The 144,179-nt window shown below is 40.8% G+C and overlaps 2 protein-coding genes across 3 annotated transcripts; both read right to left on the bottom strand.

Moving 5' to 3' along the window:
• Positions 1–4,811: 4,811 nt before the first annotated feature.
• RNF4 (ring finger protein 4) lies at positions 4,812–22,458 on the bottom strand. Of its 2 annotated transcripts, XM_063457693.1 has the most exons (7): positions 22,279–22,458; positions 14,568–14,717; positions 11,145–11,265; positions 9,017–9,103; positions 8,454–8,568; positions 6,238–6,289; positions 4,812–5,462 (listed from the first exon to the last, which is right to left on the bottom strand). In XM_063457693.1, exons 2-7 carry the CDS (start codon positions 14,574–14,576, stop codon positions 5,313–5,315), a joined length of 534 nt encoding a protein of 177 aa, XP_063313763.1. In that variant the 5' UTR covers positions 14,577–14,717; positions 22,279–22,458; the 3' UTR covers positions 4,812–5,312. The 2 variants fall into 2 exon arrangements, with proteins under 2 accessions (XP_063313763.1, XP_063313764.1); XM_063457694.1 differs by lacking the exon at positions 14,568–14,717.
• Positions 22,459–59,943: 37,485 nt separating this feature from the next.
• CFAP99 (cilia and flagella associated protein 99) lies at positions 59,944–142,218 on the bottom strand. The gene is made up of 16 exons (XM_063457691.1): positions 142,136–142,218; positions 137,018–137,146; positions 122,699–122,843; positions 119,510–119,604; positions 104,323–104,435; positions 101,038–101,212; positions 100,823–100,903; positions 91,404–91,472; positions 89,563–89,646; positions 88,133–88,221; positions 83,483–83,687; positions 82,290–82,431; positions 77,062–77,213; positions 75,329–75,534; positions 62,480–62,645; positions 59,944–60,265 (listed from the first exon to the last, which is right to left on the bottom strand). The coding sequence occupies exons 2-16, from the start codon at positions 137,126–137,128 to the stop codon at positions 60,125–60,127; spliced, it is 1,974 nt and encodes a 657-aa protein (XP_063313761.1). The 5' UTR covers positions 137,129–137,146; positions 142,136–142,218; the 3' UTR covers positions 59,944–60,124.
• Between the last annotated feature and the right edge of the window lie 1,961 nt (positions 142,219–144,179).

Below are 144,179 nucleotides of genomic sequence, written 5' to 3'. Positions count from 1 at the left end.
CAAGGCACAAGCAAAATGGCTGTCAGCTTACCGAGTGTTCCCTCCGGAATGGTCGCAAGGGAGCACTGGTAAGCTGCAAGCCCCAGCCAGCAGCCAATCCGCGCACGCCGCCCGCCCCTCAGTGCACAGGGGGGCGCTGGGAAACGCGGGAAATTCCTGTCAGCCTCGTCAGTGATAATGGCTGCCGCGCTGTGCAGCCGCCATTGCGCATGCGCGAGCGTTTCTCAGCCGCGAAATGTCCGCGCCGGATAAACGGTCGCGGTGAGCGCTCAGGGGGAAGGATGGGGACGCGAACGGGTAATAGACTACCCGGGAAGGCGAGGGAGGGGGGGGGGGGGTTTACCGCCTGAGAACCCCAGAGCGTACCGACACGCTGAATTAAAGGAATATACCTAAGGGAAAGAATTTGTGAAAATATACAGAACAAGACATATAAAAATCAAACAATCTAAGCATAAACTCCTCTGACTAGAGAGAGATAAAATTAGGTGATACTTAGCTGAGGCAGCAGCAAAGAAAGAGAGAGAGGAAAGGTCACATGGGTGGTTATGGATAAGAGGACTGTTCCCATTGGTTAAGGGTATAATGTTGTGTTAACCCTTTGAGAACTTGTTCTGATTTGATTTTTTTCTATGAATGTCTTATACCTTCTCTTTGCTGCTGAGGTATAATAAAGAAAGAGATAAGCATAATATGAGCCTCCGTGTCCTTTAATAAAATTTGTATTATTTTTATGTACCACATAACCTTTGTTTTAATAAACTAAATGTGGATCTATATTTTACATAAGATATATATATATTACTGTATCAATATTATTAGCTTATTTTGTACTGTGTTTTATATTCTATGTGTCTCATGAAGATGACATCATTTTGGCGCCATAATTTGAATTGTTAATTGATGCCTATATATACTATTCTGTACCAGGTTATTGTTTTTATTGCCAGTTGATAAAGCCCTGTGTGGCGAAACAGATTTTGGCTATCTTAACTATTTTTATATTGGCCTCTTTAACCCTGCATGTACCATATACCTTTTTTTTTTATTATTTTACCTTTTATAGCTTTATCTTATTTTTATTTATTTTAACCTGGTCATCCACTACATTGGATTACTCACTCGCTCAAGAATCCCAGGTGGGGATTTGACCACCTACGCTATCATAGTGAGCAGTGTATCCTGCTCACTCAAATGTGAGTATTTTACGTTTCTATACCTACCTGCCTTATTATACAAACAGTGAGCACTATATCTGGTTCTATTTTTCTCTCCATACTGAGGACCTCCTCTGCTTACCAACACCTATATCCTACCAGTGGGGGATCGGCACCACTGAATGCCAGTCATACCTGAGCTAGTTCTAGCTCAACAATAGGTGAGTTTAAATACCATCCTGCTGTGAAGTTATTTTTCCTTTCCACTTAACTTTCAGCTACGGTCTACACTATTGGAATTTTCCTTTTATATTCACATATCTCTACCTGGATCAAGAGAACCCGACCACTTCCAGATCTACAATCTGTATAGACCTACATCATACTCAAGTTCCTGCAAGTCTACCTGGTTTTCTATCTGCCCATTTTTATCGGGACTATTACATATTTTACCTTATATTGACATATGTAAGTACATTACTGTATTTTAATTACCCTACAGTTTATTGTGGTATGATATATCCTCATCATTTTTATTATTTATTATTGGTTTTATCATACCTTTTTTATTGGCTTTTGTGGCGCGACCTATAACTTTTATTTTCTAGATTTATGCTTTTTGATGATTTGTGAGGGAACATCATATTTATCATATTTTTTAGGTTGCAGCTTCCTATTGGCCACCAAGCGCTGAACCCACTACCGTTTGCTCATGTAATCAGTGAATGGCTAGTACAAAGATTGACAAGTATGTACAAAAATATAGTCCTTCCGGATTGCTGGGTATCCTGGAGCTGATTCACAGGAGATGTGAAACAAATATCTACGGTAATTATATATTTATTTTTTAAAGATACTCAGCCAGCTAGAAAGATATTCAGGTAGTAGTAATACTAAACACCTGCTCCTGTCTGTCCCCTTCTCCAGTTTGCAACTCAGCTCACATTGCTGTCAGTGGCCAATTCAGGCACACATCATGGGAAAGAGAGGGTGGCTCATCCAGTAGGTAGCTGCAAAACGTTTTATTATGATAAACTAAAAATAGCACAATGACAAACACAGTAACTATGTGGCCAAAGCCGATCAAATGAGCATTATTGTGTTTGTGCACAGTGTTTCTTTAGAACCTATATCTCTTCAAGTTAATTTTGTATTTGGAATAAGCCTTACATTAATTACTTGGTATAAGAATTCACAAGTTTTATTTCTGATCCAAACAAGCCTGATCAGCTAGCATTACCCTTCTGGGCTCTGTGATAAAGTGCATTGATAGCCTCACCCTTCTGTCAGTCCCTACATTGGCTTCCTATAAAATATAGAGCTCAATTTAAAATTCTGGTTCTTGCTTTCAAATCTCTACATAATGCTGCTCCCACCTATCTATCCTCCCTTATACACAAGTATGTCCTGTCTAGGCCCTTACGATCTGCTGAAGACGTACGTCTATCTTCTGTCCGTACATCCACCTCTGATACTCGCCTTCAAGATTTCTCGAGGGCTGCACCATTCCTGTGGAACTCGCTTCCCTCCTCCGTTAGATGCTCACCCAGTCTCCACTCCTTCAGAAAATCATTGAAAACCCACTTCTTCATAAAAGCGTTTCAATTAAACTGTTAATAGCTCCAGACTGATTCCTCTTCTGCAACTGTCATTAGTCTAATACTATCCTTACCTTTTTGTGTCATTTTACCCCACTCCCTCTAGCATGTAAGCTCATTGAGCAGGGCCCTCAACCCCTCTGTTCCTGAGTGTCCAACTTGTCTGGTTACAACATGTCTGTTCGTCCACCCATTGTAAAGCGCTGCGGAATTTGACGGCGCCATATAAATATAATAATAATAATAGAAAAACTGGGCAGCTTAGCTCAAAGGCTTCATTTATTAGAGTCTCAACTATGCACAGCCAAGGGCAGCATAGAGAATATGGTGTTCACAAAAGCTTAACAGTACAGGCACTTCTTACTTACTGACCGGGTTCTGTTCCTACAACTCAGTCGTAAAACGATTTGGTCGGTAAGGGAGGTTGCGCACCAGTGCAGAGAATCTATGTTCAGGGAAAATTCCCCAAACATAGACCAGCTCTCTAATGTAGGGAATCCCCGTGCTAGAGTACTAGTCGTAAGTCCGAGCAGTCGTTAAACATGTAAGTCGTAAAATGAGGACACCTGACTTAACATTCAAAAACATTACCCTTTTAGTATCTCATTACACCTAGCTCTGCAATTAGTGGTATACTGCTTATTTCCCTGTATTTGACAAACATGCCCATAGGTGCTTGACCACCTAATGATTTACTATGGCATGTTATAATAGATTGTATCCTCCAATTAGGTTTTATTTGTAGAAGCTGAAAGATATTATAGCAGGAGACATCACTGTCATTTATACTACTGAGAGATTGTTCCATACTGTGTTAGTGCATATAATTGGCCTTTGATGATTTTTCGCATACTATATTGTCCGGGTTATAACAATGTGATGTATCCCAATAAAAATAAAACAATTTAAGAAAACAGACCCCCAACACAACACAGATATGAATTAATAGGTAAACAAACAAAAAAAACATATCGAATGGAAAAAAAATCTAAGCTACTTATTACATGGGTTAGAACTAGACAAAAATACCTATAGATGGGGCTGAATTTAGACTTTGTATGGATTAATCAAGCTACGCCCTTTGAGTGATGTCTGCAGGTCCCATAGAGACACGTTGCCATTTATTGAGGCAGCTTGTACTCACTCATAAAAGACTATGATCCACTGAGCTCCTCCCTCCCTGTCCAGTTGCCTTCCCCTTATTCCTCTTCACTGAGTCCAGAAGCTATGAGTGGGAATTCTTTGCAATCTATATTATCTATTTATATATAGATCGGGTGATACTGTTTATGAGTCAGCTTCTTCCTGCAAGTTGGACATGAGCTACAACCGGTCTGGAACTCTGGCCCAGCAACTTCGTGCAGGTTTTCCCGGTCACCTTGGACTTCCATTCTCCCCACTTTCCCCTCAACTCAAACAAGCGATTTTTTGGATGAAGCTTATGTTCGGAGAAGTGAACAATCGCTCCCTGAAACCATCACAGAGCTCCCATTTCCCACAAAGGTATGGCTCGGGGTCTGTGTATAAAATGTGTGTGCTTTTGGATGAATAAACCAGTTTTTGTACCCTTTATCAAGTCTTGACTGATGTTTGGGTATGCAGGAGTTTTAATCACTGCTCCACTCTGGGTACTGACGCTCTGCTACAACAGTCTAATGTTACTCACTATTAGTGAAACAGATATGTATTAAGTATCTAAAATGTAATCCAGATGGCAGATAGGTGTGAAACTTCCCATCCCCCCAAATTGACACCAATGTCCAAGACCAACATAACTGCCTATCTGTAGAATGTAAAATATATGTCCAGGGTTACTCTTTGAAGTGTAAATGCAAACTGAATTTTAATTTCAAGGCCTCAACAGCCAAACTGATACAATTGTCTACATCTTCATTTTGGCTAAATTATAATGAAATTACTTTGATTTGTGTAAGAAGAAAAAAAATCCTTAAAAATCCTTCTGAAAGTGTTCAAAACATGTATTACAGAACCAACAATCCTATTTCATGGTTTCCCATCCAATAAATACTATTAAGACAAGTATTGCAGAAACTCATTTACAAAAATTTAATAAAAATGGATTTAATTAACTCATCATAAAATGCATCTTTATTTGCTTGTTATTTCAGTAAATATTGGCATATTATCCTTAAACATATGGAAGGAAGAGTTCTAAACCCAGATTACAAAAAAAGTACGTCTGTACTCGTAATATGGCAATAATCGGGTCCCTCTTTTTCAGAACTCAAAGCAAAATAAAATAAACAAACAAACAAAAAAATATATATATGTTTTATGAAACATTAGAAAAGACGCACTACATAGGCTGTCGCCACACCTGATGTCTCAGCCTATAGCTGTAGAGCTTTTTCTCTTCAATGTGGATAGGTGCTGGCGAAGTCCTATCCAGTACCAAAACATTATTTACACGGTGTTCCATCCGTTTCTCCATTGAAATTAATGTAGTATAAATAAAGGCAGAAGCTTGGTGGAATCACGCAAGTCCAAAAGTAAACTTAGGTAGTCCTGGAAACATTGGGAATTCTTGGCAATCTATTTATATATAGATCGGGTGATACTGTTTATGAGTCAGCTTCTTCCTGCAAGTTGGACAAGAGTTGGCGGATTTAAGTGCGTCACGGATGCACTGGCTGCAGAAAATATGGCCGCATTTGGTTGCCACAATGAGCCGTTTGCTCTGTACAATCTGGAGGGAGAGAAACAAACATTCAAGAGCATGAGAAATTATTTGCAGACCAAAATCCTTGTATTTAAAAAAATATAAAAAGAGGGTAGGATTGTCTATATGCCACCTGAATGCTAAATCTTAAAAATAATGAAGTTTCTTTTATCAACTTGCCGATATTGAATTCAGTAATTACATAATCTTGTTCAATACAAACACAATCATAACCCTCATAAAACGTTTAAAAAATATAAACAAAGAAAGCCCTTGCAAAATGGAACACAAAAGAAAAAAAAGTCATTTATTTTCTTACCCATTTTTGAGATGTTAATACCACTAATTTTTGGGGCCTTTTTATTTTAATTTTTTTTAATTTGGGTATATTAAACATACACCCCCTTTCATTTATAATTCCCCCTCCCCCCTTTATTTATAATTGCTTTCCTCTCCACTTTCTTGTATGTGCATCCAGTTTCAAACGTTTGAGAGTTAGAATCATCCATTATCATACCCAAGATCACACATTAACCCGAGTGCTGCACATTCACAGAACGTCGACATTATCTGTTTCTACAATGATCAGAGCAAAGCTGCCCTCCAGTGCTCAGCTCAAAGGGTGAATAAAGAAACACCATCGTTTTGTGAGTTTGCAGCACTTCTGAAGATATTTTTCCATTAAATTAATTTCATCATTATGTAGAATACATAATTCCCACACCCACACATATGCAATCCCTTTAGAGCTCCACAAGACAATGACTGACGCTCACGTGGAGTGCAATTTGTCATTTCTTACCTCTGAGTATCCATCCAAACATATTGGACAACTGACTTTTCCTGAAGTGAACCTGGAACAAAAATAAAAAATTCTATCAAACAAAATGGCAGCTATGTGACATCCAAATATTTCACTCCAACCCCTGTAGCTAAGCAGTAACTTATTATGCTTTCCACCTTGAATGAGATTGGCAGGACGACCACCAGGGCATGCTAGCACCATAAACATTACAATGGCATCAAGTGCCCTAACAAGATCAATCAAATAGATCATCAGTTATGAAAATCATTGTCAGCGAACCTCATTAATCCATTAGTTGGTCTAATAATGTAGAACAGAATAATTTCATATTTATTTTCAGGCCGATTAATTATAAAATAGGTGGCAGACTTGTTTAACCAAAAATATTGGAGTGGAACTGAAACTGTAACCTAGATTAAATGAAAAGGAACTTTCACAGATATCCAAAAGCTGACCAAAGTACATTTAAGTGCGAGGGAGAGAGCTGTGTCCATTTTAAGGATCCTTCCCATCCCAGACTATGCTATCTGCTGCACCCTTTTTTACTAAATATTGCAATAACCAAGTGACCTGGGGACACTCAGATCACCAACCGGCTGTGCAATTGTGGAGAGAAGCAACACCTGGCAAACGTGTGACTTAGAAGGAAGAAATACATCAAATTTTGTGCAAGTAAGAAGGCAGAGCTCGGTTTGTGAATTTTATTTAAAATATATATATATATATATATATATAAAAAAAACTAATTTTAACTTACCGTAAATTTATTTTTCCTGAAGATTAGAGGCAGTGCTTTTACCAATGGGATTTCATCTAGAGGGATAAAACAGGCAGGCAATCTCCAAAACTTTTCAAGGACCTCCCCCAATTAACCTTTGGCCTTATAAATTACTTCCTATCCAAGACATCCCCAGTTCTTTGCCTGCCTCCGGCAGAGGAGGGTGTCAGGTCAGGTTTCTCCCTAGAAGTATGGTGAGAGGGCTGAGGCTCTGGAGGCTCTACTTCTTTTAAATACATTTTTCAGAGATCAGCCAGGGTTTACACTCCAGACCGCTGTAACTCCCCGGGTTGTATTAATTCCGTCTATTCCGGCTATATGATTGAAAACTTTAGTAATAATCCTTAAAGGACACCTGACATGTATGACATATCATGATTCCCCTATTATTCCAGAAGTTTGGACCTTAAGGGGTTAAAAGAAGAGAAGTTAAAAACTCTCCTACTTAGAAACATTATCTACCTTACAGCACTGATAATTAACTTATTCAGGCTAGAGTCATTTAAGATAAAGCAAAAAGTCTTACCTTAAATGTTCTCAGAGTGTGTAGGAGGTTTGGTGAGAACACACTTGCAACAGATTCTGAGTGCACCTGGCAAACAGTTAGTTGCTGCTGGGTAAACAGCCTCGCTAAGTCCTGGAAACCAATATCTTGACCCCGGAGAGAAAAAACAAAGATATTGGCGCCTGAATTTTAAAATCACATTACGCATGTCCTGCATTTCGCGATTCCACGGTGGAAATAAACATAACCTGTATGTGTGTTCCACCGTCAGGACTTCCCAGCTAGGGCCCAAAAGCGCACCATCGTCTGCCCGGCACCTGGCTCGGTATAGATGGAATTAATACAACCCGGGGAGTTACAGCGGTCTGGAGTGTAAACCCTGGCTGATCTCTGAAAAATTTATTTAAAAGAAGTAGAGCCTCCAGAGCCTCAGCCCTCTCACCATACTTCTAGGGAGAAACCTGACCTGACACCCTCCTCTGCCGGAGGCAGGCAAAGAACTGGGGATGTCTTGGATAGGAAGCAATTTATAAGGCCAAAGGTTAATTGGGGGAGGTCGTTGAAAAGTTTTGGAGATTGCCTGCCTGTTTTATCCCTCCAGATGAAATCCCATTGGTAAAAGCACTGCCTCTAATCTGAAGGGAAAATAATAATAATAATAATAATAATAATAATAATACTAATAATAATAATAATAATAGGTACTGAAATATTTATCGGATTTTTTTTAATAAAAAAAAAATGAAAATAAATCAGTCGATTAATACAATATGAAAATCGTTAGTTGCAGCCCTACTGCCAAGGCTCAGCAGGTATCCTGTACCGGACAGATACATTTTGCTAAAGGTGATGCAAATAGAATTCAACATGAAGTGTTATGTATTAACACTGAACCTGCAGAAAATGGAAGACCACATGTGAAATGCATACCTTGAACCTTCCTGTTCCACAGACGACGTATCTCGTGAATCCTCATCATCACTACTTAATATACAGCTGGCGGTCTGTTGGGAAACGCCTGGATTTCTTCTTTGACTTGAATTATCTAACAATAAACAAACAATTGCATGTAATATTTTCAAACTGCTAAAATTATTTGCTAAGACAGGGTTTTTTTTTTTTTGCAATAGATATGGCTAGAGAGAAGCCTGGAGAGAGGAATTCACCAAATATAGTTGAAAATGGCAATTACCCACTAATCAGAAAATTCAGTGATAAGCAAAAAGGTTTGCACAAAGCAATTACAAATAATAACAAATAAATAAATAAAGGTTATTTTCCTGAAAACTAGTGATGCTTACCTTCAACAATCTTTGCATGTATAAAAGAAATAAAAAGGAAACGATTTAGTTTGCAGATCATAAAATAAATAGCTAAACGCAAGATACACACACACACACACAACCCCCCCCCCCAAAAAAACATCTTTTCAATACTCCATTTTGGACAAGTCTTAAATTTAAAAGAATAAAAATGGACAAAAAATACAAGACTGTTACTTACAACTACAGAATCGTTGTGAGTTAAGTCTACTACCACAGGTTCAAAGGATTCACATGTGAGATCCACTACTTCTTCACCTGCAAAAAGATATCATAGCATCAATGTCCTGAATTGAGATTGTATTAAAAAAAAAAATAAAAAAAAATAAAGTTTATTTTTAGTACTGGATTGTAACAAACAGGTATGTTTTATTGTGTTTTACAGTCTTCCAACTGTGCAACATGTTCACTTATCACTACTCTGTCATATGGATTCTTAGTTAGGGCTACTCAACAAACAAATTCAGAGAATTGAAATCCTATACTTTTACAAAATAAGAAATGTTTACATTCTGCATCATTCAGGGTTTTGATGCATGAATTCAATTTCTGAAGGTCAAAGTATTAAAGGGGCAATTCAGGCTGGAGATAACCACTATTTTTATTGCACTGAAAATATGCAAAAATCATAAAAATCTTGAAAACAAAACAAACAAAAAAAAAAAAAACACGAAAATATAGCTCACAAAACTTGGAGCATCAACACAAAAATAAAAAAAAAAAAAAAACAGTAACTTCAAGTATGGCTGACTTAAAGATTTTTTTTTTCCCAGTCCAGCTGCTTTAAACTTGCATTTGAATTTTTTTCCATTCACGTTGAATTCTCACGTTAATGAATGACCCTGCTAGTGTTACAATCCGTTATAAAATGGTAATATATTTCTCCAATGTAATATCAGCTCTGCCTGCGCATATGGGATAGTCCCGTGTAGCACAATTGAACTTAAAATACTATAGGTCTTTAAAATCAGATCCCCCCACCCCCCTAGCATGTGGGTAATTTTTACTAGCATTGCACATCGCCCAAAAACAGCTACAGGTCTTCAGCAGGCTACAATACCAAGCTGCTGGTAAGCGGATTATCCAGCAGCCTACTAGTACCATGTGAGGACTGTTCTTGTGACTAATAGGTGCGAGACATCCAAGTGGAAGGTTTCAATAGGTGGGGTTGTTCACCAACACCTACATGAGGGACATGACTTCCCATCACATCCCTGAGTTATTGCCACCTTCCATTCAATGATTCCGGTCTGCCTATTCAAGGCATTTTTTCCTTCACTGGTTAGAAACCAAATAAGGGTATAAGAAACTACTTTAGTTCTTGAAGCAGCAAAATGTACGTCCAGCTTCGCTATTTTAACTTTTAATTGGTTATTCACAGAAACTGTGTCACACAGAAAGAAGGAAAAAATCTTACCATCTTGCTGCTTTTAAAGGGATTCTCCAGTGCCAGGAAAACATTAGTTTTCAAGGCACTGCAGGACCCTGGAGTGCCCCCCTCTCCTTCCCACCCCCCATTGCTAAAGGGGTTAAAACCCCTTTAGTGACTTACTGGAGTCCAGCGCCGATGTTCAATGCTTTCCTATGGGGATTTCAGCAACGGTGATTTCAGCAACGTCTTCATATAGCGTGAGGACGTCCATCGTCTTATAACACACTTTTTGTGTTCTAAGAACACGGAAGTCCCTCTAGTGGCTGTCTGATAGACAGCCACTAGAGGAGGACTAAACCCTGCAAGGTAATTATTGCAGTTTATGAAAACTGCAATAATTACACTTGCAGGGTTAAGGGTAATGGGAGTTGGCACCCAGACCACTCCAATGGGCAGAAGTGGTCTGGGTGCCTGGAGTGTCCCTTATGAGAACTAAACTCACAGGGGACTAGTAGACTGCTGGGCAATTGGATTACCACCATCTGAGGTAATGTAGCCAGTGGCAACCTGGACCAAGCACTCCAAATTAATTAAGGTCCCCATAGCAAGCTGAATAACATTTTAACTTGACTTTCTAAAATTCAAAGCACCTTTCAAACATCACCATTTGTACTTCTTGTGTGTAGTTTTCAGGTAGCATGTTTTAAAGTAGGGTTGGTCAAATCCAAGACTACATATTTTTCCTTGATATTTGTCATTGAAGACAACTGTTCACTGAAGCGGTTTATATGGCACAGCATATCCTTAGTACATATGGATAAAGTGACTCAGAGATCCTTATTCACAAGACAATTAGATAAAGTAGATGAAAGGAGACGTGTTTATTTAACTCACAAATTCACTTGGGATATGTGGATTTAAACCTACCACTTTCTTCCACTTCGATGGTTTCTGGGGCTGTTGCCATTGTTGTCGTGGAGCACTGTCCTGCTCTCCTTTTGCGTGTACGTCTTGAGTTACCAGAATCCGATTTCCGTTTCCTTTGAGCCTGAAACAAAAAAATATAGGGAGAAAATTGCAGGAATTACATTATTAGCTAGGAATCTGTTATGATTAAGAGTTCAACACAAACGTTTGTAACCAAAACCGTTAAAAAATTATTAGAAATGCGCTCTCACGTTTTAGTGCCCGTAAGAAGTCAAACTGTTTTAGAATGGTCTGCCTTCTCACCTGCTGGTCATTGTTCCTCACCTACACTATAACAGTGAGACAAAAGCTTTTGTTTAGGAGCTCCGTAAGCGCTTTTGCGCTAAGCTCTGTCCATTGGGGTCAGCTTAGATTCTCAACAAGTATTGGCATATTCTTACCCAATATCCCTGGCTAGTTTGGCCTTACTAATGAGAAACTTGATGGAAAAGTGTTTCCGTTTTTTAGATTTTACATTTTTCTGCATTATTTTACGCTGCTTTATAATTTTTTATGTAGATAATGAAATCTTTTTAAGTATGTTTATCACCATAAAAAAAAAAAAAAATTCCCCCCTATTCTTGTATGCTTAAAGAAGCACTATAGTGCCAGGAAAACAAACTCATTTTCCTGGCACTATAGGGTTATTAGGTCACCCCACTTATCACCGGTAGCTGGAGTTTTTTTTTAGATTATTACACTATTATTTTAGAAGCGATAGGTATGTCATTATACTCTGTGCTTGACATCTGTAAGACACATTCTTCAATCATAAAGCACTTTAGAAAACTGAAGAGATTTAGGAGTGTTCCTTTAAAAGGTAACATGAGAAAATACATCTTTTAAGAGAGTGACCTGGAACTCTTCTTCCTAAAATGGATCCGATATATCAATCTGTAAGATCTGAGGCCCTAATAGAGCCCCATAGTAATGGAGCAACTAGGAAGTCAGGCTGCCGATAGAAAACCAGGCCGCTAAAAAAAATAAAAAAATAAAATCCATAAAAATTCAGGGTACCATCAAAGTTTTGCTTAATGACATTACCATACGTGGCTAGGGAAATTAGCTGCACAAGATGAAACCATCCTAACCACACTACTGAGGAGGTGACTGGGTGATACTGAATTGCAGCCAAATGATTAATTGCCCTGACTGTATACAAACTAAAGGGGGAAGAGGGACACATTCCCACAAACACAATTTTTGTAAACTATGAAGCCACTGTTTCTAAATTAGATTTCGATTTAATGAGCAAGAGAATCATGGGCACAAATCAGTTATTTATAAATAATGCAACCATTATAAATCCATTTTGCCTTTGCTGTCCCTTGAGAAAGAAATTAAAGCATAAATTAGAAGTTTATCTGAAAATCTAGACATATTTGGCAATAAATATTGAGCCAAGTCTATTTGTAGTTATGCAAATACACATTATTATAGCAGACAGGTGGTAGATATTAGTTAATTCTTAAATGTGCATTCTATAGTCCTCGACCACAATTGACTTCCATCTATATTCTGATTGGTTAGAAACGTCAGCCATTGAAAATAAAGCTTCATTTTAATTTTTGCCTCAGCTTCAGTCGCTCCTTGCAACTCTCGTTATTTGCCAGTTACTCGCTCCCATGGCAAACTCAGTTGAATGAAGACCCCATACACCAATAAGGTGCTATGAAGGTTTGTTAAGGAGGCGTGCCTTAGTCTGGCACCCTATTTCAACCTAGAACAGCTGAGCTTTCATTGCCCGGTTGTTCTGTGCTACTTACCTTGTATTACCTGTGCCTCCTGTTCTCCTGAAAACCTGTTTTACCAGACCTTGGCCTGCCTCACCGATGCCAAACTTTTGCTGCCTGGATATTTGATCATTGGATTGCCTGACTTTGTTATTGCCTAGCAGCTATTGCATTAGTTTGCCTTGGACCTTTGTTTATTATTTTCTTTGTCAGTACAAGTACTGCCCTTTCGGGTTTTATACATCCAAACCTGACAGCCCTTTATATTGAAGTATTTCTGTCCCTTTAAAAGATCTCATAAGACTTTTAAAGGAGTTAAATATCAGCATTTACTTTTTTCAGGAAGCAAATTTGGGTTTTCTGCCAGGAAGAGGGCAGACACACCATCCCCACACAGGTTAATGCATAAAGCATGTTTAGCGAGTTTGTTTGATGGGAGGCAGATCCCTCCCTCTCCAATTATTTAATGTTCTGCTCTATTCTTATATAAAACGTTTTTGTCCAGCAGGGGTTTTTGGATAAGGAGTTCATCTCCAAGAGCAGTTCCACTCATCACACAAGTAGGACTGCTCTAAATAATGATGGCAGCCATTTACAGCTGGGTTCACGGTTTAGTGAATTAGGCTGTGTGAGGTAAATCATCATAGTCACATTCCATGGCACAGCTCTATGGGAGTGACTTAGTTTGCATTTTGTAACTCTGTTTCCAGCTCACTACAAGTTTATACAAATGCAACTTTACAGGTTCTGCCAAAACTGGAAACCAGTGACAAACACTTACACAGAAAAGACAAACCGATGTACTTAATAAATGTGAGTTTATAGGTTTATAAACTTAAGGTAATGAATCATTCCCTGGACTTTATGCCTCGGTTATAGGAAAGTCCGACAAATTGTAAATAATAAAGTGACTTAATTATGTAAAAATATTACACATACATATATATTATTTCATTCTAAGTGTATTTTGAGAAATATATATCAAAATACAGTTAGAACAAAATTACACATATTTTTAAAATTACTTACTTTATTTTTCATTTTTAACGTATTTATATAGTTATTTAATTAATATTCTACAAACACTGTTTTAACTTTTATAGGCAGCAGGGGGACTACCAGTCATTCCAGACACTCTCCCTGCTGGAACTGCAATGGACCTTGAGATCACATGGCCCAGGAACGGCTATATAAAAAGTTAGGAGCCAATTTTGTATTTTTGTTTTTTAAGCAAAGTTTGAAATTCAAAAAAATGTAAATTAACTAAAAGGTATACTATAGTCACCAGAACCACTACATCTTAATGGTATCCACCTGACAGCCACTAGAGGCGCTTCACCTTTGAAAACAGAGTCAGACTCCGTTTTCAGTCAAACGCTGCTCATAGAAGGCATTCGCCTGGTGCAGTGCAGCAATATTGCAGCGTATGTGCACTAGCCTCAAAAAGCTAAAAAACAAATAGTTAGTAGGGCACTACAGCGGAAACAGAAACATTTAAATACAACATAACTGACATGTTTGTTAGCACAGTGTGTACAGAATAACATTGTTAATTTTGCACTATGGTTGGTGCCAAGTATACCTGTTAGTAGGTTTACTCAGTTTTATACTATCCAACCCAATTGTGATTACAGAGAGTTCCTGTACTTACAGTGCTCATGACGGCCCAAATCGCAAACAACCACCAAGAAAGTGTGAAAGACACCAGGTGTGTAGACAGGTAGAGAAGAAGGAAGAATACAATTTTCAACTTCTTGTAAAGTTAAAATCCAAGTTTTTCAGGGTGTTGTGTCTTCTAAACCTAAAAGAAATAACCAGAGCGTGGATATTTGAACACACCAGGACCTACTCCACCACCAAATTGCACACATATATACCGATTCAGGCTCCTCACAAACAAAGGAGACAGATGGTGTTTTCACATGCTGAAATGCTTTAAAAACCGAAGCAATGACGGCATTCTTTCTATTTGTTCAGATGGAGCACACAGTCTAAACCAGGGCTGCCCTACTGCTTTGTTATTCTAAATGCATTCTAAGGACATGCAAAGCATCAAGGGAGTTGTAGTTCCACAACATCTGGGGATCTACATGTTGGGCAGCCCTGGTCTACAACATCAGCATATGCATATCACCACTAGCTTCCTCATGGGCTGGTGCTTTTCAACAAATCAGAGTACTGCCACTGGGTTAATATGGCAACACTGACTTGTACACATAGCCCCAGACCAGAGGCAGTACTTTTACAAACAGACTTTATAGTTGCAAAGAGCACATGGCTGCAATGAACTCTCTCCTGCTGATGATGGTCTGAGGCTTCAATGGGGGAACCTCAGACTAGGCACTGCTGATAGGATGAGATGTGCTCAAACTGTAATAAAACGGTAAAAGCTACTTATATCTGAGAAGAGGGGGGGAGGAAATGCTCCTGAAGTACATAGAAAATGCCATGGTTTGAAGCTACATCTGCCAATAAATAAGAAACCTTAGTTTTGCAATTTCAAACCAACATTTCAAACTGAATAACCACAACTCACTGTAGTTGTTATGGTGCCAGGAGTGCCCTGGCGCTGTCCAATGGGAAGATGTCAAACTGTATTAGTATGATTTAACAATCCTATCTTATAAAACCATATACAATGATTAGTATCTTTCTTTAAACCCTCTGTTATTCCCTCATGTCCTTTTAGTTTATTTTATTATAAATGTTTCATTTAACGCATTGGGAGAAGCAGACGTTTTGCAGAATCTTCTTTTTAAAGCTTTGCGGTGTTGTGGCGTGTTAAACCCCGAAGGATATTTGTACAATCTCTCTCTTTAAGCAGTTATTTGCTATAACCTTGAAAAATGTTACCTACCATAACATTTTTGAAAATAGTGGTTTATATCACACGCACACAGCTCTAAGAACCCCAAGTTGCCACTGTATTATACCTTGTGTTAAGATAAAATGCATGTTCGGCCTTGTTCTGAGATGTCTGCTCTATCATTGTTCTTGTTATTTCTGCCTATAAATTTAACAATGAGTAAACAAAAAAAAACAAAAACTACACCCTGTTTAGAAAACAGAAGATCAGAAACCACCATCCTACAGCAAGATTTCAGGTAAGTGGAACATTTTAATTGTTTAGAACTCACATGCTACCAGGTTATGACTTTTATCACAAATATTACGAATATTAGCAACTAATAACCTCTGATAGCAAGTACTACAATAGCCAAAGCCTCCCCCAATTAAAACTAGATCTGTCACTATAGTAATAACCCAGCCCCCCCCGTATAGACTGAATGTCACTATAGTAATAATCCAGCCCCCCCCAGTATAGACTGAATATGTCACTATAGTAATAACCCAGTATAGACTGAATGTCACTATAGTAATAACCCAGCCCCCCCCCCCCCCCCCGAGTATAGACTGAATATGTCACTATAGTAATAACCCAGCCCCCCCAGTATAGACTGAATATGTCACTATAGTAATAACCCAGCCCCCCTCCCCAGTATAGACTGAACATGTCACTATAGTAATAACCCAGCCCCCCCCCGTATAGACTGAATATGTCACTATCGTAATAACCCAGCCCCCCCCCCAGTATAGACTGAATGTCACTATAGTAATAACCCCCCCCCCAGTATAGACTGAATATGTCACTATAGTAATTACCCAGCCCCCCCAGTATAGACTGAATATGTCACTATAGTAATAACCCAGCCCCCCCCAGTATAGACTGAATATGTCACTATAGTAATAACCCAGCCCCCCTCCCCAGTATAGACTGAACATGTCACTATAGTAATAACCCAGCCCCCCCCCCCGTATAGACTGAATATGTCACTATCGTAATAACCCAGCCCCCCCCCCAGTATAGACTGAATGTCACTATAGTAATAACCCCCCCCCAGTATAGACTGAATATGTCACTATAGTAATTACCCAGCCCCCCCCAGTATAGACTGAATATGTCACTATAGTAATAACCCAGCCCCCCCAGTATAGACTGAATATGTCACTATAGTAATAACCCAGCCCCCCTCCCCAGTATAGACTGAACATGTCACTATAGTAATAACCCAGCCCCCCCCCGTATAGACTGAATATGTCACTATCGTAATAACCCAGCCCCCCCCCAGTATAGACTGAATGTCACTATATTAATAACCCCCCCCCAGTATAGACTGAATATGTCACTATAGTAATTACCCAGCCCCCCCCAGTATAGACTGAATATGTCACTATAGTAATAACCCAGCCCCCCCCCAGTATAGACTGAATATGTCACTATAGTAATAACCCCCCCCCAGTATAGACTGAATGTAACTATAGTAATAACCCAGCCCCCCCCCCCCAGTATAGACTGAATATGTCACTATAGTAATAACCCAGCCCCCCCTCCCCAGTATAGACTGAATATGTCACTATAGTAATAACCCAGCCCCCCCCCAGTATAGACTGAATATGTCACTATAGTAATAACCCCCCCAGTATAGACTGAATATGTCACTATAGTAATAACCCAGCCCCCCCCCAGTATAGACTGAATATGTCACTATAGTAATAACCCAGCCCCCCCCCAGTATAGACTGAATATGTCACTATAGTAATAACCCAGCCCCCCCAGTATAGACTGAATATGTCACTATAGTAATAACCCCCCCCAGTATAGACTGAATATGTCACTATAGTAATAACCCCCCCCCAGTATAGACTGAATATGTCACTATAGTAATAACCCAGCCCCCCCTCCCCAGTATAGACTGAATATGTCACTATAGTAATAACCCAGCCCCCCCTCCCCAGTATAGACTGAATATGTCACTATAGTAATAACCCAGCCCCCCCCAGTATAGACTGAATATGTCACTATAATAATAACCCAGCCCCCCCTCCCCAGTATAGACTGAATATGTCACTATAGTAATAACCCACCCACCCCAGTATAGACTGAATATGTCACTATAGTAATAACCCACCCCCCCAGTATAGACTGAATATGTCACTATAGTAATAACCCAGCCCCCCCAGTATAGACTGAATATGTCACTATAGTAATAACCCACCCCCCCCAGTATAGACTGAATATGTCACTATAGTTATAACCCTGCCCCCCCCCAGTATAGACTGAATATGTCACTATAGTAATAACCCAGCCCCCCCCCAGTATAGACTGAATATGTCACTATAGTAATAACCCAGCCCCCCCCCCCAGTATAGACTGAATATGTCACTATAGTAATAACCCAGCCCCCCCCCCCCCAGTATAGACTGAATATGTCACTATAGTAATAAACCAGCCCCCCCCCCCAGTATAGACTGAATATGTCACTATAGTAATAACCCACCCCCCAGTATAGACTGAATATGTCACTATAGTAATAACCCAGCCCCCCCCCCGTATAGACTGAATATGTCACTATAGTAATAACCCAGCCCCTCCCCCCCAGTATAGACTGAATGTCACTATAGTAATAACCCCCCCCAGTATAGACTGAACATGTCACTATAGTAATAACCAAGCCCCCCCAGTATAGACTGAATATGTCACTATAGTAATAACCCCCCCCAGTATAGACTGAACATGTCACTATAGTAATAACCCAGCCCCCCCCCGTATAGACTGAATGTCACTATAGTAATAACCCAGCCCCCCCCCAGTATAGACTGAATATGTCACTATACTAATAACCCAGCCCCCCCCCAGTATAGACTGAATATGTCACTATAGTAATAACCCAGCCCCCCTATAGACTGAATATGTCACTATAGTAATAACCCAGCCCCCCCCCCCCCGTATAGACTGAATATGTCACTATAGTAATAACCCAGCCCCCCCGTATAGACTGAATATGTCACTATAGTAATAACCCAGCCCCCCCCCCCGTATAGACTGAATATGTCACTATAGTAATAACCCAGCCCCCCCCCCGTATAGACTGAATATGTCACTATAGTAATAACCCAGCCCCCCCCATAGACTGAATATGTCACTATAGTAATAACCCAGCCCCCCCCGTATAGACTGAATATGTCACTATAGTAATAACCCAGCCCCCCCCCATATAGACTGAATATGTCACTATAGTAATAACCCAGCCCCCCCCCAGTATAGACTGAATATGTCACTATAGTAATAACCCAGCCCCCCTATAGACTGAATATGTCACTATAGTAATAACCCAGCCCCCCCCCGTATAGACTGAATATGTCACTATAGTAATAACCCAGCCCCCCCCCCCGTATAGACTAAATATGTCACTATAGTAATAACCCAGCCTCCCCCGTATAGACTGAATATGTCACTATAGTAATAACCCAGCCCCCCCCCCGTATAGACTGAATATGTCACTATAGTAATAACCCAGCCCCCCCATAGACTGAATATGTCACTATAGTAATAACCCAGCCCCCCCCCCCCGTATAGACTGAATATGTCACTATAGTAATAACCCAGCCCCCCCATAGACTGAATATGTCACTATAGTAATAACCCAGCCCCCCCCCCGTATAGACTGAATATGTCACTATAGTAATAACCCAGCCCCCCCCTATAGACTGAATATGTCACTATAGTAATAACCCAGCCCCCCTATAGACTGAATATGTCACTATAGTAATAACCCAGCCCCCCCCCCCGTATAGACTGAATATGTCACTATAGTAATAACCCAGCCCCCCCCCCGTATAGACTGAATATGTCACTATAGTAATAACCCAGCCCCCCCCCGTATAGACTGAATATGTCACTATAGTAATAACCCAGCCCCCCCCATATAGACTGAATATGTCACTATAGTAATAACCCAGCCCCCCCCCCCCGTATAGACTGAATATGTCACTATAGTAATAACCCAGCCCCCCCCATAGACTGAATATGTCACTATAGTAATAACCCACCCACCCCAGTATAGACTGAATATGTCACTATAGTAATAACCCACCCCCCCAGTATAGACTGAATATGTCACTATAGTAATAACCCAGCCCCCCCAGTATGGACTGAATGTCACTATAGTAATAACCCCCCCCCCCCCCAGTATAGACTGAATATGTCACTATAGTTATAACCCAGCCCCCCCCCAGTATAGACTGAATATGTCACTATCGTAATAACCCAGCCCCCCCCAGTATAGACTGAATATGTCACTATAGTAATAACCCAGCCCCCCCCAGTATAGACTGAATATGTCACTATAGTAATAACCCAGCCCCCCCTCCCCAGTATAGACTGAATATGTCACTATAGTAATAACCCACCCCCCCAGTATAGACTGAATATGTCACTATAGTAATAACCCAGCCCCTCCCCCCCAGTATAGACTGAATGTCACTATAGTAATAACCCCCCCCAGTATAGACTGAACATGTCACTATAGTAATAACCAAGCCCCCCCAGTATAGACTGAATATGTCACTATAGTAATAACCCAGCCTCCCCCCCCCCAGTATAGACTGAATATGTCACTATAGTAATAACCCCCCCCCCAGTATAGACTGAACATGTCACTATAGTAATAACCCAGCCCCCCCCGTATAGACTGAATGTCACTATAGTAATAACCCAGCCCCCCCCAGTATAGACTGAATATGTCACTATAGTAATAACCCAGCCCCCCCAGTATAGACTGAATATGTCACTATAGTAATAACCCAGCCCCCCTATAGACTGAATATGTCACTATAGTAATAACCCAGCCCCCCCCGTATAGACTGAATATGTCACTATAGTAATAACCCAGCCCCCCCCCCGTATAGACTGAATATGTCACTATAGTAATAACCCAGCCCCCCCGTATAGACTGAATATGTCACTATAGTAATAACCCAGCCCCCCCCCCGTATAGACTGAATATGTCACTATAGTAATAACCCAGCCCCCCCATAGACTGAATATGTCACTATAGTAATGACCCAGCCCCCCCCGTATAGACTGAATATGTCACTATAGTAATAACCCAGCCCCCCCCCATATAGACTGAATATGTCACTATAGTAATAACCCAGCCCCCCCCAGTATAGACTGAATATGTCACTATAGTAATAACCCAGCCCCCCTATAGACTGAATATGTCACTATAGTAATAACCCAGCCCCCCCCGTATAGACTGAATATGTCACTATAGTAATAACCCAGCCCCCCCCCGTATAGACTGAATATGTCACTATAGTAATAACCCAGCCCCCCCCGTATAGACTGAATATGTCACTATAGTAATAACCCAGCCCCCCCCCGTATAGACTGAATATGTCACTATAGTAATAACCCAGCCCCCCGTAGACTGAATATGTCACTATAGTAATAACCCAGCCCCCCCCCCCGTATAGACTGAATATGTCACTATAGTAATAACCCAGCCCCCCCCCCCGTATAGACTGAATATGTCACTATAGTAATAACCCAGCCCCCCCATAGACTGAATATGTCACTATAGTAATAACCCAGCCCCCCCCCGTATAGACTGAATATGTCACTATAGTAATAACCCAGCCCCCCCCATATAGACTGAATATGTCACTATAGTAATAACCCAGCCCCCCCAGTATAGACTGAATATGTCACTATAGTAATAACCCAGCCCCCCTATAGACTGAATATGTCACTATAGTAATAACCCAGCCCCCCCCGTATAGACTGAATATGTCACTATAGTAATAACCCAGCCCCCCCCCGTATAGACTGAATATGTCACTATAGTAATAACCCAGCCCCCCCCCCGTATAGACTGAATATGTCACTATAGTAATAACCCAACCCCCCCCCCGTATAGACTGAATATGTCACTATAGTAATAACCCAGCCCCCCCATAGACTGAATATGTCACTATAGTAATAACCCAGCCCCCCCCCCGTATAGACTGAATATGTCACTATAGTAATAACCCAGCCCCCCCCCCCCCGTATAGTCTGAATATGTCACTATAGTAATAACCCAGCCCCCCCCCAGTATAGACTGAATATGTCACTATAGTAATAACCCAGCACCCCCCCCTCCCCCCGTATAGACTGAATATGTCACTATAGTAATAACCCAGCCCCCCCCCAGTATAGACTGAATGTCACTATAGTAATAACCCAGCCCCCCCTCCCCCCCGTATAGACTGAATATGTCACTATAGTAATAACCCAGCCCCCCCCAGTATAGACTGAATATGTCACTATAGTAATAACCCAGCCCCCACCTCCCCAGTATAGACTGAACATGTCACTATAGTAATAACCCAGCCCCCCCCCCCGTATAGACTGAATATGTCACTATAGTAATAACCCCCCCCCCCCCGATCTATAGATTTGGATTCCCATGGTGCTGTGCGCGGGTGGCTGAGGATGATGGGTAGGCGGACAGTGTGGGTGATCCAGGCCCGGTTACCTGCTGCCAGCTCCCCGCTCGCCCTCACTCCGCTCCTAGAGCCCAGCTCGGCGTCAGGCGCGTCCGGTATCTGCACTTTTACTTTCAAACGTCAAACACTTCCGGTTAGGCGCAAACGTCGCAGGGAGTTTTAGTCCGACCGAACCCATTGCTCAGTCAGGATGAAACGCTTTGGGCGCATGCGCATGGCGAAGGCACGGAGCGCTCAGCGCGGTGCGGCTCATTGCGCATGCGCCCATGGAGTGGGGTTTAAGAGTTTTGCGCATGCGTGGACGAGTCACGTGAGCGGTGTGTTCGACGTCATCCACATAGGCTTGAAGAACACGTGCTCAAGAAGTTTAAAAGGAACAGCGAGCTCAGAATCACCTCGGAACCTACATGAAATTGTAGCAATTGTTACAATCCAGCTAAGCTTTGATTGAAAATTTTCTCTGCATTCCTGAAAAGTCACACTTTGCTAGATAAGACTGAAATTCACTTCTCATGGAGAAACTGCTTCCATTATGGGTATTTATGCTTTGTTTTTTTTCTCAATGTCTCTGGAGTCTGTGTTTCACCTATCCTTTATAATTCTTTAATTTAGTTTCTTTGTCCATGAACATTTATTACAGTGCATATGCCTTAACATTTCAAATGGGCACTGAGAGACACTTTAATTGTGAGTGGTGTGGCCAGGAGCGGGGCTGTTTTGATGAATTTTAGGTAACTTACTAATGACAATTTATTCAACTGAAATGTAATATAGAACAAGAACAATGTATCATATTTACACAGACTGATTTCTAAGCATATTTAATGTAGTTTAAAGACATATTACTGGGTGTATAATTGCCGTGGAGCTCTGTTATACACTCAGACACACCAACAATATGGAGCTCCTAGAAAAGAGAGACATTAGGATAGAAAAGCTTGCTATATATGTCTGGATTGTTGCATACATACAGTATCTCACAAAAGTGAGTACACCCCTCACATTTTTGTAAATATTTTATTATATCTTTTCATGTGACAACACTGAAGAAATGACACTGATATAATGTAAAGTAGTAAGTGTACAGCCTGTATAACAGTGTTCTGTCCCCTCAAAATAACTCACAGCTATTGTCTAAACCGTTAGCAACAAAAGTGAGTAGACCCCTAAGTTGAAATGTCCAAAGTGGACCCAACGTGTCAATATTTTTGTGTGGCCACCATTATTGGCATTCAAAGGTTGCCACTGGAGTCCTCTACCACTCCTCTATGACGACATCACGGAGCTGGTGGATGTTAGAGACCTTGCAATCCCCCACCTTTCATTTGAGGATGCCCCACAGATGCTTAATAGGGTTTAGGTCTGGAGACATGCTTGGTCCGTCCATTTCCTTCAGCTTCTTTAGCAAGGCATTGGTCGTCTTGGAGGTGTGTTTGGGGTCATTATCATGTTTGAATACTGCCCTGCGGCCCAGTCTCCGGAGGGAGGGGATCATGCTCTGCTTTAGTATGTTACAGTACATGTTGGCATTCATGCTTCCCTCAATGAACTGTAGCTACCCAGTGCCGGCAGCACTCATGCAGGCCCAGGCCATGAGACTCCCACCACCATGCTTGACTGTAGGCAAGACACATTTGACTTTGTACTCCTCACCTGTTGGCCGCCACACATGCTTGACACCATCTGAACCAAATAAGTTTAACTTGGTCTCATCGGACCACAGGTCATGGTTCCAGTAATCCATGTGCTTAGTCTGCTTGTCTTCAGCAAACTGTTTGCGGGCTTTCTTGTGCATCATCTTTAGAAGAGGCTTCCTTCTGGGACGACAGCCATGCAGACCAATTTGATGCAGTGTGCGACGTATGGTCTGCGCACTGACAGGCTGGCCCCTCTCCCTTCAACCTCTGCAGCAATGCTGGCAGCACTCATACGTCTATTTCCCAAAGACAACCTCTGGATATGTGTAGCGTTACTTACCTTATCCAGGGGCCGGCCGTGGTCCTCTCTTTGAGCCGCGCGCGGTCCTGCTGCTGCACGAGCCGCGCGCGGCTCATCCGACGGCTGCAACAAGAAGGCGGGCAGTGACCGTGAGAAGCGGTCACGTGTCCCGCCTGAATCTAAGAGCGCGCCGCGGGTCTCGGGCGCGCTCTTAAAGAAACAGTGGGAGCCTAAATTGGAAAAAGGCTCCAATTGGCCCCTGTCATGCCACACTCTCCATACACTTACCTTTTGGGGGTGTGGATATGACAGGAGCCAATCAAATTTATTTTTCCCTTAGCCCTTGCCCTATCGTGGTTTCTGTTGCCGTTCCCTTTAACGCTTGTTGTGTTCAGTTGTGTTCCTTCGTATTGACCTTGGCTTTGTTTCTGACTACGTTATCTCTTTATCCTTATCTGTTCTGTTTGCCGGCTTGCTGTTTACTGTGTACCAGACCCTGGCTAGTCCTAGTTTACGCTGTCTCTTTGTGCCCTTGACCTCGGATCGTTCCTGACTCTGTCTCCTTTAAGATACGTCGAGTCTGGCCATTCTAAGGTCCGGTAGACGTATCTCTCCACTCTGTTGTCTTTTGTCGAGTTGAATCCTGCGAGTTGGGGTATATTTTCGTTACATTACGATAGGGCCATGGACCCCGCAGATTTGGCTCAGCAAATGGCTTCTCATGAGGCAAGGTTTGTAGAGCAGGATCACCGTATGGATCAGATAGCTCAGGCTCTCCAGACGCTCTTGTCTAGAACTATTCCTGCAACCGCACCTAACCCTCCTACACCTCTTCTTCCCGAAGTATCCAATTTGTCTAATACTTCGCACCATTTAACACCCCCTCCCAGGTATGGAGGGGAAGCTAAGACATGCAGAGGTTTCATTAATCAAATAGAATTCCACTTTGAGATGTATCCACGTTCCTTTCCCACTGATAGGTCTAAAGTGGTGTTTTTGATGCATCAACTTACTGACAAAGCACTTGAGTGGGCAAATCCTATTTGGGAGGCCAATGGACCTATGGTGCATAATTTCAATAGTTTTCTTACGGCTTTTCGTAGAACTTTTGACAAAACGAAAAGGTCAAAGAATGCCGCAAGAGCATTAATAAGAATTAAACAGGGTTTTAGGTCTGTGGCTGACTATGCTATTCAGTTTCGTACCCTTGCTTCACAGGTAGATTGGACCAATAATGGGTTAACTACTGCGTTCATGGAAGGTTTATCTGACACTATATTGGATGAGGTAGCGGCAAGGGAGCTTCCTATTGCATTAGAGGACCTTATTGATTACCTCATTGATATAGATAATAGGATTCGTGACAGGCTCTATACTAAGAACAGGAATAGATGTTTTGTTACACCTATTTACCCCAGAAATGATAAACCTGAGAGTGTTAAAGTACCTGAGGAGGAACCCATGCAATAAGGGGTTGCCAAACTCTCTGATACTGAAAAATTGCATAGAAGAAGGGACGGACTCTGCCTATACTGTGGTAGGAGAGACCATACGATAAAGGAATGTCCTGTGCTTCCGGGAAACTCTCGCACCTATGACCTTATAGGGGACTGGCCTTGGGTGTGATATCTAAGTCTCCTAAATTGCCTCCTAACAGTTTGCTTCTCCCTGTTTCTCTTCATATGGGAGAGAGTTGTATAGCTGAAAGCATACTAGCCTTGGTTGATTCCGGGGCTGCTGAGAACTTCATAGACTCTGGTTTTGTTACGAAACACAACATTCCCATCATTGAGAGGGAGATACCCTTGGCCATTGAGGCCATAGATGGTAGACCTTTAAGTACGCCAGTCGTTACCCATGAAACTGTACCATTATTCATATACACAGGGGTTTTACACTTTGAGACTGTTCAGTTCCAGGTTATCACCTCTCCCTCTTCTCATATCGTGTTAGGGTACCCATGGTTATGTTCGCACAATCCCATTTTCGACTGGGAGTTGGGACAATTAAAATCATGGAGCAAAGCCTGCCACGAATCTTGTATGATTAAAGTCACCCTTTTAAATACTATTAATGTTCCTACTACTCCTCCTTTGTCTACTGTTATACCTCCTCAGTACTTGTTTCTCAAGACTGTATTCGATAAAAGGGAAGCTGATAAATTACCGCCTCACAGACCCTATGATTGTGCTATCGATTTATTGCCTGGCACTATACCTCCAAAGGGCAGGGTGTACCCTTTATCTATTCAAGAAAACCGTATCATGGAGGAGTATGTTAAGGAATCACTAGAAAAGGGGTTCATTAGGAGATCCTCTTCTCCGGCTGGAGCGGGGTTCTTCTTTGTATCAAAGAAAGAATGTGATTTAAGACCGTGTATCGATTATAGAGGTCTAAATAAAATCACTATCAAAAATGCATACCCTATACCTTTAATCACAGAATTGTTTGACAGGCTGAAACATGCTACTGTATTCACTAAATTGGACCTTAGAGGTGCATACAATTTAATACGTATTAAGAAAGGCCACGAATGGAAGACGGCATTCAATACTAGATCCGGTCATTACGAGTATACTGTTCTGCCATTTGGTCTTTGCAATGCCCCAGCAGTATTTCAAGAATTTATTAATGACGTCTTAAGAGACTTTATTCACACATTTGTAATCGCATACTTGGACGACATACTAATATATTCTACAGATTTACACACTCATCACAGACATGTTACAACAGTCCTGAAGACCCTTCTTGCTAATGGTCTTTATTGTAAACTAGAAAAAAATTTATTTGACCAATCCGAAGTCCAGTTTTTGGGGTATTTGATTTCCGCTAAAGGTTTTCGTATGGATCCCCAGAAGCTTTCTGCTGTCATAGAGTGTCCTCTACCACTAGGTTTGAAAGCCATTCAGCGTTTTCTTGGTTTCTCTAACTATTATAGACACTTTATTAAGGGTTTTTCTTCTATTTTAGCGCCTATCACCCGTATGCAGTGGTGTATCCTGGTTTTGTGCTGCCCTAGGCAGGACAAAACTCAGGCGCCCCCCCCTCCCCCCGCGCCACCCCCACCCAACCTTTCCCCCCGCCCCGCATTCTAAATACACACACACACACACTCGCTAACAGACACACACACTAACAGACACACACACTCACACTCACTAACAGACAAACACACTCACTAACAGACACACACTCACTCACTAGCAGACACAAACTAGCAGATACACACACTCACTGACATACACACACACTCACAGGCAAACACACACTAACAGACACACACACAGTCACACACTAACAGACACACACACACTAACAGACACACACACTAACAGACACACACACACACACACACACACTAACAGACACAGACACAAACACTAACAGACACACACACTGACACACACTAACAGACACACACACACTAACAGACACACACTAACAGACACACACACACACACTAACAGACACACACACACACTAACAGACACACACACACACACACACACACACACTAACAGACACAAACACTAACAGACACACACACACACACACTAACAGACACACACACACACTAACAGACACACACACACACACACTAACAGACACAAACACTGACACACACACACACACTAACAGACACACACTCACCCACCCACATTAACACATTTTTTTAAAATTTATTTGTAACACTTTTTTTTAAATTTATTTTTAACACATTTTTTTTTTTTAACACGTTTTTTTTACATTTATTTTTAACACATTTTTTTTTATTTAACACCCCCCCCCCCAGCCTCCTTACCTTTGGGAATGCTGGGGAGGGGGGTGTCTCTTCCTCCCTGGTGGTCCAGTGGCTGCTGGGCGATCGGGCGGCCGGCCGGCGAGGGAGCACTTCCCCTGAGCTGTCTGCTCAGCTCCCTCGCGCGCCTCAGAGTGAGGCTGGGAGCCGGAATATGACGTCATATTCCGGCTCCGCCTCCCAGCCTCACTCTGCGGCTGGCGAGGGAGCTGAGCAGACAGCTCAGGGGAAGTGCTCCCTCGCCGCCCGCCCGCCAGGCAGGCAGTGCCGCCCGATCGCCCAGCAGCCCGCCGGCATGTCTGTTAGCCGCAAGGCTAACAAGACATTTGCCTTGGGCATTTGGGGGCGGCTTTTTTTTGCCGCCCCCTGGAAAATGCCGCCCAAGGCAAATGCCTTGTTTGCCTCGCGGCTAATACGCCCCTGCCCGTATGACAAAAAAGGGTGGTAATACTCGTGTCTGGTCTCCTGAAGCACTTCAGGCTTTTGAATTTCTTAAAACTACATTCGCCTCTGCACCTATTTTACAGCATCCTATCCCCTCACTGCCTTATATTCTTGAAGTTGATGCTTCTGTTATCGGGGTAGGTGCTGTTTTGTCCCAAAGAGAGTCGCCTGAAAAGCCATTGCATCCTTGTGGCTTCTTTTCGAGACAAATTTCCAAAGCTGAAAAGAATTATGATGTGGGTAATCGCAAACTCCTTGCTATTATCTTAGCTCTTAAAGAATCGAGACACTTCTTAGAAGGAACTAAGGATCCTATCCTCATTTTTACGGATCACAAGAACCTATCCTACCTTGGTGAAGCTAAAAGATTATCTTCTAGGCAGGCTAGGTGGTCACTGTTTTTGTCCCGTTTCAATTATATTATCACCTATAGACCAGGTGATCGTAACATTAAAGCAGACGCTCTGTCCAGGCAGTTCGAAACTGCTGACAAACAGGACATTGATGTTACTCCTGTCATTCCCCCAGACAGGATAATAGCTACTACTATTTTGTCTATTTCTTCATCCCTCTTGCAGGCCATACAGGCGAAACAAAGCATGGCACCTAGCGAGAGGCCTATTGATAAATTGTTCGTTGATGTTCCCGAGAGACGGGATATTCTGTCATTATATCATGATACTAAGACTGCTGGACATCCTGGTATTTCCAAAACGATGTCAGCTGTTTCTCTGTATTTTTGGTGGGATTCCTTACGCAAGGATGTCACTGACTATATAGGTGCTTCTACTACTTGTGCATGTATGAAATCTTCTCGTAGAGTTCCTTGTGGGCTTCTGCATCAGTTACCCGTTCCCGAGAGACCTTGGTCTAACCTATCCATGGATTTTATTGTTGAATTACCCCCTTCGAATGGTTACACAGTTATCCTGATGATAGTAGATCGGTTTTCCAAAATGGCTCACTTTGTGCCTCTTCACAAGTTGCCCACATCCAGGGAACTAGCTCTTATCTTCGCTAGAGAGGTATTCCGGTTACATGGTATTCCCGTATCTATTGTGTCCGATAGGGGTAGCCAATTTATTTCCAGGTTCTGGAAAGCCTTTTGTTTAGAAATGGGTATTTCTCTGTCATTTTCTTCCGCTTACCATCCCCTGTCTAATGGAGCTGAAGAACGTGCCAACCAGTCTCTGTCTGCCAACCAGTCTTCGTTGTTTTGTGTCCCACCATCAGAACAATTGGTCTGACCTTCTTCCTTGGGCTGAGTTTGCTCGGAATAACGGCACTCATGATTCTTCCGGCAAAAGCCCTTTTTACGTTGTCTATGGCAGCATCCCGTTGTTCTTCCGGCATTCTCCTCACAGGGCATGCCAGTTCTGGATGAGCATTTGGCTGGTCTGCGTAATACTTGGGAGCACGTTCAGCGTTCTTTAGTGGATTCCACTGCTCGCCAGAAGGCTCAGGCTGACAAGCATCGCAGAGCGGCTCCTTCTTATGTTGTGGGGGACAGGGTTTTGCTTTCCACGCAGAATATTCGCCTTCGGGTGCCTTCTATGAAATTGGCTCCCCGCTTCATTGGTCCTTATCGTATTCTACATAAGGTTAATCCTGTTTCATATGCCTTGGGTCTTCCTAAGAATCTGCGTATTCCTAATGTCTTTCACACCTCATTGTTGAAGCCTTACGTACGCAACCGCTATACCCGGCATACTCCCCTCCCCCTCCTGTCTCTGTGGAGGGCCATGAGGAATTCGAAGTTTCTGCTGTTCTTGACTTTTGTTTCCTTAGGAGTCGACTTCAGTACTTGGTACATTGGAAGGGCTATGGGCCTGAGGAGCGCAGTTGGATTTTGTCAGGATCGGGACAGGGATCCAACACGCAGAGTACAAACAGTAGCCAGATACGTATACCGGACCTTAGAATGGCCGGACTAACGTAAGTAGTACAGTATAGAATGGTCAAAGACAAGCCGAGGTCGAGGGTAACAGAAGACAGGTAAGCGAGAGACAAGCCGAATCAAGATTAACAGAGATAAGCAGAGTAAGGTAAACAAGCCGGGTCAAAACCAAAAGGGATAATAGAATACACAAGCACTGAGTGACTAGAACAAGCTAGAACCACGACAGGGCAATGAGCTAATGAAAGAAGCTCTGTTAAATACCCTGTTCAGAGCAGTAACCACGCCTCCGAGGCGTCCTGATTGGTCCTGCAGCAATTGACTGACAGGTCGTTCCGGGGGAGTGTCCTGATGACTACTTCCTGCCTAGATGCTGTAAAAGGCAGTCACTCCCTCGCGGCCGGCCTAGCATGACCGGATAGACCGCGGGGAAGGGAGCCATCAGACCGTCTGGATGGAGGAACAGCTAAGTCTCTACCTCTTTCGGAGGTAGAGACCACAGGTACCCTGACAGTACCCCCCCTCTCAGATACGCCCACCGGGCGGAATGAACCAGGACGAGATGGGAAGCGAGAGTGATACGCCCTGCGGAGACGGGGAGCATGAACATCCTCCTGAGGTACCCAACTCCTCTCCTCAGGACCATATCCCTTCCAATCAACCAGATATTGTACTCTCCCCCGGGAGATTCGAGAATCAATAATAGAGTTAACCTCATACTCCTCCTGACCCTCCACCTGAACGGAGCGAGGAGGGGCTATTGTGGAGGAAAATCTGTTACATATGAGTGGTTTCAGCAATGAAACGTGAAACGAGTTCGGGATGCGTAAGGTATTAGGAAGAGCTAAACTATACGCAACTGGATTGATACGGGTCAGCACCCTGTAGGGTCCAATATAACGAGGAGCGAACTTCATGGAGGGCACTTTTAAACGGATGTTCCTCGTGCTCAGCCATACCCTATCACCTGGAACAAAGACCGGAGCCGCCCTTCTACGTTTATCAGCGTGTTTCTTGACCAACATAGAGTTGTGCACAAGGATTTGTCGAGTTTGATCCCACAACTTCCTCAAATTGGCAACATGAACATCAACCGACGGCACCCCCTGGGAAGGAGAATCCGAAGGAAGAATAGACGGATGAAAACCATAATTCATGAAGAAGGGGCTTGAATGAGTAGAATCGCAAACGAGATTGTTGTGTGCAAACTCCGCCCAAGGAATCAAACCGACCCAATCATCCTGGTGTTCAGAAACAAAGCATCGTAAATATTGTTCAATTTTCTGGTTGGTACGTTCAGCAGCTCCGTTAGACTGAGGATGATAGGCAGAAGAAAAGTTTAATTTAATACCAAGTTGAGAGCAGAAGGACCTCCAAAAGCGGGAAACAAATTGGGAGCCTCTGTCCGATACAATTTGAGAGGGTATCCCATGTAGGCGAAAAATCTCCTTAGCGAATATCTCTGCCAATTCGGGAGAAGACGGGAGTTTAGGCAGGGGAATGAAGTGTGCCATCTTAGTAAACCTGTCAACCACGGTGAGGATAACAGTCTGTCTTTTAGAGATAGGTAGATCGACAATAAAGTCCATGGCCAAACAGGACCATGGTTTTTCTGGAACCTCCAAGGGGTGCAGGAATCCACATGGAAGTGTATGGGGTTGTTTGGTTTTAGTACAAACTTCACATGCAGCGATGAACTCCTCAATATCCCTCCGTAAAGCAGGCCACCAGAAGTCCTTAGAGATCAACGCGTAAGTTTTGCGAATACCAGGATGTCCCGCCATCTTGCTATTATGTAAACACTGTAAAAGTTCCAGTTGAAGAGCAGGAGGAACGAAATGACGGCCCGCAGGAGTCTGTTTAGGTGCTAGATGTTGCAACTTAATGATCTCGGCCAGTAATGGAGAATGAATCCTGAGATTCGTATTAGCAATGATATTGCATTTCGGAACTATAGAAGAAAGAACTGGTTCATGTACAGTAGAAGGTTCATATTGGCGAGATAATGCATCGGCTTTAGAGTTTTTAGAACCAGGTCTGTAAGTCAGTACATAATTGAAGTGAGTCAGGAATAAGGACCAACGAGCTTGTCTAGAGGATAAGCGCTTAGCCTCCCCAATATAGGACAAGTTTTTGTGGTCCGTCAAAATCGTAATAGGGTGTAGGGTCCCCTCCAACAAATGTCTCCACTCCTTTAAGGCTTTAATGACTGCTAACAGTTCCCTTTCCCCGATGTCATATCTGCTCTCAGGCCCAGAAAATTTCTTAGAGAAGAAACCACAAGGGTGTAACGGTTTATCCACCCCTAACCTTTGAGACAGAACAGCCCCAACTGCTGTCTCAGAGGCATCGACCTCGAGCAAGAAAGGCAGAGTCGTATCAGGATGGACTAGAATGGGAGCCGAGGCAAAAAGTTCCTTGAGAGTCTTGAAAGCACCAAGAGCTTCCTTAGACCAGAACTTAGTATCAGCCCCTTGTTTGGTCATATTGGTAATAGGCGCAATGATAGAGGAGTATCCTTTAATGAAGCGCCTATAGTAGTTGGAAAAACCAATAAACCTTTGGATAGCCTTGAGTCCTTTGGGCAAGGGCCAGTCTAAAATAGATTGGAGTTTTACAGGATCCATTTTAAAACCTTCCCCAGAAATCACGTATCCAAGAAAGTCTACCTGAGACTGATCAAAACTGCACTTCTCCAATTTGCAATATAGACCATGTTGCAGCAGCTTGTGTAATACCTTTCTGACCTGTCTATGGTGAGTCTCAATCTCCTTAGAGTGTATTAGTATGTCGTCCAGGTAAACAATAACACAATCATGCTGAAACTCCCTAAGTACCTCATTAATCAAATCTTGAAATACTGCAGGAGCATTGCATAGTCCAAATGGCATAACAGTGTATTCGTAATGGCCATACCGGGTATTGAATGCCGTCATCCACTCGTGACCTTGCTGGATTCTCACCAAATTGTAAGCCCCTCTGAGATCTAACTTGGTGAAGATTTTGGAGCCCTTAAGACGATCAAATAACTCGGTAATCAGTGGGATAGGATAGGCATTTCTGACAGGTATTTTATTCAAGCCTCGGTAATCGATACAAGGTCTCAGCGTGCCATCCTTCTTCTTAATGAAAAAGAACCCAGCCCCGGCCGGAGAAGAAGACCTCCTGATGAATCCCTTTTCTAAATTCTCCCGAATATACTCCTCTAGAACCGAGTTTTCCTGAACAGACAAAGGATATACATGGCCCCTCGGAGGCATAGTGCCAGGTAGAAGCTTAATCTTACAGTCAAATGACCTGTGTGGAGGCAAAGAATCGGCATTCTTCTTGTCAAACACTGCCCTTAAGTCTAGGTAAAGGTCTGGTATTTGTCTTTCTGTGGACTGAGTAGGATTATCCGGTATGTTAATATTAGCTAATGGAGAAACCTTGCACAAACACCGATCCTGGCAGCCCTGGCCCCACGAGAGTATCTCTCCTAACTCCCAATCGATAATAGGGTTATGTTTTTTCAACCATGGGTACCCCAGAACTATGGGAACGGAAGGAGACGAAATGAGCATAAGAGATAAATTCTCCACGTGTAGGATACCAACATTTAAATCAATGGGTATGGTCTCACGAAAGATAACAGGGTCTAGTAGTGGTCTACCATCTATGGCCTCAACGGCCAAAGGTGTCTCCCTTAGCTGGGATGGGAAATTGTTCTTACTAGCAAAGGCTTGGTCGATAAAATTCTCAGCAGCACCGGAATCTATCAATGCCATAGCCCTTACTACTTCCTTCCCCCAAGTTAAGGAAACTGGTAGCAGAAGCCTGTGATCTTTATAATTAGGAGTAGAGGACAAAATAGAAACACCCAAGGCCTGTCCTCTAGAGAGACTTAGGTGCGAGCGTTTCCCGGGCGGTTAGAACAGTTCGAGAGTAAATGACCCTTGGCTCCACAATACATACACAAACCCTCTCTTCTCCTGTGCTGTCTTTCCTCCTCAGAGAGGCGGGTATACCCTATCTGCATAGGTTCAGTAAGCAAAGATATCGTGGAGTCAGGACTTGGAAAAGCGGGAGCTAACCTAAAAGAAGGTTCCTCTCTCGAGTGTTCTGTCTCTCTCTTAGACGTTCATCTATACGAGAGATGAACGAAATTAAATCCTCTAAATTCTCAGGGAGTTCTCTGGTAGCAACCTCATCAAGGATTACATCAGATAGGCCATTCAAAAATACATCCATATACGCCTGCTCATTCCACTTGATTTCTGCCGCCAGAGACCTGAACTCTAGTGCATAATCCACCAGTGTTCGGTTCTCCTGTCTCAGGCGCAACAGTAATCTGGCTGCATTAACCTTTCTACCTGGAGGGTCAAATGTTCTTCTAAAAGCAGCTACAAATGCGTTATAGTTATAAACTAATGGGTTATCGTTCTCCCATAGTGGGTTGGCCCATCTCAGAGCTTTCTCAATGAGTAGGGTGATAATAAATCCTACTTTTGCCCTATCTGTAGGATAAGAGCGAGGTTGCAATTCAAAGTGGATACTAATTTGGTTTAAAAAACCACGACACTTCTCAGGAGCCCCACCATAGCGTACTGGGGGGGTAATGCGAGAAGAAGCACCCACTGTGGCTACCTCTAGACTTGAACCGACAGGAGAAACAGGGGTATTACGTATCTCCTCTGGTGGGTTATTGGCACAAGCTAATAGAGCCTGTAGCGCAAGCGCCATCTGATCCATTCTGTGATCCATGGCTTCAAACCTAGGATCAGGAGCAGCCAGCTGACTGTTTGTACTTGCAGGATCCATTGGCCCTGTCGTAATGTCAGGATCGGGACAGGGATCCAACACGCAGAGTACAAACAGTAGCCAGATACGTATACCGGACCTTAGAATGGCCGCACTAACGTAAGTAGTACAGTATAGAATGGTCAAAGACAAGCCGAGGTCGAGGGTAACAGAAGACAGGTAAGCGAGAGACAAGCCGAATCAAGGGTAACAGAGATAAGCAGAGTAAGGTAAACAAGCCGGGTCAAAACCAAAAGGGATAATAGAATACACAAGCACTGAGTGACTAGAACAAGCTAGAACCACGACAGGGCAATGAGCTAATGAAAAAAGCTCTGTTAAATACCCTGTTCAGAGCAGTAACCACGCCTCCGAGGCATCCTGATTGGTCCTGCAGCAATTGACTGACAGGTCGTTCCGGGGGAGTGTCCTGATGACTACTTCCTGCCTAGATGCTGTAAAAGGCAGTCACTCCCTCGCGGCCGGCCTAGCATGACCGGATAGACCGCGGGGAAGGGAGCCATCAGACCGTCTGGATGGAGGAACAGCTAAGTCTCTACCTCTTTCGGAGGTAGAGACCACAGGTACCCTGACAGATTTTTGCTGAAGCTGTTCACGCTCCCCGCCTTGTGTGTTCTTTCCATTCTCGTTTTCCTGCCAGACCTGGTCCTACCCGCCCGGAGGGCGTGTCCTCAGGGGGGGTACTGTAGCGTTACTTACCTTATCCAGGGGCCGGCTGCGGTCCTCTCTTCAAGCCGCGCGCGGCCCTGCTGCTGCACGAGCCGCACGCGGCTCATCCGACGGCTGCAACAAGAAGGCGGGCAGTGACCGCGAGAAGCGGTCACGTGTCCCGCCTGAATCTAAGAGTGGGCCGTGGGTCTCGGGCGCGCTCTTAAAGAAACAGTGGGAGCCTAAATTGGAAAAAGGCTCCCATTGGCCCCTGTCATGCCACACTCCCCATACACTTACCTTTTGGGGGTGTGGATATGACAGGAGCCAATCAAATTAATTTAGAAGGTAATTATACTCTCCTTTTTCCCTTAGTCCTTGCCCTATCGTGGTTTCTGTTGCAGTTCCCTTTAGCGCTTGTTGTGTTCAGTTGTGTTCCTTCGTATTGACCTTGGCTTTGTTTCTGACTACGTTGTCTCTTTATCCTTATCTGTTCTGTTTGCCGGCTTGCTGTTTACTGTGTACCAGACCCTGGCTAGTCCTAGTTTACGCTGTCTCTTTGTGCCCTTGACCTCGGATCGTTCCTGACTCTGTCTCCTCTAAGATACGTCGAGTCCGGCCATTCTAAGGTCCGGTAGACGTATCTCTCCTCTCTGTTGTCTTTTGTCGAGTTGAATCCTGCGAGTTGGGGTATATTTTCGTTATAATATGACACTGAGCACATGCACTCAACTTCTTTGGTCGACCATGGCGAGGCCTGTTCTGAGTGGAACCTGTCCTGGGAAACTGCTGTATGGTCTTGCCCACCATGTTGCAGCTCAGTTTCATGGTCTTGGCAATCATCTTATAGCCTAGGCCATCTTTATGTAGAGCAACAATCCTTTTTTTCAGATCCTCAGAGAGTTCTTTGCCATGGCAACTTCCAGTGACCAGTATGAGAGCGTGTGAGAGCAATCACACTAAATTTAACACACCTGCTCCCCATTCACACCTGAGACCTTGTAACACTATCGAGTCAGATGACACCGGGGAGGGAAAATGGCTAATTGAGCCCAATTTGGACATTTCCACTTTGGGGTGTACTTACTTTTGTTGTTAACGGTTTAGACAATAGCTGTGTGTTGAGTTTTTTTGAGTGGACAGCAAATTTACACTGTTATACAGGCTGTACACTTGCTACTTTACATTATAGCAGAGTGTCATTTATTCAGTGTTGTCACATGAAAAGATATAATAAAATGTGAGGGGTGTACTCACTTTTGTGAGATACTGTACATAAATATTCTATCTTCATGAAAACATTGTAACAGGAACGCTACGATTACTACAGTCTACTATATTGGTTATGGTGCCAACAATGCCCTAACACTATCCCACTGTAAGTATTATAACCATTTTAGTATGGTTTGACAACTTACATGTATCCCCTGGAGGCCTGTGCCACATCCAGTCTTCTCCTGCAGAGAAGCCAGATATCTCCATGGAAGAAAGCATGTATGATGCAGGACCAACAGGATGTACTATGGGAAGAAGGCAGGCCAGTGCAGGCAGTGTTATGCTCTGGGCAATGTTTTGCTGGGAAACCTTGGGTCATGGCATTCATGTAGATGTTGCCTTGTCACATACCACCTACCTAGAGATTGTTGCAGCCCGCCTACACCCCTTCATTGCAATGGTGTTCCCTGATGGCAGTGGCCTCTTTCAGCAGGATAATGCACCCTGCCACACTGCAAAAATTGTCCAGGAATTGTTTGAGCAACATGACAAAGAGTTTAACCCCTTAACGCCGTTACGGCGTTCTATGCCGTCGCGGCTTTAAAGGGCTTTAAAGCCGTTGCGGCGGCATAGAACGCTGTAACGGCTTGCAGCCCCAGGAGCAGAGGTGTACTCACCTCCGCCGTGATCCTCTTCTGGGGGGCTGTCTGAGAGCCCAGGCAGCCCCCCTCCGGCAAATGAGGCCCCCGGGGACCATGTGATCGCTCTCAAAGAGCGATCACATGGCCCCCTATAGCTGGCTATGGATCTGCCAGCAGGGGGGTGTCTAAAATATTAGACAGTCCCCCTGCTGGTAGGTAGTGTAAAAAAAAAAATATTAAAATGTTATAAAATAAATTAAATGCCTTTTTATATATATATAATATGTATATATATTATATATATAATATATATACATATTATATATATGTAACGTCATACGTAATGTATTTTAATATTAATATTAGTATATATATTAATATTAAAATACACTTAGAATGACGTTACATATATATAATATGTATATATATTATATATATAATAGATCTACATATATATATTATATATATATATACGCATAATTACAATAATAAATAAATAAAATAATTAAATAAATAAATAAAATATTGAAACAAAATATAAAATAAATTATATATTCATATGTAATTTCATTCTAACTGTATTTTGTTATTAATATATATATATTGGAAACAGAATACACTTAGAATGACATTCTATATATATCTATCTATATATAAAATACAAATAACCGCAAATATATATATAGAGATAAATACATATAATTACATAAAAGATTACATTAGTATACACGTAGAATTTATATACCTATAAATGCATATATATTAAAATTCTACGTGTATATTTAAGTAATTTTTTAACATAATTATGTCATTTGATTCATTAAAATTTGATTGACATGCCTGACAACACAGGGAGAAAGTGCAGAGAATTTAATTCGCAAGCACTATATTAGACCCTGTAACTCTCCAAGACACCATAAAACCTGTACATAGGGGGTACTGTTTTACTCGGGAGACTTCGCTGAACTCAAATATTAGTGTTTAAAACTGGTAAATTGTATTACAACGATGATATTTTAAGTAAAAGTGACGTTTTTTGCATTTTTTACAAACAAACGGCACTTTTATGGACTATATTATTGTTGTAATATGTTTTACTGTTTTAAAACACTAATATTTGTGTTTAGTGAAATCTCCCGAGAATAACAGTACCCCACATGTACAGGTTTTATGGTGTTTTGGAAAGTTAGAGAGTCACATATAAGGCTTGCATTTCATTTTTTTGACATTGAAATTTGCCAGATTAGTTATGTTGCCTTTGAGACTGTATGGTAGCCCAGGAATAAGAATTACCCCCATGATGGCATACCATTTGCAAAAGTAGACAACCCAAGGTATTGCAAATGGGGTATGTCCAGTCATTTTTAGTAGCCACTTAGTCACAAACACTGGCCAAATATTAGTTTTTTGCTTTTTTCACACAAAAACAAATATGAACGCTAACTTTGGCCAGTGTTTGTGACTAAGTGGCTACTAAAAAAAACTAAACATACCCCACGTTCAATACCTTGGGTTGTCTACTTTTTCAAATGGTATGCCATTATGGGGGTAATTCTCATTCCTGGGCTACCACACCGTCTCAAAGGTAACATTACTAATCTGGCAAATTTCAATTTGAAAATGGAACGTTCTATATTTGACCCTGTAACTTTCCAAAACACCATAAAACCTGTTAATGGGGGGTACTGTTGTACTCGTGAGACATCGCTGATTACAAATATGTGCATTTTGTTGCCGTAAAACCTAACAGTATTATGACATTTACAGCTAAAATGTGAGGCGGAACTACAAATTTAAAAAAAAAATTAAAATTTCTCACAGTTTTTTTTAATTTTATTCATAATAAATTGTTTCAAATACAAATATTTTATATGAAATGAAAGCCCTGTTTCTCCTGAACAAAATGATATATAATAAGTGTGGGTGCATTTAATATGAAAGAGGGGAACTACGGGTGAACAGACATATAGCGCAAATTCCAGTTTTTGTTTACGTTTTGTTTTGATCAGAACGTGTACTATTGACTCCGTCCTGAAGGGGTTAAGATGTTGCCTTTGCCTCCAAAATCCCCAGCTCTCAATCTGATTGAGCATCTATGGGATGTGCTGGAACAACAAATGTGATTCATGGAGGTCCCGACTCGCAACTTGCAGGACTTAAAGGATCTGCTGCTAATGTCTTGGTCCCAGATACCACAGGACACAATCAGAGGTCTTGTGGAGTCCATGCCTTGACCCATCAAAGCTGTTTTGGCAGCACGAGTGGTACCTACACGATATTAAGCAGGTGGTTTTAATGTTCTGGCTGGTTAAGACTACTGACAGGTGAGGTAAATACAATTAATTATATTGTTACAATACTAGCCTTCGGACCACGGGCACCCAAGACTCCTGTCCACCGCCAAAAGTACCTTCAATGGGGATGCAAACATCATAACTGGACCATGGAGCAATCAAAGAAGGTTGCCTGGTCTGAAGTATCACATTTTCTTTTAGATCATGTGGATGACCGGCTGTGTGTGTATTTTTTACCTGGATGAACATGACATTCAAGGTGTTGCCTTAGCATCCAAATACCCCAGATCTCAATCAGATTGAGCATCTGTGGGATGTACTGGAACAACAAATGGGGGCCACACCTCGCAACTTGCAGGAGTTAAACTAGGAACTGCTGTTAATGTCTTGATGCCAGACACCACAGAACACGTTCTGAGGTCTTGTGGAGTCCATGCCTTGACCCATCAAAGCTGTTTTGGCAGCACGAGTGGTACCTACACGATATTAAGCAGGTGGTTTTAATGTTCTGGCTGGTTAAGACTACTGACAGGTGAGGTAAATACAATTAATTATATTGTTGCAATACTAGCCTTCGGACCACGGGCACCCAAGACTCGTTGATTCACTTTGAGAGCGAAGGCTAGCCTGTTAGGTCCGATTACACAGAAGAGCTACTGTAGACCAAATTGCTGAACAACTTAATGCAGATCATGTTAGAAAGGTGTCAGAACACACAGTGAATCCCAGTTTTTTGTATAGTTGCAGACTGATCAGAGTGCCCATGATGACCCCTGTCCACTGCCGAAAGTACCTTCAATGGGGATGCAAACATCATAACTGGACCATGGAGCAATCAAAGAAGGTTGCCTGGTCTGAAGTATCACATTTTCTTTTAGATCATGTGGATGACCGGCTGTGTGTGTATTTTTTACCTGGATGAACATGACATTCAAGGTGTTGCCTTAGCATCCAATTACCCCAGATCTCAATCCGATTGAGCATCTGTGGGATGTACTGGAACAACAAATGGGGGCCACACCTCGCAACTTGCAGGAGTTAAACTAGGAACTGCTGTTAATGTCTTGATGCCAGACACCACAGAACATGTTCTGAGGTCTTGCGGAGTCCATGTCTTAACGCATCAGAGCAGCTTTGGCGGCACGAGTGAGACCTACATGATATTAGGCTGGTAGTTGTAATTTTGTGGCTGATCAGTATACATACATCTTCAGTTACACACATGCACACACCAATCACACCTACTTTACTGCAGAATGCGTGTTAACATTGATCTCATGGGAAAATTGACTGATGCCAAATATCATGGATCGTCCAAAACCGCATGTTCAACATTTGTGTTCCTTTTGAACTTCATACTTTTTTCGACGGATTTTAAATCTGGCTGCATGTTGGATCAATATAGGCTTTACAGACTGATCAGTTATAATTGTTCTTGTTACCTTTAATTTTGCAAACTTGTGCAAGATTTTATTTTTTCTTATTAAAATGTGATTTCTAGGGGGCGGGGCCTGACCGCCGATCGGATCAGACGCATGTCGTCTGAGCTCCTGCACCAGAACATCGGTGCTAACGGCGATCCGATCACAGCTACAGCCCTGACTCTGGACCCACAGTACTCACTAGCTGACGCTGAACAGGGGGATACCCCTCAAGTTCCGATCGGGATTCAAAGTAACCTGATTGAGGTCTGCGGCCTAGGAAGGCTTGAGCTGGGGTGAGGCGGCCGCTCTCCCAGTTCTCCGGTCGGCGCTCCGCTGCCCCGTCCCCCCCCCTTGGACCGGTGGGGGTCATCCCGGTCCCCATGGCAAACCACCACTACATTTCACCACACTTACCCATCCTGCGGAGAATCGCGGCCTGGACACGGCGCCCTGAGATGGCGGCCGACTGACTGCCTCATGCACTAGGTGGTGAGGATCAGAGGCGACACAGCAGAGCAGGGGCAGATAACAGCCACTGGAACAGGCTCCTGATATCACCAGCACTACATATTCTATTCCAGTGATTGAACAGGGGGCAGAGAATAACCGGGACCCCCCCGGGCGCTCTTCTCACACCATCTCCTCATTCCTACTTACCAGGCCCTTCCGGGCTGAAGGCCACCGGGGACGCAATCCCGGAGCACCGGCCACTAACGTTGCAGACTCAACACCGCTGGCGGCGACAAAACGCAGGGACCGAGAAAGAAAACCGCGACCTCCTGCCCGAGGACCCAGATACAAAGCCAAGAGGTGCAGGCCTACCAAACAGCCCGGGCTCTGGGGGGGAAACTGCTTGGACGCTACCCCCAGCCCTCACATCACCCCCTGAGCTGGATACCGACACAGAGCATAAGAGGGACTGAGTCTTTGCTGCACACTGGCGCAGACAGCCACAGTAAATAGGACTAAATATCCACTAATGACAATCTTGCTTTTGCTCCAGCCATGCACAGGGCCACCCTCATATCGAACTGTGATACTTGTACCCTGAAACAGTAGAACTGCTCTAGACACACGTTAAAGCAATTGATTCAGTATGATGGATATACATGTGAATTAGCTGAGCGACTCACCAATAAACAACAGGTTTCTTACCAGTACACACATAGCTTGCAACTGATACACGCATACAAATGAAAGGAGCAAAGCCACCTACCTACCCAGCAGACCACAAACATCCGCACACACTTACCACACACACGGCAAGCCTATATGGGGGACGCCGGACCAGACCCACATCTCTCACTAGTGTAAACCGCAGGGTGGAGGCCATGGCTCCCTGAGCCTGCCGCTAAGCAATACGACCTGAGCACTTTTACCAAGCACCCAAATATGAGCATAACGTTTAAGCGCACTGTAATAGCTGGTATACCTAGCCTAACATACTCATATCTGCAGATAAACCACTGAGGCATCTTAGATTGTCGACTACGGGTAATGGCATACTTAATGTAATTTCTACTGCATGTCATGACCACTTAGACCAGCAGTTGCTGTGTATAAAATGTATGCCTCTCACTTAGCATGTCTCCCGCGTAGTTATGCATAATCAAGCAAAACCAGGTCCACGTCTAGACCTTAAAGCGAGGCCACTCTACGTAAATCTCAAGCTACTGTTATAAATCGAATGTTATCTTAAATGTAATATCAAAAAAAAAAAGTGCATTGTCTATTTACTACCCACTGTAACTAATGTCTAGTAATCAACGTATGGATTGCCGTTGGGGTACCATATGTAAGCCTGTAACCATTATAAGCACTGCAAAAATAAAGAATTAAAAAAAAAAAAAAATGTGATTTCTAACTTCTAAAAATCTCAAATATTCTTATATAATTTTACCAAGCTTAAATCAATTTTTTCACTTACCCATGAGATCAAATGATGGGACGGATGAAATAACCGCACTGACATTTTGATAAATCCCTGGCACTGTGTGAAATTACTTATTTGCGATACAAAAATGCACACGGAATGTAACCTCATGAAAATGAGAAAAGATGCTTAGTCAGCAGGATAGAAAATATAGAAGAAATGGAAGCAAATAGTAAATTACCTTCACTACAGTTCGCATCAGTCTGGTTTAAAAGATTTAAAGTAGGCACATTTTTAGATCAGTGTAATCCAACTGAGCGTTCAGTGATCAGGTACTGTAATGAATGTTAGGAAACAAAATTCAAGAGGCCACCAGAACATATTTTTCCACTTAAGTTAAAAAACACCATTATTCTTTTAACCCTTTGAGTTCCAGGGATGTGTTTAACACTTTTTCTTGCAATGTACTGAGCACACTGTTTGGCCCACAAAGGGTTAATAAGTGTCACGTTCGTGTAGCATCCTGCCCGCAAGCTGTGGACTAGTAATTTATTATCTAATTTCTATATATGTCATTTAAAGGAATAGAAGTCACTTCCAGCCTGGCCTGGCCTTTTAACATATTGTATGTTCAGTCGTGCAATCCAAACACTTTAAATAACTCTTGAGTTGTACTACGAGTAGGGAAAGTACTGTGTGAAATCTATTCCACGGTAATCGGGTTTAGATTAGTGTGACTGAACTCTGCCGTGTTACTTAACAGAAAACCTTGCCAAGCAATCATTAACACAGGAAGGTCAATGCACTTATTGATTAATACAAGATCTTTGTGTTAAAAGCATCTACTCCTTGGTAGAAGCAAACATTATCTTTGTAAGTCCCTAAAGCCTTAATGCCAGGAAGGAATTCCCTTCTTATTAGCCATTTAGCAGGACATCCCACTTTGGAGCCTGACCATTAAAGGGGAATGAAAAGCAGCATAACCACTAGGGCTTATTGTAGTAGAGAGGGTGCAGAGACGTAATGAGTGCTGCCCCTCTTTTAATTTGTTTGACAAATAACCGGGGTCTCGCGGCATCAAAATCCCACCACATAAAAAACAGTATGTCCAAAGGATTGCACTCACAGCCTCCTTACACCATAACCACTACAGTAGACTGCACCACGGTTATGACAGCATAGACCATTGTTGGTGAGACTTGCAGTTTTCCTGTTAGTGCTGCGCACAAGTAATCAGCTGGGTTATCAGTACGTGAGGTTTTCACACTGGTCCTGTTTGGTTTAATTCTGAATAGAACCTTGAGTTATTTTGTTGTTAATGCAGTTGTCATTTCACTTTAAACAGTTGCATTTAAATTGGTTTTGCAGACCATGAAGCAGGTGCAATAATCAGAATACTTCAGATTTGTGGGTCGTACACTTTGTCCATTTACCTTTCTATTTTCTGTCCTCCTTTGATAATTTAAAACTCTCAATAATAGGAAACAAAAAGGAGTGATCTCCAATACGTCAGTTGTGTCAATTAACAAAAAAAGTACTAAAAGAGTTTAATCGGGGGCGGTGCTTGTGCTTAATGGCGGCAGGATGCTTTTCTGGAGAGCTCCTCACAAAGATCCTGAAACCAACTAATAACCCAACTGTTATCAACTGTTATCAAGCTTGCCTACCACACATCTGAGACTTTCCTATATATGGAACCAGATGGGGTGTCTTGGACTGAAACTTGAAGCATCTGCTGTGCATACCCCAGGGTCTCGAGCGAGGCCTGGGGATGGACGGGAGAAGTGGCCGCTCTCCCAGACCAATGAGCAATGTCCTATGCTGGTTTTACTTTTATTGTATTACTTGTCTTCATCTCAATAAAACATTTGAGTGACAAAAAGAAAAGTTTAGTCATATACTGTAATTCTAAACACAAAATGCTTCCCTCTATAGCATTTCTAACTGTAGCGCAGATGATGGAGATTGTGTGCACATTCAGAAGGTCATTCAAGGCAACATTTATCGACAGGGATGAAATATATGACCATAGTCTACAGGCCCTGAGGTCAGGGCAGGCAGCAATGGTCTGTGGTCGAGTGGTATCTAAACATCAAGCAAGTAGCAAAAGTGTGTGGTTAAAAAAAATATAACCACAAGACCAAATAGGGTGATGCTAGAATACCCTTGATGGGATCACACAAGGTCAGATGAAGGCCACACCATCCCAACAAATGTCCTCACAGCTAGAGTAACGCAAAACATCTACGCACTGTTATTTGTCAGGGCTCAGCATTTCAAGTCCAATGCTACTAGCCAAGTCTAAACGTTACACACCTGTGCAAATATCCTCTTGTAATAAAATGCCAGCCAGAATTTCAACATAGCAATACAGGTTAGAAAGACAAAGGCCCATCACAGTGGTTCCCAAACCAGTCCTCAAGGCACCCCTGCCAGTTCTGGATTCAGGGATTACACAGTTGTGTCTAAAGTGTTTTTAGAAAAAGAAAACCAAACCACCTTAGCCACAACTGGGTAATCCCTAAATCCTGGACTGGTAGCGGTGCCTCGAGGACTGGTTTGGGAACCACTGGCCTATCAAGTTTAACCTTTCAGTGCCACACACACTCCATTGCTTAACAGTCACAGTGCCGGGAGTCAAGTAGGCCATATTGACTGCCTGGTTGGTTGGAGAATTGAAAACAAGTTGGGTGATGGCACTGATGGCATCAGTTAACAAAATACACTGAAATACCTCCAAAGTGTCCCTATTTAGGAGGGACAGTGCCTATTTTGGGCACTCTTTTCTATTATAATGCTCCATATTGTTGGCGTGTCTCGGTGAATAACAGAGCTCCACACCAATAATACTCTCAGTAATGTGTCTTTAAACTACAATAAATGTGTTAAGATATCAGTCTGTGTAAATATGATACATTGTTCTTGGTCTAAATTACATTTTGCCTTTGTTTTTGTTTTTCTTTCTCTGTCTGCAGACATTTCTGCTTATATTCTAAATTATCTTCTTTATTTTTACTCTCCCACTCCAACTCTTTCCTTTACACTTACATTCTATAAATCCCTTTCTTTTCTTTATCTCCCTCCCAAATCTCTTTCATTATACCCCCTTCTGTGTTATGTTCTCCTTTCATCATTAAAGCCTCTCTTTTTGCCATCAGCGTATCTTTTTTTTTTTTTTTTTTTTTTACATTCTTTATTTTATTGAGGCGTGTAATAGCAAGGGTACAGAATGAAGAGAGGGAGATGATATTAATACGTACAAGTAGGGATTAATACAGCTCAGTATGTATCACCTCAGATAGTCATCTGCCTCTTTTTATATTGAGTAAATGGTTCGATTGCATACGCATTACTGTTTAGCAATAACATGAAACAATACAATAAGTAAAACAATACAATAAAGCTGGTACTGCGCTTGTTAATAATATGTTTAGTGTGGCTGTGGTGTGCTAGTTGTTAAAACTTGTGAGAGCATTTAAACTGTTGTGTGCTTTAGCGATATCGAGACTATGGTCACAGCGCAGGTAGCGTCTAACGATTAAGCATTGTGTGGACATGTCGTGTGTCTATTATAATGAGTCGAAGTACATGTGTCGGTAAAAACAGTAGATTATGCATGAGGGAGAGGCTTACATGGAAAGTGAGTATATTTTAAATGACGAGAGATAAACTAGTCAGATGGGTGGCTGAAAACATGGTATACTTTGCTTATAAACTGACTATATATATGTTTAGATTCTAGCAGTAAAAGACAGGCTGGGTCACCAAAGCGGTATAAGCAAGAGTTGGGTAATAGTCCCAAGGAGGCTTCCATATGGTCATAAACTAAACTAGTTAAACTAGTTAGGGGCAAACGAAATAGCGCTGGATAAAATAAAAGACAAAAAGTTAACTTGCGTTGCTCTCCCTGTGATCGATGTGTACAGGAGAAGCTGGTGGGGGTTAAGTTCCCCCTTGCTCTGTCCGAGAGTTCTCTCAGCCGATGCCTGCCAGAGGAGCCCTGCATTCCTGCAGTTTGGAGATGTCGATGGGGGTTAGCTCCAGCCGCACAGCCTCTAGGTTTGCAGTCGGGTTTGCCTTAATATGGTAGGATGAGGGACGCCAGGCTTGCTGCTTTAGGTGGCTATCTCGGGAGTCTCTCATGACCCTGACCTTGATTCTTGTTTGGAGCTGCATCTTGGAGGCGTGTTTGCGCGTTGGCAGCATGCTCCTCCGTGTGAGGGCTGTTTGCCGCGGTCGTAGTCGCTCAGGCCCTCGCCCAACAGCTTTTTGTGTCCCTCTCCACTGATCCCATTCTGCAGTAGGGGCCCGTTTACAGTTCCCATTGCTTCCGCTCGTTGTGTCACCACACACCGCTGTATCCCGGTTGTCTGTATTCCCAGAGTGGCAGCGTCGATACATTCTCCGTGGATGTGGGAGTTGCTGTGTGGTTATACGTCTCGAGGCCCTCAGGTTAGGAGTACTGCAACGGGTTCGAGGCAGCTTAGGTCGCAGACATGCTATGGGTGTCCGGTCTTGTTTGTTCCAGCACTTTGGTGTGGGTTTGCTTTGATGCTTTGGAACTTTTGGGTCAGGCCTGAGGCCCTTAGCTGCGGGGGGTGAGTGGATGCGTCGGCTGCATTCCAGGGCACCCGCGGGTGTCTCCGCTGGCGCTGGTGGCTTGGGTAGATTGCATTCCCTGTCGCTCTAATGCTGGGTCAACCTTTTTTGGGAGCTGTATCTGCTTGGGTCTCCACCTGCCGTACTCCGTCCTTGCATTGTTTGGCGCTCTCCCCTCTGGTGGCGTATCGTTCCTCGTGTGGCCTGAGTTCAGCACCGACCTGTTTTAGTGGTAGGGTCTTTTGTTTCTGCTCCAAGCGTGTCCAGAACTGCCTGCAAATAGCCTCGAACCTGGCGCTGAAGTCTGCTGCCCAGTCACTTGGGTTTTGGCGGTCTGAGTAAATAACGCCACTGTCGGCCATTTTGATTATGCCTCGTGTTCCCCGCTTGCCTGCCGCTCTCCCAGGGGTGTGTTGTAGCTGGGTGGTATGGACCGGGATGACCCCCACCGGTCCTGGGGGGGGGGGGGGGGAAAGGTGCTTTGCTGGGGTCCCAGATGCTGTCGTGCTCGGGGAGCGGCCGTCTCTCCGTTGCACAGTGTCTGATAGGCCGCAAACCTTGGCGTGTCTGTTAGGCTGAGTTGAGGTTCGAGAGAGGTACCATTTAGTTCGGTAGCCTCTCCTGGTAACGATTGTAGCGGTTTGCAGCTTGTGGGACTCGATGGCTGGGCAGGGTGCCCCGGTTTTGTTCCCAGACTTGGGAGCTCTAACCCAGCACGTCTCGGTTGCTTGGCTCCGCCCCCCTTGTTTTAATTTTTTTTTTTTTTATATTCTTTATTTTTGCTGTGCATGTAGTAACAACAGGCTTGCAGAGCCACAACAGCAACTGCAGGCTTTTTCATAGCATTTTACAGTGTGGCAGATTAAACAGCACATTTTTTTTTTTTTAAAGAACAAGAAAGTATCTGACTTTTGAACATCTGTAGAATGTTTTAAACATGCTAAACTAGACAGGCTTATGGTTGATTTCGTTACGTTAAGATTATGTGGAATATATGGCATTACATTCCTGAGGAGTACAAACATTTTTACATATGCCAGGATTATAATTGTTTGAATTCTTGCTTTAGTGAAGGATCAAAATGAGCTTGACAGGTAGGAGAAGTCAGAGGAGAGACACAGTGGGAAAACATTGCATTTGCGGACATCATAGCATTGGTTATTAATGTTGTGTGTCATACACGGCAGCTAGCGAAACTATGCTGTAAGTTTACATGCGGTATACATAAATATTGCTAACTGGGATGGTCAGGTAGGTGAGTTGGTTCGTCTGCATCTGCCAGTGTCACTATTCCTAGGACATCATGCTAGGGTATATATTTTAAATCAGTGTTAGTTGGGTAGTGCTAGCTAGCTTCACAATACAGTTTAAGGAGACACATATAGGCAAGGATTAGTACATTACGATTATTAAGAATGCAGGGAGCAGTTCATGTGTAAAGAGGCCCCATTCCGCTGCCCGTGCCTATCCGATCCCCTCTGGGTGACAGGTGCATTCCTCGTGGGCTCTCTCGGGTATCATACTTTTCTGCGTGACAGCGGGGCAGTGTGAGCTTCTGTGCCCGAGCCTCAGCTGGGGTGACATGTTTGTTTGTCGGGCTCGTGTCCGCCTTGGGGCTGAGTTCCGTGGCACTCTGTACATCGTTGTCGGGCAGGGTAAAAGGGCTTGACGGATCTTGACTCTCTGTTGTACCCTGTATCTGCTTTTGTGTCTCGTAGGGTGGCTTGCTTCATGGCAGCACTGTAACAGCTAACTTTGAGGTTTCACACAGCACAGGCAGAAGCAGGCTCTTTAGGCTAGTTGAGTGGTGGCTTAGCTCACATTATGTCAATCTTTATGCTGGGACCCCAGTCTTCTTGCTGTAACCCCACACTGCCCGTCGCAAATCTCATCTAGATGAGCAGGTACTGCCTGGGAATTGAACTTCATGCAGTCGGCGCACGTGGCGCCTGCCATCTTGGAGGCATCGATCTTGCTCCCCTGCCTCAAATGCAGAATCCTGCCCATAGCCACCAGGTGAGGACCGGGATCACCCCCCCGGTCCATAGGGGGGGGAACGGAGCCGGGTCTGTGCCGACCAGTGCTTTTGGTCGGGCTCTGTGGTGCATGGTAGCGAGGCAGCGGCCGTCTGCCTCGCTCACCGCCGGAGAAGGCCCGGGTTAGGGCACCATGATCCTCTCCCCTGGGGGACTGTAGCTCAGCGAGCCAGCCTCTCCCCAGGTCCAGCTGTACCTTGGCACTGGGCGTCTGTGTTGTCGGTCTGCCCAAGTTAAAAAACACAAGTTTACAGCGTGTTGTTATGACATTTTACCTGAGCCGCTCTGACTTGCGGCCATCCGGCTCGGCGGCCCGGCCCCGCCCCCCCTTGTTTTAATTTTTTAATTAAAGAACAAACATGAATTCATTGTGTCCTTTCATCTTCCAGACAATGCTGTCTTCTTTATCTCGTAGTTGGCACTTGTGGTTGTAAGTTATTTCTAGATTTTAACACATTTGTTATCTTCTTTCTCTAATAAATACATGACATAGCAGGTGTGTATGCTTTGAATTCTAAATACAACCATAATCACCATGTTCCAGTGGCTTAGGATAAGTTGGGAATGCAATAATGTTTCTACACATAAAATCATATGGCCAGCAGGGGGCACTAGAGTCTAACAACAAAGTCAAAAGCAGGGATACATTGAAACACAGATTTACAAAAAATAGATTAAAAGAGCTGTGGGGAAAAAATCCAATCCACCTAATTATTAATTTTAGTTATTTTATCCTATAATACCAAATTCAATTCAGAAATACAAAGTAGGAACATTACTCACCAAGCAAGAAAGTGGATAAACACTATGGTACTACTCAGATAAGGGGAACTACAAACCCCTTAATGTATTCCAGAATACAAAATAAATATCCGGGCTCACATAGACTCTGACAATGATGCAAAATGTATTTAGAATGGAACAGGCAACGTTTCGGATCACAAGAAAGCTTGAGAAAGGCTCTTATTGCCACTCTAAATAAAGTCTGCATCTTCAGGGGAAATGTGTGCCAGAATTTGTATTTATTATTATTTAATTTAAAATATAAGCAGAAATAAATGTGCAAGTTTAGTATCTTAACTGCTATAGTTAAAGGAACACTAGCTTTAGGAATACATATCTATATTCCTAACACTACAGCCCTGATGCCCCTAATCAATTAGGTACCCCCAGTGTAAAAAAGAAATAAAATCAAAATTAATTACTACTCACCAAAATTGCATTATCCTGGAGAGCACTAGGAATCTGCTGGGGATCGCCTCGCAGCAATGCGCCTAAGATTCTGCCATAGGGGATCATTGAATACAATCATTCTCTATGGCTGACTATTAGGGCACTGTGCATGCACGCGTGAAATTAAGGTATGTTACGGTACGAGAGCCAGGAAGTAAGATCCAGCCTCTCATATGCACAGGACTTGGAGGTGTGGCTTGAAGCCATGCTTCAAAACCCTTTAATTAGTAAACTAAAGGGATTTAGGGGAAAGGAGGCGGGGGGGGGGGGAGGGGGCAGTTCCATTCTTCAGGTAAGATAAATCAAACTACCTCAACTCTTACAGACAGAAACACTAAAACTGTTATATCTCCTCCCAAGTGTCTTTTACCTGTTGGAAGTGGTACTAACTAGAGATAAAGTTGCAGGATGCAGTACATATACCCTCTCTCTGTGCCTACATATTTCTCCATTCCATCTATCAACACGGTCTATCAGTCTGCCTTACATGTCCCACAGCTCTGATCTCCCCTCTATTCTCAAAACTCTGAATCCCGTCTGTTCAAGACTCACTGGACCACTTCTCTCCTTCCCCTCTTACTAGCAGGCAGAAGCCACTGGTATGCATCTCGGGGTGGAGGAAGAGGTGGATATAGTGAGTATAGCAGAAATGGGACATGCCATACAGCCACATGATAACAGGAGGGTGGTGGGCTGAGAAGTAGAAGCAGAAAGAGAATTTTCACAGTGTGCAAAGTTAGCTTTACGATAACTACCAGTAAAGCCCACAGTTTAGCTCAGCTCCTGGGGGAAAGAAAGACTGTTTGGTAAACATTCCACAATTGCTCCTCACCCCTTCCTCCCCATCCCCCCCCCCCCCCCCCCCCCCCCCTGCCTGACTTAACCGAATGACATACTTAGCGACGCAGAGGCCAGGCGGTAAAAACTTACTCTCGAGGTACACTTCACACCAGTCAGCTTAGTTAGCCACTTAGTCAGGGACGACATCAGTGATGTACCAATTTTTGCTTAATAGTTACCCTGTGCGACTCACCTCTTATAACAAAATGTGCTAGGACCGTACATGCCAAACCACTGTTTCTCTAATGTTTAAGTAGCTGGCATCAGCTGTTGTGGCAGTGCCAGCCTGTTTGTAATAGCAATGCACAAATAAAATAAAGAATTTAAGAAAAAGAAATATACAAATGTATAGTGGAAGAACTGGAAGTAGGCTTGATCGCCGAAACATGTGAGTGATATTCCTACCCCACCCTTTAACCATTATATGTTTTTACAGTTCACACTATGTTTGTTGTGTTCTTTTTTTAGGCACCTTTTATTGATTTATGATATCTACCTTATCCAGTATACATTTGTTTATTTATTTATTTATCTATTTATTTACTCTGTCACAAGGTTTATTTCCTTACTGGTATATGTATATACTTTGGTTCATTTCTCAACACACAAACCTAGACTAAATATAGGCTTCCTATACTGTAAAGGAAAATATATTCCTAATCCTTAGAGTGGTCGGGAATAACGTATAATAATATAGAATACAGTCTTTATTGCAGAAAGAGATTAAGAGGGACAGGCCAAGTTTAAGGGAATAACGGGCAACTTAGCTATTACAATCAAAAATGCACTCTTGGGTAATAGAAACCACTACGGGGCAAAGAAGGAGAGTGGTGTGGTCTTAAATAGCTCCAGAACAGGTTTCATTGGAACGCTTAAATTCTGAAAGCAAAACATACATGACCGATATCTCTGGATAGATGTGGGCTGCCGTGGTATGAAAATATGATGGAAGCTTTCAGGAGTATATGAAGGAAGCAAGATGGAGTCCGCGTCTAAAAAGATGCCAGATTAATGCATGGCATCAATATATGTGGCCACATGCAGATACCACAGAGGCCGTGACAGAAGGTTAATTCAGGTTTATTACATTTCACGTATTCCATTTCTATAAATATATCTAAGAGGCACATACCATCTAATTGATTTGATTGGGTTTATAGCGTAATCCACGCACAATTCATAGAATGATATACTTTGTTTATAGTTAAGCAATAAAGCAGGATTGAGAATACACAGGGCACTCCATGTACTGCCAGGCCGGAATTAGTTTGTGATTTTTAGCTCGGTGAAGGTAAAATACAGCGTGGCTCTGGTGATTTGCATCCTTCATTTTGCTTCTCTTATTACCTGGGGATTTAAGCAATTCAGCCGTTACATGTTGTTTACAGATTAATGTGTCCACACTGGAGGAATAGGGCTAAAATCTGCTACTGTGCGCCTGTTTGAGACTGTGTCTCACGGAAATAATGAGAGATTATTCCTAGAAACACTTTATCTAGGATAGAAACAGTAAGCTGTCATTCAGAAAGGAGTAGGGGATGGTAAAATGCTTCCTCTATATTTGTTTTTCATTTTCAAGAAGACTAAGCCTGAACATTTTTTGAATATTTGTCTGCTAAAATTTGCATTGTGGTGGATATGTACATCTCCAAATCCCTGATGCAGGGGGACAGGGCAGTGCTGATTTTGGGCCCTGGTTTCCAGGACAGAAAAATATTAAACTAAATGCATTAAAGTGACACTATAGTCACCAAAACAACTTTAGCTTAATTAAACAGTTTTGGTATATAGATCATGCCTCTGAAGTTTCACTGCTCAATTCTCTGTAATTTAGAAGTTAAATCATTTTTGTTTCTTTTTATGCAGCACTAGCCACACCTCCGCTAGTTGTGACTCACACAGCCTGCATGGGAAAAAACATGTTTTTACTTTCAATCAGGTGTAACTTACTTTAAAAGTTTTTATCTCCTGCTCTGTAAATTTAACTTTAATTACATACAGGAGGCTCCTCTAGGGTCCAGCAAACTATTAACAGAACAGGAGATAAAAAATTCTAAATTACACAGAATTTGCAATAAATGAAGTTTAAAAATTAGATGACTTTTTACAGGAAGTGTTTAGGAAGGTTGTGTATGTCACATGCAGGGAGGGTTGACTAGGGCTGCAACTGAACAGGAACTTTGCTTAAGCTCCACCCATTGAAAAAAAAAATCGCCAGTGATCACGCACCCCTTAAAATTAAGCAGTCCCTTTTAATTTTTCTGAAAGTTAATGTCAGAAAAATTAAAACAAGAAGTAGAGACAAAAAAAGGATAAAAGTAAATTATGTTGTTATGCCAGTTGGAGCTCATTACCTCATTGGGTTAAACCGTTTGTTAACGGTTTAAAACCAAAGCATTGAATCCGCTCTATCCGTCTCCTTTTGCACCATATCCACTACAACACTATACCGTTGTTATGGTACTTAGACTGCCTCATTAATTGATGAAAAGCTAATTAGCCACCTGGAAAGGCCTACATGTGTTGCTAGATATGTTGAGCTATCATCATGACTCTCCCATAAGGGAAACAGATCTTGATTTTATCGATTACATGTAGTCTAATTGTTAAAGTAGGCAGAAAATGTTTGTAGTCTATAATAAATATATAAGGGGCCTCCTGCCCCATCTGGAACCTCTCGCTAGGCCTCAACACCAAAGAATCTGAAAGAAGAAATATGTTAAGTATGCTACATTTACACAGATTATGGTGCGGCTACAGGCAAATTATTGCCCAAGATGGAGGAGCTTCATAGTCACGTGTCACGCTCACATGGCAGTCAGGCCCCCCAAGGTAGATGTATTGATAGGAACAAGCTTTCATCACTTTACCATCCATTGCTATCTTTTTCCATTTGTAATATCCATCTTTAAAGCATTGTATTTATATATTAATTACAGTTTTCTAAGATGTGGATGTGCTTGTTGTATTTCTGCCTAGGGGGAACCTGGGACATCACTGATAACAAGTTTAGCCAAAACCTGGCCTACACAGACCACCCAAGTATAAAGAAATCTTATTTTTTTTTTATTTCCTTTTTCTAACATATGTAGGGTATCTTGTTTTATTATTGTTTGAAAATATAAAATCTCTCAAATCTCATATGTGCCATGTATATACCGTATATATAAATTTTGTCTTTATCTTGTCTCTATGTGCATGATCTAATTAACAATTATTATTCATGACTATTATTAAAGGAACACTCCAGAAACAATAACAACTTAATTGAGATGACATTGTCATGGTCCCTATAGTGTTCATTTAATTATTCTTCTTTAAATTGATCTATAGAAAGGTGACAGTACCACTTTAAATATTCATTTCTAATTTTATTTTATTTTTCCCATTGTGTATATGGACCTTTTACCACTGTGTGGCAGTATTACTAGTCTATACTTTTTATAATCAACTAAGTAAATATTTTGACTAATGTGTACTTTGCCCAGCAGTTACCCTGTGTGCTACAATGAATATTAAAACAGGGAGGGAGGAGAGGGCTGACAACTATTCATCACAAATCTGCTGAACTTCGCCACGGTACACCTGTTACCAGGACAGCCAAGTCCTTCTACCTAGCAATTCATAATAATAATAATAATAATACATTCACTGCAAACGCCTATGGTCATTCTCGCGACAACATTTTTGTATTCCAAATGGTTTGTTATTTAAAAAATAAAATAAACAATGTATTAATAAAGATAATGCTCCAGCATTGACGGTTGTCTATGTTGTAAATTAAATTCAGTTTCCTTAGACATATTGCATAACCCATACAGAGACAGTGATACTAGTTCATAAATGTTAACAGAGGTGATTGTGACAAGTATGTCAGTTCTGGAAGTGACAGTGTTGGGGGACTTTTTGCAGTTGTCAATCGTATTGGGATGCATTTTAGCTATTACCAACTCACATGTTCACTAAATGCAACTTAGTGGTAGCTGTTCCTCAAACCCCATCTGAATTCTTGGGGTCCCTTATAAAGCCCCCCCCCATTAACACATTCAGAGCATGGGGGTGCATAGCACATTTCCTTAGGGTGTTCACCTGGGCAATTCTTTCCCTTTGTCACTTGTAATTTTATATCAGGTGAATATTTATTAAAGAGACACTCCAAGCACCATAACCACTACAGCTCACCATAGTGCCAGGAGTGCCCTGACACTCCTTCTAGAGTAATTAGTCAAAGAGTTTAAGAACCATTTGACAACTTACTTTGGTCCCCAACCCCTCTCGTCATCTCCCTCCTTAGTCAGTCAGCTTTCCGCTTTCCTTTTTATCCTCCCTCCTTATGCGATGTTAGTTGCATCCATCCTCTCTATCCCCAAGCTATAAGACTCCACTCCTCACTCTCCCATTGAAGTCCTACCACAATTCCTATGCAGTATTTCAAAGAGACTTAGCTGTTCTTCTCACACTGGCCAGCCTCAACACCATGGTTCCAGGGCATAGCAGCACACCAGACGGGTGACAAAGAGGGATGATTTAATGTAACATCACTGTTAATTCTGTGTAGAGTAAGTAGCACAGCTAATTCACTGTGAAAGACCTGGCCGTGGTCCATGGTAAGGCCAGAGCACCCAGCGCTGCTGCTTACAAGGGAGTCATCCAGGCATCAGTCTGATAAGTGGCCTGCTCCAAAGCTGTCTGGCTAGGGGAGATATTAGGACCACCTGGCATTGCAGCACCACACGTGGGCCCTGGTGCTTGGTCTTGTCTGATACCATGGTAATGACTGTTCCTCCTGATGTTAGCCCTGCTGCCAAGCTCAATGTTACCTTTAAGGTGTTTAGAGAAGAAAGCTGAATTGCACAATTTAGACTAAAGTAACCCAGCTAGAAAACAATCAAAACTTTGCAGGAACATTTTAAAGGAAAAATATAGGGTCAGGAACAGAAACATGTATTCCTGACCCTATAGTGTTAAAACCACCATATAGCCCTCCCCCGATCCCCCCTTTGCCTCCCTCTGTCTAATTATAGTAAAATTTTACTTGTATTCAAGTCTGCAGCTGCTGCCTCTGAATGCCTGACATCATCAGAAGTGATTCTGTGAGCCAATCACAATGCTTTCCCATAGGATTGGCTGAGACAGTCAAGGAGGCCAATCAGGGGCAGAGCCAGCACAAGTTAAACACAGCCCTGGCCAATCAGCAGCTCCTCAAAGAGATGAATTGAATCAATGAATGAGGAAAGTTCAGTGTCTGCATGAAGAGGGTGGACACACTCAATGGCAGCCCCAGGAAGCTCCTCTAGTAGCCATCTAAGAAGTGGCCAGTGGGGGTATCCCTAGGCTGTAATGTAAATATTGCATTTTCTCAGAAAAGACCGTGTTTACAGCAAAAATCCTGAAGAGAATGATCCTACTTACCAGAACAAATATGCGGTAGTTGTTCTGGTGACTATAGTGTCCCTTTAATCTGAATTTGCATTCATTTGGTTCCAGTGTGTTGCATTTCCCTTCCATGAATTGTCAGGATTAAAATATAACAAAATAGCCACATGGTTCAACTTCACCAGCCCAGCTATTTATTATAGTTTGGGTATTTTGGCCCCAAATTTGCAGTTCTTATATTAGTTCCTAGCTTTTACGATAACCCTGTAAGTAGCTGATTATTTCAATCTCTCAAGTTTCCAGTGTTGAGGATTCAAGCACAATAGAGAGGCAAACTTTGTTATTCCTGTATTTAATTATATTCCAGTAAGGTGGGAAACACTAAGCGGAATGAGGTATCAGTTCCGTCTTTATTCATTGGTCTTTCAGATTTGATTAAACCAAACAGATGCTATTGAGCTTTCTTAGCTTTAAAGTCAATGTGCAAAATAGCAGAGCTGTTTGATTTCCTTTTAGCTCAGTTTTGGTTAACATCCATAAGAACCAAGGTCTTCCCGAAGTTTGAGATTTTCTGCTTCATTAACTGTGTTTGTTACAGGGAGATTTTCAATTAACTCGTGTCTCGTTGATTCTCTCAGTAACAGAACAAAACAACATGGATCCTGCCATGCATTACAAACCAATTTAATCCCTTTTCACAAAAATAGTATTAAATATTCATTTATGGGAGACATTTCTCCCCATTTCAAATAATGGGATATTTTTGCTTTGAGAAACAGTTCAATTTCCTGTCTGATCTAAAATCTTCCTGTGTAAGGATTGAATGTCTTTATTTTTCTTCTGTTAGTGCTACTTACCAAAGGGGTTTTAATGCATTTAATATTAAGAATATTAATAGAAAATAGCAGAAGTTTAAATAAATGGTCTATATTATTGAGCCTGGAATCTCTACAGTTCAGAGAGAGCTGTTTATGGAAATTACAGAGAGATAAATTAAAGGGACACTATAGTCACCAGAACAACTACAGATTAATGTAGTTGTTCTGGTGAGTGCTTTGCTTAATAAATTAGGATATTCTGGCATTTGGTTACATTTGGAAATTAGGCCTGAATTGCAATCTAGTGTCTGCTAAAAATATCCACGAGTTTGGAATTGAAATACAAGTAAATCAGGGGTTTCCTGGACACCAATTAGCCACTGGGGAAACACAGAACACACCCTATTTTTCTCCAACATGTATAACAGGATTGACCATAAGGTGACCTAAGGCAGCTGCCTATGGACCAGGGGTTGGACAGGGGTCGCAGAGCCACGAATATACTTGGGCAAGCTTGGCCCCATGCACTATCCCTAAATGAAGAGTTAAGGGGGCGCTCCCTACATTTAGTGCAAACCTTACAAAAGGAACTCAAGGAGCACTATAACTATGTATTAAGATCTCAATTCAATATTCCGTACAGGATTTAAAGTGTCTCTGTCACCCCAAACCTACCTTTCTCCTATTATTTCCTCTTCGCTTTCAGAATTGGTTCTTATTTTCTTCATTTATGATCTATTTCTCTTTAAAACATAGATAAAGTAGGGACTGCTTTGTCTTGTGTAGTTTTCCTACACTTGACAATCTTGATAAAGGCAAACTTCACCCTTTTGTTAGTGTGACAAAGGAAGTGCAGCTTGCCTTAAACTCCACCCTTTTGTCACAATTCTCAGGTGTAGGAAAAAAAAATATATATATATATAAATATATATATATAAAGTAGTCCCTACTTTGTCTTAGATATTTAAGAGAAATAGATCAGAAATTAAGAAAATAAGAACAGTTTATGAAAGAGAAAGAGAAGAGGAAACAATCGAAGAAAGGTAAGTGTGATGTGACAGAGACAATTGAAATATTGGGTACCAGAGTCTTTTGATTGCTAACCTTGACTGCCCTGAAGTTTGTAAACTACATTTCCCATAATGCTCTCCCAGCCCTTAGAACATGAACAGATGACCTTTCATGCTATGTTGGTATTGCATCACAAAGTTCAATGTTCCATTCATTGCAAGATGAAGCAAAAGGTTAATCTTCATAATGCATCAAATGAAAAATGTTTAAATATTAATGGTACCAGACTCTTTGTTTTGTCTGAACTCTAAATCTAGTTAATCTAGACTAATTAAAATCATTCAGGTGGAAAAAAATATCCAAAACATGCCAACAGTGCTAAAAAAAGAACTGTTATTCATTATGAGGAAGTTGATAACTAGGTTCCAATTGTAAAGCCAAAACAGTCTATTTAAAAAAAAAAAAAAAAACAACAGGTGCATGGGAGATGTGAACTGGTGTCACAGATCTTCCTCCAACTCTCCCTAACCAGTGTGTGCTCGTACAGGGTGTGACTGTCGTCCTCAGAACCCACTAAATTCGAGCTTCAAGATGGAGCAGGAGCAGGGAGATCTGTGCAGCCAAGGACTCAAATCTACAATTATCTGATGCTAGAAACTTCAGACCAAATTTTCATGTTTTCTAGAAAGGCTAGTGTATTGCGTCCTTCTTGTTCTGCTCCTACCCCATTCCTCTGTAATAAACAAAATACATAGATCTGGAGGAACCTGGAGTCCAGAGCAGCAGGTGTATCGAGGCTTATGATGCACAACAATAACACATTAAGCGCTAGTTTCACAAACATCAAAGTATATTTTGTTATTTGTAGATAGAGTGTCTGCTTTGAATTGGTTCGATCCATACTTGGTCTGATAGGTGACATTGTCTTCCCTACAAAATGACTGTAACAATATTTTGACCATGCTAATAAATAGTTGCCCATGATCTCAGCACGCTCCGGTTTTCGCTGCTTGATAGGCGGCTATCATATTCATTACTCCTTTTGACAGAACGCCATGTTGGAGAAGCTGAGCCTGGCGCTCGCGGCTTTCCTCAAGTTCTTTCCAATGGCTGTCTTCGAAATTGTTCTGTAAAACAAGGTAACATTAGATCCATGTTTCACTGACATACCATAACATGTTGGTGTCACGGAAATGGCGAAAACTTTAATCTACACTAAGAAAGACCTAGTTAGTACCAGATACTTTTTGCCTGCATTCTAAATCTATTTTTTTTTTTATTTTATTTTACTCCAAACTATTTAAAAATCACTCACATTGGAAAAAAATTAGACAAACACAAACAAACAAACAAACAAACATAAAAGCTATCTAAAGGAGATATTTATCCAAATGATCTTTTTCTCAGATACTATTTTCTTTTTGGCAATCTCTTTTTATTGAGGCAGTTAATAAATACAGTGAAAGTATATCAGATTTGTAAATAGGCCTGGATGCTTCTTTTTTGTGTGTGCAAAAACATAATAATTAAGGATATAATTAATGATAGAGTATGCATGACATACTTGAACTCTCAATATATTGTTCCTGTTAAAATATTGTACAAATAAATACATATTTGTGTTAAAAGGTTGTTGTTCCAAGTATAAATCTGGTTGACAATATGGAGTCAACTATTTTTCTCCTTTTATGGCAAACTAAAAATTGCTTCAGTTGGATGAACAGCATAAAGCAATAGGGTTTAAATGTTGAACATGATGGACTTGAGTCTTTTTTCAACTTAAATACTATGTAAATCTCTAAATAAACTTAAAAGACCACTATAGTGCCAGGAAAACAAACTCGTTTTCCTGGCACTATATAGTCCTTAGGACCCCCCACCCTCAGGGTCCCCCTCCCGTGGCGTTGAAGGGGTTAAAACCCCTTCAGCCACTTACCTTTATCCAGCGCCGGGCTCCCTCGGCGTTGGTGGCCTCTCCTCCCCCTCCGACGTTGGCTCCCGAGTGGAGCCGAATGCGCATTCAAACCGCCCATAGGAAAGCATTACTCAATGCTTTCCTATGGACGTTCTGTACGCTGGATGCGATTTTCAGGAGGACAGCCAGTAGAGGCTGGATTAACCTTGCAATGTAAACATAGCAGTTTCAGAGAAACTGCTATGTTTTCTCTGAAACTGCTATGTTTTCTCTGAAATTGCTATGTTTACAGCTGTAGGGTTAAAACCTGGGAGACCTGGCACCCAGACCACTTCATTTAGCTGAAGTGGTCTGGGTGACTATAGCGGTCCTTTAATATGAGTCACAAAACACAATTTTCTCTAGTGATTACAGCAGTTCCTAGAGGATGTAAAGAAATAAAAAGAGTAATAGTGTAGTATTTTTCAGGTATTTAGTTTATTGCCCCTCCCCCTTAGTTTACAGATAGCCCCCACATTCCACTCATTATTATTTAGGGCTCCTACCCACTGATTTAGTTTATAAACCCCACTTGCGGGGCCCTTTATTGGATTGAGGGGATTCTTTTTTTACAACAGTGAGCAACCACTAGCTGCTTACTGTTTAGTAGACATGCCCTTACTCGCGGCATAGTGAGTAGTGGCAGGAGGGAGATTTTAAACTCCCTTATTTACTAATACTAAGTATTTGTTAGTTAGTATTAGTAAAGTTGTCTGAAATACCAATTTCGATTGTTTAGCTTTATATTAGATAGCTCTCTAATTCTTGTAGGACTGCAATTATATTGCAATCCCACAGGGTACCGAATGATATTCCGAACTCAACATAATGACCGAATTTCGTCCAAAAACAAATGGACAAACTGTCGACATTCTGTTTGGACGAAATTCAGGGCATTTTGCCTGTGCCCTAGTCTGCATGACTGGACGCTCGGAAAGTTGAAAGGAGGCAACTCGAGAATACGGAGGAGGGGTGAGTATTATGGGAAAATTTTCTTTGACACAGGAGTTCATCTTACTTAAAGATTCTTAAGAAAGTCAAGTGTAGAAAAATACACAAGACAAAATTAGTCCCTACTTTGTCTTATGTTTTTCATTAGAAATAGCTGGAAAATGAAAAAAGACAGACAGAGTAGGAAATAGGAAGACAAGAGGAAGCGATTGAGAAGAGGTAAGTTTGGCGTGACATTGCGGCTTTAAGGGTAATGGCTGATTCATGGGATTGGGCAATGCTTCCCTTGGCCAGCAGGTGGCGTCCTGTTCTGTAGGCTCAGTAATAAATACTCAAATCTGGAGCATCTAGCTAGCTCAAAGCCAGCAAATTCAAAGAATAATAATCATTAATCTGTCCAACTGGTGACCACCTCTGCGCAGCTTTTTTTACTAACCTTGGAGGATCTGCTAATATTCCGAGAGGGCGTTAACTTTAATGACTCTGTTTGCTTTTTGCGTTCTGTCACTTTCTCTTCTAGTTTCCTCTGCAGTTCTAAGACACGATCATCGTTTGCAATGATAGCTTTACTGAGCTGAGATTTTGTTTTCTTTTCTTCATTTCTGTTGTAAAAAAAAAAAATTATGTAAATTGGTGTTCTATATAGCCATTAAGAAAAGTATATACTTCTCTGTTAATTAAAAAAGTAAGTGGCAGCATACAAATAGACTTTGTCATCAGCCATCGACTTGCGTGGTCTTCTCATGGTATTCTCATAGCTACTAAAACCAAATGTGGTCAGAATTTAGTGAGTCCGACTAATTCTGTAACATTGGTTCAGATGAGGAAATCGCTGTTTTTCTGAACTCATCCGAACCAATCTACAGCACCAGAATCGCAAATTATAATTCACTTGCTATTTGCAAGTACATGTTTATTTGAAGAGCTATTTGCCTGCTGACAGTGCTGAAAATACCTCGGCATCACGGGGGTTAATTATGTGGTGGATGAGTAGCGCTTGTTAGCCAGCCGCACCATGGAAAAAGTAGACAAAAACAAAAATAATAGTAAAGAAAAATCCTATCGAGAGTCAATAAAACCCCTTTATTGCTACAATGAAGGTATTCTGCCCCCATATGTTATCTGGCAGGTGGGGACATGTTTACTAAACATTAATACTAGCAACTGGGCAGCTGGGCAAACCTTAATAATATTGGTGTGGGGGGGGGCAATTATACTTACCATCAGAAGTCTACTTTCTTCTAATTCTTCTTCTCTTCTGCCCCCCAAAAAGGCCAAATAAAAATGCTAGTGACCAACCAATCACAGCGCTCGGACATGCCAAGTAACGAGAGAAGTGAGAGTAGCTGAATTGGATAATTTTCCCAATTTATCTGTTGGGATTGAAACCTCCAAAATATTACATTTTAGTGATTAACCCTTCTAGTCTTTTTAACCCCTTAAGGACACATGACATGTGTGACATGCCATGATTCCCTTTTATTCCAGAAGTTTGGTCCTTAAGGGGTTAAACAAAGGATATACTGGGTAGATATACATTTGATAAAGTAAGCTTTACTTTTACAAAAAGATGATTTATTATGGAAAAATGACATTTATCTCTAACCATAAGCAGTGTTCATTAAGTCCCCAGCATATCATTACTCTCTATATAACGTAGGTAATGGCAGTAATTTGGCAATGATAAGTGCTTTATAACTGATTATTTTTGCGTTGTCAAGATCGAAAAGACGATCTGTGTCAGATAGTGGCATCAAAACATTCCACATCTGACTCCAGACGTCAGTGTTCACCAAAGATGCCTAATGGAGCCAATTCCAGCCAGTTCTGCGTGGTCAGCTTGTCTCTCAAGGCACCAAGTTCATTTTCTGCATTGTCTTTAGGGTCCTGTATCCCATAATTAAATCCTTATCATTGGTTTCTCATGTTTGAACAAAAGTATTTTTGACCACTGACTGCCAGAACACATAGAGCAGAACATTTTCTTCATACAATTGAAAAATGTTTGCTGTCAAGATAATGGAAGGGAATGGATAGTACTTATTCCTGACACTGTCATAGTTACCTACTGCCCTCTTCACTCGATCTTGTTGCAAACGCCTTATGCCCTCCACCGATCCGGTCACATTAGCCTATGCCCTAAATTCATATCTAATCGCAGCTACCCACTGACTTTTCCCCATCCGTCCTATCAGAGTAACTCCCTTCTTCAACCTATTCTGTCCACCCTCCACCCTAACATAGCTACCACCTGATCTGCCATCTTATCCTGTCATGTTCCCCCTGCCATTTTCCCATCCTGTCACGTTACCCCCTGCCATCTTCCCATCCTGTTACAGTTACCCCCAGCCATCTTCCCATCCTGTCACGTTCCCCCAGCCATCTTATCACCCTGCCATCTTTCCATCCTGTTACAGTTACCCCGTGCCATCTACCCATGCTGTTACAATTACCCCCTGCCATCTTTGCATCCTGCTACAGTTACCCCCTGCCATCTACCCATGCTGTTACAGTTACCCTCTGCCATCTTTCCATCCTGTTACAGTTACCCCCTGCCATCTTCCCATTCTGTTAGTTACCCCCTGCCATCTACCCATTCTATTACAGTTACCCCCTGCCATCTTTGCATACTGTTACCCCCTACCTATTCTGTTTCAGTTATCCCCTGCCATCTTCCCATCCTGTTACAGTTACCCCCAGCCATCTTCCCATCCTGTCATGTTCCCCCAGCCATCTTATCACCCTGCCATCTTTCCATCCTGTTACAGTTACCCCGTGCCATCTTCCCATCATGTCATGTTACTCCCTGCCATCTTATCATCCTGTCACGTTACCCTCTGCCATCTCATCACCCTGTCACGTTATCCCCTGCCATTTGTTCATCCTATTACTGTTATCCCCTGCCATCTTCCCATCCTGTTACAATTACCCCCTGCCATCTCCGCATCCTGTGACAATTACCCCGTGCCATCTACCCATGCTGTTACAATTACCCCCTGCCATCTTTGCATCCTGCTACAGTTACCCCCTGCCATCTACCCATGCTGTTACAGTTACCCTCTGCCATCTTTCCATCCTGTTACAGTTACCCCCTGCCATCTTCCCATTCTGTTAGTTACCCCCTGCCATCTACCCATTCTATTACAGTTACCCCCTGCCATCTTTGCATACTGTTACCCCCTACCTATTCTGTTTCAGTTACCCCCTGCCATCTTCACATACTGTTAGTCACCCCCTGTCATCTACCCATTCTGTTACAGTTACCCCCTTCCATCTACCTATTCTGTTACAGTTACCCCCTTCCATCTACCCATGCTGTTACAGTTACCCTCTGCCATCTTTCCATCCTGTTACAGTTACCCCCTACCATCTTTGCATACTGTTACCCCCTACCTATTCTGTTACACTTACCCCCTGCCATCTTCACATACTGTTACAGTCACCCCCTGTCATCTACCCATTTTGTTACAATTACCCCCTGCCATCTACCCATTCTGTTAGTTACCCCCTGCCATCTACCCATTCTGTTACAGTTACCCCCTACCATCTTTGCATACTGTTACGCCCTACCTATTCTGTTACACTTACCCCCTGCCATCTTCACATACTGTTACAGTCACCCCCTGTCATCTACCCATTTTGTTACAATTACCCCCTGCCATCTACCCATTCTGTTACAGTTACCCCCTTCCATCTACCCATTCTGTTACAGTTACCCCCTGCCATCTACCCATTCTGTTACAATTACCCCCTGCCATCTACCCATTCTGTTACAGTTACACCCTGCCATCTACCCATTCTGTTACAATTACCCTCTGCCATCTACCCATTCTGTTACATTTACACCTTGCCATCTACCCATTCTGTTACAATTACACCCTGCCATTTTCACATCTTGTTACCCTTTTCCTCTTCTCATCCCGTCACAGCTAACCTCAGACTTTCCCCATCCATCCAAATTCCAGTTACAATCTTCCCTCATTTTGTCACAGTTTCAAGACGCCTAACCCTCATAGAGTACTTTCCAAGTCTACTCTTGCAACTTTGACACATAAGGAACAGGAAACTACAGCACCCACGTGCTGCAGAGTCCAGCTCACATAATGCTCAGCAAGCTTGAGCTGGACAAACATCGTTTTACATCAGCGTTTACAGCATCTTGAGCAGTTGCCCATACCTGGTACCGGCATAAATTATTTCTAACACTTTCCCTTTCTACTAAATGGAAGTGTTCACAGCTGTGCAATGCAAATAAGCCATCTCTGCTTCCTAACCTGTATGTATTAGTGCAGATGCACTGGGTCTGCATGTAAATTTGCTGTCTAGAAAATTAGCTAATTATGCTGCCATCGCTGGATAAATCAGATAATATGCTGGGTTATTTATTTATTTTACACATTTTATATGCAGACTGGATACCTGAACATGTACAGTACTGCCAAACAGGAGCATTGAACAATGACTTATTTTAACTCACAAATTCTATGAGGGAAAATGAATCTGAACCCCTGGGAGCAGGCAGTGTATCCAATATAGAAAGATGCAGGGGGCTTGTGAAAGGTTAAGGTAAACTGTAAAGCTTTTATTATATAGTTGTTTGTCCCATTTATTCTGCTCAATAGGCAGCAGCGATATTTTCTGGTTAGTGGCGTTTATTGAGATAGACCGGAAATGGCAAAGAATTGACCAGAGAATTGCAACTTTTAGGCAACAACCACATACGTGGGAAGTGGGACACTGGTGGGAGGAGTATAAATAGTGGGCCAGTGATGTCACTGGCAGCAACAAAAGGTGGTGGACCTGCCCAGAAAGGGGGATTATCCATCCAAAGTATTGGTAAGTCAGCCTTGCGTGTACTAGTCAAGCAGGCTGACCAACTAAGGGCAGACCATGCATGGTGCGCTCACTGTTTGAGCTCTTTCTGCATGGTTGCACTGCCCTGAGTGTAGTGGAGGCATGTCTAAAGATGTGCCCTTACTACCCTTTTTGGGGACAGTTCCCTGGTGTCCCCAAAAGTGGAATAGCAGGGAACAAAATTGAGAGGAAGGACAGAAGCCTGGAATTGGGCCTGTCCCACAAAAAGCAGGAAGGTTGGGAGTTCGGCAACAATCAAGCTACAAAATTGTTACGATTTTACAGCTATTTCCCCCTAAAATTTCTAATTCCATGGTACATTCACTACAATGCCTGTCTTGGTTTAGACAGCCCCAATATACATCCCTCCCAGTCATCTTACAATTTTTCAACACAAATGTTCACTATTTGGAGAGAATTCTATATGAACACACTTCTCTTTTTATGGATTATCACGTCTCCACATTTCTACATTAGCCTGACTAAGGTGGCGGGGTTTGAAACACTTTTTGGGGGGCAAAACTAAAAAGGCTTATACGTTGGGAAGAATACGGTATGAATATGCACTTAAATTGCATTGGAACCTTGAGTGTTTTTTTAAAAACTGTCTACTTTTATTCTTTCCTCCTCTATAGGCTAAACTAAGTTGACCTCCTTTGGAGCACTGTGATTGGCTGGAATCTCATTTAATATATTTAGAATGCTAAACCTTGCATACCTACCGGTAGTTATAATGTATCACCTCTCCATTATTTTAGTGCATCAAGCCTTATCCATTTCCTGATATTTTACAAGATCTATCCCAGTTTCCACAGTTTTTTTCCATTGCATGAAAGTAAGAGTTGAAGGTAGAACCTGTTTTACACATTACCCTTCAGGTCACGTAATGTGATTTAATGAGTTACGGTGGCAGGTTTGCCTTCTGAAACCTCTTATTTGGAATCATACAACATCATCAGGAAGATTAAACTGAACATAAAAGGGCCAGGATGATGTTTTGAAGCTTAGAAACCTTTTTCTTTGTGTAATACTCCTTCATGCCAATGAAGAGTTTAATTAGTTCCTAGCCATAACTTAGAAGATTATTAACATTAGTGTGATACCCTAGTGACTTCCTAGATTTGTTGAACAATGCGACTCATCATGATGAATCTCATGCTTCATTGATGTTGTAACAAATTGGTGGAATGTGTTATTTTAGAAAAGCCCTACAAGAGATCAGTAATTCAGTTCTCATAGGACAAAACACAGAGAAACATTTTTTCTGTGCTTTCTTGAATTTAGAATGTTATTGAAAGAATGATCGGTTTTGAAGGATATTTAGAGGACAAGAGTTCTGCACAAGAGTTCTGCTGTAGGAATATTTGGATGTAAATTCCTAAAATTAGTTTTTGTGTTTGTTTGTGTTTTTTTTTGGTCATTGTACAAACTGTAAATCCACTTGTACCACTAATTTCTGGAAAGCACATTTTATTTTTGGTAAATGGTAAATTTCTAACAAGTATGGCTCTCTCACAGTTCTTATAAGGCAGAGTAAAACAGTACGTGCATGAGAGCCCTGATCAGCTGGCTGCTTCTCATTCATTAAAAAAGGGAACGAGAAGCAAGTAAATGGTAATATGTCCTAAAATCGGTGACCATCGTAGTAGGGAGAGCTCAACCATTTCCTGCTTTCCTTAGCTATCACTATGGGTTTCCATTAAATTAGGGGCATTTAATGTTAAAATATCTTATCGTTGGGGTCGGGAGGAGTGTGTCCCTTTACTCTGACAAAATGTTGAAAAATAACCCAGATTGTTTGTTACAGGTGAGTGTCATGCCTTAACTATAATATCCCCTTACTTCCTGGTTCCACGGAGCTTAGCCACACCTCTTCATGACTCGGTCTCCCTATTTAATCTGACTGCACCAGCTGATCAGGGCTGGATTATTGAACTACGTTCCTTACTCACAACCCGGCTACAACTTCGTTGTGAAAGCCTCTGCTACCAGACCGGACTGAAAGACTCTGCAAAGTTCCCTTCACATTTCCTCATCCACGGCTAAAGCTGAACTCTATCCATGCAGGATAATCTGCCTCTGAGGAATCTCGGGAACCAGTGTTCTATAAGCCGGAAGCTAAGTAAAACTTCTCTGATAAACGTTGCATCTAAAGCTGTTATTTCCTGTCTCCAAAGTCCTTCGTTAAAGCCAACCGTTACAGCTAACTTCAACACATACTTGTCTCAGTTAGCTGCATCTATCTTTCTTCAGTTAAAGTCTATGGAACAGCTATTGTAACTTCTTATCATCTAATTAACTAATACTACTAAAGGACTCTTGCTGCTTCAGTTCCGTTTACTCCTTAAAGCTACAGTGCATGTAACTGTGGACTTCATTTATCGTTTATTACTTAATGCTACAGTACCTGTAAAGTGGAATTAAAGTCTTTACCTTTTACTTTCTTTAATAAATATTCAAACTATACGAAATCTGCAGTTGTGTTCCTTCATAACAAATGTTTAAACGTGACAGAATAATCCAGCCATTGTAATGGATCCAGCAGATTTCGATTCTACTATAACTACGTTGAATCAAAGAGTTAATGCACTAGCCCAAAGTGTGCAAGACCTGCAAGTTACTAACGAAAGACTTCTCACTTATATCAGAGATTTACAAACTCATACTCCTCATACTACTCTGCACTCGGCTAGTGATCCTGCTGTGTGTAACCCTGAAAAGTTCTATGGAGATCGTTCCAGATACAGGGAGTTCCTCAACTCTTGCAAATTGTTAATTGCTTTGAAACCTCGATCCTACCCTACAGAAAGAACTAAAGTTTGTTCGGTTATTTCCTTTCTAAGAGGTGAACCTATGTCATGGGCTCATTCCTTTCTGGAAAACGATGACCCCATCTTAGATTCACTGGATGAATTTTTTGAAGCCATGTCTCTTCTCTATGAAGATCCTAACAAACAAGCTACAGCTGATTTAACAATCAGAACACTACAGCAAAGAAATAGACCCGTTGAAGATTACATTGCTGAATTCAAAAGATGGGCTATAGAAACGCAATGGAATGACATCACATTGCGCAACCAGTTTCGAATTGGTTTATCGGAAGCTGTAAAAGATGAATTATCTAGAACAGAACTCCCTACTAATTTGAACGCTCTAATTCGCCTATCAATCAGCATTGACAGAAGATTAAGAGAAAGAAAGGCCGAAAAGTCTCTTTTTCTTTCAAAAGACCGCAAACCTTTCACTCCCTCAAAAGCTCCAGAAAAGACTTCCTTAACAAGTGAACCTATGGAACTAGGGGCTCCAAAGCCTCCTGACAACCCATCTGAACCAATCGAACCTATGGAAATAGGGATAATAAGAAGTCCCCTCACTCCTGAAGAGAAAAATCGAAGACGTATGTTAAACCTCTGCATGTATTGTGCCTCTCAAGTTCATTCAGTCTCTGATTGTCCTTCATTGAAACGGACAAAAGGCAGAAGGCCGTCTCATGCCTCTTCCATCCTAAGTGTACTTCCCTCTACAGCAAATACTCAAATGTCCCCTATCTTTCTTGTATTACAGTGGGACAATAAAAGAATCATAACCAAGGCTGTTATCGATTCCGGTGCAAATGGAGTATTCATCGACTCAGCCTTTGTAACAAAGAATAAAATTCCTTGTGTTCGTAAAAGAACTTCTGTACCTGTTAAAGTGATTGACGGGTCCCTCATCTCATCGGGACCAATACTTCATGAATCCATCCCTCTAAAAGTAACCATCAATCATACTCATACGGAAAGTCTTATATTTGATGTCATCTCATCACCATTTTTTCCTATTATATTGGGGATCAACTGGTTAAGGAACCACAACCCTCAAATCTCATGGTTTCCCTTCTCTCTTGCATTTGATTCTGATTATTGCAAGAAAACATGCTTGCAACGTATTCCAATTCTTCAGTCTACGAAAGAACTAGCTAAAACCTAATGTTGTTCTGACACCGAACTGGAGTCTCCTCCTCCTACAATCATTGGTGAATTAAAGAGAAAGTTTACAACAGCTCCTATCCTTCAACTTCCAAATCCTTCATATCCTTATGTCCTTGAAACGGATGCTTCGGAATTTGCAATTGGAGCTGTCCTTTCTCAACACAAAACTCCTCAAGTACCTCCTTCGCCTAAAGTCATTGGAATCTTATCTTCTCTTATTGACGACATTAAAGGTCTCAGTGAAGATGCTCTTGAACTTCCTAAATTAATGAAATTATCTAAGAAAAACGGTCTCTACTATTTCAAAGACCGGATTTACGTGCCTCCCTCCTTCAGGATTAAAATACTTGAATTAATTCATGATTCTCCTCTGGCAGGTCATCCAGATATGAAAAGGACCCTTGAATTGTCTAAAAGATACTGTTGGTGGCCTCGTCAAGACCAAACTATCGAATCTTATGTCAAATCTTGTTCTGTATGCCAAAGATCCAATCAATTGTCCTTGCTGAAGCCTCATCATCCTGACCCTTTCCAAAGAAATCTCACTACTTCTCCTGATCCCATATTGGTCCAGGGTGAAGAAGAATACGAGATTCAAAGTATACTGGATTCAAGGTTCCATCGTGGCTCCTTACAATATCTCATCAGATGGAAAGGATATGGAGTTGATGAAGATACATGGGAAAACTCCTCTGACGTTCATGCTGACAAATTAGTTTCCCAGTTTCACAAACGCTACCCTTCTAAACCAAGTCAATAGCACCCAGAGGTTGCTCATTAAGGAGGGGATACTGTCATGCCTTAACTATAATATCCCCTTACTTCCTGGTTCCACGGAGCTTAGCCACACCTCTTCATGACTCGGTCTCCCTATTTAATCTGACTGCACCAGCTGATCAGGGCTGGATTATTGAACTACGTTCCTTACTCACAACCCGGCTACAACTTCGTTGTGAAAGCCTCTGCTACCAGACCGGACTGAAAAACTCTGCAAAGTTCCCTTCACCTTTCCTCATCCACGGCTAAAGCTGAACTCTATCCATGCAGGATAATCTGCCTCTGAGGAATCTCGGGAACCAGTGTTCTATAAGCCGGAAGCTAAGTAAAACTTCTCTGATAAACGTTGCATCTAAAGCTGTTATTTCCTGTCTCCAAAGTCCTTCGTTAAAGCCAACCGTTACAGCTAACTTCAACACATACTTGTCTCAGTTAGCTGCATCTATCTTTCTTCAGTTAAAGTCTATGGAACAGCTATTGTAACTTCTTATCATCTAATTAACTAATACTACTAAAGGACTCTTGCTGCTTCAGTTCCGTTTACTCCTTAAAGCTACAGTGCATGTAACTGTGGACTTCATTTATCGTTTATTACTTAATGCTACAGTACCTGTAAAGTGGAATTAAAGTCTTTACCTTTTACTTTCTTTAATAAATATTCAAACTATACGAAATCTGCAGTTGTGTTCCTTCATAACAAATGTTTAAACGTGACAGTGAGATGGACAATTGATAACTTCTAGCTGCTTTTGGCTATTACTCTCTTTAACAATGCCTTACTGTTCAAGGTGTGTAGACCCACTGGCAGATTTAGGATAAGCATAATGAAACGCGTTGGCCCATATGTTTACATATACTTAATAGACAATATGAGTCACTAGTGAGGATCTGGGTGCAAAGCAGCCAAATTCAGGGTCACTAGCCATGGTAGGGCCAGACAGAACACATTCATAGGCAAACTCACTGGCTGGGCTCATACTCCAAAACTAATAACATGGAAAAGAATAAATGGCAAAATAATGGTGTGTGTGTGAAGTCAGACAGCAATAAAGTGCCATTTATAGGCAGGCGATACTAAAATTGATGTGTTGAATTATATAACAGTGTGTCAGTTACATAATAAAGTGTTATATGTGGAAAGATGTGATATCCCTGAAATAGCGTTAGAGAAATCCATACATTCCAGTTGGGTGTTGGGGTTTTCTAAGAGAACGGCATCCCATGTGTTGACTATGGCATTGTTAATAGAAATAAGCTACTGACCCGTTTAGGTTTTACAGAAATACTGAAAATCCATTACCAGCACATCAAGGAAAAATGGCATCATGTTACAGCCTCTGTGACCAACAAGGGATAAAGATCGTGCTTTGACGTTACAAGGGTAAGCAAGGAGATTCACTGAGAAGAGGTATTAACTTATATGTATTCATTACAAAATAATACACATTGATATTACATTAGATGTACTCTTTTAGTTTCAGTTTTGGTATTCCATGGATGCTCTTGGGTGACTGAAAAGTTGGCCGCACTGCTATTTTGAATCTGTGATTCAATAAAACCATTATGCTTTTGTACAGGGCACGGAAGAATAAATGCTAGTTATTCTGCGTTTTATGCTGTTAGATTTATGACGGGTCACTCATTTCAGGACTGTAGACAATTTAAGAATCAGCTTGAATTACTTTCCTGGGTGTACTGATCTAGAATCCCAGCATGCTTGCAGTAATTTGGTCTCCAGTAGAGCATGTTGTGGCTGTCTTTCATATAATCACTACATGCGGATGATGCCTGATCCTATCCCTAAGTATATTGGATCTGCAATACATTTTCATAGATTGCAACATAAAACAGAGAATATAAAAACTCAGAGAACAGACAAAAACTCAGAGAAACCTCAGTAGGTTGCCCTAGAGTTAGTCCACACTAAATGTTTTTGCTCACTTGAGCCATTACAAAGTAAATCTATACCATTTGCATATCAGACTCATCCAGCCCATGAGGACAATCCAGATCTGAAATGCTAACAAGTCTGGCCTTCATTGGGCCTCGTCAGGGAGGTGTAGCGGATACCTTTTAGGCACAGAGAACATGAGGTCCTCGTCCAGATTACCTTTTTAACTTAGGAAGAGCCTAAGTAAATGCAATGCATCAAAAACAGAGAACATGAGAACTCTGAGAATGGGCAAAAAAGCTTGCCCTTCTGTTAGTCCTTGCTTAGGTCTCAAAAAAGTGTTTTTTGATAACTTGTGCCATTATAGTGAGAACCGATAGCATTTTCATAAAAGACTGGTCCCGCCTATAAGGGCAGTCCAGATCTGAAATGCTGGTAAGTCCCTTCTGCACAAGAGATATAGCAGACCTGGACTATTATTTTGGCCCTCTTTGGGCCACGTTAGCGAGGTATAACTGATACCCCTCAAGACACAGTGAGCACGGGGGTTCACATCTGGATTACCATTTTAGCTTAGGGAGAGCCTAGATCAGGCATAGGCAACCTTCGGCACTGCAGATGTTTTGGACTACACCTCCCATGATGCTTTGCCAGCATTATTTTAACACAGTAAAGGAGTTTAAGCATGCGTGGGTTAGGCATAAGGCTATCCTAACTATAAGATAAGGCCAAGGACTAATGAAAGTATTTAGAAAATTGGGCAGACTAGATGGGCCGAATGGTTCTTATCTGCCGTCACATGCTATGTTTCTATTATGGGTGTAAGAGCATTATGGGAAATGTAGTCCACAACATCTGGAGTGCCGAAGGTTGCCTATCCCTGGCCTAGATAAATACATTGCAAAAAAAACTAAAAGGCACACTCCACTACCCAAATATATATTTTTAAAAAGACAACATCCCCTCCCAAACACCTTTTAGTAAATATGTCACCATAGAAAGCATACATGCATTTAATTATGCACTTTTTTCATTGGGGGGTATATCTACACACAGCTTGTAAAAGCTGCAGATTTGCTGTCTGCAGCCTTTTCAAGTCCTCACAGACTTTCTGTGGCTGTCCAATTACAGACTTCCCAATGCAGCTCAATGAGAATTATTTGGTGCTCTTGGCCATTGTCTGCATTTTGAGTTTATCTCCACTGAGCTAATCAAGTAATAGGACCTGTTGTCTGATTGACAACCAGGGAGGTGCAACAAGGTTAATTTATAACAGTGTCAATTTCTATTGAAATCTGCATTTTTTTGTAAAATGAAAAAAAAAAGAGGACACACTCTTTACAATTAGAGTATTTGTGCAAGATAAAGTGCTTTAGGTGTTTGGAGTGTTTATCTAAATTATAGTGATAAACACACTCCAAGGGTTAAGTAAACCCACCGTATGGAGAACATAATATACAATGTTCACAAGTGTTATTCCCAAAACTCCAAATTGTAGCTAAGTAAAATCTGAATGGTGAAACAGAGGAATAAAAAGCTGATCAAGAAAATGTCTCCAACTCATCGCTAGGCAAAACGTGGCTATTTTAGCCTCATCTTTGTCATTCGGATCTTAATTTCCTCCAATGCCGAGTTTAGGGAATAACCTTGAAAATGTTATACCAACAGAAGTCTATCTTCATTAGGTTTTACTGCCGCTGTCTCATGTTGTTTTAAACTCAGACAGATAATGCCCGTGTATAGATATCGCCACTGAAGCACAAATCATGCAGCGCATGGTGCTATTACTAACTTCAATATAGAAGCTTTTCCCATGGCGGCTCTGTGAAATGAGATCTGCTCCAGAGTGTCCAGGAGATGCTGTTGCTTTGCCTGCTTTTCATTGAGGATCTGGTCCCGTTTATCTTCCTCTGCCTTGCTCTGTGCATCCTTCGCTATTGCTAAGCGCTCGTACAGCTCCACCAGAGACATCTCACAGTTCAATCTATGTCCAGCAGTCTGTGCAAAACAAATCAAATCACAGAGACATGAGAAAAGACAGACTTAAAGCAGGTAGCAGACATTGCCAAGGATAGCTGGAGAGCAGGGATCGGAAACCATGCGAATCACTGCAGTTTGTGAATTAAGGCTAGCTTTAGGCTAGCTTTAGAGAAAGTTAGAAAGTTTTTTGCCAGGATCAATAGATTATCATGGCGGACAAGTAGATTGGGCTACTGCTTTAGTCTTGTGGTCAAGAAGATTTTTTTTTTAAAGTCACGCCTCTGTCCCTGTCTCTGGAAAAATTTTCAGTGTCTCAGATTTTAATTTGCTACAAGTGAGAGTTTAGTGATTAACCCTGTCAGTGATTAAAGAATGGGCGGTCAAATGTGGTGTGAGATTTCAAGCTATGTTAAAGGGACACTATAGTCACCTGAACAACTTTAGCTTAATGAAGCAGTTTTGGTGTATATAACATGCCCCTGCGGCCTCAATGCTCAATCCTCTGCCATTTAGGAGTTAAATCCCTTTGTTTATGAACCCTAGTCACACCTCCCTGCATGTGACTTGCACAGCCTTCCATAAACACTTCCTGTAAAGAGAGCCCTATTTAGGCTTTCTTTATTGCAAGTTCTGTTTAATTAAGATTTTCTAATCCCCTGCTATGTTAATAGCTTGCTAGACCCTGCAAGAGCCCCCTGTATGTGATTAAAGTTCAATTTAGAGATTGATATACAATTATTTAAGGTAAATTACATCTGTTTGAAAGTGAAACCAGTTTTTTTCATGCAGGCTGTGTCAATCATAGCCAGGGGAGGTGTGGCTAGGGCTGCATAAACAGAAACAAAGTGATTTAACTCCTAAATGGCAGTGAATTGAGCAGTGAAATTGCAGGGGAATGATCTATACACTAAAACTGCTTTATTTAGCTAAAGTAATGTAGGTGACTATAGTGTTCCTTTAAGCTTTTCAACAACAATATCGGATACTATGGATAACCTATGTGTGCCAGGATTGACGTTTTGGCCACCAGGAAAAACAGTCAATGGCTACTTCCAACTTAGTTATAAATAGAAAATGTTAGATTAGAAATGTACAGGGTCCTGATGGGTCAGAATGTATGATAGAGGTTGTAATGAATTATTACAGAGAAAGAGAGCAGTTATTTCTACTAGGCCAAGGCAACACAGAACAACAAAACTGGATAAAGGACAAATTAGATTGCACATGTGCAGATAGTGATTAAAAATTGGATCAAAAAGACAGAGCACAGACATGTTCAAATGTAGGTTCAAGACTGTTACAAAATGTATATTTAGTACAGTCATCCATATCGCACCAGCAGAGTAAGCCAGGAAAGGGACATTTTAATAATAATAAAAATTAGAACAATGGAAATTAAGGATAGCAGGATGAAGCACAGATTTTAGAAAAAGCAATGACAATCATACAACCCATTAAAGAGCACTATTCCAGGATGAGGCGGACATTCAAGCAGACAGACCGGCAGACAGACAGACAGATAAATAGACAGACAGACAGACTCACTTCTGTTAAGTCCACAAACTTATGAGTAATGATTGGTATAGATTCAATAGCTCGTATCTCACGAATCAACTCAAATTTCTTCTTTAGTTCCTCTTCTGCTTCCTCCAAAGCTTGACTTAGAAGCTCCCGGCTCTCCTCTATCACTTCTTGCACTGAAAAAGTGATCATTATATGTGTTTATTCATTTGTTTGCAAGGCATCATAAGACAGGCAGTCTGAAACAGCAGCTGTGTGCTGTGTGACTGAGCATAGTGGGCATGTTAGTCCATTATAGTGACCCTTTATTCACCAACATACAGGCAATGCAAGGCTTGACTCATTTTGATCAACACGTTTCTGTATTGTCCGCATGGTGGTGCACTAACTGAGGTAGGCATGGTGTATGAGCTGGCCCTAAACAAGCTCGTACATATAGGCGTGTGTACCCAAAACAAACTATCATCTATACTTTACCTAAAATATGCTCATTTAGAAAATATTTTTTTTTTTTTATTTAAACAGAAAAAGTAATATTTCTTTTCTTCAAACAAACAGCTAACCAACACTGACACCACTGTGCCCATAAAGACCTTATCAAGGACAGTGAGGATACATTATTACAGTCTACCTGGACACACGTAACACAACCCATACACATTGCATATGTCCACATGAAAATGCAGAAGTAGCAAAGAGGGAAAGGGGACTAAAAAGCCAATTTACTAAAGAGAGATCAGATGTCATCATTTTGTAAGACATACAGGGGATACTCAAAAAATTAGAATATCGTGCAAAAGTTCATTTATTTCAGTATTAATGTATGAGATAGACACATTATATCCAAAGCAAGATAGTTCAAGCCGTGATTTGTCATAAGTGCGATGATTATGGCTTACAGCTCATGAAAACCCCAAATCCACAATCTCAGTAAATTAGAATATTACATGCAATCAATAAAACAAGGAGTGTACATAGAACAATATCGGACCTCTGAAAAGTAGAAGCATGCATATGGACTCAGTACTTGGTTTGGGCCCCTTTTGCAGCAATTACTGCCTCAATGCGGCGTGGCATGGAAGCTATCAGCCTGTGGCACTGCTGAGGTGTTATGGAAGACCAGGATGCCTTAATAGCAGCCTTCAGCTCTTCTGCATGGTTCGGTCTCATGTCTCTCATCTATCTCTTGGCAATGCCCCATAGATTTTCTATGGGGTTCAGGTCAGGCGAGTTTGCTGGCCAATCAAGCACAGTAATCCCACGGTCATTGAACCAGGCTTTGGCGCTTTTGGCAGTGTGGGCAGGTGCCAAGTCCTGCTGGAAAATGAAGTCAGCATCCCCATAAAGCTCGTCTGGGGAAGGAAGCATGAAGTGCTCCAAAATCTCCTGGTAGACGGCTGCGTTGACCCTGGACTTAATGAAGCACAGTGGTCCAACACCAGCAGATAACATGGCTCCCCAAATCAAAAAACACAGGCTGTGGAATCTTCACACTGGACTTCAAGCATCTTGCAGGGTGTGCCTCTCCATTCTTCCTCCAGACTCTGGGCCCTTGGTTTCCAAATGAGATGCAAAAGTTGCTCTCATCAGAAAAGAGGACTTTGGACCACTGAGCAACAGACCAGGTCTGTTTTTCTTTAGCCCAGGTAAGACGCTTCTGACGTTTGTTGTTCAGGAGCGGCTTGAGAAGAGGAATACGACATCTGAAGCCCATGTCCAGGATCCGTCTGTGTGTGGTGGCTCTTGATGCACTGACTCCAGCCTCAGTCCACTCCTTGTGAAAGTCCCCAACACATTTGAAAAGCCTTTTCCTGACAATGCTCTCCAGGCTGCGGTCATCCCTGCTGCTTGTGCACTTTTTTCTTCCACACTTTTCCCTTCCACATAACTTTCTATTAATGTGCTTTGATACAGCACTTTGGCAACTTCCTTCGCAATTACCTTTTGAGGCTTTCCCTCCTTATGGAGGGTGTCAATGATGGTGTTCTGCACAACTGTCAGGACAGCAGTCTTCCCCATGATTGTGATTCCTACTGAACCAGACTGAGAGACCATTTAAAGCAGGGGTTCTCAACCTTGTCCTCAAGGACCCCCTACCAGTCCAGGGTTTAGGGATTACCTGGGTGTGTCTAAGGTGTTTAGAAAAAGAAAAAAAAACCTTAGAGTCTAAGGTGTTTTTTTCCCCCTTTTTCTAAACACCTTTTGAGGACTGGGTTGAGAACCCCTGATTTAAAGGCTCAGAAACCCTTTGCAGGTGTTATGGCTTACTTAGCTGATTAGAGTGGGACACTGTGAGCCTAGAATATTGCCCCTTTTCACAATATTCTAATTTACTGAGATTGTGGATTTGGGGTTTTCATGAGCTGTAAGCCATAATCATCGCATTTATGACAAATTACGGCTTGAACTATCTTGCTTTGCATGTAATGCGTCTATCTAATATATTAGTTTCCCCTTTTGTGTTGCATTACTGAAATAAATGAACTTTTGCACGATATTCTAATTTTTTGAGTATTACCTGTAACTACTCAACATTAATTACAGGATAAATTGAATAAACATACAAACACTCAAACAGAAAGTCATATAGTACAGAGAGTAGCATACATCCTCTGTCCAGTCTCCCCAACTGATAAAAGAGTCATAACTGTTCAGAAGTGCAATGAGTAAAGGATTTTTATTTTTTGTCCTGCCTGCAGAGGTAAAACAGGGTATATGCTTTGCTAGCTAGAGCTGATTCAATAATGTTACTTATGCAGGATTTAAAGGGACACTATAGTCACCAAAACAACTTTAGCTTAATGAAGCAGGTTTGGTGTATAGATAATGCCAATGCAGTCTCACTGCTCAATCCTCTGCCATTTAGGAGTTGCATTTGTTTATTCAGCCCTAGTCACTGCTCCCTGCATGTAATGTGCACAGCCTTCCTAACACTTCCGGAAATGTGAGCTCTAATGTTTACACTTCATTTATGGGCACGTTTTGTTCAATTTAGAATTTCTTATCCCTGCATGGTTAATAGCTTGCTAAACCCTGCAGGAGCCCCCCTCCCCCACCCATGTGAGTGATTCAAGTTCAATTTACAGAACAGCAGATACACATTTCTAAAGTAAGTTAACATCTGACTGAAAAATGAAACCATTTTATTTTCATGCATGCTGTGTGAGTCACAGCCAGGGTAGGTGTGGCTAGAGCAGCATGGACAGAAACTAAAGCGATTTACTCTTAAATGGCAATGAATTGAGCAATGAGACTTCAGAGGCAACTGCTTCATTAAGATACAGTTATTTTGCTGACTATAGTGTCCCTTTAATTCACTTTGAAAGGAGATTGCGATTGGTGCTCACTTTTTAGCATTGTGTCCTATGCAGTTACAAAGATCACATATCACATAAATTAGCTGGGAACCCAAATGTTAGAGTCACACACTTGTCCCGATACGCTGTGCAGACTCATAAGACACAGCAATTTACCGTATATACTCGAGTATAAGCCGAGTTTTTCAGCACATTTTTTGTGCTGAAAAACCCCAACTCGGCTTATACTCGAGTCAATAGTCTGTATTATTGCAATTTACATTGCCATAATACAGACTGGGGCTGCAGAGATGTTACTTACCTCTCCTGCAGCTCCTGTCAGCTCCCTCCTCCTCTGCGCCGTCCGTTCAGCACCTCGGTCAGCTCCCAGTGTAAATCTCGCAAGAGCCGCGGCTCTCGCGAAACTTACAGTGTGAGCTGACAGAAGAGCTGAACGGACGGCGCGGAGGAGGAGGGAGCTGACAGGAGCTGCAGGAGAGGTAAGTAACATCTCTGCCAGCCCCCCTTCTCCCCCCTGAACTGCCAATGCCACTAGACCACCAGGGAAGGGGAGCCCCCCTCCCTGCCATGTATCAAGCAGGGAGGGGGGACGAAAAACAAATATAATAATAATAAAAAAAATAATAATCATTAAATTTAATAATAAGAAATAATAATACAAAAAATATATTAAAATAATTAAAAATAAAAATAAAATTGCCCATCCCCCACCAAGGCTCTGCAACACACACACACACACACACACACACTGCACTCATAAACACACTGCACTCATACACACACACTGCATTCATATAGACACTGCACTCATACACACACACTGCACTCATATACACACACTGCACTCATATACACATACTGCACTCATACACACACTGCACTCATATACACACACACTGTATTCATACAGACACTGCACTCATACACACACACTGCACTCATATACACACACTGCACTCATACACACACACACTGCATTCATACAGACACTGCACTCATACAGACACTGCACTCATACACACACACTGCACTCATATACACACACGCTGTACTCATACACACACTGCATTCATACACACACACACTGCATTCATACGCACACTGCACTCATACACACACTGCACTCATATACACATACTGCACTCATATACACACACTGCACTCATATACACACACTGCATTCATACACACACTGCACTCATACACACACACACTGCATTCATACAGACACTGCACTTATACACACATGCTGCACTCATACACACACACTGCACTCATACACACACTGCACTCATACACACATGCTGCACTCATACACACACGCTGCACTCATACACACACGCTGCACTCATACACACACGCTGCACTCATACACACACTGCACTCATACACACGCTGCACTCATACACACGCTGCACTCAAACACACGCTGCACTCATACACACACGCTGCACTCATACACACACGCTGCACTCATACACACACGCTGCACTCATACACACACTGCACTCATACACACACTGCACTCATACACACACTGCACTCATACACACGCTGCACTCATACACACGCTGCACTCATACACACGCTGCACTCATACACACACGCTGCACTCATACACACACGCTGCACTCATACACACACGCTGCACTCATACACACACGCTGCATTCATACACACACACTGCATTCATACACACACACTGCATTCATACACACACTGTAAAATAAATATTCAATAAATATATCTTTTTTAGGATCTAATTTTATTTAGAAATTTACCAGTAGCTGCTGCATTTCCCACCCTAGTCTTATACTCGAGTCAATAAGTTTTCCCAGTTTTTTGGGGTAAAATTAGGGGCCTCGGCTTATATTCGGGTCGGCTTATACTCGAGTATATACGGTAATAAAGTTTCTCTTCACATAAATAACTTACCTATTTGTTGTTTGTATTTCTGAAGCTTGACTCGGGCCTGCTTGGTATTTTTGTGTCCTTCAGCCACCTGTTCCACGAGGTCTCTCATGCCCTTCTCTTCTTGGAGACGCTTCTCTGCGTACTGACGCATCAGTTGTGCAGTCTACACAGCCAAAAACACAAGCGGACGGCGGAGAGTCAATCTTCTGCTTAAACAAATCCAGTTCCTCTCTGACAGTTTAAATTCTAGCATATTCACTAAACAGTGAGATGGGGTATTGCTTATTTACTAAACAGTGAGCATACTGACAAACCAATATTTAAAGAGAGAGAGCTGTTGGGCGAATCATGTTTTGAGATGCAGCTGTCAACTCAATATCTTGAGCTAACAGTATGGTACATATATAGACGTCGAAATAATGAGATAAATGGCTATGAATCTTTTTGCTTCTACCCCCCTTTCACCCTGAAGCACCATATGTAAATAATCTAGAACAATGGAGGTTATGGCATATGGGACATTTAAAGATTACTAGAAGACACTGTAAATTAAACCCCGGCTGTGTGATGGTCAGCTCTGTGAAAAGAGAGTCTATTATTATATGGGATTGGGAACAAAGAGACTCAATTTCCATTGCTATTGTGGACCGTGGCAAAAACTTGTTTTTTTAAATTTCTCATTTAAAGTGGATTTCTTGCATTTATACAAGGATGTTATTCCAGATGTTTGTGGGTCTTGTTTCCAGGTGTTCTCAGTCAATGTAGCTTAGAGAAATCTGGGGTGCCACGTTTTAGCTGTCTTTGTTCTAGGAGATACATTTATGATGAGTGTTTCTTCCTCGGAAACCATTTGTAGGTTTGTATGTCTGGCTTTTTATTGATATGCTAAAACAATAATGAATTTTAAAATGCGAAACGTGCGCTCTCGTTAGAGTTTACAGCCATCTCATGACTACTCATATTTATTCATTTTTGTCACACTTGGAATTAGATTATTTGTCTTGGAAATTACAATCCTGCTTCCTGGCATTAATGCTACATGAGTACAAATGAGCAGAATACAGATAATTGAATTGCGGCTGCCTGATACCTATACATTACTCCTGATTAATTAGATGTCTTCATAAAACTGGCTTTGTGCTGTACGTCTTGTTTTAATACATGAGCGTTGGTACAGAAGCCTCACAAATCTGTTTAATTTCACAATATTTCACCTCTTCTTTTTTCATTAGAGCCTTCTTCTTGTTTTCCTGGATAAGATTCTGGCGAGCCAAGACGGCTTCCTCGCGGCTAAGTTTGCCCTCGAGACGCCTGCACTCTATCTCTGCCAGCTGTTGTTCGAGGTCTCTCTCCCGTTGTTGCCTCTGCCATTCTAAAAACTCACTCGGGTCTCGTGCTCCGTCCACTAGTTTTTCGACTCTAGAAAATAGATCACAGAGCAACGATCTGAAACTTAGACAGTCTATGGCTATCAAACTATTACTCTTATGCACAAAATTATTCATCAAATAATGATCAGGAATTCAAAGTGAATCACAAATATATAGTACATTAATAAAAACCACTTGATATAATACCTATGAACAAGAACAATATATGGTGTTTGCTTTCAGTTTAGAAATAAAAAGGAAATAGGGAGGCACACGCAGAACATGCAGTAAGATCAGAATGTTTTCAAAATACAGACTAAGGGAATAGAGGAAACCAAAAAAATACAGTTTAAAATTTTACAAGAATACTTAAAATCACCTCTCTTATAAAACAAATTCAGTTACAGCGAATTTTAACATGGGATATAAACATACTAACTGCAATAATTACTGCTTAAACTGCTTCCAGAGACTATTCTCAATTTATGTTCTCTTGTGGTCACCTCCAAAGGGGCAAGTGGACTACTAGAAATGCAACTTTGTGTGCCATCAATTCCCTTTGATTCTGTGTAAACTTGGAATTCAGACCAGATTCCTTTTGGTGTCAGCACCCCACCCCTCCAATCCTGGTGCACCCTTTGGAAGTTACCCCTTTGATATATAATACGGAAATGAATGTATCCGGTAGTTGGGGGGGCGGGGCCGGACCGCCGAGATGGCCGGTCGCAAGCAGAAGGAGCTCCTGCTGCTTCAAATCCAAATACGCCGGAAAAATCTAATTTTGCCCAAGGAACGACCGACCACTAGATTGCCCAAAGCTGAGGGCCTGCTGGAGCCAGGGAGAGGCTGGCTTGTTAAGCTACAGTCCCCTGGAGGAGAGGGCTGCGAGACCCCGGCCTTCTTCGGCGGTGAGTGGAGCGGGCGGCCGACGCTCCGCTATCCTGCCTCACAGCGCCCAGCCTGGGGCTCGAATTAGAGCGGATCCGGCCCTGGTCCCCCCCCTATGGACCGGGGGGGTGATCCCGGTCCCCACCCGGAGGCATGGCAGCCGGAACACACAGGCGCCATAGACACGCTTGAGGGCCCGACCGCACCGCACAAGATGGCGACTGCCACGTGCACCGAGGGCGACGAACAAGCACGGGCTCAGGAAGCCTGAACAGACGGCGGCTTCACCCTCCATCAGCTCGCCAAGCGACATCTCACCTGTCAGAGCCACAATCCATCGGTAGACAGGCAGCAGCAGAGGCTTACCGGTAACGGAGAGGCGGAGTCACCAACCTGCAGAGACTCAACTCCATACCCATGATTCTGCCGCCAACCGCTGGGAGCCACACGCCAGAAAAACAACCCCCAATGCCGATCTGGGAGACCGCTCCTCTCAACTCCTCACAGCAGCAAGCCCGGGCGACGCATCTGGAGAGGAACCTCAGCCTACAAGGAGACTAACACCGGGTCGCGCTGACGGGCCGAAACCAACACTGGCGGATTATATACACTGCCACCCATGAAGCATCGGACACGCCATGTCAGTGATTCCTGACGCGTGTGCCGTTACACGAACTCTAGAACGGACTGGGTGATATAATCCTATAATTAGTATGATAGCTGCCTGGCTTTAACACATGTAACATGTACATGCTGCACCTCTGACCACGGCATACTGCTTACACCTCACACACTGCAACACATACCATGCCAACACTCAAGGCACATTACCATTGCAGTAACCACTATTCAGTCTGCACTCTCACATCGCTTACAACAGCTATGTTTCAGGCCATTTTGTCTACCATGTGCCCCCACGCGCTGCCTGTAATTAAATCATGCACCCTGCCTCCCCGGGTGAGTAACCTAGGAGCAATCCTGGACAAACATCATTAGCACGCAAAACACAGGGCCTACGCATGTGTAACGCAACTACCTGTTTAAGTAACCGTATATGACTTGTATTGCATACCTGCATAACTTACACCTCTATGTAATTAATCGACTAAATAATGCTGTATATCCTTTTGTCAGAATGAGACCATCACAAAAAAAAAAAATGTGCACATACAAACGTATACCCCATTGTACCTATTGTCTGACCAACACGAGGATTGCCTTTGGGGTACCCCGTGTAAAGCTGTAACACCTTATGCACTGCAAAAATAAAAAATTAAAAAAAAAAAAAAAAAAATGTATCCGGTAGTTTTTGTCTTTCTTCTAAATAAAATCAGAATGTCTGGAAAGTATGTCTTCCTCCCTCCCAAACTTTACCCTGAAATACGTTATGCTTTTAATACAAACACAAAACATGCAGCTTTTCCATGAATACTTGTCCTTGCACACTATATTGCTGCAATAAATATTTATGTTAACGGCCCCCTTTAGAAAGGAGTTGAAAGGTATTTTACTTAACTTCTCTTCATCGCTGCGCCAGTCTCTCCACAACCGGGCCCGCCTCCTTGACTGAGGTCATCAATCTTGATCATCTCAGCCAATCTAATGCATTCCTTATCAGTTTGCAATGAATCAAAAGAACCACAAGCAGAAAGAAATCAACAGCAATATTGCAGATTGTAAAAAAATATTTATGTGTATTTTTTTACAATCTGCAATATTGCTGTTGATTTCTTTTATTGTGCGGTCCCTGATGAAGTTCCTGTGTTGAACGAAACGCGTTGGACCTACTGCTGCACTTTTATACTTTATCTGCTTGGTGTTGTATCACCTTTTAAAGAAAATAAAACTAAGAATATTTTTCTACTATTACTCACCTGGAGTCCTGTGTCCCATTTGGCTGCTCGACATTACCAAAGGATACCAGCATCCCCCCATATTTCCTGGGGAGGCACCTTGAATGCTCTTTTATCTCCACTATCTCGTGAGTGCATTCATTTAAGCGCACATTTTCACTGTATATACTGTATCACACTATTGTTTTTTTTCCTTGTATGTTCCCTCCATAGACTGTACAGCCGTATCCCACTTCTGCTTGTGGTTCTATACATATATATGATCGTTTTGGGTGGCTAACGATCTTGGGAGGCTACAGACTGATTGGAGTTAAGTAATTTGATATTTAACACTTAACAACGTAGTTGTTTTGTTTTGTTGCAATGAATCAATGCATCTCAATGCAGAGAGTTGAAATGCTGGACCAGGAATCACCTCTAGTTGCTGTCTGAGTTACTAGGCAATAATCTCTCTCTCTGAAAAGGCAGTGTTTACTTTAAAATGTCTGCATGATATAGAACCAGAACCAGGCTTTTGGAATGAAAATACCTGATTAAGCTGTAGTGGTTCTGGTGATTGTAGTGTCCTTTTAAACAAATCCATTTACAGACAAGAGGGCTTACTGTGCTTTAGACAAATGGTACTAATGGTAATTTATTAGGTATGAGGGGTATAAGCAGTAAATTGGGGTTAGGGTTACAGACATTTTCCACTAACTGACAGGTTAGAGACTTGTTAGAGATATCTATGATAACAAGTAACCTCTGATCAAGATGTGTTAAAAAATACATTTGAAGGGAAAAAAAACCTGAATACCCCAAGATATTCTGCAGAATTGCCTGACTGTGAATTCTACCTGGTTGTAGCTGTATGTTCCGGAGCTACCCTGAAGACTTACTGCCCTGGCACATCATAAGACGGACTATATGTCCTGCATGGGAGGAGCTGCATGCTCAGGAGCTACTCTGCTACCTTACTGCCCTGATACATCATCAGACAGACTGTACACTCTGCATGGTTGGAGCTGCATGCCACTCTGGTGCGTTACTGCCCTAATACATCATCAGACGAGCTATACGTCCTGCATGGGAGGGGCACACCTCCCAAGATTGCAAATGGAAAAAAGGACACTCTACTTTTAGGGGTGTAAGTAGGGGTGTTACTAGGGGCAGAGCTGTTCTGAGAAATTTTAGGTGACTTACTAATAACAATTTATACAACAAACATGCCACTTAGAGCAAGAACTATGTATCCTATTTACCCAAATGTATTTCTAAATTCATTTTGTAGTTTAAAAACACATTCCTGGGAGTATTATTGCTGTGGCATTCTATTACACACTCAGACACACCAACAATAAGGAGCTCCGAGAAAAGAGGGACATTAGGATAGAAAAGAGGGAGAGAGGTTTTGGGTCCAAAATATGGAATGTCTCTCCTAAATAGGGACACATAGGAGGTAAGTGGGAGGAACTGGATGCTCAGATGTTACCCTGCTGCCGTCTCTAAAACATAATCGGATTGTGAATTCTACCAGAGAGGAGATGAATGCTCACAGTTTAAGCTAGTGACTTAATGATGGCTTGTGTCATTGGCTGGCAACCATCAACTTACTATTGAGGAGCACTCAATACAAAAATAAAAATAAATACAGTACATGGTGAGGTGTGCCTGAGTGAAAGTAAAATGGAATAATAATAAACAGACATACATTAAGCAAACAGACACACATTAAGAACATTAACATAACTCAATATATTCTTAATTTACATACCTACGTAGCTCTTCTTCCACTTGGCGCTGGTAGAGGGCTCCTTCTCTTAAAATGGCTGTGGCATTTAATCTAACAGGCACATTATCACCCTATGGGACAATATCAAAACAAAATCATTTCTGGAGTCCTACTTCTATGTTCGTATTATATTTCATACCCCGTCTGAGGAATTAGGCTTCCATACAGTCTATAAAACATTTTACCTCCCTCTCACAATATTCATAAAGGTGAATGAATAATAAAAAAAATGTAAATAGTATACATTTACATAGCTTTATTTTAACATTGTTATATCCTTGAACCTTAACCTGCTGTTTTATCATACCTTTATGCCCTCAGTGTGCGTTTCCGTGTTTCAAACATGTTATGCTATTTTGTTCTTTAATGACATAAACTTGACACTGAACGGCCAATTAGAGATGTTGCGAACATAAAATTTTCCGTTCGCGAACGGCGAACGCGAATTTACGCAAATGTTCGCAAACGGGCGAACCGGGCGAACCGCCATAGACTTCAATAGGCAGGCGAATTTTAAAACCCACAGGGACTCTTTCTGGCCACAATAGTGATGGAAAAGTTGTTTCAAGGGGACTAACACCTGCACTGTGGCATGCCGGAGGGGGATCCATGGCAAAACTCCCATGGAAAATTACATCGTTGAAGCAGAGTCTGGTTTTAATCCATAAAGGGCATAAATCACCTAACATTCCTAAATTGTTTGCAATAACGTGCTTTAAAACATCAGGTATAATGTTGTATCGATCAGGTAGTGTAAGGGTTACGCCCGCTTCACAGTGACAGACCAAACTCCCCGTTTAACGCACCGCAAACAGTCCATTTGCACATCCGCAAACTCCCCATTTGCACAAAATTGGATACCAAGCTAGCCATGTCCCGTTCCTTGTCCTCACTGATGTCATTGAAGGTCTCTTCCTCCACCCAGCCACGTACAACACCAAGGGTCCCCGAAAGGTGACAACAAGCCCCCTGGGACGCCTGCTGTGTTTGGTCTTCCACCTCCTCAAAGCCACCTTCCTCGTCTGACTCATTGTGTGGTGATAATTATCTTAAAATTTTACCATCTCACTATCGCCTATTTACATTGTCAACTATAAATATAATTGTCTTTTCATGCAACTAGAGTATTTTTCATGCAACTAGAGATACTAAGTTCTGCACGTAAGATAATAGTCTCTAGGATGTTGCTGCTAATATTATAAAATTGTGCAGTGGTTTCTACATGTACTTTATTTTTCATGTTTTGGCTGATATGTCTTTACCAGTAATTGTTATTATCTACGCACTACAAAAAAATAAAGAATGTAAAAAAACAAACTATAAAAACAACAATAAGCACTCTACATACACACTAAAGAACTTTGGTGCATAATTCCTATACATTTACAGAAATTTTCAGATAAAATGCTCACCTTATACGCTGGAGCCTGGAGGGCCTTGGTCTTATTAAATGCCAGTTTATTTTCCTCTCCTTGCATTATTTCAGATAGAATACGCTGTAAACGACAGAAACAAAAGGGGGGTTTTGAAGATAGAACTACAACATTTACTGGACAGCATTTCTGAAATTAGTGAAAACTTTGATACTGAACTGGGACTCCATTGTACCTTTCTCAGTTATTGACTACTGTTCTTCTTCACGTAACTGGAGATGCATGATGGATGAAAGTGTCACTTAAAACTTACCTACCACGCATCCCCTTGCTGCACACAGGAATGGGGGGCCACTTCCACTTCATCATATAGTATGAAAGATCTCTATGTCCAGACAGTCAGATTCTCCTTCCAAGGTGATCATGGAAAGGTCCAAGAAGGAGTGGCCAGGTCACCGCAGTTGATTCTCCAGTTGTCCCCTCATCCTGATTGCAGTCCCCTATTCTGACTCCTTTATAGTTTTGACTTTTCTGGTTCTAACACCTCTTGCCTCCTGACTTGTAATAGCATTCTGGTATCACTGACCCAGATTTTGGCCTATGTACTGGTTGTTCTTGATATTCCTGACCTGGCCCTAATTTCAGGTAGTTTTGCTCTGGTTCTTGTTAGTTCTAGCTCCTTAACTTCCTATTTCTGTCTAAGCATTAAGTTTGGCCACTCTAAGGTCTATAAATATGCCTTACTATCACTGCCTTTTGTTAGGTAGTTCATCTATATCTTGCTAAGGATCCTTTCAGTCACTCTGTGCTACATGCTATTGTATTTTTTCCTGTGTATTGCCTCCTCTGACCTGACATGCTTGGCTTGTTTCTTGTCCCTGTTTTTGGACTTTCCCTGTATAGTGCATTTTTTTGATCTATTACAAACTGGACTTTGACTCTTTGCTTGCCCTCTTGCATCCGAACCCGTGCTAACCGGACTTAAACCTTCAACAGATTTCTGGACTACAGATTATACCCATATAAGTTGCCTCGACTGTCAGTCCTGTGTCCCAAAATCTAAGATCCATTCTCTAACCCTGCGACAGAAAGCAACAGAAAGTATGGACTTCACACCATGTATGTGTCATAACGCAGTGATGTCAGGGTATGTGGTCATATATTGTATTTGGGGTTTTCAATAACCATTTGAGATGCATTATGCATTAAACTACCTGAATATATGTGCTCATTTTGACACATACATGTGTTAAGTGCAAAATTCTCAGCAGTTTTACACATACATGCATTATTACTGCAGCATTATATAAGTACCTTGCTGAATTTATGGTATTTTTATCATGCATGTGTCATTGACTGAATTGAAATTCATATGGAGAAACCAAGCATTCATTTAGGGGCTAAAGGTGCTTCCAACACTATTTGGCACAAATTCTACCAAGACCTTCGCTTACACCTCTACCCAGTGTGCAAACTGCTCTCCGTGTATTTAATATTTCCTATCGGAAATTAGGGAGTTACCGATTGTAAGAATCGTTGCATTTGATGGTTACACTCAGACTAAGAAAGCTGTTAGTTGTTTTCTTGGTTAAAAATGAAATCAAGAGGTAAAATGAATTCCAGAAATTATTTATTTCAAGATTTCAAGGGATTTCACACTGCAGCCAAATGTCAGTAAATATATTCGATTGCTAAGGATAGACTAGTCCCATCTCATTAAAATCAGTATCAGTGATATCCAGTCAATGATATTGGGGAAATCTAAAACAAAATCATCCAATCAAAGGAAATAAGTAAGTCATGTATTTCCTGCCATAATTACGGACCTATTTCCTTTCTGTAGCTTTGTGTTAACACTGATGCCCCATAACTTAACTTACTTTTGTTTTCTGAGATTTCTCTGCTTTGGCACAGTTGAAGTGCGCCATATTTGCCTCCATCAAAATCTCCTAAAATCAGATTATAACATAGTTACACACACACACAGACCGGAGAAAATGAATTATTTATAAAAATGTGATTGACAACTGGATTGCAAAATTCAGACCAATATAGCAGAACTGGAACGAGTTTCCAACGAACAGATAATAACAAAGTTTACACCGTAATATAGCTTGAAATAATACTTAAGTCCATGAAATACAGCCTTTTACGCATTTCTTTTTCTGTTCTTGCTCAGCTTTGTCAATAACCCGACTATTGGCTAAAATGCTGTAAATCAGTTCTGCGTTCATTAAAATTCACTGTGTAATTTATAAACTCCTTGACCCCAATTAGACGTAGTTTGCATTCCTAACTAATACCAGCACAGTGAAATCACAATTTATGGGAACAGACTATGACATTCTATTTGAATGTTTCTATTCAATGCTTTTAGTCCCTGAAAATCTGTCTATCAAGGGGCAAGAAATAAGTTGAGTGTGGAGCAAAAGCCAATATCTACTTTTGGACATAATAGTTTTTTGTTTTTGTTTTCGTTGTATTTCTTTTGTTTTTGTTGTGCAGATTCATAAAAATAAATGAAAAAAAAACATGCATAGAATGCCCCAAATACATCTACATTCAGAAGGATCTGTTACAACAAAACATCAGGTATACTCATGATCACCCTCGCACAATAGTGATATAAATTATCTGTAGATATAGGGTCAAACAGTGTGCTTTACATTTGAACTAAAATACAATGAGCTGAGAACTACAGGTAATTAGAGCGTTTTCGACGCTTGTATGTCGAGTAGCAGGGAAAAATCTAATATAATAAACCTGCATATTATGAAGTAGATTAGAAAATAGAAAAAGGAAAAGCCATTGGAACATAATAGTTGTTTAATGCATCATGCAGTTTTCAAAGCACCTGATAAAGCTTGCCACAATTTTAATAAATGATTATATACAAAAAGTATGAAATATGTATGTTTTAAAATATGTGCTAAACCTGAAGCATTGGATACAATAAATCCATGACTTTAAAAGAATAGTAATCACGTGTGTTGTTTTTTGTTTTCTGTTCTTTAATTGACTAATACACGTAAAACCACCATAATGTGCAGGTCCCACTTGCCGCCAAAACAGCTCTGATGTGTCCTGCGGTATCTGGTACCAAGACATTAGCAGTAGATCCTTTAAGTCCTGCAAGTTGCGAGGTTGGGCCTCCATGGATTGGATTTGTTCTTCCATCACATCCCACAGATGCTCAATCTGATTGAGGTCTGGTGAACTTAGAGGCCAAGGCAACACCTTGAACTCTTATCATTTACCTCAAACTAATCCTGAACAATTTTTGCAGTGTTGCAGGGTGTAAAGTAAGCACACATACACCCGACTATCCATCTGATCAAAAAAAAGAAACATGAACCATTAGACCAGGCAACCTACTTCTATTGCTCCATGGTCTAGTTCTGACACTCACGTCTCCATTGAAGGCCCCTTTGGCAGTGGACAGGGGTCATCACTGGCACTCTGACTGGTCTTTGGCTACCCAGCACCATATGCAGCAAACTGTGAAGCACTGTGTGTTCTGACACCTTTCTACCATGGGCAGAATTTTTACAGCCAGCGTTACAGCAATTTGAGCTACAGTTACTCTTTTGTGTGATCACACGGACGGGTTAGCCTTCACTCTCCACGTGCATCCATGAGCCATTGGCACATTTGACCCTGATGCTGCATCACTGGTTGCAATTTCTTGCACCACATTTGGTAGGTACTAACCACTGCATTTACCACTATAGGTACTAACCACTGCATGCTCTGACCGAGTCGTCTAGCCATCACTATTTGGTCCTTGAATAAGCCATTCAGATTTTTTTCGCTTGCCCATTTTTTCTGCTTCCAACTCATGAAATTCAAGAACTGACTGCTTACTTGTTGCCTAATATATTCCACCCCTTGACAGGTGCCATTGTAACAATATAATCAATGTTATTTGCGTCACCTATATAGTGGTCAGTGGTTTTCATTTTGTGGCTAATCAGTGTATATTCAAAGCATACTTCCCCATGTTGGTTTTGCCTTAGAAATTTATGGGTTTCCCCCAGTGCCTCTAGGTTTAACAATGGAGCGGCAAGTGAATCACCACTGCTCCTGGTAGGAGTGTGGAGGTTAGATCATTGCACTCTCACTACAGAAATCTACCTCAAATTGAAAAATTATGTCTAAATTAGACATAATTTTGTGCACAGCTTTGCCCACTTCTCGTGTGGTCTTCACCAGTGTAACCCAGAGGCTCCAGGTTGAACAGTTTGGCTTCAGGAAAGATAATTACTCTCAAATTTTCATGCACTATGTTTCAAAAATGCTCTTTCATAGAAAATCTCTATGTCTGAGGTGTGTTGTTCTCTAATTCCCATAATTTTCAGAGAGCTTAATGGCACGGAATTATGGCACTTGTTCTACAACAACAATTGAGTGTCTACAATCTCACATCCAGATTCTATATAATTCACTCTTTGATTGGTTACTGGTGCTCTGCAGAAGTCTGGCCACTTGGGCTGAAAATCATTCCTTATCACTGCTGTATACTGTAATGATCTAATAAGACTATCTTCCAGAGGGAGCTATATTCATGATTCAAGGTGTTCAGTTAATTAACAAGATGCATGCAAATCAGACATCTTTACATAGCTATGATGACAAGATGAATATATCAGTAATGCCACAGGAGCAAGTTTAAGACTCAAATAGGATTGAGAAAGAGAATGAAAAAACATAGTTGTTTAGAGCTCTGAGCGGGCCCCAACAAAAGAGACACAAAATATACAGAAACCTGCTCCCAAAACCCAACACTTGCTTGTACCCCAACAGACGACAATAAATCACCGACAGTTTTATATGGAGTGGCCAGCCGCATCCGACATCAGGCTCGCATTTGAAAGCCCGGCACCCGCCAAGATGGTGCCCGACCTCAGAAATAAACTGGAGACTTCAGACTACTTACAAGACGAGAGGGGATCCCCTTTCTCAGCACAATTGGGTGCAGTACATCCCAAATCAGACTCTGATGATGACTCATCCCCATCCACAAAGGGGGATATCAAGAGGCTGTTGGTGGAAATAAGGCAGGTCTAGAAGGTCGACCTACAAGAGGCCCAGGCAGAAATAGGGGCCATACAGCAGAAAGTAAAGACTGTTACAGACAGAGAGAAGTCCAGAGACAGTCAGCTCCAGGACGCTAAAACCCAGGTGGAGATCCTCACAAAACAGGTACGACAGTTGCATAAAATGGTGGCATCAATGGAATCCGACACAGATGCCGCAACGTATGCCTGAGGGGCATACCTGAAAAGGTGGGTGGTGAGGAGCTTCTACCATATGTCCAAAGGCTTACTGCCTTCATGGGTCTCAAAGGCACTGCAGACTCCCCGCTAATAACATCAATCTTTCACACGCAACCTTTTGCGGCAGCAGCATGTGCAGGACCCCCCCCCAGAGACACCATGGTCACCACCAGAGACATAGCAGCCAGAGCAGCCATGCTGAACCGATCCAGATCAATTGGAGAAGTGAACTTTGAGGGAAACACTTTGGCCATATACAGTGACTTACCTTTCTCAGTTCTTACGGAGAAAAGGCAACTGGCTCATGTAGCCAAAGCTCTCAATTTATAATGATGTGTATGTCACCTTGCTCTTCTTCCGTTGTTACATTATTATTGTCAGTATAATATGTCACCTTGTACCCATAACAGAGATATTTGTTACTTTGCATACCAAATTACAATGGCTCAGCTGTATACAGTGTGTACAAACTTTAATAAACACAAATTAAAAAAAAAGAAGTAGCGGTTTTATTAAAGAGACTGTATAGTCTAGAAGTTCCCAAACCATTCTTCATGGAAAACCAACAGTCCAGGATTTATGTATTTCTATTTTTTATTCTAATGGAGATACTGACAAAACCTGGACTGTTGGTGGGTCTTGAGGACTGGTTTGGGAAACACTGGTATAGGCAGTCAGACCACGTCATCTCAATGAAGTGATCTGGGTGCCGTGCCAGTGTCTACTTAATCCTGCAACTAAAAACATTGTTGCTTTGCAGGAACGGCAATGTTTACATTGCAGGATTTAAATTCCTCTAATGACTGTCAGGAAAACAGCCACTAGAGGCATTTCCACAGTTCTAACCAAGTTCAATTCAGTTATAGCTCAAATGACTCTCCTAGAGATCCATTGACTGGCGCAATTGTTTTGCCGTGCAGGCTCACTAGTCTCCAAGCATTGGATTGGCTGAGATCATCAATCTCGATTATCTTAGTAAGGGAGGCAGGGCGTCAGGATGGAGTCCAGCACGCTGTGGGGTGTAAGGTAAATGAAGCCCACTTTTTAACACCTAGACATGTAGGGGAACACTATAGCATTCGAAATACATGTTTGTATTCCTGAAGCTATAGTGTTCCTTCAATTTAGCAATGTGACTGGATTACATAGACTATTTTACATGTATGCGATGTTAGGATAAAATTCCATTCTTTTCCATAGTGATATCACAATGTATTGGTATAATATCAACATTTCAAATGGGCACTGAGGGACCGGTGTTTTCATTTTAGGGATGTGGTTACGTTATGGCCCAGAGGCAAACGATTAATTTTATAGGAAAGGGAATGATTATTCATTTTATAGTAAACCTGGCACCTTTTTAAGATCTAAAGTAAAAGATAGCGTAAAGATTGCCACCCTCGTGGGGCAAGGATAAGACAGGAGATGTGCTGAAAAGAGATATTAACTTGAATGTATGCATTAGAACATAATAGAAAAATGCGATACAATCTAATATTTACATACCTATCACCTACTGGTAACAATTTGCAGTTTAATTTAGAACCAGAGGCTGAAGTCTCTTATTTAAACAAACACATTTCGACATAACTTATTATATTACATACCTGGAGTAGGGAAAACGCAAGTGAAGTGTGACAGCTAGTAAATCATGATACCAAATAAAAACGTCAGGATTCGTAAGATTTAAATCATGATTCTTAAAATTAAAAACGCCATTACAAAATATGCCAATTGTGCTGTAAATATTGCTTTATTTATTGTGATTATTAATACAATTGGATGCACTTTATTTATTACATGAACTTTAAGAACATGTATTTATTCCATGTATTTGTTTTCGTAACAGCAGATGTTTTATCAGTCACTGTATTGCCACGGATCAAGGGGCGAGGAGCCTCTGTTGTGCTGACTTGTGAAATATTTGAAATGCTTATCTGCCATGTGACAGTGGACAAATCATGCTGCATAGACACTTTCAACGCTGTGGGACCCGTCTCTGTTTTATTGTCTATCCCGTTAGTGAACACACTTTTATTGACAAACTGTTCTAGTGATTTAAAACCTTTTATATTAAACCAATTGTTCTCCCAATTTTCCATTGGCATTTGTGATTGTTTATTTTTATTACACTTGCTGACTTCTTAAAAAGGTGGAGAACGAGACAGTGTCAGAACAATTCATACTTCGCATAGTAAGTGGAAGGTGGGATGGGGCCTGCTGCAGACTATTTAGCAAGTTGCTGCTTGACTGCTTTTTAATGTTTTGAGAGGGACCTGGTCCCTTAAATAATGCTTACCAAGGGAGTGTGGGGCATAAAAATGATGTATTATGTATCTATGTATCTCTCTCTCTCTCTCTCTATCTGTCTATCTTCAAGGCTTAACATTTAGAGTTGCTTGCTACTAGCCAGGCCTTATAAGTTACTTGCCTGGAGAGACCATGACTTATAGCAAATGGCTAGTGCACAGTGTAAATTTTGAGCCCTGTATTTATAATAAATAAACCTTTTTAGTCACTCTTATAATACACAATACTGGATAATACTTTCTCCTTGACCTTCCTTTAACATCTATTAACTTTTTTTTTTTTTTATTCTTTATTTTTGTGTGCATTAAGAATACAAACATGCTGGTAATGGCACAATAGCAGATACCGGCAACTCATGGTTAACAGACATATGTCATAAATTAAGACTGCACAATTTTTATAATAATTAGGCTTGACTTTGGGTAAAACATTACCGAAGAGAGAATACAAACAAGTTTGGAGTGCCCCACCAGCCATCCTCAAGCCTTTCAGCACGCATAACCTTTTGGATATCTGAGAATACATGCGCCATTTTATGATGTAAGCATGCGCAGGTAGATAAGATTAGCTAGAATTACATGCCTGAATATCTAAAGCAAGTACCGTATATTCGCCCTGGAGCTTGCTAGTATACTAGATGATAAACTACGCAATGTATGAAGTGTATGTCGAGCAATAATAAAATGATTAAAAATAGTGCTAGACAGCATGCCTGGCTAAACAGATGGTAGAAGTCAGGTTGGCTATCTCAGAGCGCATTTTAGAAGTGAGCTTGAGTAGAGGCATGTATGGGACAGAAAAGAAAAACATAATGGCTTAAATAGCACTGAGATTTAGTGCATGGCTTGTAAGAGACCACTGTAGCAAGGTAGAACTTTGTTCCCCAGCAGTTAACAAACACATTACTATCTTATTAATGGATGAGGCCACATACACCAGTTTTAGCCAAGAGGGCTCAAGGTCCAGTGAGATTTCTGTGTGGATCCAGCAAAGTAGAAGCAAGTGGTGGTCGGTAGCTGGCCCATTAGGAAGGTGGACAGTACATTCCAGCGTTTACCGATGCCCCGGCTTGGGAAGCACTCTGTAGTAGAGAGGGGGAGGTTATGGGGGGTAGCAGCATTTCGGGGGTGAGAAGGCCAGCATCCTTGGTCCACGGACCTGGTGACTAAGAAAGTCCAAGTCCCTCCCACGGTGATCAGTCGCCGCCTGCCGCGGGTGACCAACCGTCGATGTGGGTGATGACTTGGGGTCAAGCCCCTCATAACCCTCGGCCCAGGTGAGCCATCTTTGAATGGGGTCGGGTGGAAGCTAAGTTCGCAGGGGGTCTGCTTGTTTCCCGGCCCCTCCGAACTCCCTCCTGAGGTAACTGTGGTATAGTTGCAGTCCTGCTTTCCATTGCTGCCCAGAACCGGTCGAACAGCTTATCGAGCCGCCGGAGAGACTGTTCTACCAGGCTGCCCATAGCCGTCTATGTGTCCCTAGTGTCTTAGTGTCCCCAAATGTTTCAATGTCCCCATGTCTACCAGTGTCTTTGTCCCTAGTGTCTGTGTCCCCATTTCTCCCAGTTTCCCTAAATGTCTCAGTGTCCCCATGTGTCCCGGGGTCTCTCTGTGTCCCCGGGTCTCAGTGTCCCCATGTCTCAGTGTCCCCATGTCTCTCAGTGTCCCCAGTATCCTAGTGACATGGGGACACACTGAGACAATGGGAGAAATGGGGACACTGAGACACTGGGAGACTAGGGGACTGGGCGACATGGGGACACTGACACTGTGATACATAGGGACACTGAGACACTGGGTGACTTGTGAGACTGAGACACTGGGAGCAATCCATCTATACAGCAGAATCAAACTGTGAGTAGTTTGTTGGTGATTTTACAGAATTTTGATGTCACTACTTGTGATTATACAAATTATTAAGGCTGGTATTTTTTTCCAAGCAAGGTGGCAACCCTAACTACTCTTCACATACTCTTGCTTAAAGTAGCATTATAGGGTGAGGAACACAATCATGTATTTCTGACCCTATTATGTTAAAACCACCACCCTGGCCCCTTCTTGCCTCCCTAAGTATAGTAAAATGTAACTTGTATTCAAGTCTGCAGCTGCTGGCTCTGCCTCTGAACTGACTGTTTGCTGACATCATCAGAAGTGGTGGTCTGAGCAAATTACAATACTTCCCCATAGGATTGGCTGAGACTGTCAACTAGGCAGATCAGGGACAGAGCCAGCACAAGTCATAGCCCTGGCCAATCAGCATCTCCTCATAAAGATAAATTGAATCAATGCATCGCTATGAGGAAAGTTCAGTGTCTGCATGCCGAGGGTGGAGACACTAAATGGCAGTGCTGCACACTAGGCAGTACTGCCCCAGGAAGCACCTCTAGCAGCCATCTAAGGAGTGGCCAGTGGAGTTATTTTCTCTGAAAAGACAGTGTTTACTGCAAAAGGCCTGAATGGAATGATTCTACTTACCAGAACAAATACAATAAGCTGTAGTTGTTATGGTGACTATAGTGTCCCTTTAAGTTTGGAAGCTTAAGAGGGATGTATGGGAACAAAACTTGTGTGGACTGGCTGACAATAAAATTAGACGTTGGTCTCTCTAACTCTGTGGCATGTCCCCATTCTTTTACACTCACTATATGCACCTTTTATCTGTCTCAGACTATATACCAGGAACTTCTGCTTGCTAGTAAGAAGGTAAGGAGACAAGTGGACCAGCGAGTGCTAGGGGACAGTCCTTAGAAAGCATGGAGTGAGCGCATCATTAGACGCATTTATGTCAAGCTCAGGGTGCTGCCTGCATAGTATGCCCTTAGATGGACAGCCTGCATGATTGGCGGGCAGCCTGACAAATTCAAATTCTTTGGACAGACATGCCCCCTTTTTGGGAATGTTCTCCCCCTTTGGCAGGTCTGGTCACGTGATTTGCACCAGTGGCCCACCCCTTTACCCCGCCCATTGACTTCCTGCATCACTGGACACTGCTGTTAAGGGTTATGGATTTACTTGAAAGATGAAAGCATAAATTAGAGAGAGATTAGCATAGAGTATGTGTTTTCTTATAGCTGCATCCTATAAGTTTCCCTCCAGCACCATCTCCATCAGATACATGACGCTTGAGAGGTATGACTGTTTTATTGTTTTTGGTCGATAAGATTCCGTAATTAGGCCCATCATAATTGTCAGCACCAGGCCCAGTGTGCTCTTAATCCGGCCCTGGGAGAGGACACTATTCACCCATATATCCCAGAGTGGGGATTGTACCAGTCTATGCCAATTATGAGGAGCCATTCTGAGGCTCTATAATATGTGAGTGCACACCTACTTGTTTACTTATTCAGTAACCATCCTTTCAATATACGTGCCTATATTGGACTTATTTTTCTGTGTTCTATTACATATCATATGGAGTAGAAAGTATGGACCAAGAGGATGTTTAAGGCACAACTTCCATCTCCTCATCAAAAACATTTGTAACCTAATAGGGAAGAGAGACCCTGGATTGGGTTATCTGTGCTATATTGTTTGTTCTATTGCTAGAATGATGATTTTTCTGCCTATTCCAATCTATGAATATCATACCAGACCATGACAGAGTGCTATAAAGGTGAGGTGAGATTATTGACAATATTCTATACTATGATTTCATACTGCTTTACTGAAGGGGTTATAGAAAGAATAGGAGACCTCAGTAAATAAGCAACATACCTCTGCTTTCTGACGGTTCTTGTTCTTCTTTGTTTGTAGAATTTCATGTTCCTTTGGAGGTTTGTAGGTACTGTCGGGCACCTGGTGATAAAGTAACTCACCCATTAGGTCCATAGTTAAGAATTTGTATTTGAAACATTCTTATTTCAAAAAAAGAATTTGCAGTGAAGAATGCAACACATTTATTTAGACTGACATAGCTGAGATCAACTTACTGGATGATGTGGCTGTTGGGTCGGTATCCGTTGTGGTGCGAGTACAGGCCTTGGCTTAGGTTTTGTTAAGTTAAACGGCTTTGTCTCTGTTATTTTTGAAGTTTTTACTGGACTGGGTTCATTCCTGGTTTTATCTTCCAAGCTACTTATTAAACTCTGGATGTCTGGTTGCCGCCTGATGTAAGAAGAAAACATTTTAATCTTAGTATGAATGACTCTTGAACCGACAGTCTGAGCACAGAGGAAGTGTCAAAGATAAAATATGTAGGAATTTAAACACTATACAGAATGACGATGATATATAAAATGTAGGCCAAGACAGGTGGTATTAAAATGGGGTTATTGAGTATTGGGTATTTGGGTATTGAGTCATTACAATTCATTGTTTAGTGAATAGATTCCTAATTGAGTCCAGGGTAACATTCTTCATCTAAATGAATCAATGTATAACTATATAGACAGCAGTACAATTCAGACAGTGACTTACAGAAAAAAAGTAGATATGATTTGTAAAATAAGCTAAATGGTTGGAATGTTAATCAGCATACACACATCAACATTGCACCAATTCAGTCTGAAATTAATGGATCCCAAGCTTATCACCCTTACTTAACCCTCCTTTCACTCCTTACTCCCCTGCTAGTACTTACATTGGTATCCCTTCAATATCTAATTCAAACTACTGACATGCAAAGTTTGACGATCTCAATCCTAATTTAATTTCCTACTTAACGAATTATTCATTTTTGATCACTTTACTCTACTAGTGACCTTCTATTGTCTTCTACTCGTTCTCACATTGTTAACTCTCACCTAGATGATCTCTGAAGAGCCACACCATTTCTACAGTCAGCCACACCATTTCTACAGTCAGCCCCACCGCATCCTATTAGTCTCTCCACTAGCCTGGGATCCTTGAAAATGAACCTTAAAACTCATATCTCATATGAAAGCTTATCATCTTCCTGGGATAGCTCCTCGGATTATAACACTCCTCTAGTCCCTCTATACATGACCTGTGTATTCACAGTCCATATCACACTCTCACCTTTCGCACTTTGGTTCCTCCAAACACTACTTTTATAGGTTTCACTAGATGTAGGATAAAATCTATATCCTCTCTTCCCCTCGGACATGTTCTTCCTCTTTCGTTCCTTTACCCCTTCCTCCTAGATTGTAAGCTTATTTGAGCAGAGACATCTTTACTTCTTGTGTCTGTATCTACAATTTATTTCTGTCAATTACGTGCTGTGACATATCCCAATTACTAAATGTAATGCGTTTACTGTGTTAGCGCTAATGAAATCGTAATAATTAATTATTTATGTTGCATGTCCTTTTGCACAAAGATGTGTACGCTGGTGAATCTGTATATATTTTTATAGTAATATTGTTATTAATTAAGAAATATACAGAGTCAGTAGAGGAGGGAGATACTCCTCACCGGAGTTGTAGTGGGTTGTAGTGTACTGTGGGCATAACCCAATGTAAGGATGATGAGAAGGGCTGAAAGGGACTTACACAGAAGAGGCAAGCCTGATTACCCTGATAGAGACTTAAGTGTAAGGCAAAAACCTGTCTAATTTTATAAAAACCTAAAGAAAAAAATAGCTTTATTAATCCTAGTTGGGTATACATATAAAGAACAAAAAGAAGGAGGTGTGTGATTTACAAAGTGCGAAAAATAATACTTATGTGTAAGTCCCTTTCAGTGCTTCTCATCATTGTTATTAAATAAATATGTAGATGTGAGTGTATAGATGCTGGGAAGGTTCCATAGATGCATGGTGCTTGGTACATAGACCAGTTATATTGTGATATCTCATTTGCTCTGTAGGATGGTGAAGGACATTGAACATTTCTTGGTGTCGGCCTCATTTGTCAGGAGAATAGAAGAAAACAATGACTCAACAGTCCAAGCAAAGGTTAATCAACATAGGTGCCATTAGTCCAAATTTGCCAGGACAGTCCTGCATTTTGGGGTACTGTAACATCATTTTGAAATCTGCCATCAGATTTCAAGGTGCAGGAGGGGCAGGACACTAGATTCATGTACAGAGCGCTTTGGCTGTGCTCCATGTATTGTCTGCCTTGAAAGGCAGCATCCCCTTCAGTAAAAGTTATGCCTCCATCCATCCTCTCCCATCCCTACCCAGCTCAGAGCGTGCTCAGTAAACCGGTTCAATCAAATTCTTCTCTATGAGAAGCATTTGATTAAACCACAGAGACAGAGGCTGTGACATCAGAAGTGGCATTGAACCCAGGGAGGAAAGTTTTGCCTGGTACTGGATTCCAAGTATGTTTACAGTTAAGTTTGCAGGATTATAGAGAGGGGACCTAGTGTGTATTGCCCAGTATGGAATTTTAAACTAGAAAATGTTTTATAAGAGTTAGTATAATCCATTAAACCCCAGATGACAACAGGTACTGGAGAACAAATGTCATTGTAGTACTGCGACCAGGATTCTCCTCTTGATGTTATTGTGAAATCTACCAGCAAGTATCTTTCCCTTTATCTTTACAAAATTCATTCACACGATCTCAGTTTAACCCCTTAAGGACCAAACTTCTGGAATAAAAGGGAATCATGACGTGTCACACACGTCATGTGTCCTTAAGGGGTTAAGCCTAGCACGTCACAGCAATTTGTTTTTCAGTCTGCATGCATTTAATTGTCTCACTGTGCAATAAAAGTTTCTCTAATAATATCTATGAAAATAGCAGCAATATTGGAGGCTGGCATTTCACTCTGCTGCCTGTAATTATTTCTCGGTTTGCAAAAATATATATTTATTTGTTAAAATACTCTGAATTGAAGTTCCTGGATTTGCTGCAAATTCCCAGGCTGCCCAGCTTCTGCGGCGATCTCTCACTAAACCAGTAAGTGACTCAGCCAATAAATGACGCTCACTTAAGTTCTAATAGCGATTTGATTTATCTCAGCATATTTATGGACACAGCAAGGGTTGTACTGTACAGTAACCATCCATGATATTAGACTGAACCTTCATTTCTGGGTATTTGTTCCTTCTCTTACCCTTATGTGATACAGTCCCTTGTGCCGGACCAGACATTAACTTTTCATGACTTTATTTCCTTTGTTGGGATTTGAAATCACTTTGTTTCAATATCTACAATTGTTCCCATACTGTTTGTCTCAGTTACACAGAAACACAACTTCTAGCATACAAACACAACCTTTACAGTACAGCAACAGCGTGAGAGCCACAACCTGCAGTAATTGTGGAAGAAAAAAACCCACCATTATCACCTAAAAATACTCACTTTAACAATGGGTTTATCCAGTTTTCCTTGACATAGTTTAAATCATATATCTGACTCCATTCATCTTTTATCCAAGTGTTCAGATTAAGCTCATTAAAGAAAAACCTAAGAAACTGAAGAGAAAAAAGGTAAGAAAAACACAATTTATAGATGTATACATGCAGCCGTCGTTTCAATAAATACCTGTTTACTTATTTAAAACACGCTGAAGCATTTCAAGGTGATGCATGCTGTTTAACCTCCCTGAGGGTAATCCCGAGCATGGCTCGGGGTTAATTTTTAGTACCAAAAGCGGTAACCCCGAGCCACTGTAGTATCACTTACCTTGTCCCTACAAGCCCCTGGTGTGAAAAATTACACACAATACATTGTTTGAACAATGTACCGCTATAACGTTAAAAAAATACTGACATAATCAGAGCACCAGGGAGATTAATGCTTAATGTGTCAACTTCATTAGAGCCTTGTGGTGCTCCATGATGTCATGAACGTGTGGAACAGAAGATGAGTATACAAAGTATATTGACTGAATGCAGCATTGGTTTACAGAAATGGTCATAAACTGAAGTGTGGATTCTATTAAATGTTATAAGTGAAGGCAGAGAAGTTATATCTGTATATATATGAAAAACCCATGTCCGGCGCCTATTGAATTCGTTTTTATTTTTACCCTTCCAAGGATTGCATTTATTCATCATGATTGTTAGGTAGATGAATATTTTGTTTTTATAAACAGCAGGTGATAGTCAGCTTACAGTATAACACTATCCTATCATTGTGTAATAAACCTCAGCCAAATTATTATGACAAGACTAGGCAATTTATAGCTATGGAAGCATAGTCGGACTACCCCAAAAATGGCATTTTAGGGGGTGGTTTAAAAGGAATATCTGTGTCCAAATTATGTCTGCTTCTGCCCTGTAATGTATGTGCTCCACTCCCATGGTCGTTAATGTGAGATATTTTTTAAGGTAGTGGTTTGGTACCTGCACAGATGGGCTTTGGATAAGAACTTGGCTATAAGTATTAGAATGGAATGTGTTCTTCATCTAAGTCCTGATTTGCAAAGATATTAATGAAACAATATTTCAAACCACTTGTATTGTGAGAATTTCCTCATTGAACTAAAAACACTGGTTTGATTGGATTAAAACCTTGCTGGCATGGTCCCCCCATAAAAAAAAAAAAAAAAAAAGAATAATGAAGGGAAGACTTTGGCAGCAGGTGTGTGGGAGAGGCCGTGACCCGTTGGTCCTCTGTCCCTATGCGTGCTGACAACAAATGCTGAGTATGCACAAAATTAACATTAGCCAACTTGGAAATTTTATTCTGGCTGCCGGAGGTGCAGCACGCTGCACAAACAGGCTCCAAACACCATGACCACTTTAAATCACTGAAGTGGTCATGGTACTTGGGGTAAATTTACAAATGTTTACCTCACTGTAATTTTTTTTTTTAATTATTTTATTGCCCCACAAATGTCCCGAATCTGGGAGAATGGTCCTGATGTAAGTACCTGTCCCACCATGTCAGTTTCTATTTCTGGAGTCCACATAAGAGAGTGCCCAAAAAAAAGAGCAAAGTGAATAATATTGTTTTTGGCTGCTCTCTTCTTCTTACAATTGTTTGGCAATACCAAGAGGTTTTCTGTATAAATAAGAAAACTGGGGGCACACCAAAACCTCATAAACGTGAAATAAACCTAGCTGAAAAGCAATATCTTAACATATAATACAATATATTATTATTTATTAAGCAGCAAATTCTTTCGACATCACATATCTGGAAAGTTGTTGGGTTTGTGCCAAAGGCTACGGTGTGGCAGCTCATTATTGGATCTCCTGATCAGCTCATTGCTTTTTTAAGAAGGCGAGTGCAATTTATCACTGTCCGTTCTATCCATGTGTACAAACAGCAAGTCTCCTTTCACCTTGAGATCTACAAGAACATCATCAAGATTCGCCTGGTGTTGTAATTTGCATACATTTTAATGTACTAAAGTGTATACACACTACAAGTAGCGGCCCTGTACCTATTTTAAGTGGAATTCTGGGAACCATTGCCAGTGTTGAGCTCATATTATAATCGCGCTGACTGTATCTCACTGTACGTGACATACTGAGAAAGGAACAGATGGAGTCAGTGATTCCAACTAATAAGAAAAAAAATTCTATGGCACACCAAACTGTGCCATCATGCTCGCAGCTGTCATTTCAAAATCTATATTATCTAGAACAGGTTTCCATTCTACTTAACACTTTATATTTGGAATGAGAGGCTTGCAAATTACAGCCAGTAGGAGGAAACGCAGATCTTTGATGTTCACGTGAATGACATTTAGTTTATTAAATCAATACTGGATTACAAATTAAAAGTAAGGTATTATTTAATGAATTCATTCATTTATAAAGTAATGGAAATGTAAGGTATTATTTTATGAATTATTTAATTTATAAAGCATTTAAAAGGAAGGATTATTTGAAATTGTGTTTTTTTTAGATTGCATTGTATAGGGAGCTAGCAAGTGCTAGGTAAAAGGATAATCCAAAAACACTGCTGGCAGCAAGGGAGATGGGTTTTAGTTTAGGTATAGCAGTGGGTATCAGTGCACAGAGTGTCTGCAAGTTGTATGTGTGTGGCAGCTGTCTGTCAGTACTGGAATACAGGATTGGGAGAGGTGAAGAATGTGGTAGTTTAGAAGGAAGACTTTGAGAGTGATGGGTTTATGGTAAAGAATTTATCAGTACTAAGGTAAGTGCTGTTAGCGGAGACGATGGCTATTCTAGTAACTGGGATGAGGATAGATTGAAGAAACTAGGCACTGTATCAGTCAAAGCAAAGAGCGCAACGTTGGCTGAAGCAGGAAAGGGTTATTGCGTTCAGCAGTTTTAGAGGAATGTGTGGATTTTTGCAGTATTACAAAGAAGTGACAGGTCTTCATCCATTCATTAAAATGGTTATAGAAGCATAGAGCTAGATGGTGGACAGAGAGAGGGTATGAGTTATTAGTCCTTGACTATTTTTCTACCTGCCAGGAGCATGCTTGTCCACGCTTTGCTTTCATGTGTCTTTTGATTTAATCACTGTTTTGTAGAGCAGAGTTGTCTGCTGTGTGTGTTCAAGGTGCTATGGACCACTGCCATGTAGAGCTGGGTGTATCAGTTTAGTGGATTGTTCTGTTTCTCCAGCATGCCATCACATCTCCTTGTTAAGTGTACGGACCTAGTGTCCTATGTGGCCTGTAGTGAGGAGAACGGGCAGTCCAGCATTCCATACTCAGAGTGTGTTATTGTTTGTCTGTATAAAAAGCCCTAATTATCTGTATAGTATGTACTGTGCCTGTGCAGTCATTTTAATAACACGTTTACAGCTACTCAAGTGGTGACAACGGTTATACATCCATATACAGGAGAAAAAAAGGGAAAGTCCTGGGACTCAACCAGATAAAAACCAAAAACGTCAACAGCCCCATCTTACCACAATGCAGGAGCTTCATACCACTAACTCCTAAACCTGCAGGTTGTTTGAGCATTTATTTGAATCATTCTCCATATTACTGTGACTATATGGGCAGATGCCACTTGCTATTTTTGCCCATTCCTAGTGACACATGACAAAATTTTAATCTATTGAAATAAATAATTTCAATGTTATTGTAAATTTGACAGATGGACTCTCTTTCTTTTTTAACTCTGATACTACTGGTCTGTTAAAAAAACCTCCTGTCACTCAGTGTCACTGGTTGTTCTTAGAATCTGTCAATGGCTACACTATTGCTTTATGTGATGCAGGAGGACTTACTAAGGTCCTATGTAGAGAGTCTGGTGGGCAGAAGCTCAAGAATTGCTGTGTGTAATGCAGGCGGGCTTACCAATGTTCTCTGTGAGGAATCCAGTGACCCGGGACTAGATTGCTTTATGTGATACAAGAAGACTTACCAAGGTCCACCATGCACTGTCTAGTGACCTTCATCTTTAGGATTATTTTGTGGAAAAAGAAAAGCCTACCAAGGACCTTTTAGAGGTCCTCCTTAAATATGCTTTTATATTATAAATATGTGTTATTATATTAAAGAATTAACTATGCTGCACCATTTCTTCATTCATGATTTAACAGAATGAATGTGCATGAAATTAAAAAGATCTTCTAATCAGTATTCTGTTGTCCCCAGGCTATGGACCTGCCTGTCCCTCCTTCTGCTTTATTACTGCACACATGCCAGGGATGTAAGCATCTTCTCTGTTTATTGGTGTGTGACGTAGTAAGGCATGTGTTGCTGGCTCGTTTGCTCCTGAAAAACACTGCCTATTTTAGCATCAGACGAGAATCACTGAATAGCAGTTATCTAATTATAGGCACTAATTTGGGATCTGCATATGTTCGTTGATGTGGTGTTTATCCACTCTTAATAAACACTTGTTTCTTTTCCATTGCCTAGAGCGTAGCATCAGGAGTTTACCACAGTGATGGCAATACCCGAGACAGAGCGCGGATCAGTATCCAACCTCCCAAGAGAACAGCGAATTTGTTCTGTTTGCACATCACAGCACGCAGACTAAGAACAAGTCAACACTAAACACACAACCAGGAGCATTAAGATCGCTGTGTGAACTCGTATTTATAAAGAACAGCTGGATCATTTCATTATCAGATCTTGAGTTGGAAATAAAAAAGGTGTTTGGTTTGGTTTTTTTTTTTAGCGTTTTTTAAAAAAAAAATTAAGTGTGAGGTTGTCAGATGGTAAGGTGAGAAAAAAAAGGTATTAGAATAATTGTAGTCGCTGGCGCGCATTAAGATGCACAATGTTTATTAAAAAGAAACACTCCTAACAACATAATCATTACAGACCACTATAGTTATGGTGTCATGAGTGCCCTGGTTTTAAACAGTTTTATTTCTTCCCTGGGATCTGCTGTGCAATCGTACGTTCCTTAGCAGGAACGTCCTTTATCTCTCCTGTGTTAGGACTACAATTTAGGGCTAAACTCAGGAGCAATCAGCTGACAGCGATCAGCCAATCAGCTAAGCCCCACATGGCAGGGTTTTGCTCAGGAGAGCTAATGAACTAATAGCAATCAGCTGACAGCGATCAGCCAATCAGCTAAGCCCCACATAGCAGGGTTTAGCTTAGGAGAGCTAAAATAAGTTTCTACTAAGGAACATTTGGCTTTTGAGAGATTGAAATGGAGGCTGCAAGTGGCACAGTTGTTTTTTGCTGTTGTTTTTTTTTTATTTAAAGTATAAAAAACACTTTACTTGCTGTTGTCAATTGCATATTACCAGACTTTTGATAATTTGTATGACTTTTTGCTGTCATTTATGTTTATTAATTAAAAAGAAACAGAATGTGAAGCTTTAATGCACCATCTTCCTGCGAAATTTCATTATGCTATTTAATTTTCAATTTAGCACTTCATCTATCAAAACCCTAGCTATACATCTTAAACTGAACATGTCCAGAATGTATACATGTGACAATACTCTGTTTAAATGTGTCAACAATGCTAGATCAAATGTAAGGTTACCTGGATTGCTAAGTAGCAGCCATTAAAATAAATGCTGTTTTTTAAATGCCCTATAATTTTGGACAAAGTAATTGTTTCAGCAGATTGCATCAAACTTCAAAGTGCCTAATTGCTCTTTATTATGGGTTCATAATCCACCTTTTTGCAAATGTACGAAACAATTAAACTGAAATGACATACCAGAAACTCAAATCGCTGTTTATGTACGTTTCGATTCATTTGACACAGTGTTCAAGCTGGTATCTAGCTCACATCTTGGAACAAGACATTTTTCTAGATTTTTTGATCTCTATCTTGTTTTGGCCGTCTGCATATTCTAGTTAGGTCTATAACTCTTTGCTTCACTCAACGTTATGAACTTGTTGGATTTTTGAAATATAGCCAGATCCTCGTAACTTCCAATTCTCACATGACTTTTGCAATCTAAATGATCTCATTAGCCTATCAGACTCAAGATTACTGTATTTAAAGCAGATCTGTCACCAAAAACAAGCTTCATCTAATCTGTTTCTATATAGCTCCCAACGTCTGAATTTCACTTTCTTTTTCCTATGCATTCCAGTTTTCTTTAAATACATAACGAAAAGTAGGGTCTAATTTACCTTATGTGTAGCAGTCAAGTTGACAAAACTTGACAATGGGTGGAGGCCGTGGAGCTTAAAGCAAGATTCTACTTCAGTAGCCAATCAAATTTAACCACAAGATCAAACAGCGGACAGCATGGATAGAGGGGAACAAACTGGTTGTGCCCAGGTATTGAGATCCGGCACAAGAAAACAAATATATAATAAATATTTAAAAAAGGCCAGTGGCAAGGGATGGAGTATAGTTATTAAAGGAACACACTGGCATTAGACATACAAACGTGTTTTCACAATGCTAAAGTGTAATATTAGCTGGCTATTTCAGAAAAGGCAGTGTATACTGTTTTAGTTGTTGTGTGGGCCATTGGTGGGTGTGATATATATGTTTAGTAAGTAGACAGCGGAAATGCAAATTCATCTCATTAGGCCCATTAAAGCTTTCAGCTTTCATACTACAACTTTAGAAGAATTGAAGATCCTTCTGTACTTGTTTTTACGTTTTTCCTGCTTTGTTTGTTTTTGGTTTTTTTCTAGCCTTTAATATTCTCCTGTTACTGATAATGTTATTTACCATTGCTTAGTTTGGATTTTATTGTTCTTTTAATAATGAAAATTGTAATAAATCATATTATTTGTAAAACCACCAGACTGGTTAATTGATTTCTATGGGGCTTTTATTTACTGGTTAGTGTGTTCATTTAGAGTTTGCGAAAGTGTGATGATTGATTATATTACAAAATTAATGTTCAAACCACAGTCAGCAGGCTTTTCTTTGTTTTTGTGTATTTATAACAGAAATGTAGAATTGAATAGCCGGAGCGTGCTTGCTGTATTGAGCAGGTATTTAACCCCCAGAGCTAACTGGATTGAAACAAGATCATTAAGGCAATGAACTTGGTCTATCCACCCTGCCATACTCGTTTTAACTCAGTTTTCTAGTTAATAATACATTCTTTTTATTTCTGTAATCATAGGCATGACAGATTTCATTCCCTTGACTCTAACACTTGCCATGACCAGTGGTTATTGCTGGCTTATCACTGACTCTACTTGTTGAACATTCCATTTTTGACAATGCAGATGCCTTCACAATGCTTCACGAAGATACATTATGCAAGCCACTGCTATGTTACACACCAGAAAGGGTCTGATTGTGTTGTGAAACATGAAATTGAGATAGGTATATCCAGCTGGCAAGGCCAGGTATATCCATCTGGCCAGTGAGTGCCTGGACCTGTCACTTGGCAAGTCCCAGACTTTAGTTTACACGATACCTGCACTCCCTGGCTCTTGCTATCTACCATGACCTATGGACTATTTCTTAATTTAATTTTGATCATAAGCCTGGTAACTAGCATGCGCGACGGAAGTCAGCTGATGGTATGTCATCAAGCTGGCGCCCGGTCGCGCATGCGCAACTGCACAATGAAGACGCCGGCCGGCATATTTAAACACCGAACCAGGAAGAAGATGGATACGCTCTTGAGAAAGTCTGAACGAGAAGAGACGAAACGCGTCGAGCAGCTACCAACCCGGATATCTGAAGCAGCAGATGGTGAATCAACTAAGCCATTATTGGCTGTAGAATTTCGAACGGACCTCCACAGACTGCCAGACCGGAGATTCTTAGCCTATTTAAGGCAACAGCATCTTTGCACATATTGATTGTCTCAATTGTGCCACACCGTTTGTGAGTGTTTTGATTTATGTGTTTTTAAATACTTATATATTAAATAGTTTTGCACTATGATGTTCTCCTTTGTATTTTCCATATGAGCATTCTCCACATGAATTTCCCTACCCATTCGCTGGAGGGTAACTATATCCAGTTTTTTCATACATGGTGATAAGTGGCGCCCTATTTTCTGTATTGTATACAGCTTTTTGTTGCACTTTTGGTTAAGGGACACAGGGAGTGCTTCCCTATATATAGTGGCTGGCCTGCACTAAATTGATAACCAGTTTGTCTCACTATCTACTTTTTGGTTTATATATTATTTATACTATTTATAGTATAATATTTTGCACTCCTAAGATATTGAGAGACTGATTTGTATGATTTTTAAAAATAATTTACTGTTGATCTCCACACTTAAAACTATTATAAAATATGGCCTATTGTAGACTAATGAATACTACTATTCGAGAAGCCAGGAATAAAAAGTTTGAAAATCTTTTCTCTAGGAAAGAAACAAATCAAGTCCCTAATAGGACTTTTTTGTTCCAGAGATTAGAGAGACTTGCTGAAAAGGAAGTCAAAAAATGGTGGGAGATCAAATATTTACAGCAGTATATCCAACTTGAAATTATACCCAGAGGATTAAGGTTAGACAAACAACCAGCTTTTGGCAAAGAAGATGAACAATTTATGCTTAAATGGAATAAAACTCTCGATAAGTGCTCTTTACAATTAATGGGAATCTTAGTTGAGTATCAACAAGAGGGAATGAGCCAGGTTGAAAATAAGTTAAAACAGGTGGAGACTGAAATTAATGTGGAATATAATGAGGAACAAATTAAAGAGAACACCATACAACTTAATGAAAAAATTGAAAAATTAGAAGAGAAAATTGTGACAACAAAAGAAAGCAAACTAAATAGAGATAAAGATGATTATAAGAATGGTAAAGAGAGAAACTGGAAAAACCAGACCCATAATTTTAATAGATTCCATCAGGGAAAGAAAACGTTTTTTAATAGAAGAGGAGAGAAATATGAGACAAAAAAATATGACAACATAGGGACTACTTCAAAAGAACAGAAAAAAGAAGAAACCAGTGTGAGACGAAAGGAATTTCCACCACACCCTGAAAAATTTAATCCAAAAAGATATCTGGGAAAAAGTCCAGTCCAAAGGAAAGATTTTTTAGGGAAAGGCACACAAGACAAAAGCCAGATAATGTGGAAAGGAAAGGAGAGTACATGGTTGCACAAAAATCGTTTTGCTCCTCTACAGAATACTCATACTCCCCCCAAAAAAAGGAAACTTTTGGGAGCAACAGGAGGAATAGAGGAACTAGAGGAGGACGAAATATCAGACTAAGTGAGGATATAGGTAATGAAGGCATTTTTAATCTTTCAAATCAAATTCTGAGTAGAGAACAGAAAGAATTGTTGAGTAAAGGTTTAAAATTTGCCCCACAAAGAGGTCCTAATTCGTTTGAATTGTTCGTAGACTCCCAAAAGTTTTTAAGAAAATTAACTCTGAAACGCTTCTTCGAAAAAAAGAAACATAATGATATGGAGGATAGAAGAATAATAAATATAGGAAATGATGTAGAATCCAATCAAGATGGATCCAAATTTTTTCCAACATGGGAAAAGGGAGATTTTATACCAGTTTTTAGCAGTATGATTTTATCAGAATTTGAAAAATTAACGGAAAATAATGGAAAAGAAAACCTCTCAAAAAAAGAAAAAACGGCATTAAAACAATTGAAAGAGGACCCGAATTTGGTCATTAAACAGGCTGATAAAGGGGGTGGCATAGTTATTTTAAACCGAGAGGATTACATGCAGGAATCCATGCGGATCCTGGGGGATAGTCTTACCTATAAAATCTTAAAAGGAAATCCTATAGAGAATTTCAAGAAACAATTCTTGGAATTACTAAACAAAGGTTTTGGAGATAAAGTAATAAACAAAGATGAGTTCGACTACCTCTTCATTAAATCCCCTAAAATGGCAGTTTTTTATTATTTGCCAAAAATTCATAAGAGATTAGAAAACCCCCCGGGAAGACCGATAATTAGCGGGATTGGATCCTTAACAAGTAACATTTCTCAATATGTCGACTTCTTTTTACAGCAGTATGTTATTAAAGCCCCGTCCTTTGTTAAGGATTCTGCCCAAATTATTTTAGAACTAGAGAATTTTAAGTGGCATGATGACTTTTTATGGGCCACAGTAGATGTGGCCTCTCTATACACGGTGATTGACCATTCAAAAGGCATACAAGCAGTAAAGGAAGTTTTACATGGCAATCAGACGATGAATAAATTACAAGCCGATTTTATATTAAACGCCATCGAGTTTATTCTTTACCACAATTTTTTTTGGTTCGATGGGAAGTACTACCTTCAAACCTGTGGTACAGCCATGGGCACCAGGTTTGCGCCGAGCTATGCAAACATTTTTGTTGCAGATTGGGAAATGAAGAATATATGGAATAACAACCCTTTCGGCGCAAACCTGGTGCTATGGAGACGCTACATCGATGACGTCCTTATTGTATGGAGAGGCACAAGAACCCTTTTAGAAGATTTTTTATCATATATTAACTCCAATTCTTATAATCTAGTTTTTACGGCAGATATCCATCCTTTTAATATCAATTTTTTAGATTTGACTTTTTTTATTAAAGACGGACAAGTACAAAGTAAAGCCTTTTTTAAACCTACTGATGGCAACAGTTTTATTGAATTTTCAAGTTGCCATCATCCTAATTGGCTAAGAAATATACCCAAGGGACAACAAATGAGAATATACAGAAACTGCACAGGAAGAGATGATTTTGAAAACCAGGTTGAGATTTTAAATAAAAAATTTAAGAATAGGAATTATCCAACCAACCTTATTTATGAGTCTCAAGAAAAAGTAGAAAGATACAATAGAAAGGACCTCTTAAAAAGAAAAAAGAAAAAGGAAGGTAACAAGGATTTTAATACAGCCTTTATAACTAAGTATAATAATAAAGCACACCTAATCGAAAAGACTATTAGAAAATACTGGCCTATTTTAAATCAAGATGAATTTTTAAAAAAAGTTTTACCTAAAAGGCCTCGAATAATATATAGAAAACCAGATAATTTGAAATCAATTTTAGCTCCTAGTGTCTTACCGGAAATTAAGAAAGATAAAGAGCAGGATAGCTCGAATAATTTTATGAACGAAAAACCAAAAGGATTTTACAAGTGTGGCAGGTGCAGCACTTGTAAATCCCAACCATATAAGACACTAGATTTTAAAAGTAACACTACAGGAGAGTCTTTTCATATCAAACATTTTATAAATTGTCAAAGCAAATGTGTAATTTACTTGTTACAGTGCAAATGTGGGATACAATATATAGGCCGCACAATAAGGACACTGCACATTAAGCTGTTGGAACACTTTGGTGGAATTAGAAGGAAAAGTATAAAACACAGTGTACCAAGACACTGCAACAATTGTAAAGATTTTAAAATGGAAAATTTTAGTTGTATTGGTATTGATCGGGTCAGCCCCCATTGGAGGGGGGGAGACATAGAAAAACGTCTAGCAATGAAAGAAACAGAATGGATTTATAAATTAAAAACTTCTGTTCCAGACGGTCTTAATACTGACTTAGACATTTTAGTTTTTATGGACTAATTCCACCGAGATGTTCTTTCTATTGCACAAATGCGAATGTATTTTAATGCTTTTATGACTGTATTCTTTAATACTAATACTAATCTTTTGTTTTTTCCTTCCTTCCTGCAATTTAAATTTTAAATCTTAAATTTTAAATAAATTTTCTTTTGTGTCCCATATTGAGCTAAACTACATGGTTTTTAAAGAATTATGGATTTTTAATATTGTCTAGTCCAAGTTCCAACATTGTCTAGTCTAAGTTACTTTTTGTATAAATTGATATAATGATTGCATTTTTATTTAAAATACGTTATTTGAAAATGTATTATGTAAAATGTAGTTTATTATTTTTTAACTATGTTTTTTATAAAATTATGCCTTTTTAAATTTATGATTTTTAAAATTATGCCGTTTAAAATTATGCCATTATAAATTGTGCTCCTTAGATACTGTCACTTTAAAGTCTTATAAGCTAAAATACCATATCCTCTAAATTAATGTTCTCACAATTGATGATATACATCTTTTACTATTTTCTACTATTATTTTTTATTTATTTTTTCTTATATGGTCTATTTGGGGTAATATGTTGGTTGTGCATATGATATTTACATGCACACAAACCTTTTTCCCTCTCCTCCACCCTTTTTTCCATGTTTTGATCTATATATGCACAGCCGATATATTGTAGCACCGGGACACACTCCATCCTAATTTATTGGGTTCGAGTGTTGCCCCTGATGCTTAGAATAAGAAAGCTTCAGTTGTATGCGTTCCAAGGTGGAACGCACATGCGCGACGGAAGTCAGCTGATGGTATGTCATCAAGCTGGCGCCCGGTCGCGCATGCGCAACTGCACAATGAAGACGCCGGCCGGCATATTTAAACACCGAACCAGGAAGAAGATGGATACGCTCTTGAGAAAGTCTGAACGAGAAGAGACGAAACGCGTCGAGCAGCTACCAACCCGGATATCTGAAGCAGCAGATGGTGAATCAACTAAGCCATTATTGGCTGTAGAATTTCGAACGGACCTCCACAGACTGCCAGACCGGAGATTCTTAGCCTATTTAAGGCAACAGCATCTTTGCACATATTGATTGTCTCAATTGTGCCACACCGTTTGTGAGTGTTTTGATTTATGTGTTTTTAAATACTTATATATTAAATAGTTTTGCACTATGATGTTCTCCTTTGTATTTTCCATATGAGCATTCTCCACATGAATTTCCCTACCCATTCGCTGGAGGGTAACTATATCCAGTTTTTTCATACATGGTGATAAGTGGCGCCCTATTTTCTGTATTGTATACAGCTTTTTGTTGCAACTAGCATGATAAGCCTGGTAATTAGCATGATAAGCCTCTGTGTTGTCATTTATTATGTCATGGTTTGATTTAACCATTGGTGTCTGTCCAAAGATAATCTCAAGCTAAACATTTCGGATCAAGTGAAAGATTATGTCCCCAGGTTATGTCCCCCTTGGACATAAACTTCACTTGACACAAATTAAGTATATATCCCCATACCTAGGTGAAATAAATTAAAATGTATATTTAAAAAGTAAAGATTTTTTGGATGAAACAATTAAGAAAAGGAAAGTTAGATTTACTAAACAGGAAACTGCTCTGCAATATGCAGAAGTAGAGTGTAAAATGCGTCTTTGCTGAACTGATCTCTCCACATGAATTCTGCAAGATATGTTGGAAGCAAATCATGAGGAACACCTCGTTTTGTCTTTATACAAACCTTACATTTATTCCAATAAGATTCTATATGTTGCATGTGGGCACCAGTTGCATAAACAAATCGAAGGTTTGGATTACTATGATTAACACATTTATGACTCAAATTCAGTGCCGGTTGAATATTGTTGTAGGCAGCCTAGGAATCACTGTGCACCATCAAACATAGGCGTACTACACATTGAATAATAGGAAGGAGAGTTCAAGAACTTCTGTTAGGAACAACTTCCATATACCAAACAGCTGGCGTTGTTGCATGTCCACAATCCAAAAGACCCATATTTTGTGATCCGGGGCATGACCTTCGATGGTACTCTATTTTATGACTAAAACAAGACTCATCAACTTAAACATAATGATCGATTCCATTGAGCAAAACTGGGCTAGTACGAAAATAGACACAAAATACTTCACGATAAAAGTTATAAACATCAGCTACAGTGATTTTCGGAGGTTTCCAAACACCAGAGGCAAGTAATGTGTAGCCACTTTTCTCTGTGAGATGTGTGATTTTTCAAAGAAAGAGCCCTTTCTGATGGCTAACCACTATAACGCACAATTCTTGTTAATACATTTCCAGGAACATTGGTGACAAGCTATCCAACATTGAGGTTGATGGCAGTTTTTGCAATCCAGATTGTTTGCAAGTAAATAGCGTTGTTTCATGAACTCGATGACATTGGTGTTATTCGTACCAGCTACAATAGGCTGGAGTGTGTTCTCAAAGAAGTGTTGATTCGTTTTAATTTTAGAGCAACACACAAAAAAAATTGGCAATATATACACCCTAAGAATATATACCCTAAGAGGGACAGTAGTGTATATACTCTAATACTGACAACGACGGTTATGTTCAAAGAGTGACAGTTGATGGTTTAGGTCAGGTGGACATAATCTTCACTTGATCCAACATTTCTTCGCCCCAACTAAGTGCAGAATATGTAAGTAATATGCTTAGTTGCTACTTTTCAAATTATTATGTTTTAGTTGTGCACTAGTGAGAGTTGATGTTACTGGTGGTGACATAAAGTTTGTGCAAATTCCAAAACACATTAAATGTTTGACATCAGTTAACTTCTACAGTAGTGGTCCCAAACCCACTGTTTAAGGAACACCAACAATTTAGGTTTTCTCAGTATTCTAATAGGAACAGAATTAGGGCATGTTTAAATTCCGAACTGTTGGAAACTACTGGATTACTGTATTATAAACAGGTTTGGGCTGACTTGGCTTGGCTTGGCTTATTCCTTTATGTTTAGTGGCTTCTTCCTTATCATGTACAAAATATACTTAAAGCTAATTTTGCAGTAACCATAAAATAACCCTGCCATGTCTCTTATGATTATGTTTTCTCTAAATATCTTAACTGAAGCTATTTAAATAGGAATGGGTGGAATAAGAAATGTTTTACCATATCTGTGCTATAATCAGTGTTAAATTGGTCTTCAAGAACTGCGTGTTTAGACATCACAAAGAATGGTGGACTACGGTACTTCCCTTTATTAATGTCCACTTTATTCTCCAACTAATCCCATTATGCCAATAGGTTTTATAATCATAATTTTGTGTCCGCATGGCTCCACGAGTTGGCTTGTCCACCAGCACAGTTTGAGGGAGAGGGGTTTCACTTTTGGGAGGTGCACTATCCTGCCAGACACAGACCCTCTGAGAGTTTTCCATTAACCAGGAAGGCATGAGACTCTCTGCTCACAACTAAATAAAGTACCGGTACTAATTTCTACTCAATGAAAGAGCACGAGATCTCAAAATGATATATTACATTGCCAAATTTCAAAGAGATCTGTGCAGCCATTTTGCTCACAGATCTGCCTAAACCTCCAATGCTACATTTTCAATGTTTCAATTTTATTCACATAATTCATAAATTACTTAATAAAAATCACTTCAAATGTTCCAATTCGGTCATTCTATGCCAAAATTGACCATCTGAGAAATTGATGTAGTAATAGAAAGCCCAGCTGCCCCACTTTCTCCTTACCTTGCACATTTTGTGGATATCTTGAGACTTGAGAATTTTAGCAAATCTTTCAATACCGTATTCATCCATCTTGAATGTAGCTATATAACCTATGACTGTAATACACAAAGAAATGCAGAGCATTATTGTATACACTCAATAAATATAGCTTGACCTAGAATGGTATGGTATTCGAAAGTGCAGTATAACCCACGGGGTGATACATTGTAACCATTGGTAACCTTGTTTTACAATAAGATTAGAATAGATTTTTAGAATTTTTTTAGGTATTTTTTTTTAGGTATTTCTCTCACATTATTAGGTAAAAAAAAAAAAACACAGACAGGATTATTAATTAAAGTGAGAATTCAAAGTGAATTTCAAATTTAAGGCTAAATTAGCCAAACTGTAAAATTTTCCAAGTCATCAATGGTTTCAGTGCAGCTACTTTGGGCTTAAGTTTTCCTTCCCTGTTTAGTAAATAACCCTGCGAGTGTGTCGTTCAGGCATTGTTATGGAGGCTAAATTCAGAGACACATGGAGTGAATGGAATTATTCGAACAGTATTTATATTATATGACGTATGAGTTATAGGATACACAGTCATTTCTATCTGCATTAGAGTAATGTGACTAATAAATAGAAATTAGTTTTTTTTTTAAATCCCAACTAAATAAATATAAGAGAAATCTTATATATTCTGATAGTTATCTCCCAATGTAATCATGGTGTAGTATGTAAATGTATATACTGTATAGTACATCTATATATATATATATATATATATATATATATATATATATATATATATATATCTAAAAACCAAAGATAAGAAAATGTTACTTGCGCTTTCTCCTTAATCCCTATGTATATTTAGACAAATGGAGGGCATTTAGTTGCTCCAATGGCCATTGGAGGGAATGCCCGCCTGCCAACGTCAAGGCAGACCCCCCTAAGCGGGTCCTAACACTGACCCTTCAGCCTGCTTCCTTGAGCTTCTGGCAAAGATATCTCTAATGAGACAGAAAGGGGTATTTTTTTATATACACCCCTATACTTATTAACCCTTAATAGGGAACACATGGGATGGGCAGCAGCATTGTAACCAGGCTGTGTGATGCAAAGTAAATACAAATACAAAAAGAGAAGTCCTGCGCTTAGTCCCATTACTACTGGGCCAGCAGCAACGACTACAATACACATCAGCCCCAATATATAGTAAAAACCAAAGATAAGAAAATGTTACTTGCGCTTTCTCCTTAATCCCTATGTATATTTAGACAAATGGAGGTCATTTAGTTGCTCCAATGGCCATTGGAGGGAATGCCCGCCTGCCAACGTCAAGGCAGACCCCCCCTAAGCGGGTCCTAACACTGACCCTTCAGCCTGCTTCCTTGAGCTTCTGGCAAAGATATCTCTAATGAGACAGAAAGGGGTATTTTTTTATATACACCCCTATACTTATTAACCCTTAATAGGGAACACATGGGATGGGCAGCAGCATTGTAACCAGGCTGTGTGATGCAAAGTAAATACAAATACAAAAAGAGAAGTCCTGCGCTTAGTCCCATTACTACTGGGCCAGCAGCAACGACTACAATACACATCAGCCCCAATATATAGTAAAAACCAAAGATAAGAAAATGTTACTTGTGCTTTCTCCTTAATCCCTATGTATATTTAGACAAATGGAGGTCATTTAGTTGCTCCAATGTATATACATACTACAAATGTATATACAGAGTAAGATCTTTGGAGGTATAAACGTATATAATGTAACAGTAGAAAAGCAAAAAGTAAAGTACAGCTATCAGATCAAGTTTATGAAGAGCTGTCTGGCTCCTCTCTGTAAAAGCATTGGGAGCTACAGATGCCCATTTGGGAGTGACAGTTATCTGAAGCAGAGGAGATGTTAATACATTGATAACACCTTCATGCTGAGAGCTGACTGTGAGGCTCTTTTCAACTTATATTTATATTAAAGGAATCTATATATTACAAGCATAACACTTACATATATGCTGTAACATGTTTTGTTTGTTAACTTTTTATAATTTGGTTTAAAGACTACCATCAAGGTTTTGACATTTATCTTATGTATTCATTTACATGCTATGCGTACAGTGGTTCTCTCTTACAAAACTCAAAAGATCTACACATTAGGTCACATTACGGTACTCAAACACATTTAAATCAAACAGTAAGTAGCAGAGACAACGGTTACTATGTATGTTTGCTTGTTCATTGAGACCAATCTGTTGCATCATGTAACAAACAAGCATGATACAAAGTTAGCGCTAGCCAAACCTCCCCTGGCTGTGATTTACACAGCCTTAATGAAAAAATGGGTTCATTTTCAATCAGATGTTCACTTACTGTAGAAGTTTCTACCTCATGCTCTTTAAATGGAACTTTAACCACACACAGGAGTGTCCTGCAGCGTCTAGCAGGCTAACAACAGAGCAGGAGATAAGAAATTCTAAATTAAACAGACCATACAATAAAGTTTAAACATTAGATGACTCTTTACAGGAAGTGTGCAGGCTCTGTGGGTCATATGCAGTGAGGTTTGAATAGGGCTGCATAAACAAAGTGATTTAACTCCTAAATGGCAGAGAATTGAGCAGTGGGACGGCAGTTTCATGATCTATACACCAAAACTGCTTCATTAAACTAAAGTTATTTTGGTGACTATAGTGTCCCTTTACTGAAGGACAATAATTATATTTAAACAATTTTTTTAAAGGTCATGGCGACCTGGATACTTTAGTAACATGCTCATTTTTTCATTATTTATGAATCAATCCATGGAACGAAGATTGGGTCCATTATGATCCCTAAACTTCATTAAACGGGACATAACTACTCATCCTTTATGAGCCTGGGAACGATTGGAAGAAAGTCATTACGTACGACCAATAAATGCATTTCCAGATGTACCAAGCTTTAGTTATGTTTTACGCAGTCTGCCGGGGCAAGATGGAGGTAATTTGTCCCAGTATCTGAATGCCTAGATGTGTGGTGATAAAATACGTTATCCATCACCAAAGCTCTATGTGACAATCAAAATGCCAATCAGAACTGTATAACCAGTCCTGCCAGAGCAAATGGATCTATGGAATGGTACTCGCAGTACTTTGATAACAAGCACACTCATTGTTTTCACGCTGAAGGATGGTACTATTAATGATACATTTTTATCTTACTTACCCGTATACAAACAGCGCTCCGACAGAGGTAAATGCAGCCCATCTCTCGCATAGAATCCTCCAGCAACTATGTCCAGAATTTTGTTATATTGTATATTTCCTGATAGAGTCTCCACAACAAATCTTTCTTCAGCATCATTCAAATTCTAAAAAGAGGCAAAACAAAGCAAAATTATAGCAAAAAAATTATTCATCTACCAGCCACAACACCATCAAAGTAAGCAATGCAGGAAGAATAGTGTGCAATATTTCCCCTAGATTTGCAATGAAGGAAATAAGCCCCAATGGGCTTAGTTCAACAGAAGAAAAGGAACCGCACTTCACTTCCACTTAAAACCAGGTGCTTGGCCGAAGTAGGACCAGCAAATCCAGATCATATATGATAAAACAAAACAGTCTTCAGGCACTCACAGAATTAAAGCCATAGGCAGATTTATAGGATCAGAAAAACACAGCAACGTTTCGACCTATGAACTGGTCTTTATCAATGGGTTTAGTTCAGACTGAGAGCTTCCGGCTCTCCATAGAAAGTAGTGGATGTAAGGAGCGGTGCCCAGGGGACCCCAGGTAAAAAAAAACAGTTTGCCTCCTTAGAATGGGAGGATCGGGAGGAGGGGGGCGCCAGGGAACTCTTGGTACCATAACAACTACAGTTTATATTTTGTAACTAAAGTTTACTTGAATATTAAAAAAAAGCAAAAAAAATGTGACTATCATAATAGTGATTTTTAAACAAAACACGAAACACGAAAACCTGTAGTGCACACCCTTATGAAATGGCTTAGCCCTGTGCACAGCTATGCCAAAATTTTTGTTTTGACATTCAAACATATATTTACCTTATCTAAATGCTATACATTGCACCCTCAGCATTTGATCCTCCCTTGGCTGTGTATATGGCTATATAGCATTTATGACTACTGGGGAAATAAAACAACAAAACCAACAAACATGGATATTGAGCAGATATACCGTGCTTTATAGAAATATCCTGATTTAGCACGCTGTCAGAGGTATATCTCTGGTCTTCTATTGTAAGTTATTACAAGGCACAGAGAGCCGAAGGTCCAGGATCTAGTCCTGGAACTGGCTCCACTGAAGTGTAACACTGAACTAGCCTTTCTGTTCATTGTTAATTATTGCCTGTCCGAGAACTTCGGCCACATTCTTTTAATTTGCTATTATTTTTATATAACTGGCATTTACACAGGTTTTATATTGAAAGGCGCACTAAGCCCCTTTTCTTAATCACGGATCAGTGAAGCAATGCGGTGCGCCAGGTATGTTTTCATATATCAAAGATTTACGTAACACATTATTTAAGGCAGATTTATTTCTATACAATGCTAGAACATAGTCGGCAATCAAGCACGAAAAAGTTATACCTTACGACTTTTAACCTACAATTCAGCAAAGTATGACATTCCCGAACATCACATGATGCAGGGTGAGCGATCTCTGGGATTGGGGTCAATGTTAGTTCAATATTACATTAAGGTGTATGGGATTGCAAGTCCTTACAAGCAACCTTAAGTCATTGATGTATCAAGGCAGATGGAGCAATGACATACAAAAATATATACATAATATATTACATAAATTCAAATACAAGAAAAAACTATTCACACAATATAATATATAATATAAATGTAGAGATTTTTTATTTTTGTTACTGTTCTTCCTGTTTTTCCTTATATTGATTACTTTTTCTTATTTAAAAATGCTCTTATCAGTGTACTAAATAATATATGCATAATATTGTATTATGTATATATTTTCAAGCACACATATTGGCCCATTTTCGCACCTTTTTTGGCCTCTTCCAGCGAATCAGTTCCCGAATCAACAAATATCTATAAATTATTTGACAAGGGGTGGAGCTAACGCATGATACTGATCATGGCCTTGTGAAACTCACCTTATATCTCTTTACCAATGCGCCATCCAGCCCTACCAACCCAAGAATAGATATCTGGACACCTTTCCGCATTGGTAGATGCCTTTCCAGTACTCTCTAAGACAATACAAACAAATGCGCAAAACCAGGGCCTATCGCTCCTCAACAGCTTCCTAGAGGCACACAGCCCAAGCAAGCCAGAACAGCCTGGTTTAACGCACCTCAAGAATGAAACGCCGAACACAAAAACCCAACAGGGACATTGGGGCCATGCTCCAGAGGCCCATGACAACTAAACTAACACCAGCAGAGGCCTGCCACACTGCCTCTGCACCAACTCTAATGTCTGAAAGTGAGAACAAGAGGCCATGATTGCTCCTGAACCTGAGAAAACCTTAAGCCTGCAACAAACAGATAGTTTGGCCCCAACCACCAAAGGGGATCTTCAAATTCTACTCTAAGATCTCCACAAAATGATGACCTAGCTCTTATAAGACCAGAGATCGAGGCTAACACTGAACATGTCAAGGTGGCAGAAGAGGATACCACAGATGTTCGAACCACAGAAACTCACCTGAATGGAGCGGTCCAGCAACTCCATACTTACCACCATAACATGACAGCCCTCGAAGATCAACAACGTCACAACAACATAAAGATCTGCGGCATCCCCACCACTCTAGTGGCTGAAGAGCTGCCGCACTACATCCGGGAGCTGCTTACCTTTCGTTCTATCGCCAACGGTGGCCGAGAAAATTACTCTGGATGGCACATTCCGCTAGCACTGCCAAATCCTCTCCCATAGAGTCGTGAGATGTCTCAACAGCAGATAAGGCCCGCATCATGGCAGTATTACGAGATAAAACCCTGCTGACTTTTGAGGACTCCTCACTAAACTTCTTCCAGGACCTCTCCAGGTCATCATTGCAGTGGTGCAGGACCCTGAGCCCTATCACTACCTACCTCCAATCCTCTGGTGGGCCTTACTGTTGGGGGACCCAGGGCACCCTACTGGTGAACCACAATGGAACTACACACATGCTCCAGTCACCCACTGAAGCCCAGGCATTCTTTTCTGCATTGGTACTAACCATACCTGATAGCAACCAAATACTCAAGGACCCACTTGGCAAGAAGATATACAACCATGCAGTGGTTTACATTCAACCATTGGCTTTTTCTTTTTTTTTTTTTTTTGCATTGTGTTTCTTTGTCTTTTTCTTTTATTTTGTTTTCAGTTTACCACGTGTTATTCATGCCTCAGTATCTCATGCTCTAATTAATATACTAGTTACTACAGCTTAACCCCTTAAGGACTAAACTTCTGGAATAAAAGGGAATCATGACATGTCATGTGTCATGTGTCCTTAAGGGGTTAAAGGCTGCGATGGGTTTCTGGTAATCCTCAGAAAACTACAATCCAAACAGGATTGGCCGATCACATACTCTTTTAGGTGTGATATACCTTTATCACCCCCCTGCACCCATAGGTCAGGGGTAATTCTTTACACCAGCTAACTAGCTATTGGACAGTCTACTTGTAGATGATACTTGCTTTATGCATTTCACTTGCACATAATCACAAGTCACGGCTCACTCTGTAATAGCAGGCTGTAGCTAGAAGCTCATCCACCTTGTATATTTATATATCAATGTGCGGTACGCAAATGCTTTCACCTACTGACACTCTTCGATGCATAATTGTTGAATTTCCTAGGCAGCCTGGGACCCCAATCTGGTCCAAACCCGTATCACTCTCACCAGTGTTGCATAGGACAGTTAACTCTTGATAACATCCGAAAATAGTGCTAGAAATCTGTCTTTCATTACTAATTTTGTTATTTCTGCTTTTATTGACTTATCTGGCTAATCACTTGTATGGTTTGCAACATGCACTACAAAAATAAAGAATTCTAAAATATATATATATTTGACAAAACTGAAATTTCTTGTGGTGATCAAGTCTAGTGTCATTTATAAGAGTAACATTAGAACATCTGAATATTCTTGAATATATCAAATGCACTGCTAGATGAGCGTTGCTACATTATTTGTGGATAAGTGATGCAAATCTCTATTTTAATAGATGTATATGTTTAGTGCACTGATATAAATTTTGACAGCATACAATATTCCGCATTCCTACACGAATGATGTCTCAGATGTTATCCAGGAATTACATCCATCAACTTAGATATGAAAGTGACAGATTTGTGCTTTCAATTCTAGGTATTAGAAAATAAAATGTGTGATTTCAAACTCATAAGGAGACATACCTGCTGAGTTGAAGCACTTTATTTATTAAATGATTCATTCGGAATGTCACTCTCCTGCTGGCAGACATGCATACTGCCACAAGGAATCAAAGAGAAAATACAAGTGTGTCTTATTTACCTATTTGTGTGCTCAATCGTGTTGACTAGGACAAATTTACTTTTCTGATTTCATGTATTGATTTTGAAATTGCCCCGATCAAAGTAGTAGAGAGTAAATAAACAGCTGTGTACTGCGGGTACTGTAATACACACAAGACAATATAATAACAATACATAAACCAATTATACTGCAAATAATATATCACATTTTGAAGAAGAAACTTGGGAACATTATAAGCAACAAAACAGCTTAATGGAGTGGTTTCTATGTATAGATTATGCCCAGCAACCTAATACCTCAATTCTTTGACATTTAGTTAAATCACTGTTTATGCAGCCATAGCCACACCTCCACAACATGACTTACACAGCCACCAACACACTTCCTGTAAATAGAGATCTAAAGTTTAAACTTCCTTTCTTGCACAGTCTGTGTGATTTAGAATGTCTTATATCTTGCTCTGTTAATAACCTGCTAGAGATTGCAAGAATCTCCTGCATGATTAAAGTTCAATTTACAGAGCAGAAGATAAAAATGTCTAAAATAAACACACGGTCACGTCTGATTTAAACTTAAACCATTTTTTTTGTAGGCTGTGTAAGCCACAGTCGGGGGCATAAGCAGAAACAAAAGTGATTTCACTCCTAAATGGCAGAGTATTGAGCAGTGAGACTGCAGAGTAATGATCTATACACTAAATGTCATTAAGTTAAAGTTCTTATGGTGCTTAGAGTATTCTTTTGAAAATATAAAAGAAAGCAGCAAAAATAAATAGGCAAACTAAAAATAAAGATGTATACATAATATAAATACACAAACTCAATGTCTAAATGTATCATTATTTCAATTATATTATATCAAGCATGAAGACATGGACATGATGTTAAGCTTTTTTTCAACTAAATATATCTAATGCAAACTGCATCATATTGCTCTATTCTGTTCATGCGATATCACTCTGGCATCAATGCTGATGCTAAACAATACCACAGAGAGCCGTGTTCTACTGAACCAATGTGTCAAAATGATGTCATAGGTTCCATGGCATCATTCCGATATCGACTAGTATGCATGAGAAGCAAAATGCCATGTTGTACCAATCAGATGGACTCTATAAGACAATGTGATTGAATATTTGGAATAAGCGCCTGACTTCACTCTGACAGCCACAAGAGGCATTTAAACTCTGCAATGTAACCATTATTGTTCCTGCAGAACGGCAGGGTTTAACCTAGAGGGACATGGCACCCAGACCACTTCATTGAGGTCCCTTTTGAGTCCCTTTGAGCCAGGACTGGTAATACGCAGCTATCCTGTTATTCTCTTATTTAGGATAGCTATTGATTCAGTAATCTAAGTAACTATAACTACAATCTAATTGTTGGTGCCAAATGTTGCAGTTCCAACATCTCAGAAAGAAATGTCCTCCTGGGATTTCTACATACTTAAGCCTCTCGGTTTTACAGATAATGTTGTATTTAATAAACAATAACATTTACTCTGTGTCAGTTCTGCAGGCAAAATCACTATGTTAATGAAAGGCATCAGAGAAAAATGGAAACACTAATTCAAGCTGACAAAGGGTCCACTGTTTGTGACACTGATGTGTTGAAGGATATCTGGGAATGTGTAAAACCTTGAAGTAGATGGGTCATAGCTCCCAATTCCATTACCATCATACAATGCATCAAAACGTATTACAGTGGTTATGGTGCAAGGAGTATTTGATGTAATCCCTTTGAAATTTGCAAACTGTTATTGGGTACTTTGACAAAAACAGCCACTCCCCTCACCAGAAACTCTATGCAGCCTTGGCGATAATCAGGACATTTAACTTTCACATTAACAGTACATGCTAATCAAAATGGGGATGTCAGTGACAGGCTGCGAGCACTGGGGCAGCTTAGCCCCATCATTACCATCTACATTTAGAAGGGTTTGCTTGGAAATTAAATTACTGTATTTTGTATGTGTTTTGGTTTTTACGGCAGCACCACTGCTTGGCAATGCATGTTCTGGGTGTGCCCCCAATTCCCATTTTTTGTGTAGATTTGGAATCCAGACCACATTCCTATTGGGCTGAGCACCCCACCCATCCACTATGGATGCCCCTTTGGACGTGACCGCAGGAAAGCTTAAATCGAGGAGTCTCTTAAAGCAGTTTATACTGCAAGTAAGTATTGCAAGTTAGCATGTAAATCTCCAATGTTAAAATTAGTGTAGGACCCACCAATATTGGGGTACTGTGATGTAGTGGTGGGCTTAACACAAAATGGTCATATGGTGGAACTAAATCCTCATATTTATTTGCTATCATAGATGATTTTAAGGAGCCTTGTTAAATGTAAAGCTGTATTTTTGTTTGTGAGTGCGCTGTACGTTTAAATGTATTTTATAGCTGTTTTGGTCTTTATAGCAGCACCACTGCTTGGAAAGGCATGCTCTGGGTTCCCAATTCCCAAATCTTCTGAGCATGAAGCAGGCCAGGCAGGTTTGAAAAATGTGAAAGAGAAACCTCCACAATATCCGTAATTAAATAGTGTTTAATGGGGTCTTTATATTATCTTGCATCGGTACCCCCCAAATTACATGTCCTCTTACATGGTGACCTCAGAGTGGACAGAAGGAAAGGAGATATGATTACATCTAATTTTTACATCCCTGTTGGAACCTTCCACTTCATGTCCTTACAGGCAGCAGGGGCTTTATCACTGGTGTACTCTGGGGCATGCATGAGAGTATAAAACAGGGGTTTATGGAATGTCCCATGACACAGCATTATAGAAAGCTTTGCACATGCATGATGGGTTGCCATACATACCTACTGTGCATCATGCAAGAAGATGCATGCTCCCTCCATTGTGAAGGCTGATGGGGGAAAAAAACAAATTGGGGCAGAAGGAAGCTGTGTGGAACTCTGCCTTTTACACATTATGCTCAAATTTGGCTCATTCATTAGACTAAGTAGAACCTTTTGTAGGAATGACCACTGTGTGTTGGAAAGTGACAGCACCACTGTACTTCCTGGTTTACAGCTGCAGCAGCAATGTTAGTGTCACTGTTTCCGATTTCCCAAACATTTGGCATGAGACATGTGTGAAAGCCATAATGATGCCACTGACACTCTCAGGGTTAGTCACTGAAGTAAAAATTGTCATGAATTCAAAGTAAATTTCAAGTTCAACGCTAATATAGCCAAACAGGAAGCATAGCTGACTTGTGAGAATTTTCCAATTTGTTTGATATTACATTTGAAATTCACTTTGAATTCCCAACAATTCTCAATTCAGTTACTTACCCTTTCTCTCTTCGTATAAAAAACAAAACAAAAAAAAAAACAAGATTTATGCAGTTCTGGGGATTATGGATATTTCCCGGTTTCACCCAATCAGCAGCTGTGTAGACAATACCATGCTCTGTGGGCTGCCTGTGAATAAATGTATTGTATCACTTGTGATTATATATATACATCCTGGTATAACAGTCTGATCCTGCAAAGTCTCCCAAAACAGAACCACTGCAGCACATATCATTGCTACATGATTTACCAGCAATATCATTTACCCCTGCAGACAGGAGGCAGTTTGCTCTATACACATTATACACACATTGTATCTTAACCAGAATCTGCTGCTGTCTCATTTAGGACATTCTGCATGCTCCTAACAATGTATTTTTAAATTTTTGTTTATTAGTTTATTCATAAAATGAAAACATATTTATCAACAAAACAATTCCATCAAATTATAATTAAATGAAAATCTGTGGGACACCTAGATTACATTACCAATAGATAGATAATTTTGTCCTACATTGAGCACCTTTCTCCACATTGTGTTTATTAATGGATCACTGAGAGTTCTGCTTGAGAAACATATAGTTGTTGCCCAATTGACGTTATCTGCATTAATATCAGTATTTAGCATTACTGTGTATACGCACACAGAGTGTAAATAGCAGTCAGTACCACGGACAGCGACTGACATTACTGCTGTTAGAAAAGTCATAGAATCAAGGTCAGATGAAGGCAGCTTTTTGGAAATACATGTAAAGCATGTAGGGATGTATTGTGAACTAGAACCCATATTGTCAAATTTAGACCAAATCAGGATACAGTTATTTTCCAGACTTGGCTTCTATGGTAGGAAATGTTGCAATCTGCTCTCACTGCGTATTTTTCCATTAGTAATCATGAATAAGGATTACCATAGTAGACATTATCCAGTTTTAATTGGCTTGGTAAAGAACTGTGCTATTCCTTTACTACATTTGCATGCACACCCAGCATGGTCTAAAAGGAAATGAATCAGCTATTGATTGTGAGGTCTGAATACAGAAGTAGCTCTGCTGTCTTTGTGTGTATCCAATCAAAAAGGATCACTAGAATGTCAGGAATTCAAACATCAATTCCTGGCACTATAGTTCTAAAAACATAGTTTAGGTGATTGACCCTACCTTGCCTCCTTTTAAAAAGGTACTTTACTCACAGTTTTTCCAGTGCCGCATCGGTTTGCCGCAACTGGCCCCGCACCGCTCCACCTACTTAGCTGGGATCATCAAATGTGACAATCTCGGGCCTATCTAATACTTTACCATAGTAAATCATTAAGAGGCTACGCCAATCATCATCTTCTCATAAAGATGCATTGAATCAATGCATCTCTATGAGGAACGTTCAGTGCCTCCGTGTAGAGCATGGAGGCACTGAATGTCAGTCCTGCACACTGTGCAGCACTGCCCCAGAAAGCACCTCTAGTAGCCATCTGAGTGACTGAAAAGGAAGCATTCATATAAAAAAAGCCTGCAGGGACAGGCTGCAGACACAATAACACAAAGACACAACCACATAAAGCTATAGTTGTTTTGGTTACTATAGTGTCTCTAAGTGAAAGTGAAAACACTGAGTGAAAACGGAGGTTAATTTGTTTGTATTTCCATTAAACTATTTATATGAGAGAATAGATTTCGAATAACAATCAAGCACTTCAATTTTAGTGAGATACTCTTATCAGTAATATGTTAGAGAAGGATAACCAACAACAGTCTGCATCAAACAGGAATCTGGAAAATACAGAACGCATTGGGGAACGGGCCTGTAGCTCTGCTTCAGTTGCCTAAGAAACAGTGTACACGTTAGTTTTAAAACTGAAGTGAGCCTTTGTTTAAGTTAGTTTCTACATTTCTAAAAATTTGTCATGTGAGCTGTTTATCTAAAAGACAAAAATCCAATGATAATCACAACAATCAGAACTATTTAAAAGCAGAACCATCACTTCTCTGGAAGTCACATTATTAAATGAAATATTGAAAATCACCTGTAACCTGTGTTAACCTTTTTTCATGAGATGCTTTTTTTTAATAATAAAAAAAAATCTTTTTGCTGTGCTAAAATAAACTAATGGCCTCAGAACGCCACAACAGCGATGCCAAGGTATTCAGAATTACATGTTCATGCAAAATGTGACATGTGACTTTTGGGCACAATTTATAAAATAGTGTAAAGTAGTGATAAGGCAGGTAAGGCACAGGAGTATAACTAAACTTAAAGACAAGGGAAAAACATGCTTAGCGCCTGTTATGAGAGATGTGGTTCCACCTCAAGGGACTTAATGTAGTAGGAGTGAGAGTCATTTAGAGTAGTTGGAGACATGCAAGCTGAAAAGATAGTATGCATTATTGGGAGTGATGTATCAAGGCTTCCTGTCTCTCATCCTATGCCCATCAGCGGCAGGGCGGCAGTCCCATTGAATGGTGCTGGTCAGCCAGTCAGGCACTGTGAAAGCTGGCAAGATGCCACTTTGGTGGTAAGTCAGGCGGTGCATGGTGGTCCGCTGTCTGCTTCACAACTTAGCCCATTCTGAAGACTCCTGACGGGGCTTGGAAAAGCCCCTCCGCAGCCCATGTCTGTGTACCGCCTTTCTCCAGCACTGCCGATGCTGTCCAAGCCGCCTGAGGTGGGTCGTCATAGGGCCAGCAGTCGTGTGGAGGTCGCGGGGGTTACGGTGTGCCTGTGCGGTTAGTTTTGCAAGAGTGTCATGTGTGGATGGTAGAAAGTACCTGTGTTGTAATTGCAGCCAAAATGCTTCAAAGAGGCTGTCCAGCTGGCATAGCAATCCAGACTTCTCCTCTTGGTGTAGCTGGGAGCACGCGGCTTCCGCCATTTTAGGTATGCGGTTTGTGACTGTAGCTTGTGTCTCGGCAGTACCGCAAGTCTCCCGCGGAGATGAGGAGCCCTCCAGGTGGGGACCGGGAAGCCCCCACCGATCCAAAGGGGGGGAGCAGAGAGGGTTTTGTCTTGAGGCTGCGCTGCATGGAACAGGAGAGCGGCTGCCTCTCCAGTCCAGAGGTTTCACTGGGCCTCACCCGGCTCCTCGGGACAAACAGGCGATAGTCACCTCGTGGACCTTTTCCAGGGTGCACAACGTGTGCCAGACGTCAGGTAAGTCCCAGAGGGTGCTTGGGGAGAGCCCCCATAGAAGGTAGTTTGCAGGGTTTAGCAATTAGCGGAGAAGCCTCTCTAATAAAAGAAATGGTTTGGAGCAACAATCATACCAGTTTGCAGAGAGGCTGCAGTGTGAAGTCTGTCTCAGAAATGGCTTCCAGCTAATTGATATGTTTGTTTATTTCATTTTTTTTTTAAAATAAAAGATGTTTCTAAATCTACTGTTACTAAATGGTTTGCTCCATTACCGGGGAACTGGCTTAGGGTACCCTCAGAGGGCTATAGTGTTTTTATAATTGGAGTAACCCTTTAAAATGAGTTATGATGAGTTAAAGTCGAATTTTAGTTTATTCCACTGATGAGAAGAAGCTGTTTCCTCTTTCAGATTCCTACTCTTTGCTAAGAGAGAGAATACAGAGAACAGGTTAAAGGAGATGGCTAACTGTACAATTTCAAGTGATGTGATTTCGTATGAGTGGTACTTCAAAAGGAAGCATTCTGTGTAGTACAACCAGAAACACAATCACAGAGGTTTAAGGTGAGCATGACGGGATGTCTGGACAGAAACCTGTTAGAGAGGTTGGGAACAATTCAATAGATGAGTAAGCAAGCCAACAGAAGAGATAGAAGACAGAAGTCAGAACTACCAGGTTGCCAAGGTTACCAGTATTAGCAGAAATAGGAGTTCACTGAGGACAGGACCAGGCTGGAGAGAGAGTGAAAAGGTGAGGATGTACTTCCAACATCGTACCTTACAGACTGACAAATAAAGTAATAATCCTCTAGCACTCTAGCTATTACTGAGCAGGAGAGAAAGGAGTTAATTATAGCAGCATTATGTTTACCACATCCTCCACTTGATCCACATAGGTATACAGGTTATGATCCAGCTATAGGAGATGTTAACTCTTCTAAACATAATATAACCTTTATCCTGTGGGGGGGGGGGAGGGGGGCCTGGACATCATGGCAGCTGGACGTGTCTCGTGTGAGCTCAATCCTTGTATTTAGCCTGATTATTGCACGCCAGCCAGCCAAAACGCCAATCACAGGACTTACCTGCTTCGAGAGCCAGCCGAGGAACCCCGGGTACGTTGCCCGCGGGTGCACAGAAAATCAGACGGAGGTTGTGGGAGTGAGGCCTAGTACGGTCGCCGGACGGGTGGAGCAGCTGATCCCCCGCTCTGTGCGATGCTGTGCCCTCCCATGCTTGCCTCTTAGCCCTGCCCCCCCCCCTTGGACCGGCGGGTGTCATCCCGGTCCACCCTGGCCTGTACCCCGTACAAAAGCGACGCAAATCGACCTAATCTACTAACTACTGCCCAGCAGACACACAAAACGAAGGCTCAAAACACCCAGAGGGATCCAGACACCCAGCAATCCGAGATGGCACCTCTCGCGCAGCTAACACAGAGGAGGCTGGACGAAATCTTCGACTGCTTCTGGGCCGCGTTGAAGGCAGGCCACTCTGCTGCAAGACATCAATATCAGGAGGCTGAAGTCCGGATGGTGAGTCGGCCCCCTCCGATCACCCATGTCTCCAAAGCACACAAACACCCCATTAAGGGATCACCTAGGCCGAGGGCCACCAGGGGTAAAGCCCCACGGCATCATCCACACAGAAGGAGGATCGCCCGCAGTCAGCGGCTACCTACCACCAGGACCTCCTGTCTACCCCCCACAAGGTAGGACTGGGACCCCAGGAGCCCCCATGTCCGTGGCAAGAAGATGCTGGCATACCAACCCGCCTGGGGTGGGAGGGATGCTCGAATGAGCCACCAGAGCACGGCTGCCTCCTTAGCCCTCACTGCACAGGACTTTCGTTTCCCATCTTCAAGTATAGGCTGAACACAGGCTCGCTGCTTAAAGCCATACCACCTTTATGGGACTGACCACAAAAAACAGATGTCACTGATGTGACTTCCATATGTTACCCACACATGCCAACCTACTTGAATTCCCTATATGCATGCGAACAGAGGCTGCCTGATATTTATACCTGTGCTTTTCTCATTTACGTTTTTCTTGTTTAGTGTTCTATTTGCTTATAGGTCATAATATTAACCAGATCTCTGCCTCATATGCTAGAATGATATATAGATACTGAGCCAGCGGTCCCTAACTTCCATAACTCAACCAGGGCTAGGAATACCTTGTTACATGCTTAACTACCTGCTGGCCAAAGTGTAGACAAGTACACACTCTTGAGATTATCTCTACCTAATCCTGTACCTATCTCGTTATCAGCTGGCACAAAATATTGCGACTGTACCTGCTACACATAATCTTTTACCCAATCTACTTAGCATGTGACTAAATCGAATAATCGCATACACACTGTTTGTATAATCAACCAGGATTATCAGTTCTGTTGAACCCTTGTCAGATGTGTTCCTACCTACTTAAATATACAATTTGTGCAAGTTCCTCAGAATACCCTAATGTTACAACTGTTTCACCAATGCATGAGGAATGCCGTTGGGATACCTCACGCAAGTATGTTAATTTGAAATGCACTGCAAAAAAAAAAAATATATATATATATATATATAACCTTTATCCCCCTGTATTATGAGGGCAAACCCTATACAGCCCAATGTATACGGTTCAATGTAAATGGGTACTAGGGAATACAGACAGCTTAATATGGGAAGACTATATGTAGTATGCTGCACTTAATATCTCATCCTAGAAACATCACAAAAATAGGAGATCATCCACACAAAAACATCAAGCAGCATTGCATTTATTTCAGTGTACATGGAGCAGAGCTGGGGTGTAAGTGCAAAGTGGTGCAAGTTACAAATTCAAAATGTACTTAAATAAATTAGTTATTTAATGAAATTGAAAAACAAAAAGGGTCAGCGCTAAGTAACCAAACCAGGACAATAGTAGATAAGGTAGCAACCCAGGGTAAGGGGTCCCTCAAAAACCTTTATTTACAGGCCTACCTCATCGTCGGTTCCGGCACACCACAACCGACTTGCTCTTTTAATACCATCCTACACTCATCAGTGTATTTTCCTCTGTACTATCATGAGCCCCTAACACAAATATATATATATATATGTATATATCCAATATTCACTCATAGTTTGTGGCGCAGCCCTACCGTACCTTTGTGCTACCCATCTTATTTAATAAAATTGTCTAGCGTTAATAGTAACAAGTAACAGTGAGTTTTGAGTCAATAGTAATAACAAGATGGAGTAACGGTGACAAGTACCAGTGAGGTGATGGGGTATTATTAACAACAAGCAGTGAGGTGATGGGGTAATAAGTTCCCACGATATAAGGTCCTCCAACTCCTCCTGTATTTGTTTGTCACATGTTGTATTGTCTCTTAAATGTTTTGCACCTTTGTTTTACTTGTAATAACTGTACCCATGGACAGAGCTGTGGAATGTGTTGGTGCTTTATATATAATGCATTATAATGATAATAATCATAAGATAAAAAAACATGGAACTCAATACAAGTAGTTAAATATGTCGGTTTCTGGAACCTTCTTGTAGAATGTCATGAGTCTGCAAGATATGCTACCATACAACTAAAATGTATATGTTACATCAATTAATGACAATCCATACTCCACAAAAACATACCTCCAAATATTCAGATGACTCTTCCAAAAAATGCTCAAGACTCTGATTTTCTGGTCTAAACTTGTTAAGAAGTTGGGTTATCACTTCAATGCATTTCCGGTAACTAATCATCTTCTATATTGCGGATTCCTGTGAATAAAACAACACAACATTATATATACAGGGAGTGCAGAATTATTAGGCAAGTTGTATTTTTGAGGATTAATTTTATTATTGAACAACAACCATGTTCTCAATGAACCCAAAAAACTCAAAATATCAAAGCTGAATATTTTTGGAAGTAGTTTTTAGTTTGTTTTTAGTTATAGCTATTTTAGGGGGATATCTGTGTGTGCAGGTGACTATTACTGTGCATAATTATTAGGCAACTTAACAAAAAACAAATATATACCCATTTCAATTATTTATTTTTACCAGTGAAACCAATATAACATCTCAACATTCACAAATATACATTTCTGACATTCAAAAACAAAACAAAAACAAATCAGTGACCAATATAGCCACCTTTCTTTGCAAGGACACTCAAAAGCCTGCCATCCATGGATTCTGTCAGTGTTTTGATCTGTTCACCATCAACATTGCGTGCAGCAGCAACCACAGCCTCCCAGACACTGTTCAGAGAGGTGTACTGTTTTCCCTCCTTGTAAATCTCACATTTGATGATGGACCACAGGTTCTCAATGGGGTTCAGATCAGGTGAACAAGGAGGCCATGTCATTAGATTTTCTTCTTTTATACCCTTTCTTGCCAGCCACGCTGTGGAGTACTTGGACGCGTGTGATGGAGCATTGTCCTGCATGAAAATCATGTTTTTCTTGAAGGATGCAGACTTCTTCCTGTACCACTGCTTGAAGAAGGTGTCTTCCAGAAACTGGCAGTAGGACTGGGAGTTGAGCTTGACTCCATCCTCAACCCGAAAAGGCCCCACAAGCTCATCTTTGATGATACCAGCCCAAACCAGTACTCCACCTCCACCTTGCTGGCGTCTGAGTCGGACTGGAGCTCTCTGCCCTTTACCAATCCAGCTACGGGCCCATCCATCTGGCCCATCAAGACTCACTCTCATTTCATCAGTCCATAAAACCTTAGAAAAATCAGTCTTGAGATATTTCTTGGCCCAGTCTTGACGTTTCAGCTTGTGTGTCTTGTTCAGTGGTGGTCGTCTTTCAGCCTTTCTTACCTTGGCCATGTCTCTGAGTATTGCACACCTTGTGCTTTTGGGCACTCCAGTGATGTTGCAGCTCTGAAATATGGCCAAACTGGTGGCAAGTGGCATCTTGGCAGCTGCACGCTTGACTTTTCTCAGTTCATGGGCAGTTATTTTGCGCCTTGGTTTCTCCACACACTTCTTGCGACCCTGTTGACTATTTTGAATGAAACGCTTGATTGTTCGATGATCACGCTTCAGAAGCTTTGCAATTTTAAGAGTGCTGCATCCCTCTGCAAGATATCTCACTATTTTTGACTTTTCTGAGCCTGTCAAGTCCTTCTTTTGACCCATTTTGCCAAAGGAAAGGAAGTTGCCTAATAATTATGCACACCTGATATAGGGTGTTGATGTCATTAGACCACACCCCTTCTCATTACAGAGATGCACATCACCTAATATGCTTAATTGGTAGTAGGCTTTCGAGCCTATACAGCTTGGAGTAAGACAACATGCATAAAGAGGATGATGTGGTCAAAATACTAATTTGCCTAATAATTCTGCACTCCCTGTATATATATATACACACACACACACATAAATGTAACTTTTGATAGTATGTGTGAGCAGCACTCGTTGCTCATGCGCATCATGTCCCCAATGTTCCTCTATAAAGAGCATTAGATTGGGATGGATTATGTCACGGTAGGCAGAGCTGGCAGCAAATCTGAGGAAATCTCAGCACTGGAAAAAAAAATAAGCAAATCCTTTTTTTTCAACCCCCATTTTGATTGCGGTTGGGGAGGGCTCTAACCTAACTCTGGACTAGTGCACTATAGCGTTAGGAATACAGGCTTGTATTCCTAACGCTATTGTGTTCCTTAACATGGAAACCCTAAGCACGGTATGTACTACAGGGCACAGTAGTGGTTATAGTACAAGGAGTCCCCCCCATAACTGTTTAGTAGATAAGTGAGGGCGCTGGATTTTCAATTTTACTGTACTTATTGGTCCCCAGCAGCACCCCATTTAAGTATGTTTAGGTGAGTGCAGCCAAACCCTTGTTTTCTCCTATATGTATATATTTAGGAGTCTAGCCAGCTCCTTGGTTTTGCACCCCTCCCTGTTACAGGTGCCTCATCTCAGGACCCTATTTAAGCCTTGTACTGCAGAGAACTCGAGATGGAAGGATTTCCCCAAGTGAGTAGCTCATTTAGCAGACAGAGTAGGACCTGCCAAAGATGGGGTACATTGACATTGTGGCAGGCTTATGCAATGTATGATCATATAATGTAACTAAACTCCCATTATTTTTTACCTAGATTAGGTGTTTTTAATAAAACTAACAAAATTGGTCAGCACTAAAATAAGTGTTTAGTAGATAAGTGAGCGCGCTGGATTTTCATTTTTACTGAGTCCCCATGGCTATCTGCCAATAATCTATCAGACCATTTACAACCAGCTTGATACTTATATTGCTGTGTTAGGCACCTGTGCTCCTGCCTGTCTGAGTTGGTCTGCTAAAGCAGACTTTCATTCTTCTGCCATCAAGCCAACTCATACCAGGTTTAGGCAGTACTCATTGGCTTACAGTAACAGCTGACGTCTCACAAGTAATGAATATTGTTTAAACCCTGTATGTGTGAGTTGGTATGATGATCGGTAAGTATTAACTTCTTAAACGAGTTATAAAACATTAAGACATATTGGTCCATATGACTAAAATGTTATTCCAGTTCTAAAGTGGAACAATCATCATGGAATATTCTTACTGATTTCTCTACTTTTAACATTTGCAAATTTGCCTATTACATTCCTTTACTCACAGGGGGAAGACCATCTCTAGGCATAAGGCTGACCTCCTAGCTCCTCTACATGCCATATGGTCTTTCCTGCTGGCGAGGGAGTGGGGCAATTGTCTATATCAGCATGGCAATGGCATCTATATTGCAGGGGATTGAACCTCCATCCCAATAAACGGAGGGTTATTGGGATGGAGGTTCAATCCCCTGCAATATAGACCATTGGAATTTTCACATTTATTTATTTTTTTATAATCTCTTTACATAATGTCTGATATTAGAGTATAAATAAGTCTGTAGTTAAGTTACAGCCTACATGACTGTTAAACAAGTAGAGTTAACTGTTGCTGACAGTTCAGCAAGTAATTGTTTTTTTAAAGAATTTCTCTAACCACCATCATATCACTGGAAGTTCAGGATCAGTTAGCAAGATATATATTTCAAAACACAACCTAATGTATAAATTGCATCATGTTATACTTTTAATATGCATCTAACAGTATTATAAAATAATAGGAATAGCCAACAAATATGTTACATGAATAAAATATAGCCACCAACCACTTAGAGCAAACTCATTTGATTATTTATGGCCCATGTGCAGCATCGCTAGTACACAGAAGTTTGTGCACATGAACAGCAGCACCGCTGAATGAATGCATGCTCTTGTATAACATTTCAATTCAGATGCCGAAGCTTATGTGAGCATCCCTGAGGCATCGTTGGGCACTGAAGTCACCCCAAAGTGGAAGCATACGTCCCAACATTTCAAATGGTCAAAGAATTGTCATCACTTGACAATAATTTTTTTTTAACCGCCAATTAAACACTTTTTTTTTTTTAAAGATTCTTTATTTTTGACTGAAAGCTACTACAAAAAAATAAATTTAACATAAATCTAGCACTTCGAGGTAATCACAATAAATGAAAAAATATATGACATTATGTAGAAGCATGACTTTAAAGATCAGGAGAACATTTGTTCCGGGATATACCTCAGAGTGAGCCCTTGTACTAACACCGTCAGGTATTTTTACTTGGTATTAAAAGAAATAAGAATACAGAAACAGAACTCTTTAATGTCATACAGAAAAAACTCATTACTAGAAAACAGCCGCAGGCCGTTTACTCAAGGGCCAAATGCGTGCATTATCATTGGGAGACAACTGAGAGTCTTTAGTTGCCCACGTTTAGTCTCATTGTTACATCAAAGGATAGGAGGCAATAGAGAGGAACAGGAAGAGAAGGCGTACAGAAAAGAAGGAGAAAAAAAAGGAAGAATGAAGAGAGAAAAAAGGTTGGCGTAGTTGGTGCCGCCAATCCCGACCATATCACTGGCACGAGAGGCCACACCCAGGGGAGGGGGGCAGAGAGGCCATGTGACTCGGTCCCAGGTAACTTCAAATACGCAAGTAAACACTTTTAAATAACCATACAAACCAAAATAAAGCAAGTTCAGTTACCGAAACACGGTAATATTTGTTTATAAACTTGGTCAGACTGCATTATTGAGCACACCTCTCTTTCAGGCAATGCCTAATGCATTTTTTCCAGCACTCATAGGGTGTAGAAAGCATAACAAATAAGAAGCAGGTAAATATAAAAAAAATAATAATTACAATAATAATATGTACTTGCTTTCTTCCAGCCGGCAGAGTGAGCTCATTCAAAGCTTAAGAAAGCTGCACATATTTATGGCTTACATTTTTTTGCGCACCCACAGTCACCTTTCACATCCCAAAATAAATTGTAATTAGAAACAGACAAGTTTTACAGCACACAAAATTAAGGTGGGGAAACTGGGTGTGATGCACAAATGCTGTTAAAATTGTAATTTATACTATATGGATTACCTCTGTTTCCTACACCCTTGTCTCTATTATATTATGGAATACCTGGTATTATTTTTCTATTTTTATATATATATAAAATAAAAAGAGCAATATCTAAGGGCACATACAATACTAAAACACATAAAACTAAAATACATAAAATTAATTTAAACATAAAATATGAATTGACCTGATATATATTAAATGATGTTACAGTGTGATGACACAGAAAATTAACCTCTTAATGACCATGTCTGCCCCTTATCATGGATAGCTAATGGTATATGTAATAGGAGAGTGGTGTATGCCATATCCTGCTGAATTCAATACATACCGTTTATTCCCCTGGATTTGATACAATGTCTCCTTTTAATCAGGGTCCCCAGTGTTAACGGTTAGCTGAAACGTTGTCAGTAGTTTCCAAGGCGCGCAGACTTCTAGGTGTTGTAGTCTTTCTCCTTCCAGGACGCTGCGATTTCAAAAGAGATTTCACGTTTAAAAAAACTACATTTCCCGAGGTGCATTGGGGGCAACGCTGCCCTCCTAATGTTTGATGGTCGTCCTGGCGACCAGGAATGGAAGTGAATGCTGATTGGTTGAGGCTGTCTGGACGCTGAGGAGCGGTGGAGGGAGGGGGAGAAGGTTCGCTCTGGGAGTCACGTGGTGCACTGGGAGGGGGTGCTGTGGGGCAGACTGTCAGAAGTCATCAATAATCATCATCATCATCATCATCATCAATAATAAAGTATTGTTGCTCCCCCAGCAGATTTAAAAAATATTTATTAATTTGGTATTAGCTTGGCCATGTCAAGATATGGGGTTTATTTATGAAACAGGGACATGTAGGGTTATTAAAGGAACCCTCTAGGTACCATAACCACCACAAAGCAGAACTATAACTACTTAGACGTTAAGATTGTGCATTTATTTTATTACAATTTTTAAAAGTTTCACATTTCTTAACATTTTATTTACATGCCATACAATTGCACAGCGCAACGCTGGCGCTATATAAATAATAAAATAATAATAACAATATAATAATAATACAAGGCAAATTAAATCAATTCAAGCACTGCGTTATTGAAGAAATTCCTGAACACATGCTTGCTGAACATGGAAGTAATATTTTTCCTCACCTCCATACTATTCACCCATTAAATTCATAACAAAGTGACAGTTCTGCTTTAACTTGAAAATAGACCTAAGGACAAAAGTTGCCAAACCTCCCCTGGAATAAAATGTATGTATAAGCAGTATATATTTTTTTTGACACAGACTTAGTCCCTCTGGTACAAATATTACTTACTAGACTCGTGCATTTGGTTCCAAACATATTTCATTTCATCAGAATTTATCAGAGATCAGCAGTTCTTCCAAGTACCATAACTCCAAAACACTATATGGATAATTCATGAAACAAATTAAATGGGCAATGGACAAACATTTTCCTTTGTTTCATAATTTGTAGTGCTGTCCATGGCGTCAAAAAAGAGATGGTCGATGGCGAAAAAATGATTATTAACAGGGTGTACACACAAAATGTTGACTTAATTTGCAGTTATAATGAGAATTATATACATAAAGATAGATTTATATTTACTGATCCTCCTTTTTTTCTCTATATCGATTCATTCTTTTCACTTGACCTGTGAACCAAATGGTGGGAAAATGCATCTATCTGGTTACTGTAAAATACATACATAATACTTACATTATGTATATATTTTGCTGTACATCATCATTATTATTATTGCCATTTATATAGTGCCAACAGATTCCGTAGCGCTTTACAATAGAGGGGGGGGAGGGGGGAGTGGGGGGATGTAACAATAAATAGGGCAATTACAAGAAAACTTACAGGTACAATAGGTTGAAAAGGACCCTGCTCAAACGAGCTTACAGACTATAGGAGGTGGGGTATTAGATACATTAGGACAGGAAATATCAAGTAGGAGTGAAGCAGAGCTGGAGGAGAGAGCAAAGCACTGTCCCATAGGAGAGAGCAAGAGAGACAGGTATGTAAGGTAGAGATTACTCTGGGAGGCCATAAGCTTTCCTGAAGAGATGGGTTTTAAGGCCCTTCTTAAATGATTGAAGACTAGGGGAGAGTCTGATGGCAGTAGGCAAGCTATTCCATAGGACAGGAGCCGCCCGCGAGAGGTCCTGCAAGCGCGAGTTGGCCGTACAGGTGCGAGCAGCGGTCAGGAGGTGGTCACGGGCAGAGCGGAGGATACGAGGAGGGGCATACCTATGGATCAGTGAAGAGATATAAGAGGGGCTGGAATTGTTCAGTGCTTTAAAAGGATGGGTTAGCACTTTGAATTGAATCCTGTAGGATACAGGAAGCCAATTTAAGGACCGGCAGAGGGGCGAGG

This window comes from Pelobates fuscus, chromosome 6 (assembly GCF_036172605.1).
Source record: "Pelobates fuscus isolate aPelFus1 chromosome 6, aPelFus1.pri, whole genome shotgun sequence".
In the NCBI taxonomy this organism is placed as follows: Eukaryota; Metazoa; Chordata; class Amphibia; order Anura; family Pelobatidae; genus Pelobates; species Pelobates fuscus.
The sequence above is the reverse complement of the archived record's forward strand: the minus strand, read 5'-3'. Positions and strand labels throughout refer to the sequence as shown.

Coding starts and splice junctions, on each gene's coding strand:
- RNF4 (XM_063457693.1), bottom strand. Junction 9,104..11,144: donor CATCGAAGTGGAAGAAAGTG/GTAGGTTTAAAT, acceptor ATCTTTTTGCAG/GTGAAGAAGTAGTGGATCTC. Junction 5,463..6,237: donor GTTTGGATGGATACTCAGAG/GTAAGAAATGAC, acceptor CTCTCCCTCCAG/ATTGTACAGAGCAAACGGCT.
- CFAP99 (XM_063457691.1), bottom strand. CDS start 137,128: ATGATTAGTTACCGGAAATGCATTGAAGTGATAACCCAACTTCTTAAC. Junction 91,473..100,822: donor AGAACCGTCAGAAAGCAGAG/GTATGTTGCTTA, acceptor ATCTGATTTTAG/GAGATTTTGATGGAGGCAAA. Junction 83,688..88,132: donor GTGGAAGAAGAGCTACGTAG/GTATGTAAATTA, acceptor TCTATTTTCTAG/AGTCGAAAAACTAGTGGACG.